Source organism: Panthera leo, chromosome A1, assembly GCF_018350215.1.
Source record: "Panthera leo isolate Ple1 chromosome A1, P.leo_Ple1_pat1.1, whole genome shotgun sequence".
NCBI lineage: Eukaryota > Metazoa > Chordata > Mammalia > Carnivora > Felidae > Panthera > Panthera leo.
In genome coordinates this window covers 19917828-20035308 of record NC_056679.1, presented here as the reverse complement: position 1 = coordinate 20035308, position 117481 = coordinate 19917828, and the positions used below count along the sequence as shown (strand labels likewise).

The following is a 117481-nucleotide window of genomic DNA, read 5'->3' as shown; positions in this document are numbered from 1 at the left end:
TGCTGGATCCAGGGAACCGGCGGCAGCTATGGAGGCAGGCTCAGGATCGTGACCCAACCACATGTGACCAGCTTCCTGCCACATGGACACATCCGGTTCCCAAATCAGCGTGACCCACACCCAACTAGCACCACACTCATATACCAGGCAAGACCAGCTCCTTCCGCCGTATGAGTCCTCAGTTCTGTTCATGGTTTCTTCTCTCTTCAGCATTCACATCCAAAAAACCAGATTTGAATGTCATCACTGAGACATACTGGCCGTGTGACCCGAATCAAAATACTTCATTTCTCGGGGCACTGGGGTGGCTCAGGTGGTTGAGTGTCCAACTCTTGATTTCAGCTCAAGTCATGATCTCAGGGTCATGGGATCAAGCCCCACGTCGGGCTCTGGGCTGAGCATGGAGCCTGCTTAAGAGTCTCTCTCTTCCTCTCCCCTGCTCACTCTCTCTAAAAAAATTTTAAAAAGAGACAAAAACAAAAACAAACCACCTTCACTTCTCACCTTTGGTTTCTTCATTTATAAAGTGGACGAAATCAGAGCTGGGCGTAGGGCACTCGCCTCAGGAGCAAATTGAGGCAGCAAGATTAATAATATTTTAAGAAATGAGGCCTTCTTCATAGGGTCATTCTAAGGAACAAACGAGATCAAGTGGCCAAGTCTGGCACAGCAAGAGGTCGTTTTCACTTTTCAAGTGAGCAAAGGTTCTTAATACTCAATTTATGTTTCTACATGGCTCTTAGCAGTAATTGGTGCAACCTTTTTGGAGAGAATCGTGGCAATAGATCTCAGTAGCCTTACAAATGCTCATGCCTTGTAACTCAATTTCCAGGCCTCTATCCCTGGATGGATAAAGAAATTATCCAAGACAGAAGTAAAGCCTTATGCATCTGTTGGTCATAGTACAATTTGTAATAGCAAACCACTAGGAAACAACCTGAACACGTGTGTATAGATTGCCCTTGACCATGTAAAACAGTGCAGAGAAACACAGACTGCCAAGGAGTATGTCAAAGCAGAACAGCTTTTGCTTCCGGATAGTATCATCGTGGGGGTATTTTTTGTTTCATTTTCTTTTTTGCACTTGACACATTTTCCATGATAAACATTTATTAATTTTATAATGAACAAATAAGGATTGTAAAACTAGAGAAACCCAGCCACTTTGAGGGTTCTCAATTTTCACATCACGTCTGCCCCCATTCCTGCCTCTTCGCCCTCTCTAGGTTTTACGTGCCTTCTGTTCCTTCCCCCCAACCCTAGCCACACAGGTGTTGTAGACTAGTGATTAGAGCAAGGGTCTTCTAATCCTGGCTCCTTCCTTACTAGCTGTAAAGCCCTGGACAAGTTCTGTAACCTTCCATGACTCCATTTCCTCATCTGTAAAGTGAGGGCGGTCAGATGCTTCGCCTGTCAAGAAATTTGTCTACACCATACAGAAACCGGCTTCAAGAACGCCTCTGGGGCTGAACGGCAAGGATGACAAGGTTGTCAGTAAGACTACAAGAGACCAGAGACCCTTCCCCAGTTCACCTACCATTAATCCTCCTGGACTCCTGTATGTCCCCATTCGGGGGAGGGCAGCACTCAATTGTAACTACAGTGGAACTTCCCTACGACACACAGGATGATGGCTCCACGTCCGCATCAGTTTGATTTACAAAAGTATTTCTGCACCCCTGATGTTGCTGCCTGAGAGCCACGCCCACTATCCAGTGTCTTTATAAACCGCGTTACCACTGCCCTCGTCTACGGCCACAGACTCCCAACTAGTTTCATGGCCCCCACATCTCCCCACTCCTGCCAATTTTTTTTTTGAGAAGTGCTTTGCACACCCTCCTGCCATGGCCCCTTCTTGCCAACCAAGTAAAAGTACCTGCTCCCCAGATACACCCTCAAGGTTCTCACCACCTGGCCCCCGTCACCTTGTACATACTAGCACTATTCTATGCTCTGGCCAAACAGGCTCTTAACTCTCCACTAAATATACCCTGTGCTTCCCCACCCGCATGCCAAAGCTCAGCTTATTCCTCCAACTCTCCGCCCATCCAACACCCAAACCCTACCTTCCACCAAGGCCAGTGCGAACAGCGCCTCCCTCAGGAAGTCTGACCGGTTCTTGCTGTCAGAGCACTTTCTGGTGTCATTCTGTGTAAGCACTCGGTCGTCCGTAACTCAGGACAAATCACAGGTAGTCTTGCTGTTGTTTAGGTACAAGGCCGATCTACCCAGGCAAATTATAAACTAGTCCTTGGTCCAAAGCAGTACCTGAATAAGTAAGATTCAAATGAGCACATGAGGGAGGCATTCACATTTGTCACAGCTCTTCAGCGGCCTCGCTGGTGTGCCATTCATGATAAATCCCCATTTTCACATTCCCAAGTCAAGGCCCCTGACCCGCCTCAGGCTGTTCACTTCGTGGTTATTCAACCCAAATGTCCTGCAGGGGGGGGCGGAGAGGAAGGAATTGTAGGCAAGGAGGAAGACTCACGAGGCCATGCTGAGCAAGTCTGGATGTACACAGAACCTCCGCCATTTTTAACTTTGTTTTCTGTTTTCAATCCCATCTGCCCTTATGCTTCCAGACTGAAAAACCCTGACTTTTCTGATCTGTTTGTATGAAATTTTCTCTGTTCTCCCCTCCTCACCTCTGTTTAAATTTCAGTTATTATTTCTGGGCCCTTCGTTCTCCCCATTACGTATTTCTGAGTCACTCTATCCACACCCACATTTGGATCCAGACACACCCTGGTTTGGACCAAGAGTAACACAGTCTTGTTACTCTGACCTCTAAAATGTTTCTTGTCTTTACAAACATTCGGGGCTAAACACTGAGGGCACTTGCTCACGGAACCTTTTTCCAGCCTAGAATTTGCCCATATTTCCCTACAGACATCCTATGTGTACATAGCTATTTTTAAACTCTACACCCACAAAACTCTTGGCAAAAACACCAACTGAATGGATTTCAAACCCAGCTGGCTTAAATCCACATGTTTGAAGAACACTGAAATGGCATAAACGCACTTACTTGCTCTCTTTAATGTTCCTCAGGTTAGAATCCCAGCCTTTCAAGGAAGATCTGAGGGCTCAGGTATTTGACCTGTTTCTTAGCCTCAGACTGAAAGTCATTTCCATCGTCACCTTCCAAGATTTCCCTCAGGGTAGACCAACCCAAGCCCTTGGAGGTTTTGTACCCTCCAATGCCACATGTGTAACACAAAACAGCCCGGGGTCCCCTCGGATGGGGCTGTGCATGGAGAATCTCATTCAGAGCCACAGCCACGCCCTGGAGCTGCGGGTCCCGTTTTCATCATGCCCACGCACTTACCATGCAATTATTCATATATTTTAAAAAATCTAACACATGGGACATCTGGGTAGCTCAGTCGGTTAAGCATCCAACGTCAGCTCAGGTCATAATCTCACAGTTCATGAATTTGTGCCCCACGTCGGGTTCTGTGCTAACAGCTTGGAGCCTGGAGCCTGCTTCAGATTCTGTGTCTCCCTCTCTCTCTGCCCCTCCCCTGCTCGCTCATTCTCTCTCTCTCTCTCTCTCTCTCTCTCTCTCTCTCTCTCTCCCCCCCCCCAACCCACCCAAAAATAAATAAAACAGTAAAAAAAAAAAAAATCCAACAGCTAGCAGACTCAACACTAGGGTACTAGGAAATGTGGTGCAATAACCCAGCAGTGTGAGGCAAACAATGATCGAGGAGGAGGGAGGCCACCTGTCTGTTTCAAGGGCATTTCTCAGAGCCCTGGCCTCCCTCTTAGTGCACCAGCAGCTTTGAGGCCACCTTCCTCAGATTGGTCAGACCTCAAGAGGGCCAGCGTGTCCCGCTCTACCCTGGGAGAAGAGGCAGCACCAGATCGCCTGGGAACGTGCAGTAAGAACCTCCCTGCATAAGACACCGCAGGAGCTGGTGAGGCATTCACAGCCCAGTAGAAAAATAAAGAGGAGAAGGTCATGGAATCTGTGTGCTGGGTCACGTCACTGTCCCATTTCAAGTCCTTTAGTGGCTTCTCATCGTCTTTGGACTAAAATTCCATTTGCCTGTCCCCGAGCCACAGAGGCCTACATGACCTGGTCCCTCATCTCTCTCAACCTCCCTCCCAACCCCCCTCTCTGCCTGGCTCACTCTCTGCTGATGCAATATACTTCTCACAGGTCACCCAACACTACGTACAATCTACACATGCAGTCCCTCCACCCGTGATGCTCTTCTGCCTCTGCTTTGCGCCTTGATTGCCTTATTCTTTTGGACTCCAAGAAAATGCTATCTCTTCTGAAAGGACTTCCTTGATGGACCACTTGTCTGTGTCTTCTTGCCACCTGACTATCTACACACACATGCATCCCCTTCCCTGCATTCCTTTTCAGCCTCTGGCCTTTCTTCCAGATACGGATCACAATTTTTAAGTGTCTTCTCCGTATATTGCATTATTTTTTATTTGGCACCCTGACTAAAGTACCCTCCTGACAGCAAGGCCCTCCTCTAACTCGCATACCGTTGGCCTTACATTTGACAGGTGCTCAACAAATATTCGTTGAAAGGATGAGTAAATGAATATCCACACAAATGAGGAGCACTTATTAGGTATTGAATGACATTCGTCCACATCTCTAGGGTACATGATCTATTGGATTCCTTTGTTTCCATAGATCAAATGTCATCTACTGAAGCACTGACCTGCCATCTGCATGTCCCCATAGGAAATTTATCCTGGCCTTCACTGGGGCTCCCACACCCTCTCCAGGAATCACATAATAATGTGGGCTTACTTGGTGCTGGGAAATCAGGAGAGGGGTTGGGGCTGGGGCCGGTCCATGGTGGTAGCCATCATGGCCATTGGAGTAGCACTCTGGTCCCAAGTATAACAGGCACTTTGCCCCAAGGAGGCTCAAAGAAGACTTCAGAGATGGTCTTCTCACTGTCCCCAAGCCCTCCTGTTACAGTGTTAGAGACATAAACAAATCCATACTTTTTAGTGGCTCATAGTCTACCAATAGGCACAAACCTTTAAACCTTGCCCTACGGTAAGGTAATGGCAGTGACCCAAGTAAGAACCATATGCGTTGCCCAGAATGAGGACAAATAACTCTTCCTGGGGAATAAGGAAAGCTTCCTGGGGGAGGTGAATGTTTGGGTTTTGTTCGGGAAGATGAGTGAAAGCCGCAATGCCAGAGAAAAGGGATACAGAATGGCTTTGGGGTAATTAGGGAAGGTAGAGAACATGAAGAGAAAACATGCTGGATACAGCTTTTTGAAAAAAGAATCTCTAGTGAAGAAACTGCCCCCACCTCATTGTCCAGAGATATTAGCCAAACCTACTTGATTGTTGACTTGAGGGTCATAGATCGCAAAGGTCTCTGCTCGCTATGGGAAATGAACACAGAGAGAAATAAGGCATTAATTCAACCTTCCTTGTAGAGTCCTTTTCAAAGAGCAGACGACTCAAGATACCACCAAAGGCACACTGGATCACAGGGAGACCAACGCAATACGCACTCACTTGATAATGGACAAGATTATCTTGGCTATAGATCAAATTTATGATGAGGCTGAGTTGTATTTTTATGCGGTGAATGTATGCTTAAGAGTACATTGGGCCCTTCTGGAAACCTGCCCATTATTGTATAGAGAACTTGAAGCATCATTTTACCAGTTGAAATGACTCTAGCTTTATTGCTGTTACTTGGCTTTTATGAGATACTGTGATCATATCTATCCTTCATTTACCACTAAGCCCTTGGTCAGCAAAGAAACCACCTCACCTCCAGGTAGCCACTGAAAAACTGCATTCCTTGTCAATGATGATAAAACAAACAGCTGACATTTATTGAGAATTCAATGTGCCATGCCTTGTGCTATTTTATACACATGATCTCATTTAATCTTAGACGTATAAAGTTGTAGTTTTCACCATTTTACTCACAAGGAAACAAGCACAGAGCTGATAGGAAATTGTCCTAGATCACATAGCTAGGAAATAATACATTATTATCATTCATTCATTCATTCTGTTAAATAAATACACTCAGAATTTCTAAATGACATCAAAACATACAAAGTTCTATGTAACTTGAACTTCCCCCTGGGGAATTTGTGGTACAGCAGGTGAAATGAAACAACACCGACAACCTAGGAGGAAGAGTGAGGTGCCTGGCAAGTGATAGGAGCATTCTGTTCTTGTAAAGAAGTGAGGAATCACTCCTGTGAAAGCAAGTAACAACTGTGCTGCGTTGTGAAGAAGGCTGAAATTTTAAGAATAAAATGTGAGAAAGTTTTTCTAGGCAGAAACACTTCTTAAGTTGAGATTTCCCAAAACAGGAGTAATTAAACCAGCTACATCCAGTATAGCATGCATCATTTTCTCATTCTTTTGTTAGCAAAATATTAATGCATTTTATTTACTTGTTCACAAATTTAACTGTAAGCAGAATTCACAGGATGGTTCTTCTCAGACACGACACCTGATGGGGATAGCCCAGGAGGAGCAGCACACAGTTGTCCAGGGCTAAATTCAGGTTTCAGGAGTTATCAGCAGATTCTATTAGAATTCTATCCCTGTGACTTAATTATGGTCATTAACAAGACTAACTAGAGAGAAACCCGTCTCCTTTTAAATAAGAGGCCCTGCTTACATCAGATGGAAGTGGGGGTGTGCCAACTTACAAGTCTGACCCTGCCTTTGGAAGGTCATCAGGAATATCCAGGTATAACACATGAAAGATCTGGTTCTAGGAGAGTCAAATACACAAAATTCCAGGCCCATCCGTAGTTGGCACACTGAGGACCACATAGTTGCGTTTCAACGGTCTTGGTCACATTTGTGATTTGACTGGGAGACCAGCTGTTCTCTCTGCAACCACAGAGCCTGGAAAGGGGAGGAGTCTCTGCCTTCCTTCCACCTTCAACCAAAAACCAAATTCTTCCCGCCATTTTGATGCTTGAAGCAGAAGAGAAGAAGACATGGAAATAACTAGGGGGTAAGAGGAGCGAGGACAGAAGAAATGAAAGCAGAGCTCCACACTGAGCTCCCCACAGAGCTCCTCACTGCTGTGGTTTTGAGGGTCAAGAGACATGGGGAGGCCTTAGCAGGGTACCTGGGTGTTCCTAGGAGGCCCTGACTCAACCCTGTACATCAACACCAGGAAAGCACTCTTCACACTCTTTACTTCAAAGTGGGATGGAGAATTTGCATCTCTACAGTGCCTTTTGGTGGCCATGGAGAGCAGCTATTTTAAAATGCTGATCATTGGGTCACCTGAGTGGCTCGATCCGTTAAGCAACCAACTCTTGATTTCAGCTCAGGCCATGATCTCACGGTTTGTGGGTTCAAGCCCCACATCTGGCTCCACGCTGAAGATGCGGAGCCTGCTTGGGATTCTGTCTCCCTCTCTCTCTACCCCTCCCCTACTCACTCTCTCTCTCTCCCTCTCTCAAAATAAATAAATATAAAAAACATTAAAACACTGATCACAAATTAGCACGATCAGGCATTGAAAAGGCATCATAATGTGTGCACGATCACATAGTTTATAAAAATCAGATCTGTGACTTTTCAATTAGGTCAATAGAGGTCACAAAATTTTCAAAACAAAATTCATTTTCATTTGCTCTCTTTGGAAAGTTATAATGTCTACTTCTGGAATCAGGAGTGGAGTAGAGGGCTGGGAGCATGCAGCTGAGCCCAGGGGTCATCAGAACAAATGAAGCAACGAGATGAGGCATCTGGAACGCGCAGGCAAACGAGTCCCATGGTCCCACACACAGATTTCACTCCTGAATGAGGGGCATTTGCGCAAAGCCCGTCACAGAGTTCCCTCGGACCATCAGAGTTCATCCAGCCTTTCCCCAGCTAAGCTCAATCAATTTGGGAATGGGAGTATTTGATTTTCCTATCACAAATAGAGGGTCCTCAAAGCAACCATCCTGCCTGTCTGGATTTTTGTCTGTTCATTTAATGACACTGTCTAAAATTCCTGCAGCGGAAACATAGCACTGTAGTTAAGACCGTTCTGCTGAATTGCAAATGTCTTCCATTGCATTTGGCAGCTTCCTCCCCTACCACATATCTTTAGCAAGGCACCATAAATCAGCATGTTCTAAACGGCTGAACCAGAAATAACCGAAGAGGATGTTTGGACCAAATGGAGAGGGAGACCAGGAGGAAAGATTTAAACACGAAGGAAAAATGCATGATGAAGGAACAAAGAGATATGAATTAAGCAGAAGCTGTTTTTATAATGTGGAATAAAATATCTTTGCAAAAGGCTCGAGGAAGTCATGACCGATACCAATTTTTTTGTTCTTCCCCCTCCGTCCCATCCAAATTACTACTTTCAGGGTCACTGTAGCATTAGCCTAATCAGAGCCAGTGATAAAACCAACGTCTAGTGTAGAAAGACCTGACCACATTCTAGAGAGACAGTACCTGACCCCATTACTGGCTTCTGGAGAATTCCAAACGCCCTCTGAAACATGACAGGTGGAAAAAATATCTACAGGGGACAGAAGGAGGAGCTTTTACTTCCAGCCACTTCCAACCTTTTGCTTTTCATCTTTATGACTGGGGAAAAAAAAAACGTTTTTAAATAATCTAGTAGGTTAAAAGAGAAAATATATGTATGGTTCACTGGAAAAGTTACCCTTTCATTTACTGAGTATCAACTACGTGCCAGGCACCATGCTAAAAGCTTTATAATCATTCTATTTTTAATCCTCAGAACAACACAGTGTGATAGCTTTGATTTGATCTATGAGAGAACAGAGATTCGGTGGGATTTCGTAAGCTGTCCAATGGCATACAGCTAGTTAACGGCTGGGTCAAGTTTCAGACCCAGATCTGTCTGATTCCAAAGACCAGGCTCTTAATCACTACACTGTACTTCCTCCCCACCGCTTGGTTCGAAGCCGTTCTCCGCCGCAAGCAACAGAATCCAGTCTCTTACTTGAATCTGGAAAGAGATTTCTTAAAGGATGCCAGGCAGAGTCTCTGGAAGGGGCAGAGTCCCAGGCTTGACTGCCACACAGCCAGGAATAATGCAGCCAGGAGCGATGCCAAACTGCTCTGTGGCGTTCTTCTGGCAGAAACACCACTGCTGCTCTGACCCGTGACTGGCGCAGGTTATGCCCAGGACTGGACATCAGATTCTCCACTAAAACTGCCCCACAAGAGCCAGAGGCCTCTGCCGCCATGCTTGCCAGGAGATCAGTCTCCCTGTGTCACCTGCCATTGCTGATTTTCCATTCATATCTTCTGTGAGTGCTTCTAATTAGGGGACTTTGAATCACGTGTCCACCCGTAGGTAGAAAGGGAGGCTGGGAGATGTATCCTAGGGACATTTTTCTTGGGAAGGTGAGACTCACAATATGGAAACTATGAAAATAAGGAGAGAGTGAGCGAAAAGATTTAGGTCCACTAAAAAGGGCATTAAATAAGCAGTTACTGAGAGCCTACTACGTGCAGAACAGCACACTAGACTCAAGGCTTTCAAGTATGAAGAAACATGGTCTGAGATCTGGTCCCTGGAGGAATGGAATCTGAATGGATAATGTGACCAATCACCCAAGGCAGCCACCCCATGGAAAAGCCAAATAAGCAGAGCTGTGTGCAATTCCTATAAGCTGGGGCTTTAAGATGTAATGGATGAAAAGATCTCTCCAGAGGGTTTTCACTTGAAAGGCACAGATGTCATCCACAAAGAGAGAAGAGAAACGGATAGAGATGCTGGCCCTCTTCTCCATGCTAGCCTCCACGTGTGTGGGGCAGGGAAGAATGACCACACCCCCTCTACAGAGGAGGGGGATCTAGGATCTAAATTTAGCCAGACAATAGAGGGTCCAAGAGTGAAGGAACTTCACTGTAGTATTTAAGGGATCGCTAAGCAGGCCTGTGAGGGGAGAAGGAGGCCACCGACGGAGAAGGAAAGCACAGAGCATGGTGATCATGCAAGCGTGGAAGAGGATAAAGGTCCAAAGCGTCTTGCATTTTGGATAGTGGCCTAAGGACGGCAGGTTGTAAGGTTGTGCCAGGCAGGGTTAGGAATTCCAAACAACAGTACCCACTCTAGCTTGTTTAAATAGCCAGAACTTGTGAATGACATTAGTTTGCTCACCAAACCTCTGGGAGGGCCAACGGGTCAGGTTAGAGGTCATGCAGCCGGGAACCACACCCAGACTCCAACCTGGGACAATTTCAGCAAAGACCCTCTGCTGCTGCCGCTAAGAGACCAACTCACAGCCCCCTCAAAGCTTACAGTTCTTTCCCCAGAGCCAGCCCGCCATTCTTTCCAGGAATAGATCCCACAAGCACGAGCTTGCTCACATGCTCTGATCCGGGAGCAGCTCTCTGTGGGTGCCTTTTCACAAGCCTGTGCCCTCAACTGCCAGGTGGGGGAAATGAGTTCTGCCTTCTCCCTTTGGGAAGCAGACAAATATCATAAGAATATCGTTCAAGGATGTGGGAGGCCTCGTTCGTAACAAATGTCCATGGCAAAGGCACAGTGCGAGCTGGCCTCTTGTATCAGCTTAGGGCACAGCAACGCTGGACTTGGCTTTGCATCTTCTGACCAGGAGGCAGTATCCCCTACAGCCACAGATGCAAGGGCCCCAGGCTCCAAGTGGGGTGCTTCTGGACACCTACGCCTTGAGGAAAACTAAGAATCTGTAAGCAGTTACTCATTCTGAAATGTGACTGACAAAAAATGCTTAGATGCTACCTTCCCGGGGATTCTGCTCTCTGATAGAAAACAGTACTTTAAGTAAAAAGGACCATAGGCCAATTGGCTACTTTTTTGGTAGCAGGCAGCCAACGGGACAAATATTTTCGAGTTGGCAAGAAGGGAGGCTGTGGCAAACACTTCCATCAGGCAAAAGGCATTGGATTGTGTATCCAGTATCCATTTTCTCATTGTTTTGCAGTTTGGGTGGGATTGCAGTTTGGGTGGGAGAAGACGGCAATGTACTTTTTAAAAATTGTCACCACTACGGGCGCCTGGGTGACTCAGCCAGTTGAGCATCTGGCCCTTGATTTCGGCTCAGATCGTGATCCCAGGGTTGTGAGATCAAGTTCTGCGTCAGGCTCTGTGCCAAGCATGGAGCTGACTTGGGATTCTCTCTCTCCCTCTCTTGTCTCTCCCTCTCTTGTCTCTCCCTCTCTTGTCTCTCCCTCTCTTGTCTCTCCCTCTCTTGTCTCTCCCTCTCTTGTCTCTCCCTCTCTTGTCTCTCCCTCTCTTGTCTCTCTCTCTCTCTCTCTCTCTGTCCCTCTTCTGCTCACACTCTCTCAAAATAAATATTTTTTAAATGAGCAAAAGACCTGAAAAGACATTTTTCCACAGAAGATATTCAAATGTCCAACAGGTACATGAAAATGTGTTCCATACCCCTAATCACACCTCATACCTGTTAGAAGGACTATTATCAAAAAGATAATAAATAACAAATACTGGCAGGGATACAGAAAAAGGAACCCTTGTGCACTATTGAGGGGAATGTAAATCAGTCCAACCACTATGGAAAACAGTATGGAGGTTCCTCAAAAATCAAAAATGAAACTACCATATAATCCAGTGATTCCACTTCTGGGTATAGATCCAAAAGAAATCAAATCACTATGCCAAAGAGATATCTGCATCCCCACGTTTATGTAGCCAAGACATGGAAACAACTGAAGGATCCATCAACTGATGAATGAGTAAAGAAAAAGTGAATATATATAAACAGAATACTATTGAGCCGTAAAAAAGAAAGCCTGCTCTCCGCCACAGCAGGGATGGACCTCAAGGGCATGATGCTAAGTGAAATAAGTGAGAGAAAGAAATACTGTGGGATTTCACTTACATGTGAAACCTTAAAAACAAAAATAGAAACTCATAGAATCAGATGTCAGATTTGTGGTTACCAAGGCAGGAGGATTAGGGGTGGGGGAATTGGATGAAGGTGATCCAAAGGTACAAACTTCCAGTTACAAGATAAACAAGTACTGGGGGGGTGGGGCGCCTGGGTGGCTCAGTCGGTTGGGTGTCCAACTTCAGCTCAGGTCACGATCTCACGGTTTGTGGGTTCGAGTCCGCATTGGTCTCTGGGCTGACAGCTCAGAGCCTGAAGCCTGCTTTGGATTCTGTGTGTCTCTCTCTCTCTGCCCCTTCCCCACTTGTGCTCTCTCTCTCCGTCTCTGTCTCTCTCTGTCTTTCAAAAATAAATGTAAAAAAAATTTTTTAAGATAAATAATTACTGGGAATAGAATATACAACATCATGAACATAATTAGTACTGCTGTGTGGCATACCTGAAAGTTGCTAAGGGTGTAAAGTCTCATTACTAGGGAAAAAAAATTTTGTAACCCTTGGAGATGGATAGTAGCTAAACTAATGGGGTAATCATTTATAACACACTTATATCAATTATTATGCAGTACACCTTAAACATGCCGGGCTGTTTGTTGATTATGTCTCAATAAACCTGGAAGGGGGCAAAAAGGACAACAATTAATTATAAAATAGTCACTCAGCCTGGGATGGTCATGTGACCCAGTTTGGGCTAATGAGATACAAACAGAAGTCTACTGGATAGGATTTCTGGAGAAGTTACTATTTTATTGATGAAAAGGGATAGACTCAATCGGCCCATTACTTTTTTTTTTAAGTAGATTTTTTTTTTAAGTTTATTTATTTTGAGGCAGAGAGAGCGCGCAAGTAGGGGAGGGGCAGACAGAGAGGGAGAGGGAGAGAGAATCCCAAGCAGATTCCACGCTGTCAGCACAGAGCCCCTTGCGGGGCTCAGTCCCACCAACTGTGCGATCATGACCTGAGGCGAAACCAAGAGTCGGACGCATAACCAACTGAACCACCCGATTTTATTTTTAGAGCCATTTTAGGTACACAGCGTGTTGAGCACCAAGTCCAGAGTTCCTGTATACCAGCTGCCCTCACGCATGAACGCTTGCCCCAGAGTGGTACATTTGTTTCAACTGATGAACCTGCGTGAAACCATCGTTCGCATCTGAAGTCTAGTTTGCAGTAGGCTCATTCCTGCCAGTGTATATACTCTATGGATTTTGGCAAATGTATGATGACATGTATTCACCACCAGAGCTTCACACGGTAGTTTCACTGCCCTAAAATTCCTGTGTTCTTTCTATTCGTCCTTCTCTCCCCGACATCCCCTAGCAACCACTGACTTCGCTGTCTCCGCAGTTTTGCCTCTTCCAGAATGTCAGGTATCGGAATCACACAGTACACACAGCCTTCTCAGATTGGCATCTTTCACTTGGCAACGTGGGTTGAAAGTCCCTCCGTGTCTTTTCACGGCTTCGTAGCTCACTTCTTTTGAGCACTGAACAATATTCCTTCGCCTGGATGTACCAGTTTGTTTATCCATTCACCTGCTGCAGGGCATACTGGTTGCTTCCAGTGGCAATTACGAATAAAGCTGCCAGAAAAATCTGGGTGCAGGTTTTTGTATGAATAGCAGTTTTTAACTAACTAGGGTAGATAGCAAGAAGCAAAAACCATCGCTTTTGGACTCTGCCGGTTGCCCTTCTTCCCGTCTGCACCTGGGGAGCAATACTGAGAGGAAGGGAGGTCAGCCTGCCACACTCCAAGTACAGGCGGTCCATATTAAAGAAGGAGCTGGAAGCTAGATGGGACCTAGGCCCACAGTAGCTTTGTCGAGGAGCTACATCAGCCCTGGGCTGTCCACGCCGTACGTTTCGTTGTGTGAGAAAAATAGATCCCGTTTGGTTATGCTGCTGTGTCAGCCGAGCTCAGCCCTAACCAAACAGAAGCCTTCCCAGTGTTTCTGAAATCACCTGGAATCGGCAGCTTATGGACAACAGGCTTGGTCCCTAAAATATTGTCAGCCTGGAAACAGCTATGCAGTTTCCTTCTCTACCCTACCCCCCCCCCCCACCACCACCACCAGATTTAAATTCCATCTGAATCTTGAATCTTTTACCTTTGTTTAAAATAGATTTTTCTCCTTCTCAGAGTGAATCTCAAAGAACAGAAGTACATTTGCCAGTGTTAGTGGCAGGGAGAGAGGAGGAAGGCTAGACCCTTTTCCCTCTTCATTAAATACCCAGTTGGGAATGTGAAAACACCATCTGCAATTCAGTACCTGCTGGGCAGAAGATGTGCATTCTGAGCAGAGAATCCATTTGCTTTTATGAGAGAGGTTTTTTCTTCTCCTGTGAAAGTCCTATTATAAAAACAATTAGTCTCGTTAAAGGATTCTGTTCTGCAAAAGAACTAATTCTCTGCACAGCTGCTCATCCTTAGAAATGGCCTAGCCCAAGCACCAGAGGGAGGGTGATCCTGATCCTGCTGTAGAATCTGCTTCTGGAGCCAGAAGCAGCTTAGCCAAGCAGGAGTCTGCCTCGGGTTGGAGACCAGGCAAGGCCTCTAACCCCTCGGGGCTGCTTTGTGGTCAAGAGGCCACAGCAGCTAAATCTAAGGGGAGAAAAAAGGCTCGAGGCCAAATAGATTATGTTAGGGAGCAATTCCTTAAGACCTTCACACTTTACCGTGTTCAGCAGCTCTTGATTTAAATGGGCCCTTTTTAGTATCTATTGTCGTGTTGAGAGGAGATATACAATTTGATTGTGGATCTTCAATTTACGAAATATAGTCATAAGGCAGATTATTTTTCGAATATACCATTATTCGTTACCAAACTCTACTCTTCTGCGGGGTAAGGACATTTTAGTCCTATTAACAGCTTTCAATCACTTTCTATTATTAACATAGTTTCGTTTTGGTTACTCAGCCCTGTCCATTTTTAAATCACAGGTTCATATTTGACTTACATTCTTCCCCGCCACCACATGCTACGTTCTTGAGCCCAGGGACTTGGAGTCAGTGGTGTGCTGCTGGACGTTAGACACCCTAACACCCCTCTCAACTTGGAAGAAAGGGGAGAAGCACTGACCTCTAGCTTTTGCTGTTCTTGTGGTATAAATAGTCCCACCAGGCAGATTTGAAGCTGCCAAGGTGATGTCCCTGAACTTGGAGTTGTTGCAAGCTGAGCAACACTTTGTGGAGTTAACAGAGGGATTTGTGTGGCCTGAATTCCCATCCCCTTTCCTGGACCTGTTTCTCCAGGTATTGGACTAGGAAAGAGGGTAAGAAGGCCAAAAGACAATTCCATCCGTAGCAATTGCATGGTGGTGGAACTGAGGTCACTCTCCACCTTTTATTGGTCATTATCACCGATCTGATTTGTGGTCCCCAAGCTTTGCTGGCAGAGGACGCGTCCCCAGGCACCTCCCTCCTACTATTGACAGTGGCGTGACCCTGTGGCCTGGCTGTCCCTAGCTGGTGACTTCACACCATCGGGTGAGCCGCTTCGCCCCACTCCGCAGCCTGGCAAACCTGCAGACCCCAGTTTTGTCTGGCCCCCTGGCTCAGAGCACCCGGGCAGGTTATGTGTTCTACGTGGCTAGAATAGGGACCTCGGGGGTAACAGTGGCTCCCTCCAAGCCTCTGCCTTCCGTTCGCATAGACCAGACTTCGTCAGCAAACACCACGGAAAAGCAGATACCCAGGCAGAAGACAAGGGGATACCCTCTCCCATCACCTTCCCCACCTGCTCCAACCACATCCGACACACCCAGAAAAAGTGACCTCTCACTCCCTTCCTCCAACCTTCTTTTATCTGGAGGGTTGTTGGGGGTGGTTCTTAGCAAGCCCAGTGGGGGAGCTGACTTGCCTGATAGTGGGTGGCTTTCAAGACTTAGAACATGAAGTACTCAGTGCTTTTTTCCTTGTGGGTTGTAGCCACAATTTTGGAATAACAAACCATGCAACAGGGAATAGATTATTATTGATGTCACTTGTAACACTCTTATAGCACACAAAAGGCTTTCACGTGCACTATCCCATTTGATCCTTACAGTCAGTGGTCTTTAAACTGGGGTACATGTGTCACTGGGGTCTCCAGACATTTTCCAAGAGGCACACTGAGCACGGATGGTTTTAAGAGAATCAATTCTCAGCTCTCAACGTTCTCTGCCCTCTTCCCTCTGCTGATAACTGATCTATCTCCCTTTGGTGGAGGTCTTAGGAGGGTCTCCTTTCCACCTGTCTTTCTCCTTGCACCCACCTGGAATGCCTCGCACCCATCTGGAACTTTGATTCTGATTTTTATTATAGATCACCGGGTGGATTTTAGCACGGAACTCAGAAGGGTCCAAAGAACCACCTGAACTTGCAGTTATAAAATGCCTTCCATTTCCATCGACTTCTTTTAGTGAGCTAAGCTACTCAAAACCAAAATCCAGAACATAAAAATCAGAATGCAATTGAAGCTAAACTCTATCCCATTCCAGAAATAATACTCTTCTGTTGTATGTGTTTTAAGAGCATTAAGAAATACATTGCCAATAAAATCAAATTTATGTTTTATCTCATTATCAAAATTTGTACTATAGGTTGTTTTGGTAAGTTGTGTTCTGGCCAATAAATCATAACAATTCAAAAGAAATGTTTGCTTTTGTCACAGCCTTATGTCACAGGAAATAAATTTTTTACATTTCACCTTACAGTCATATTTTTGCTTCAGGAAAGTACATGAGGCTCTTGGAGCAAACATTCAACTGCCTGCCCTACAGTCATGGCGGCTCCCCTTATGCATCAGAAATAAGAGTTTCTCTTCCGCAATAGATTCTCACTTTCCCAGGCAACTTGCCACTAAGCATTGGCATATGATTCAGTCTGGCCAAAGAGGTCTGAGCAAGTCTGCCAGGGGGTTCTAGGAAAGATTTTCCTCCCTGGTAAAAAAAAAAAAAAAATTAGAGCCCCTTTCCCTTCTTACATTCAGATAGGTTGGAGAATATGAAGCTTCTCTCATTGCAGCCATCTTGTAACTATAAGAAAAAAGGCAAGAGAACGAAAACAAAGGCAAGCCAGAGTCCAGCCATCAGGAAACACCTTCCTCTAGATTTCCTGTTATGAAACAAGCCCAAAACCTGATTTTTTTTTAATTTTTTAAAAATTCTGTTAAATTATTTTTAGTCAGGGATTCTATTTTCAGCCCAAACAAATACTGACGGAGTATGTATCCCATGCTAAAGATTCAGGACTTCAGGTGTCTGGGAGCTGGCACAAGATTTTAAGATTTGAAACAGTAGAGTGGCCTCTCGTTGACAGCCATTTGCAGAAAGGATAGGTCAAAAGAGAGAATGAAGGCAAGGGACCAGTTACAATCAGCAGTCATTATAACTTCTACCTTCTAGAGAGCTCTCACTGAAATTTAGTGTATTCCGTCATAAGAGTGCTCATTGTTATTGAAGAACAGCCCAATCTGCTGTACCAAACAAACACTACCGTCCACTGGTGAATGATCTGGGGAAAATGGAATGGGGCTTATGACAGCTCCACTGCCCTTGGCACATGGCTTACAAGGTCGCTCCTGTCTTTACAGGTGGTGGGAAGGGAAAAGAGAAGCCAGAGTAAACATGTTTAAGTAGAAACCCAGAAGTCGCATACATTATCCCACTCATATCCCACTGACTCACACTCAGTCTCATGGCCACACGTAGCTGCACAGGATGCAGAGAACTGCAGTTTAAGGCTGGAGGCCATCTAGTGGAGAGCGGAGGCTAAAAATCACCTGGCTCCGTTACTAAAGGAAGGCAGCAAAAATGGACGTCAAAGAAACTTTAAGATTATTCACAAGTGTAGCGTAAGGTGTTTCTTGAGATCCAGCATCAGATTTCCTTAAAGTTAGTCAGCCTTTTAAGAAGAATAGAGCAGATGACGTAGGCTGTAAGTATGGACAGCCTTACAAGTAAAGAGTTATTTCAATAATTCTCACTTCGTTGAATAATTACTATCATCACTGATCCAGTGACATGCAGATTGAATTGGCCTCTGAATGTAGAGCAGGGGTCAACAAATAGAAAGAGAGTCTGGGTCAGGGTCGGCACCCAAAATAAGCAGCAGAGGGGGACAAGAAATGTGAGCAGACTCAGCACCTGATGGTACTTTCAATCTCTATTGAACCACGATGACAAAAAAAAGAAACGTCAGAAGAAGGTGTACCTTACCACCAAGGGAAATGGAGCTCTGAAAATACAATGGAATTCAGAAGCGACGCCCATGGATGTACAATACCCTATGGCAGGCACATCCTTCCACCAGGCGTCTGACTCACCACACACTCACTTGTATCTGAAGTGAACGGCCACTTACCTGAGGCTTAAAAATGGAAACAGAGCAAGAGATTTAGGCAGGAAATCCCAAAGGCAGACTAATGACAGCTTGCAAAAGAGCTACTGCTTTAAGGTCTATTCTTCTAGCTGCAAGAAATCATGAGCATATCAAAGGAAAACTCTGAAAGAGTTGATGAGTTGCCTTATGTTAGCAAAATAATGCTGTCCTTCCTGGCACAAATCAGTGGTCCTCAGTGAAGCTCCAAGACTGCTGGGGTCCAAGTTTGAAGTAAAGAGTCTAATTTAACAGAGGAAGCAATCCTGGTGCTCTTAAGCCCAATTTAATATTTATTTATACCCAAGGGAGCAGGAGCACTAAGTAGCTTCCTCTCCTTGAGAGGATATATTTGTAAGAGTGTTTTGTAAATTATAAATCATTCAAATACTATAGAGATGTATGCACACATACCACATACATATTAATGTGTATTAATACTCCCCAGGAGCACTGAGTAGTTTCCTCTATTTGAAGAGTCTCTAGGAAATATTACATATAATGGCGCTTTGTAAATGCTAAAGTCCAACACACGTGTAACAAACTGGTAGTATTCTATTTGACTTTTTTTTTTTTTCAATCAAGAAAGGCAGTACATCCTACATTGGGCCTCTGCACCGAGACCTGCCTGTCAGAGGCACCGTGCAAGAAAGGGACAGAGAGATATGCACCAGTGAAAGGCAATGTCCACACAGCAAGGACTCTGAGGTCCTGATGAAAACCAGGATCTTTTGCTACTTTGATAAATAAGGCTCTTAAATACAGCCTGAGAAGCCATCATGTGTTCCTTTTTGTGCTATGACAGGCACAAGGAATGGATAATAAGGCTTTCTTTGTCTCTCTGTTTAATGAGGTATTAGATTTACCCCCAAATTTAAGTGATTAATTGATTAATAAAGCATTTAGCATCTTGTTGACTCCTGGAGATCAAAGGCAAATTAAACAATCCAAGATATTCACACTTGACCACAAACTATTATTGTTTCTAAGTCCAGGGGCCCCCTCCCCTCTATCAAAGCTGTGAAATAAAAAAGGAAAAAAGTCCAGGCGACACATGATGAAGCACTTAAAGCACACTGTCACCAGACTGTCTCAGAAGTGACAGAGGTATTGAGATGAAAAAGAAGTATAGGTTCAAAGCATCATCGTAAACAGTCTTTTCAGAAAAACAATTACAATGAAAATTTCCAAGGAGCAAAAAAGATCAGCCCCAGCCAGCAGTCCATTCATGTCGAGCAATATTAAATGCAATCTAGTTCAGGTGCAACCAAGATTACAAACCATCCCTTGGAGTTTGCTATGAAAGCCCTTGGCCCTGAACTGTATCACACTTCACTGTGGCACACTTTATTTGTAAGGCTCCACAAAGGCAGCTCCCATGGGAAGCTCGCTGAAGCCAGCTTGGCCCTTCACGTATGTGACCCCATGTGGCCAAGTCATCAAACAAAGGGTCTGGCTCTTCAGCCCTCCCCCTGGGATCACTTAGACCCTGCCAGGCCCTCAACTTCGATACATTTGAATTTTATCCAAGTCAAATCCGTTCATACTACAGAGACTCCTAAACCCACTTCCCAGGCCTGATTCGGACTTTGAGTCCCAAGCCACTGGCAGTTGGCTTGTCCCGGCAGTTCCAAGCCACAACCATTCAAACCAGCCAAATGTCACCTCGGCTTAACAGATTGGATAATTATTTGACATGTTATTGCATTCTGCCTTTATCTGATATAAAGCAAAGGAAAGTAAGAATCTAAACGTTGATATGAGTGCCATAGAAATTATCTTCACCGATACTGATGTTGGGGACTTTTTCTCCAGCACTACTGTCTGCTTCCCCTAGTCATTAAGGATCCTATCTTCTGTTTCAGGGTCCTGAAGGTACCTTGGGTCATTGGAAAAAGGGGCGGCCACATACAGAAGCCAAAATTGAATCTGATCAAGGCCAGAGCAGGCATCACATCCACTTCACCCCAAATATTGGTGACAAGGACAACCATCACCTCTCCCTCAGCACAGGGGACATGTAGGGCTCCCTCAAAGTCAGTAGAGACTGTACATGTATGGGGATGTGGATTAGATGTGAACTCTTTGTATTTTCTGCCAACTTTGCTATAAATGTAAGATGGTCCAAGGAAATAAAGTTTATTAATTTTTGTTGAAAGTCAGTGGAGGGTCTATAGGCATTGGCTTGGCTCATATGGCTTCCTGGTTTGCACAGTGTACCAGAACCGGGTCATCCCTCAACGCTAGCCACCTTCTCTCCTTTTCATGTAGTTCCCTTAGTTTTGATCGCCTCCATTCAGAGTCCACAGACCCTCCCTAAATGTATGCCACCGATGGTAGGCAGAAAAATGATCCCCAAAGATGTCCTCATCTCTGGACCTGCTGAGTGTGTTGGGTTACATGCAAAGGGGAATTAAGGTTGCAGCTGGAGTTAAGGTTGGAAACTAAATGAACTTAATACTGGGGTGGGCCCCAGTATTGGGGTATATGGGCCCCAATATAGTCACAATGGGCCTTGAAAGTGGAAGGAAGAGGCAAGACGAAGAGAATCAGAGAAAAAGTTGATTGTAGAAGCATGATCAGGGATATGCCATGTTGCTGGCTTTGAAGATGAAGAAGTGGACCCATGAGTCAAAAAATGGAGACAGCACGTAGAAGCTGGAAAGAAAACAGATTCTCTCCTGAGCCTCCATAGGAGGAACACGGCCCTGGCAACGCCTTGACTTTAGCCCAGTGAGATCCATTTCAGACTTCTGAATTGTAGAACTATAAGAAAGTAAGTTTGAGTTGTTTTAAGCTGCTAAATTTGTGCTTGTTACAGCAGCAATAGGACACTAATACACCAACATTCAATCATTCCTTTGCTCCTTTGCAACCATTTCTTTCCTTTGATAATAATACTTCTGAGCAGTGTTCATGCTTCTCACCACTGGTTGGGAGAGGCAGGTGGGGCACAGTGAGTAATACATAAAGAGATTCTCTTGGTTCTCTAGTGACACAAAGTAGAGGCCTCATAGTTTTATATACCTGGAAGATTTGCTGTGCCATGACTGGTAAAGGAAGATTCATTTCAAATCAGATGTCTCAATCAAATGCTTATTCACTCTACTACACAGCCAGGCTGTGTATTTCATCACTGCTTATTATTGATATAAAACCTTCGTTAAAGAAATAGATGTACACTTCTTTAAGATAACAAAATAACCCCTTCTTCTCCTTCTGCCTCCTCTCCCTCCCTCCCTCCCTCCCTCCCTCAGCCCAAAAGTCAGCTTAATTAGGAAATAGTAGAAGAATTCTCAATAAAGGTCAGAAACAAGACAAGATCATCCACTATAACCTCAATTATTTAGCAGTGTTCTGGGGCACCAGCCAATACAATCAACCAGTAGGGAAAAAATGGAGGTATAAAAATTGGAATAGAGGAGATAAAATAACTATTTGCAGATTATAACATTGTTCACATGAAAAAACTAAAAGAACCCAAACTATTATAAACAAAAATTCAGAGGTTCCCCTCCAAGATGGCAATATAGAAAGCTCTTGAACTCACCTCCTCCATGAACATACCGAATCTATAACTACACATTGAATAATTCCATCTGAAAGAAATCCAGAAACTAGATGAGTGACTCTTATACATTCAGTAAATTAGAAAACCCCACACTGACCTAAGTAGGAAACATTAAGACACACTCTCACCATAAGCCCCACTCCTGGCACAACATAATCGGGAGTGAACCCACAATTCCCAGCTTCTCATTGAGTGAAGGTTTAGGACCCAAAGTTAGTCTCTTAGCTTTTAAGTTTTCCACTGTATATATGGGACCCCAAAACATTTAGGTCTGAAAGCCAACACAATTTGCATCCACAAGACCGAAGCAAACAGTTAATAGGCTTGCAAGAATTCACCAAGCTTATCCCACACCCTAGGGCTCAGTGCAGAGCCAGACAGATATGCCTAGCTCTCACCCTTTCCTGGAAATAAGTCTACTTGCTTACTTTAAAATTTGCTGCCTGAGGGTCAGGCATATATCCAGCGACAGTCTGCAATGCTCCCTAGAGATTGGGAAGGCTGGCAGACACCATCTTCCTACTCTCCCCTGTCCAGTTCTAGAACACTGGTGTCATCCTGAAGAGAACTTGTAAACACATGTGTGGCCCTTTTGTGGCTGCTGCCCAAGGGGTACACCCATTTATAGTAGGACTCTGGTGGCCACTAAGATCTGAGTTCCAGATCCAACAGAATAGTAGAAAAGAAATACTTTTTAACCTACTACTCCCCAATGCTCAGTAAAGAGGGAAAAGACAGATATACCCAACCTGCCTTTCCCTAAAAGAGGTCTATTTGCGTACTTTAAAAGTTGCTGCCTGAAGGTCTGGCTTCTAATCATCCTGTATCTAAGTGTGAACAAGAATTTAGAACAACAATCATACGACTACTAGCTGGGCTTGAAAAAAGCATAGAAGACACTAAAGAAGCCCTTGCTGCAGAGATCAAAGACCTAAAAACTAGTCAGGCTAAAATAAAAAATACTAAACTAAGATGCAAAACTAACCAAATATAGTCACAACAAAGATAGAGGCAAGAATAGGTGATATAGCAGATAAAATTATGGAAAATAATGCAGCTGAAAGAAGAAGGAAAGGAAATTATTAGATCATGAGGGGATACTTAGAAAACTTAGTGATTCCATAAAACAAAACAGTATCTATATGAGTCCCAGAAGAAGAAAAGTGGGAAAAGGGGGCATAAGGTTTATTTGAACAAATTATAGCTGAGAACTTCCCTAATCTGTGGAAGGAAACAGGCATTCAAGTCCCAGAGGCACAGAGAACTCCCCTCAAAATCAACAAAAACAGGTCAACACCATGACATAACATAGTGAATCTTGCAAAATACAAAGATAGAGAATTCTGAAAGCAGGTAGGGACAAAAGGTCCTTAACTGACTAGAGTAGACCAATAAGGCTAGCAGCAGGCCTGTCCACTGAAAATTTGGCAAGCCAGAAGGTAGTGGCAGGAAATATTCAATGTGCTAAATGGGAAAAATATGCAGCCAAGAATTCTTTATCCAGCAAAGCTGTCATTCAGAACAGAAGGAGAGACAGTTTCCCAGACAAACAAAAACTAACGGAGTTTGTGACCACTAAACCAGCCCTGCAAGAAATGTTAAGGGCAGGGGTGAGGAGGCTCTTTGAGTAGAGAAAAAAAAAAGAAGACCAAAGCAACAAAGAATACCAAGGACCAGAGAACATCACCAGAAACACCAACTCTACAGACAACACAATGGCACTAAATTCGTATCTTTCAATAGTCACTCTGAATATATATAGACTAAATGCTCCAATCAAAAGACATAGGGTATTAGAATGGATAAAAACCTGAGATCCATCTATATGCTGCTTGTAAGAGACTAACTTTAGACCTAAAGATACCTGCAGATTGTAAGTGAAGGGATAGAAAACCATTGATCATGCTAATGGAGGTCAAAAGAAACCCGGAATAGCCATACTTATATAAGACAAACTAGATTTTAAAACAAGGCTGCAACAAGGATGAAGAAAATATCATAATTAAGGGATCTATCCATCAAGAAGATCCAACAATTGTAAATATTTATGCCCCCAACTTGAAACACCCAAATGTATAAATCAATTAATAAGAAACATAAAGAAATGCATTTATAATAATACCATAATAGCAGGGGACTTTAATACCCATGTACAACAATTGACAGATCATCTAGGCAGAAAATCAACAAGAAAACAATGGCTTTGAAAGACACACTGGACCAGATGGACTTAACAGATATATTCAGAACATTTCATCCTAAAGCAGCAGAATACACATTCTTCCCAAGTGCACATGGAACATTCTCCAGAACGGATCACATACTAGGTCACATATCAGCCCTCAATAGTTACAAAAAGATCAAGATCATACCATGCATATTTTCAGATCACAGCACTATGAAACTTGAAATCGACCACAAGAAAAAATATGGAAAGCCCTCAAATACATGGAGGTTAAAGAAGATTCTACTCAAAAAATGAATGGGTGAAATAAGAAATTAAAAAATACATGGAAGCAAATGAAAATGAAAATATGACAGTCCAAATCCTTTGGAATGCAGCAAAGACAGTCCTAAGAGGAAAGTACATTGTAATTCAGGCCTATCTCAAGAAGCCAGAAAGGTCCCAAATATACAAAGTAACCTTAAACCTAAAGGAGATCTCAAAGGAGCAGCAAATAAAGCCTAAAGCCAGCAGAATAAGGGAAATAATAAAGACTGGAACAGAAATAAATGATACAGAAACAACAACAACAAAAAGCAGTACAACAGATCAGTGAAGAAAAATACAAAATTAATAACCCCCTAGCCAAACTTATCAAGGAAAGGACACAAATAGATAAAATCACAAATGAAAGAGGATAGATCACAACCAACATCACAGAAATACAAGCGATTACAAAAGAACACTATAAAAAATTACATACCAACAAACTGGGCAATCTGGCAAATTTCTAGAAACTCACATACTACCCAAAACTCAAACAGCAAGAAATAGAAAATTTGAACAGACCTATAACCAGCACAGAAATTGAATCAGTTATCAAAAATCTACCAACAAACAAGAGTCCTGGACCAGATCGCTTCCCAAGGGAACTCTACCAGCCATTTCAAGAAGAATAAATACCTATTCTTCTCAAACCATTCCAAAAAATAAAAAAAAATAAAATGGAAATAAAGCTTCCAAACTCCTTCTATGAAGCCAGCGTTACCTTGATTCCAAAACCAGACAAAAACCCACTAAAAGGGAGAATTACAGGCCAATATCCCTGATGAACCTGGATGCAAAAATTCTCAAGATACTAGCAAATCAAATTCAACAGTACATTAAAAGAATTATTCACCATGATCAAGTGGGGTTTATTCCTGGGCTGCAGGGCTGGTTCAATATCCACAAATCAATCAACATGATACACCACATTAATAAAAGAAAGGATAAGAACCACATGATCCTGTCAATAGATGCAGAAAAAGCATCTGACAAAATACAGCATCTTTTTTTTTTAATGTTTATTTATTTTTGAGAGAGACAGAGTATGAGCAGGGGAGGGACAGAGAGAGAGACACACACAGAATCCAAAGCAGGCTCCAGGCTCTGAGCTGTCAGCACAGAGCCCAACGCAGAGCCCAAACTTACGAACCATGAGACCCTGACCTGAGCTGAAGTCAGATGCCCAACTGACTGAGCCATCTAGGTGCCCCAAAATACAGCATTTTTCTTAATAAAAACCCTCAGAAAGTCAGGATAGAAGGAACATACCTTAACATCATAAAAGCCATATATGAAAGGCCCACAGCTAATATCATCCTCAATGGGGAAAAACTGAGAGCTTTCCCCCCAAGATCAGGAACACAACAGAGATGTCCACTCTCACCACTGTTTAACATAGTGTTGGAGATCCTAGCCTCAGCAATCAGACAACAAAATGAAATAAAAGGCATCCAAATTGGCAAAGAAGTCAAACTTTCACTTTTCGCAAATGACATGATACTCTACGTGGAAAACCTGAAAGACTCCACCAAAAAACTGCTAGAGCTGATCCTAGAATTCAGTAAAGTCACGGGATATAAAAATCAATGTACAGAAATCTGTTGCATTTCTATACACCAATAATGGAGCAACATAAAGAGATATCAGGGAATTAATCCCATTTACAATTTCAGCAAAAACCATAAAATCCCTAGGAATAAACCTAATCAAAGAGGTAAAAGATCTGTATGCTGAAAACTACAGAAAGCTTATGAAAGAAATTGAAGACAACACAAAGAAATGGAAAAACATTCCATGCTCATGGACTGGAAGAACAAATATTTTTAATTTTTTTTAACAAATCTACATATTCAATGCAATACCCATCAAAACACCAGCATTCTTCACAGAACAAGCAATTCTAAAATTTGTGTGGAACCACAAAAGACCCCGAATAACCAAAGTAATGTTGAAAAAGAAAACCAAAGCTAGAGGCATTACATCCCAGGCTTTAACCCATATTAGAAAGCTGTAATCATCAAGACAGTATGGTATTAGCACAAAAGCAGGCAGATAGATCAATGGAACAGAATAGAGAACCCAGAAATGGACTCACAAATATATGGCCAACTAAACTTCAACAAAGCAGGAAAGAATATCCAATAGAAAAAAGGCAGTCTCTTTAGCAAATGGTGCTGGGAGAACTGGACAGCAACATAAAGTAGAACCTGGACTGGGGCACCTGGATGGCTCAGTCGGTTAAGTGTCTGCCTTCCGCTTGGGTCATGATCTCACGGTTTGTGAGTTCAAGCCCCGCATCGGGCTCTGTGCTGACAGCTCAGAGCCTGGAGCCTGTTCGGATTCTATGTCTCCATCTGTCTCTGCCCCTCCCCCACTTGCTCATGTGTGTTCTGTCTCTCTCTCTCAAAAGTAAACATTAAAAAAAAAAAAAAAAAAGAATGAACCTGGACCACTTTCTTACACCATACACAACAATAAATTCAAAATGGATGAAAGATCTAAATGTAAGACAGGAAACCATCAAAATCCTACAGGAGAAAACAGGAAGCAACCTCTTTCACCTGGGTTGCAGCAACTTCTTACTTGATAGGTCTCTGAAGGCAAGAGAAATAAAAGTAAAAATGAGCTATTGGGACCTCATCAAGGTAAAAAGCTTTCATGGGTTCAAGCCCCAAGTTGGGCTCTGTGCTAAAAGCAGAGCCAGGAGTCTGCTTCAGCTTCTGTGTCCCCGCTCTCTCTGCCTCTCCCCGGCTCGCACTCTCTCTCTCAAAAATAAACATTAAAAAAAAATTGTTTAGGATAACAAAACCTCTGCACAGTAAAGAAAATAACAAAACTAAAAGGCAACCAACAGAATGGGAGAAGATATTTGCAAATGATCTATCCAATAAAGGGTTAGTGTCAAAAATCTATAAAGAACTTACCAAACTCAACACCCTAAAAACAAATAATCCAGCGAAGAAATAGGCAAAATACACGAATAGACACTTTTCCAAAGAAGACATCCAGATGGCCAACAGACACATGAAAAGATGATCAACATCACTCATCATCAGGGAAATACAAAACAAAACTACATTGAGACATCACCTCACACCAGTCAGAGTGGCTAAAACTAACAAGTCAGGGAACAACAGATGCTGGTAAGGATGCGGAGAAAGGGGAATCCTCTTGCACTGCTGGTGGGAATGCAAACTGGTGCAGCCACTCTGGAAAACAGTGTGGAAGTTTCTCAAATAATTAAAAATAGAATTACCTTATGACGCAGCAATGACACTACTAGGAATTTATCCAAAGGATACAGGGGTGCTGATTTAAAGGGGCACATGCACCCCAATGTTTATAGAAATGCTATCAACAATAGCCAAATTATGGAGAGAGCCCAAGTGTCCATCAACTGATGAATGAATTAAGATGTGCATATATGCAATGGAATGTGTATATTCCAAGAAGATGTGTATGTGTGTGTGTGTGTATATATATACATACATACACACACACACACACACATGCAATGGAATACCACTCAGCAATGAAAAGGGATGAAATCTTGCCATTTGCAACAACATGGATGGAACTGGAAGGCATTATGGTAAGCAAAATAAGTCAGAGAAAGGCATATCACATGATTTCATTCATATGTGACATTTGAGAAACTTAACAGATGATTATAGGGGAAGGGAAGGAAAAATAAGATAAAAACAAAGAGGGAGGCAAACCCTAAGAGACTTTAAATACAGAGAGCAAACAGAGTTGATGGGGGTGGGGAAAATATGTGATGTTTCTACTCCTGAAGCCAAGACTACACGGTATGTTAACTTGAGAATAAATTTTTTAAAAATTAAGTAAATGTACCCTGGAGGGAAAAAAATAGAACTATCCTACAACCCAGCAATTGCACCGCTAGGTATTTATCCAAAGGGTACAAAAATGCTGAGTTGAAGGGACACATGCTCCCCAATGTTTATAGCAGCACTATCAATAATATTCCAATTATGGAAAGAGCCCAAGTGTTTATCAGCTGATGAATGTATAAAGAAGATATGGTATAGGTCTTTGGGGGGCTCAGTCATTTAACATTTGACTTCAGCTCAGGTCATGATCTCACAGTTTGGGAGCTCAAGCCCCACTTCTCTCTCCCTTTCCCTCTGCCTCTCCTGGGACTCTCTTTCTCTGCCCCTCTCTCACTTGCACACACTCTCTCTCCCTCCCTCCCTCTGAAAAAAGAGATGTGGTGTGTGTGTGTGTGTGTGTGTGTGTGTGTGTGTGTGTGTGTGTGTACACACAATGGAATATTACTTGGTGATCAAAAAGAATGAAATCTTGCCATTTGCAACAATGTGGATGGAACTAGAGGGTATCTTGCTAAGAGAAATGAGTCAGTTGGAGGAAGAAATGATTTGATTTCACCTGTATGTGGAATTTAAGAAACAAAACAAATGCACATAGGGGAAGGGAAGGAAAAAGAAGATAAAAATGGAGAGGGAGGCAAACCATAGGAGACTCTTAAATTCAGAGAACTGAGGGTTGCTGGAGGGGTGGTGGGTGGGGGAAGGCACTAAATGGATGATGGGCATTAAGGAGGGTACTTGTTGGGATAAGCACTGGGTATTATACGTAAGTGATGAATCACTGGGTTCTACTCCTGTAACCAATACTACACAGTGTATTAACTAACTTGAATTTAATTTTTAAAAAGAGAGAGAGAGACAAAAGTCACTATATACTGATAAATCTGTCAAAGCAACAAGAGTGTAACATCCATAAATACTTAACACCCAAAAGAAGAACACCTAAACATATAAAGCAAATAGTAACCGATCAGGAGGGAGAAATAAACAGCTGTGCAATAATAGAGGACTTCAATACCCCACTTCCAACAATGGATAAATTATCCAGACAAAAAAATAATGAGGAAACATAGGATTTAAACTCTACTTTAGACCAGATGGACCTCACAGATGTTTACGAAACATTCTATCCAACAGCAGCAAAATATACATTCTTCTCAAGTGCTCGTGAAATATTCTCTAGGATAGATCATATGTTAGACCACAAAACAAGTCTCAGTAAATTTAAGACTGAAATCCTATCAAGCATCTTTCCTAACCACAATGGTAGAAAACTGGAAGTCAATTACTAGAAGATTGAAAAATTCACAGATTAGTGGAGATTAAACAGCATGCTAATGAACAACCCATAAATCAAAGTATTCAAACAGATAATTCTTAAAAAATACCTGGAGACAAATGAAAACGGAAATACAGCATACCAAAATTATGGGAGACTGCAAAAGCAGTTCTAAGAGGAAAGTTCATAGTAATAAACACAAAACTCAAATAAAAACCTAACTTCACACCTCAAGGAACTAGAAAAACAAGGACAAACTAACACAAAGTTAGAATGAAAGAAATAATAAAGGTCAGAGAATAAATTAGATACAGACAAAAAGAAAAGAGAAAAAAAAGTCAATGAAACCAGGAGCTTGTTTTATGAAGATTAAAAAAAAAAAAAAATGAGACATCTTTAGCTAGACTTAAAAAAGAGAAGACTCAAACTCAAATTAAAGAGGAAACATTACAATGGATACACAGATAAAAAGGATACAAAGATACCTAAGAGACCAGGAAAAATTATATACCAACAAGGTGGACAACCAACAAGAAATGGGTAAATTCCTAGAAATGTGAAACCTACCAAGATTGTACTAGAAAGAAGTAGAAAATGTAAACAGACTGGGTTATTAGTAAAGAGATCAGATCAACAAACAAAAGTCCAGGACCATATGGTTCCATTGATGAATTCTTCCAAGCATTTAAAGAAAAAATTTAAACTAATCTTTCTAAAAAACTCTTCTAAAAACAAACAAACAAACAAAAAAACCAGAAGAGGAGAAAATATTCCCAAACTCATTTTAAGAGGCTAGCATTACCCTGATCTCAAAACCAGAGAAGGACACTACAAAAAAGAAAAATTTAGGTTAGCATTTCTGATGAGCATTGATGCAAATATCCTCAACAAATATTAGCAAACCAAATAAATACATTAAAAGGATCATACATCATGATCAAGTGGGATTTACACTAGGAATTCAAATATGACTCAACATCCACAAAATCAATGTTATACATTAATAAATCATACGATTTTTATCTTTCACTTTAATAGACGTAGAAAAGGCATTAGGCAAAATTCAACACTCATGATAAAAAAGAAGAAAAAAACTCAACAAACTAAGTATAAGGGGATATACCTCAACACAATAAAGGCCATATATGGCAAGCTCACAGCTAACATAAGCAATGGTAAAAAACTGAAAACTTTTCCTCTAAGATCAGGAATAAGACAAGAATGCCTATTCTTGCCACTTTTATTTAACATAATACTGAAAGTCTTAGCTGGAGCAATCAGGAAAAGAAAAGAAATAAAGGCATCAGAATTGGAAAGAAAGAAAACTGTCACTGTTGCAGATAACATTATTTTATATATAGAAAATCCTAAATACTCTACCAAAAAAAAAACTGTTAGAGCTAATCAATGAATTCAGTAAAGTTGCAGGAACAAAATTCACATATAAAAATCAATAGCATTTCTATATACTAACAACAAATCATCTGAAAAAGAAAAAAGAAAAAATGATCTCATTTACAATAACATCAAAAACAATTAAACATTTAGGAAGAAATTTAACCAAGGAGGTGAAAGATCGCTATATTTAAAAGTACAAAACATTGATGAAATAAACTGAAGAAGACACAAAGAAATGGAAATGTATCCCATGCTCATGGACTGGAAGAATTTTGTTAAAACGTCAATACTACCAAAAGCCGTCTATAGATTTGATGAAATCTCTATTAGGTATACAATGGCAATTTTTCCAGAAGTAGAGAATCATAAAATTTTCACGGAACCACAAAATACCCCAAATACCCAAATGATAATCTTGAGAAACAAGAACAAAACTGGAGGCATCACCCTTCTTCATTTTGAAGAAATTATAAAACAATAGTAATCAAAACAGTAGGATACTGGCATCACACACACACACACACACACACACACACACACACACACACACCCCAATAGAAAAGAGAGAACCCAGAAATTAACCCAAGCATATACGGTCAACTAATATTTGACAAGGAAGCTGAGAATACTCTATGAATGAAGGACAATAAATGGTGCCAGGAAAATTTGGATATCCACATGTCAAAGAATGAAACTAGACTCCTATCTTACACAATTCAAAAAAATGATTCAAATTGGATTAAATTAGATAACTTAAATATTAAGACCTAAAGTCATCAAACTCTTTGAAGAAAACAAGGAAAAAAAGCTACCTGACGTGTGTGTTGGCTTTGATTTTTTTGGATATGAAAAATAAACTACAAGCAACAGAAGCAAAATAAACAAACTAAAAAGCTCTTCAGAGCTAAAGAAATGATCAACGAAAATAAAAAGACAACCTATGAAATGGAAAAAAATATTTGCAAGTCACTTATCTGACAAGGAGCTAATATCCAAAATATACAGAAAACTCATAGAATTCAACAGCAAAAAAAAAAAAAAAAAAGACAAAAACAAACTCAAATAATGCTATTTTAAAATGGGGAAAGGGCCCAAATAGACGTTAGTCCAAAAATGATATGCGAATAGCCAATGGATACATGAAAAGATGCTCAAGATCACCAATCATCGTATAAATGTAAATCAAAACCACAATGAGACATCATCTTACACCTGTCAGTAGGGCCATCATCAAAAACACACACTATAACAAATCCTGGTGTGGATATGGAGTAAAGAGAGTACTTGTGCATCATTAGTGGGATTTCACATTTGTACAGGCACTGTGGAAAATCATAGTGAGTTTCTCAAAAAATTAAAAAAAGGAAACCACCATATGATCCAGCAATCCCATTTCTGAGAATATATTCAAAGGAAATGAAAACACTGTATCAGAGATATCTGTACCCCCATGTTCATGGCAGCATTATTTACAATAGCAAGTCATGGAAACAAACTAAGTGGATGAATAGATAAAGATAGAGAAATACATAGAAAATACATAAAATAGATAAAGTTGTGGTATATATTAATATATACACACAATGCAGTATTTTTCCACAATTTTAACAAAAGGAAATTCTGCCTTTGTGACAACATGGATGGATCCTGAGGGCATTATGTTTAGTGAAATAAGCCATACAGAGAAGACAAATACTGTATGATCTCACTTATATATGGAACCTGAATTGAAAATAAAACAAAACTCAGAGATCAGATTTTTGGTTACCAGAGGCAGAGGGTGTGGGGAGGGGAAAGTGGGTGAAGGTGATCAAAATTTGCAAACTTTCAGCTATAAGTGCTAGGAATATATATCATATGCAACATGATGGCAATTTCTCTTTTTCTTTAATTATCGATATAAGATGACAGATGTGAACCAAACTTAATGTGATAATCATTTTATGATATATGTAAATCAAATCGTTATGGTGTATACCTTAAATTTCTGCTGTATGTCAACGATATCTCATTCCGACCAAGGGGAAAACCACAGTGAGATATTACCTTACACCTGTTAGAATAACTATTATCAGAACGACCACAGATAACAAGTACTATCCAGGATATGGAGGAAAGGGAACACTTGTACACTATTGGTGGGAATATAAGTTGATGCTCCTCCTACGAAAACAATTTGATGCTTCTTCAAAAATAAAAATGGGCTCTGGTTCGACATAGTGACGTAGGAAGACCTCAAACTCACTACCTCCAAGAACACACCAAATCTACACTTATTTACAAAGCAATTCCTTCTGAAGAACTGAAGGCTGACTAAATAGCTTCTACACACCAAAAGATAGACTACATAGCAGCAAGAGAGTCAGAGACAGAGTAAGGAAGGGAAACTCCACCCCAGTGCTGTGTGTTGAGGGACCATGAACAGGTGCATCTGCCATGGGACACAGAAAAAAAGCCACGGTTTGAAAGAGCAGTTAGAATATAAAATATCCAGCCCTAGAACTCAGCCAAATGGTGGGGGAGCTGTTTGTATTCTCTCCAGATCTGAGGGGCTGGTGAGTGCCACAATTTATGTTTTCTCTCTACTTTGATAGCATGCATAGGAGCAGAGTCTGGGGCCCCTAGTGGCCTACCACCTTAGTAAGCCCCAGGCCCATAGCCCACACCAGTCCCAGCCATCCCACCCAGGTGGCCCCAGTGTAGTGCACACCAGGATACCCCTGATCAGTGCTCACTACAGCTGCAGCCAGCTTGCCAACACAACACAGGCGCAAAGCAGCCTGGAAAACTCCAGGACCACACCATTTCAGCTCTAGAGGCCTTGCTATGGCACCTCCAGGGCCGACTGCCCCAGGACCTTCTGGCCAGCACCCACCTTGGCTCCTGTTGCCCCACCAAGGTGCCCCCTGCATGGGGTGCCCTGGGACCTCCCAGACTGCACTCACTCCGGCGTCAGCTGTCCAGCCAGGGTGTCCTCTGAGTGGAGAGCCGCAGGACATCCCCAACCCACACCCGCTTCAGCTTCAGCAGTCCTACTAGCCCACCCTCTGCATAGAGCGCCTGAGGTTTCCCTGGCTTGCACCCACTTCAGCTTCAGTTATCCTTCCAGGGTGCCCTCTGTGCAGAGAGCCCTGGGACTAGCCCATCCCACACCCACATCAGCTCCAGCCATCCCACCAGGGCAGCCCAGCATGGAGTGCTCCAAGACCCCCAGCCCACACCAGACATACCTCCAGCTCCCCAGCCAAAGTAACCAGACACACAGTTTACACAGGGCGTGATTATACTCAAGACCAATCCTTCAAGTTTAGGAGAAGTAGTTGTTCTGCCTAATTCATAGGCACAAACACAAAGTCAAACAAAATGAGACAGAAGAATATGCTCCAAAGAAAGAAAAAAAACAAAACCTCAACAAAAGAACTAAATGAAACAGATAAGCAATATATCTGATAAAGAAATTCAAAGTAATGGTCATAAAGATGCTTACCAGGCTTTCGAGAACAGCAGATGAACTCAAGGAGCGTTTCAATAGTGAGAACATATAAAAAGGAACCAAACAGAGCTTAAGATTATAATAATTGAAATGAAAAATACACTAGAGGGAATCATAGCAGATGAGAAGATGCAGAAGAACAGATTAGCAATTTCTAAGATAGGAAAATGAAAAACACCCAATCGGAACAATAAAAATAAAGACTTTAAAAAATTAGGAATTAGGATATGTCAAGGGTTCTCTTGAACATCAGGTGAACAAACATTCATGTTATAGGGGGTCTCAAAAGGAGAAGAGATAAAGAGGCAGAAAACTTAGGTGAAGAAATACCTGAAAACATCCCTAACCTAGGAAAGTAACCAGACACGTAGGTTCAAGAAACAAAGAGTTCCGGGATGCCTCAGTGGCTGAGTTGGTTAAGCCTCCAACTCTTGGTTTCCAGTTATGATCCCACCTTTGGTGAGATCAAGCCCCATTTTAGGCTCTGTGCTGACAGCACAGATTCTGCTTGGGATTCTCTCTCTGCGCCTCTCTCTCTCTCTCAAAAGTAAAATATAATAAGAAATTTCCAAACAAAATAAACCCAAGGAGGTGCACACTAGAACACTTAATCATTAAAATACCAAGGATTAAAGTTAAGAATTTTAAAAACAGGAAGAGAAGCAGTTAGTTACATACAAAGGAAAACCCATAAGGCTATCAGCTGAGTTCAACAGAAAACTTCCAAGCCAGAAGGGACTGGCATGAAATACTCAAAGTGCTGAGAGGAAAAAACCTAGAACCACGAATACCCAGCAAGATTACCATTCAGATTTGAAGGAGAGATAGTTTCCCAGATAAACAAAAGGTAAAGAACCACTTAACCAGCCTTCCAAAAAATGTTAAAAGGACTCTTAAGTGGAAAATAAAGGTCCATACTTAGAAGAAAATTATGAAAAGGAAAATTCACGTGAGTAAAAGCAAATATAAAGGTAGTAGAGAAATCACTTAAAAGCTAGTGTGAAAGTTAAAGACCAAAGTAGTAAAATCAATTATATCAAAAAAAAAAAAATGAGTTAAGGGACTCACAAAATACAAGATATAAAATATGATGACATATACATAAAACATGGAGTGGGGAGTAAAATGAAATGGTTCCAGAATGTGTTAGAACTTAAGTGACTATCAACATAATATAGACTACCATATATTTGGGATGTTATGTATAAATCTCATAACCACACATACACAAACACATTATACATACATATAGATACATACATACATAAAAATAAAGAGAAAGTCAAGCATAACACTAGAGAAAGTCAATTACACAAGGAAAGAGATCAAGAGAAAAAAAAACAGAAGAACTGTAAAAACAGCCAAAAAACAGTTAGCAAAATAGCCATAAGTACATATCTATCAACAATCACTTTAAATGTACGTGGTCTAAATGTTCTAATCAAAAGACACAAGGTGACAGAATGAATTTAAAAAAACAAGACCTGTCTAATATTGCCTATGACAAACTCACTTCAGACCTAAAGACACATAGAGACTTAAAGTGAAAGAATGGAAAAAGATATTCCATGATTATGGAAGTGGGGGAAAAAAGCCAATATTTGTATCAGACAAGATAGAGTTTAAAACAAAGACTGTAATAAGAGACAAAGAAGGGCACTACATAAGATAAAGGGACCAATCCAATAAGGGATATAACAATTGTAAATATCTATGCACCTAACATGGAAGCATCCAAATACATAATGCAAATATTAACAGACATTTAGGGAGAAATTGATAGTAACAGATGAATAGTAAGGGATTTTAACACCCCACTTACATCAATGAATAGATCATCCAGGCAGAAAATCAGTAACAAAACAGTGTCTTTGAATGACACATTAGATCAGATGGACTTAACAGATACAAACGAAACATTCCATCCCCAAACAACAGAATACACATTCTTCTCAAGTGCACATGAAACATTCTCCAGGATAGATCACACATTAGGCTACAAAACAAGTCCCAATAAATTTAAGAAGACTGAAATCATATCAAGCATCTTTTTCAACCACAACCGAATGAAACTGGAAATCAATTACAAGGAAAAAACTGGAAAAAAACCACAAACATGTGGAGGCTAAAGCACATGCTACTAAACAGCCTATAGGTCAACAAAGAAATAAAAGGTAATTTTTTTTTAAATACACAGTGACAAATGAAAATGAAAACACAATGGTACAAAATATTTGGGACACAGCAAAAGCAGTTCCAAGAGGGAAATTAGAGCAATACAGGCCTATCTCGAGAAAAAAAAAAAAAAAAAAAAATCTAATTTTACACCTAAATCAACTAGAAAAAGAACAAACAAAGCCCAAAGTTAGAAAGAAATAAGATGAGAGCAGAAATAAAATAGAGACTTATATAGAAAAGATTGGGGTGCCTGGTGGCTCAGTCGGTTAGGCGTCCAACTTCAGCTCAGGTCATGATCTCATGGTTGGTGGGTTCCAGCCCCGCATCAGACTCTGTGCTGACAGCTCAGAGCCTGGAGCCTGCTTCAGATTCTATGTCTCCCTCTCTCTGTCCCTCCACCTCCCTCTCTCTCTCTCTCTCTCTCTCTCTCAAAAATAAATAAAACATTAAAAAAATAGAAAAAAATCAATGTATGCAAGAGCTGTTTCTCTGAAAAGATAAAATTGATAAACCTTTACCATCCTCTTAAAAACAGAGAAAAGACTCAAATAAATAATATCAGAAATGAAAGGAGAACAAATACGACAGAAATACAAAGCATATATACTATAAAAAGTTATATGCCAACAAATTGGACAACTCAGAGGAAATGGATACATTCCTAGAGACCTAGAACCTCCCAAAACTGAATCAGGAAGAAATAGAAAACCTGAACAGTCCAATAAGTAACAAAATTGAATCTGTAATCAAAAAACTCAACAAACAAAAATCCAGGACAGATTCTACCAAACATTTAAAGAAAAGTTAATACCTGTCTTCTCAAACTATTCCAAAAAAAAAGAAGAGGGAGAAAAGCCTCCAAATATATTCTACAAGGCCAGCATTACCCTGATACCAACACCACACAAAGACCACAAAGAAGAAAACAAAAGGCCAGTATCCTTTGTGAACATAGACACAGACATCCTCAACAAAGTATCAGCGAACTGCATTCAACAATATATTAAAAGGATCATTCACCATGATCAAGTGGGATGTATTCCAGGGATGCAAGGATGGGTCCATATCCACAGATCAATCGACATGATACACCACATTAACAAAACCAAGGATAAAACTCTTGATCATCTCAACAGATGCAGAAAAGGCATCTGACAAAGCACAACATCCATTTAAGACAAAAACTCTCAACACAGTGGGTTTAGAGAGAATATACCTCAACGTAACAAAGGCCATTTATGACAGATCCACAGCTAACGTCATCCTCAATGGTGAAGAACTGTGAGCTTTCCCTCAGACCTCAGGAACAAGACAAGGATGTCCACTCTCACCACTTTCATTCAACATAGTACTGGAAGTCCCAGCCATAGCAATCAGATAAAAAAAGAAAAAATGTATCCAAGGAGGTAAGGAAGAGTTAAACTGTCACTATTTATAGATGACTTGATGCTATCCATAGAAAACCCTAAAAACTTCACCAAAACTATTAGAATAAATGAATTCAGTAAATTTTCAGAATACAAAATTAATATACAGAAGTTGTTTGTGTTTCTGTATACTAATAACAAAATAGCAGAAAGAGAAATGAAGATAAAAATTGCACCAAAGGGATAAAATATCCAGGAATAAACTTAACTAAGGAGGTAAAAGACCTTTACTCTGAAAACTATAAAACGTTGATGAAAGAAATTGAAGAGGACACAAAACAAATGGAAAGCTATTCCATGCTCATGGAGTAGAAGAATTAGAATTTCTAAAATGTCGGGGCGCCTGGGTGGCTCAGTCGGTAAGCGTCCGACTTCGGCTCAGGTCATGATCTCTCAGTCCGCAAGTTCGAGCCTGGCATCGGGCTCTGTGCAGACAGCTCGGAGCCTGGAGCCTGTTTCAGATTCTGTGTCTCCCTCTCTCTCTGCTCCTCCCCCACTCACACTCTGTCTCTCTCTCAAAAATAAATAAACATTAAAAAAAAAAAAGAATTTCTAAAATGTCCATACTACCCACAGCAATCTATAGATTCAGTGCAATCCCTATCAAAATGACAATAGTGTTTTTCACTGAACTAGAACAAATAATACTAAGATTTGTATGGAATCACAAAACCCTGAATAGCCAAAGCAATCTTTTTTTTTTTTAATTTTTTTTTTAACGTTTATTTATTTTTGAGACAGAGAGAGACAGAGCATGAACAGGGGAGGGGCAGAGAGAGAGGGAGACACAGAATCGGAAACAGGCTCCAGGCTCTGAGCTGTCAGCACAGAGCCTGACGCGGGGCTCGAACTCACAGACTGTGAGATCATGACGTGAGCCGAAGTCGGAAGCTTAACCGACCGAGCCACCCAGGCGCCCCCAAAGCAATCTTAAAGAACAACAAAGCTGGAGCTATCACAATTCCAGAGTTCAAGGTGTGTTACAAAGCTGTGGTAATCAAAACAGCATGGACTGGCACAAAAACAGACACATAGCTCAGTGGAACAGAATAGAGAATCCAGAAATAAACCCATGCTTATAGAGTCAATTAATCTGACATAGGAAACAAGAATATACGATGGGGAAAAGAAGTTTTTTCAACAAATGGTGTTGGGAAAACTAAGCAGCTACATGCAAAAGAATGAAACTGGACCACATCTTACATCATACACAAAAATTAACTCAAAATGGGTTAAGAATCTAAATGTGAGACCTGAAACTATAAAACTCCTAGAAGAAAATATAGGCAGTAATCTCCTAGACGTGGGCCTCAGCAACATTTTTCCAGATATGTCTCTTCAGGCAAGGGAAACCTAAGCAGAAATAAACTATTAGGACTACACCAGAATAAAAAGCTTTTGCACAGCAAAGGAAATCAACAAAGTGAAAAGGCAACCTACCGAATGGGAGAAGATATTTGCAAATGATAGATTTAATAAGGGGTTAATAATCACAATATGTAAAAAGAACTTATACGACTGAACACCAAAACAAAAGCCCCAAATAATCTGTTTAAAAAATATGGGTAGAAGACATGAATAGACATTTTTTTTCCAAAGAAGACCTACAGATGGCCAACAGACACATGAAAAGGTGTTCAACATCACTAATCATCAGGGAAATGCAAGTCAAAACCATAGGAAATATCACCTTACACCTGTCAGAATGTCTAGTATCAAAAAGATAAGAAATGACAAGAATGTTAGCAAGAACGTGGAGGAAAATGAATCCTTATTCACTGTTGGTAGGAATGTAAATTGGTGCAGCCACTGTGGAAAATAGTATTGGACTGCCTCAAAAAATTAAAAATAGAAATACCCTATGATCTAGTACTTGTCCTACTGGGTATTTACCCAAAGAAAATAAAAACACTAATTCACAAAGATATATGAACCTCTATATTTATTGCAGCATTATTTACAATAGCCAAGAGATGAAAGCAACCTGAGTGTTCATCAAAAGATGAACGGATAGGGGCATCTGGGTGGCTCAGTGGGTTGAGCATCCAATTTCAGCTCAGGTCATGTTCTCACAGTTTGTGAGTTCAAGACCCACATCGGGCTCTCTGCTGTCAGTGCAGAGTCCACTTCTGATCCTCTGTCCCCCCCTGTCTTTCTGCCCCTCACACTCTCTCTCATAAACATTAAAAAAAAAAGATGAATGGATAAAGGTCTCTCTCTCTCTCTCTCTCTCTCTCTCTCTCTCTCTCTCCTCTTATACAATGAATAAGCCACAGAGATAAAAAGTACAATATAGGGAATATAGTCAATGGTATTATAGTAGCATTGTATGGTGACCGAGGGTAGCTACACCTATGGGGAACACAATGTAGAGAGATGTCGAATCACTATGCTATATACCTGAAACTAATATAACACTGTCTGTCAACTATACTTCAATAAAAAAATTAAGAATTGGGATGCCTGAGTGGCTCAGTCGGTTAAGCATCTGACTTCAGCTCAGGTAGTGATCTCATGGTTTGTGGGTTCGAGCCCAGTCAGTTAAGCCCAACTCTTAATCTCTGCTCAGGTCATGATCTCGCAGTTCATGGAATCGGGCCCTGCTTCAGGCCCTGTGCAGTGCAGAGCCTTCCTGGGCTTCTTTCTTTCTCCTTCTCTATTCCTGTGTATAGGAATTTCTATATATGATGTATATATAGAAATATTTTTATATAGAAATCAGCAATATTTGTAGAGATAATTAGAAGGTAAAATGGAAGAAAAATCCTATTTCCAATAGCAACAATAAAATATCCCCTAGAAATAAGCTTAACTAAACGTATAAGATGTGAAGAAAACTTTAAATCACAGAAAAGACTTGAACAGATGGAAAAACTTAATATGTTCTTGGATAGGAAATCTCTATATCATAAAGATATCATCAGTTCTCCTGGTATTAGTCCATAAATTTTAACATGATTCCAATTAAATAAGCGATAGGATTTTTTAAATGGACAAATTCTAAAGTTCATATGGAAAAATGGACAAATAAGAATAACCAGGAAAATAATGAGGGAGAATCATCTCTATCAGATATTTAAACATGAGGCTACTAAACAGTGTGATCCTAGTACATAAATAACCAGACAGATCAGGACGCTGAACTGAAATTAATCCAAATACATAAAATTATTATATAGCAACAAAAATGAATTTCGAATCAATGCGGAAAAGATAATGGTAAATTAGCTGGGTGGTCGTCGGGGGGGGGTGGGGGGGGAAAGTTGGAGTTATTTATTATACATTACATTAAAACACATTCCAGGTGGCAAAAACATTTAAGTTTAAAAATAAAATAAAATAGTATCATAAAAGCAGAAGAAATCACAGGAGAATTCTTTAGTTAACCTCAGAGCAAGGAAGGCCGAAGTATGCGTGGGGCGGAGGGGGGGGGGGGGGTCCCAGAGCCAAAAGAAAAAGCAGATAAATTCTATTACATAAAATTTAAGATTTTTCAAGCTAAGAATCATCATAAGCAAAGGCAAATAACAAGCTACGGGAAGAGCACGAACTCATCTGCAATTCCTGCCTCAAAGGGCTATTTTCCTTAATACACAAAGAACTAAGCATCAGTAACAAAAATCACCAGAGCAAAAGAATACAAAGAAACCTATGAGGAGCCCAAATTACAATGGAATTAATGTTGCTTATGGCTGACCTTAAAATTGAGGTGGACCAGGGACACCTGGGTGACTCAGTCATAAGCATCTGATTTCCACTCAGGTCATGATCTCATGGTTCATGAATTCGAGCCCTGCATCGGGCTCTCTGTGAGAGCCCGCTTCAGATCCTGTCTCCTCTCTTCCCCTCTCCCATCCTGTCTCTTTTTCTCTAAAACTAAATAAACATGAAAAAATTATTTAAAAAAAATTGGGGGTGAACCCAACTAATCAGAAGGATTTTTAAGGTGGAAGGAGGCAGAAGAGAGAGAAAGATGTGACAACAGAAACAGGGTCAAAAGGGTACATTCATACTAAAAAAAAAAAAAAAAAAAAGCTGAATTCATAATAAAAGAAATGCACATGAAAAACCACATTCCAATACTATTTTTTTAATCTATCAGATCGATCAAGATCAAAAAATTTTAAGACAAACTTTGCTGGCAAGGATGTGAAGAAAGAGGCATCTCCGTATACAGCAGGCAAGGGGGTACCAGTACTTCTGTGGACGACAGTTTGTGATAGTTAATCAAAGCCACATGTATTGAATGCTACTATGTAGCAATTCTAATTCAAAGAATTTATCCTCTAGGCATTCTTGCATATATGAGAAATCATGTATGCAATGAAACATTGCTTATAATAGAACAAAAAAAAATATCACAAATGAACCAAGTGTCCATTAGTAAGGTAATAGTTAAATGCATTCTGACAGTTTAATATTATGCAGCTGTAATAAAGGAATAAGAAAGACCTTTAGGGATATGGAACAATTTGTGAGTTGTAAAGTCTTAAATGTAAAAGCATGGAGGGTAGTGCCTATGGTATGCTTGCATTTATTTCTTTAAAAGGGGGGAAAAGACTATGATATGCATACACCTATCGTAAAAAGTTTAAATAGAAACAAATGTGATTGTGTGTATGTATGTGTGTATATATATATACACACATACATATATATATATATATATATATATATATATATATATATATATATATACATACACATAATTGTTGGCATGAATAAAACAGAAACACAAGAGACCAAATTTGTGCCTCAGGTTATCTCAGCATGACAGACCTGGGTGTTGGGGACACAGGAATGATACCGTATTTTGCATTTATTCTCTTCTTTGCCTCTTTAATTTTGCAACCTTGTACTACCTTTTCTAAAACTCTTTAACTCTTTTCTAAAAGTTAAACTGAGGATCCATTTCGTTCGGGTCTAGTGGGATATATTTATGTGTTGTTGTGAAGTCCCTCCCATGTATAATTAAGTCGTGCTGTCACAGTGGTTAAGATAGACTCTCTGGAAGGCCCTGATCAGCCCACAAGGCCAGGGGTCACATCGACATGGCGATGGGTCTTCTTTGGCACCTGACACCACCGACTCTTGTGGGGTAGGAAAGAAACATGGTTTGAAAAGGTCCAAGCCAGAAGCTTGTGTGGAGAAAATCCTTCCAACCCCTAGACATATGAATATAAGCCGGGAATTCAGTTTTCAGATGCTTCACCAAAAGAGAAGTTCTCTCTTATAAGGAATATACTCAATAATATAATTATAAATATACCGCATTTTTCTTTCCTACGGCAATTCTATGAAATAGAATTCCTGCGTTCATAACACACAAACCTATAGCAATAACACAAACACTTTGTACTTCGGGATGTGAGGTCACATGTTTTATACGTCCCAGCCATCAATTAAAATTTCATTTTATAGGTCAACATCAATAAAACTGGGGAAGAAACTTTTTGATGAAGCATACTACAGGAGGTCTAAATTATTTTTTTAAGTTTATTTTTGAGAGAGAGACAGAGACAGAGACAGAGAGGTGGGGGGGAGAGAGAGAATCCCAAGCAGGCTCTGTATTGTCAGAGCAAAGCCCTAGCGAACCCCCCAACTGTGAGATCATGACCCCAGCTGAAATGAAGAGTCAGACGCTTAACTGAGCCAGCCACCCCAGGTGCCCCTAAGTTACCTTATTTATAAAAGAGAACACGATTTCGTATATCTTCCAAAATCACTGTTACAGGAGGAGGTGGACAAAAGCATATAACCAAAAAATACAGGATAAAGTATTATAGACAAAAATGTAGGATAAAGTATTATGGAGGCACCTCAGGTCGTTTGTTCATTAAAACATTAGGTTATTTTTCTGGATTCTGTGATAGGTGCTATTTGTCAGATATTCACATTTTGTAATTTGCTGATTTCTTTCTTCATTCTAAGTATCCATCTGCTTACCTAATTTTAAGTATTTTCTATCCTTTGTCTAAAAGGGGTTCCCACAAATGATGTAAGCTTCAGGCCCCAGAAAACTTGGACTCACACCTGGAATCCACAGTCCATCTAAAATTTAAATTTGCCAATCTGCCGTGGGAAAGTCAGAAGTACGGAACAGCACCCCCCCCCCCTTTTTTTTTTTTTTACACCAGACTGACATCCAGATCAGCCAAGTAACTTCAATCTGCGAAAACCCTGGAAACAAAGCCCAGGTCATTACATCCCCCATTAGCTCCCTTCTCCGCCTTTGTCTCTTTGGGGCACACAGAACAAAATAGGTTCCCCCTCCCCCCCAAATCTGCATCCGCCTCCGTCTGCAGATCGAGTGCTAGCACTCTCCCAACATGCTTGAGGCCTCTGTGCACTTCTCATTTCATATCTTAAAAGCCGAGAATTAATTAGAAGACTTAATTCTCTCAGTGATAGAACTTCCGCTGAGTGATACACTTTGCGGTCTCATCTGTAGGATTTGACATTAACCCAGCTTCTGCCAGGCAGCCTCGAATTCCCAGGCTGCTGTGCGGCTTTAAATGTTCTCACCGGAGAGGCTTTTTCTACCTACGGGCTATTATTATGCAAAATCTAATCATTCCTAGCAGGACTTGCCACCAGTTTGTTCTGTTCAGCTACTGAAGGTTTGGTTTTAGCTGTAACCTAAAATCTGTGAGAAACCCTCAACAATTTTTTCCTGTGCATTTGGGGGGCGGGGGGGGGGGGGGGGGAATTCTCTAAACGGCCGACAATGATGGGAATGCACCATTCAATTCTCCCTTCCAGGGAGCTGCGGCTGCAGGCAACGTAGCTGGCAGTCAGCTGCTTCACCCTCTGGATGCAGAGCGGTTCCCAAGAAGCAAATGCCGGGCCTCCCTCCCCATCGCAGGATCCTCTATGGGGCACTCACTGCTCTGGGGTTCCCTGTTGCCTGGCCAAGAACTTCTCAGAGGTGCAGCAAACTCTCAAGTTCTCTCTCCTCCCTTTCTCTTCTCCTGGGGGTCCAGATCAGCATCACAGTCCAAGGAAGGCTCTCTGACCTCCTGCTCGCACGCACTCTCTCTCTCTCTCTCTCTCCACTTCCCCCATGAATCTCCTGCAAATCCAATCTCATATTAGCATCTGCTTCTCAGGGATGGATACACTACACTGGAACGTTTAAATCATGTGAGTAAGGGGGGAAAAATGAATGCCATTTTGCTTTTGCAAAGAAAGAAGGAAAATGATAGTTATGGGGCCTCTACTAACTGTCAGATGTTGCTAGGTATTTTTAAATACACTGTCTCAATTTATAAAGGTAAGCATCATTATTCTCAGGCCTTAAAAAAAATCTAAGTGAAAGTCTGGTTGGTAAAGTGACTGCTGATACCCTCAGTGCTTACAGAGCTGTCAGCTCTACTCAGGTTTCTAGAGAATTCTAGACTTGGAGTATAGATATAGTTCACACACAGTTTTCATTAGCCTGGGGTAAGGGATAGTAAATGCCTTATGTCAAAGGTTGAATGGAACGATCACCATTACCTACAGTGTTCTCCTATCTTTCTATTATCTCTGCCCCTATCAGATATCTGCCAGTTGGCCTTTCCCTTATTGATATGCCCACCACTCTCGCTCTTAGAATTCTTTATCAAAGTTCAGACTGAATCTGAATCCACATGAGGTAGCTTCAATCTTCAGTTCAGGCAGCAAAAGTCCTACCAAATGGTGACCATAGAAGATCATTAATGATTTTTGTAATTGTTAAAACTCCCTAGACTTTTCATTTAAAAAGAATATATAAAAAAGGTTAAAAAAAAAAAAAGCAAGAAAAAAAACTCTTAAAGACGATTAGAAGGAACATACCTCAGCATAATAAAGACCAAATATCACAAGCCCACAGCTGACATCACACTCCGGGGTGAAAAGCTGAGAGCTTTTCCTCTAAGTTCCAAAACAAGTCAGGAATTCCCACTATTGCCACTTTGATTCAACACAGTACTGGAAGTCCTAGCCAGAGCAATTAAGCAAGAAATAAATAAATAAATAAATAGAAGTCACCACATTTGAAAGGAATAAGTAAAATTATCACTATTTAGAGATGACGTATTATATATAGAAACCTTATTAGAATGAATTCAATAAAGATGCAGGATACAAAATGTGCAAAAATCTGTTGCATTTCTATACACCAATAATGAACGATCAGAGAGAAATTAAGAAACAATCTCATTTATAATTGCATCAAAAAGAATGAAGTATCTAGGAATAAACTTAACCAAGGAGGTGAAAGACATTGAAATCTATAAAACATTAGGGAAAGAAATTGAGGAAGACACGAATAAATGGAAGATACTCTGTGCTCATGGATTAGAAAAATTTTGTTAAAATGTCCATATCACTCAAGCCAATCTACAGATTCAATGCAATTCATCAAAATCCCCATGGCATTTTTAACAGAAATAGAACTCACAATCCTAAAATTTGTATGGAACCATAGAAGACCCTGAATAGCCAAAGAAATCTTGAAAGAACAACAAAGCTGATGACCACATGCTCCCTGCTTTCAAATTGTATTACAAAGCTCTAGTGATTAAAACAGTACGGTATTATCATAAAAACACACATATACATCAATGGCACAGAATAGAGATCCCAGAAATAAACCCACATATATGTGGTCAATTTACAACAGTGGAGCCAAGAATGTTCAATGGGGAAAAGACGGTCTCTTTAATAAATTGTGTTGGGAGACAAACAAACCAAGAAACAGACTCTTAACTATAGAGAACAAAATGATGGTTTCCAGAGGGGAGGTGGATGGGATGGGTGAAACAGGTGATGGGGATTAAAAGTACATTTATGGGGCACCTGGGTGGCTCAGTCGGTTAAGCGTCCGACTTTGGCTCAGGTCATCATCTCGCGGTCCGTGAATTCGAGCCCCGCGTCGGGCTCTGTGCTGACAGCTCAGAGCCTGGAGCCTGTTTCAGATTCTGTGTCTCCCTCTCTCTGACCCTCCCCCATTCATGCTCTGTCTCTCGGTCTCAAAAATAAAAATAAAACTTAAAAAAAGTACACTTATGAAGAGCACTGAGTAATGTATAGAACTGTCGAATCATTATACTGTATACCTGAAACTAATATAATACTGTATGTTAACTGGAATTTAAATTTTAAAACTTAACAAAGTAATTGTGCTGGGAAAATTGGATAGCCACACGCAAAAGAATGAAACTAGACCACTATCTTTACCAAACACAAAGATAAACTCAAAATGGACCAAACATAAGACATGCAACCTTAAAACTCCTAGAAGAAAACACAGACAGGACGCCTGGGTGTTTCAGTTGGTTGAGTGCCCAACTCCTGATTTCGGCTCAGGTCATGATCCAAGGATCGTGGGACCAAGCCCCATGTCAGGCTCCATGCTAGCATGGATTCTCTCCCTCCCTCCCTCCTCCCTCTGCCCCTCTCTCCCACTTGCATGCATTTTTGCATGCAAAAAAAAAAAAAAAGAAAAGAAAACACAGACAGTAAACTTCTTGATATAGGTCTAGGCAATGATTTTTTTTTTTTAATCTGATGCCAAAAGCAAAAGCAACAAAAGCAAAAATAAACGGGACTGTGTCAAACTAAAAAGCTTCTGCACAGCAAAGGAAACTGACGAAATGAAAAAAGCAACCTACTAAGTGGGAGAAAATATTTGCAAATCATATCTGATAAGGGGCTAATATCCAAAATATATAAAGAACTCCTAAAACTCCATCACACACACACAAAAATCCAATTAAAATGGGCAGATCTGAAGAGACATTTTTCCAATGAATACATACAGATGGCCAACAGGTACATGAAAAGAGGCTCTGCATCATTAATCAAGGAAATGCACATCAAAACCACAGTGATAATCACCTCATACCTGTTAGAATGGCTATTATCAAAAAGGCTAGAAATAACAAGAGTTGATGAGGAAGTGGAGAAAAGGTTGGTAGGAATGTAAATCAGTGCAGCCATTATGGAAAACAGTATGGAGTTTCCTCAAAAATTGAAAAATGGAACTACCATATGATCTAGCAATTCCACTCCTAGGTATTTATCTTAAAAACCCCACAAAACTCAAAAATATATATGCAACCCCATGTTTATTGAAGTATTATTCACAGTAGCCAAGATATGGAAACAACCCAAGTGTCCACCAATGAATGAATGAATAGATGGATGTGTGTAGTAAGTGTATCCGTGTGTATATGTATCTAAACACACGTTCGTGTACACACATGCATGTACACACACATACACACACAATGGAATATTATTCAGCCATAATCTTGCCATTCGTGACATGTATGGACCTCATTATGCTAAGTAAAGTAAGTCAAACAGATAGACAAATACTGTATGATCTCCCTAATATGTGGAATTGAAATCAGTAGCCAAACACATTGATACAGAGAACAGATTGGAGGTTGTCCGAGGCAGGGGGTGGGAGGTAGGAGAAAGGGGTAAACTTTTTTTTATACGGGAAGGGGTTAGTTTAAGGATTTTTTTTTTTTTTAAAGAACATGTAATCAAAATGTTAAAAAAAAAAATACACCCCAAAAGGCTTGGAGAACTGTAGAAATTATGATAACACCAATTGCTGGAATCATGATACCTCACTGGCTTAACCCAATAGAAACGGTGTCTGGCTTATACAAAACCCCACGGCAAGGGTGGCAAGGTGGGTGGAAGGGACACTGGCCTCACGTAGTCAGTCACTAACCAGGTCAACAGTGGCTCTGCCGTCTTCAATATGTGACATTTCCACGGTTGCCCTGGGTGTCAACATCCAGGGAATATAGAAGAAGGTAGAGGAGCACTTGTTTCCACATCACCTGTGCTCACATTACAGCCGTTGAGGAGAAGCAGTCAAGGGGCTGCCCCTGAATGCAAGGGAGGCTGGGGATGCGTCCCTGGATGGGCAAAAATGTGACACTATGAGAGGAAAATGGGAACGTTTGGGGGCAAGCTGGCCATCTCTGCCCCAGCAAGCATTGCTACCTCGGGTGACTACCATCTGTTTTCCAGGACTCTCCCAGTGTTAGCATGAAAAGTCCCATGTCCTGGGAAAAACGCTCACTCCCAGACAACCTGGGATAGCTATCACCCTATTAAAAATTGACCAACTGTTTAAAACAATATCCACTTAGAAAATGGGAAAAAAGGCTTTGATGTCCATTCAAGAGTTCTACAGATGCTATGAAAACCTGAGCAGGTGATCAGAAGCAGTTTTTAATTTTTTTTTTTCCAGATGGAGAATTCCCTAACAGCAAAAATACAGTATTTTAAGAATTCTTGAAAATGCTGACTAGCAATTAAGAGTCACAATTGCCTGAAATTGTACTAGCAATAAGACATTATAAAAACAATAAAATCTGGGGCACCTGGGGGCTCAGTCGGTTAAGCATCCAACTCTTGGTTTTGGCTCAGGTCCTGATCTCACAGTTTCATGGGATCGAGCCCTATGTCAGATTCTGTGCTGATGGGCAGAGGCTGCTTGGGATTCTTTCTCTCCCCCTCTCTGTCTGCTCCCTGCCCCCCAACTCATGCCATCTCGGTCTCTCTCAAGATTAATAAAGTTTTTAAAATAATAAAAACAAAATCCAAAACTATTCAAAATGGTCAACATTCTAATAGGGCAGTGCTTAATAACCCATGAAATATTGCTCACTGCCCCTGTGGCAAAATAAAATTGACATCTGAAAGGGAAAAGGGCAAATTCATTGTTGCTAATTCACCATTTTGGCCAATGTGTAATTTTACACAAGTTTCGGCCATTGTTCCCAGGTGTGGGTCTCACACCACATCATGATCCACACCACATCTCACACCACATCATGATTCTCTGCAGAGAAGCCCTCTCAAACCAGCCCACCACAGGCCTTCCGTGCCTTTGCCCCTCCCCAGCTCCTTTTTGTTCTAGCAGCTCACTAGGTTTTGCTCTAGCCTGCATTACCATTTCCCTCCAGTTCAGATGCAAAGGGTTCTTCCGCTCTACTCACCTCTCCTGTCCTCCATCACCTCTTGATCCACAAGGCAACTCAAAGCAATGGAAGAAATAGAGTCTGAGAAGACCAAGGAAATGAGGCTTCATTTATCACCTCCCCAGACAGATCAGAGTTAATCGGTCCCTCCCACACACTTGTGTCATATTCCATTCAGCTGCTCCTGGGAGTGCTTCTCACTGGCCGGGGCCGCTGGGAACCCGCAACTTCTCCTTCGATACCCTGTGACTTCCTCGAGGAATTCCTTAGGAAATTTCACACTACATCTTACTTAGGAGCACAAAGAGTGCATCGCGTTGATGTTTAATTTGAAAATACTACACAAAGATTAGACCTGCAAAGTTAGTCTCTTGGTAAGATGGAATTCTCCAGTGAGACTGGAACACAATAGCGTCCCCATTTAAACAATTTTGAATAGCAATTTCCGTGAGAAATTGGAGCTCTGGAGGGGCTAGACATACAAATCAATAGATTCTGGCTTTCAGCTTTGGCTTCTGAGAACCATCAACGTTTCAATTTTGTCCAGTGCCTTTCAGCTCTCAGAGCACTGTCTCCAGCTAAATTTCCTGGGCATTGAGGTTAGTTTGTTTAGGTCATTGCTGATTTACAGAAAGGGAGTGGGACTGAACCAGCTTTTCACAGCTGTGACTCACAGCTGTGAATCCCCAGGGCGCTGAAATAACAGCACTGCGTGCTAATCCAATCTGCACTTTTCCCAGGGTCTGTCATTATCGCAAAATGAGGGAAACTTGGTGGGTGAAAGGCTCCAAGACGGCTCCAAGGCTGTGGAGTTAGCAGTGATGCAAAAAAATCGCATCTAGGGCATAATGAGGGGTTGTGATCCTAGAAGAGGGTAACCGCAGGGACCCAGCGGCCATACTAATAGAGCCACTGTATATACTACCAATGTGTCATTTGAGCTGGGGCTCAAATATACACCCAGTGCACACACGCGCACACACACACACACACACACACACACACACTATAGCTACTATATACACTACATACATGTACTCTAAATAAGGTGTATACATATGGGTGTGTATATACACACACAACCATGGCCACTATAGGTACCCACTACAGCTACTCCCTGCTCTACTGCCCTCTGTCCCATGCTCAGCAACCCTACTCCCACCACGCTGGCCTCTTTCGGCACCGTGGGTGTGTCATGGGTCATCCACTGCACGGCCTTAGTACATGCCCTTCCCACTTCCGAATCACTCTTCCCCAAACATCCCTAACTCATGCCAATCTTAGGGCCCCAGCTCAAATGTCACTTCCTTGGAGAAGACGGTCCTCTCAAATTGGATTACATCCCCCATCATAAGCTAGTCTTTCAGATTTCACTGTTGATTATGATTATGTTGGGCTATTGCTTTGAAATAATACGTCCTCCTCAATAGACTGAGTTCCGTGAGGAAACGGACCTTTGCATCTCTGGAGCCTACAATAATAGCTAGCCATAGCAGAGGCTTGATATTGGTTTGCATGGATGGATTTGGGCCTGATAATAAACCCAGTAAGACACAGTGTAGCTGGAGGAAAGGAGCAGACACCTGCAAGGCAGACTTCCTCCAGGTGCCATGGATGTGCCTTTTGGCCTCGAACAGGAGTTCTCAAACTTGAGCCTGCAATAGAATCACCTGGAGAACTTGTTAAAATGCAGATTGCTGGGTGTCAGCCCTAGGGTTTCAGCTTCAGCAGGTCTGGACTGGAAATTTCCATTTCCAACAGGTTTCCAGCTGATGCTGAGGCTCCTGGTCCTGGGACCCCATTTTAAGAACCACTGTTGTAAGACATGGGGCAGCTGGCATACACACAGCCTGCTGGAAGCAGCCCAACCACTCCCATGTGCTTCGGGAAGGTGTTCCTGGAATAACCACCACACCAAGCTCCTGGCAGTCTCACTCTTATTAGATCAGAGGATCTCTGCCTTTAGTGGGCTGCAGAATTATCTGTGGAGATCCCCAAGGCTCAAACCAGAAGTAAAGTTTCCATTGGTTTGTGTGGAAGCCCAACATCTAGAGTTATACCCCTTGCTCAGGTGGTTTTAAAGTACAGCCAGGACGGAGAACCACTGATTGGGATGATGGCTGGTAAATTCCATGAAAAATTGCCATGATTACAAATATCTCATGTGTAATCACTAAAGTTTTCCCAAGAACTATACTGTGCCCCCTCACTAGCCTAAAGCCTAACACCAGTCAGCATAATTATGGGCAAAACAGAAGCCTCTTACTCAAAAACAAAACAACAATTAAAGGAAACTGTGCTTGGGGTCAGACTGGAGACCAGAGCAGAGGAGATCATTCATTCCTTCAGTTCTTTACCGGGGGAGGATTATTCCAGGTAATGTATTAGGTGCCTGGGGCAAAATGATGGATGGAACTTACTGTTTCAGGCTAAGTTGCTGGAAAATTCCTAGGGAAGGGTCCAGAAGACAGAGGCTGGGGACTATGAACATCAGAAGGACCCAGAAATGAAGAACAAGACCCCATTTGGTCCTGAGAAGCAGTCAGAACTGAGAGCACCCACCTGGTGTTCTCCAGGGCTTGGGGTATCCACTGTGGTCCCAGTAAAGCGGAGATGTGGAACACGGGTACGGATACATCAGAGGCCTGTATGCAAACCTGAGAAAGCAAAAAATGCTTGATCGAGTGTGCCTCAGTAGGCCAGTCTTGGAAGTCTGACATACTGTGTGTCAAGGGTTAGAAGTGAAGTTTTGACTTATTACCATTGGATTGCACCTTGGTGGAGAATCAGCTGTGCCCTGGGATCCCACCTCGACTAGGGAATTCTGCCCATTAGAGGAAGTGCACATATGGGCACAGACATCATGCTAGCAAAATTGGAACCAAAATGTCATTAATGAGTGGGCAAATCCCCATACCTTTGAAAGGCAGGGCCCTCCAGAAGCAGCTGGTTGAAGCATTCAAGGCCAAATTAGAGCCTCCTGCTCCCTCCTCAAGTTCTCCTACAGCTACCTTTGGGCAGCTCTAGATCCTGGACACTCAGAGGTCCGAGAGCTGGCCATAGTCCCCGGAAGCTCGGTAGAACGCTGCTGGCTGGGAATCTGTTGTCCAAGAAGCACCCCAGGGGATTCTCAAGCTGTTAAAGTTTGAGGAGCCTGATCTCTGCCACTGCTTCTGAAGTTGGCCTCTTCTGAGAATCACCAGAGGAATTGTGTTCACCTCTAGGGAAGCTCAGGCCCCACCCCAGACCACTTAACCCAAAGCTGGCAGGGTGGAGCCAGATATTGGTATTCTAAGCCTGCAGGCCTGTGAGATGAGCTTGCTCTGCAGAAAAAGTTAAAACAAAACAAATAAAATAAACCTCTTTTGGGGCCATTTTCCCAGGCCAGTGCTTCACTCCCTGGGCGAGGAGTGCAGGAGGGTCAGCCCTTTCTATCGTCCTAGAAGGCAGGCAGATATCCTTCCCTCTAGGAGATGTAGGTCTTGGCTCTTAAAAATCAACTGACGCATTCCTACTCCCACGGAGTGAAGAAAGACAAGACAGGAGCGTTTGATCCCCCACCCTGGCCTTGGAATAGACAAAGTGTCCCCTCCAACCCCTGGCTTCTCTCTGGTAAACGCTGCCCCTTCATTTACTTAGCAAACATTTGTGGAGGAAGAAGAACTCTAGTATTTACTGAACACTTGCCCGGGTCGGGCAGTGTTCTGGGGCTGAGACAGCAAGGAACAAGTAGGTGTGCTCCCAGGAAACTTATTCTAGAGCTGAGAAACAGACACAAATACAAACGAATAAATGCACACCATTTCAGAGAAGTGACACAAGGCCTAGTGACTGGAGTCATTCAAAGGGGAGGGTTTCTGTGGCTTGGGTGGTCAGTAAGGCCTGTTTTCTGACCATATGACTTTTGAAGAGAAACCTGAATTAGAAGAAACTGGCCATTCTGAGGCAGAGAGTCCCAGGCAGAGGGAGTAGCAAGACACTAACAAGACTCAAAGACACCAGGGTGGAAAGAGCTCGTATCCATGGAGCACAAAGAGATTAAGGTCGGGGAGAAGGTGGGGGCCAAATCATCCACCTGTGACAGGAAGCCAGGGAAGAATGGATGTGATAGGATTTGCAACTTTTAAAGAACATCCTAGCTGCTGTGCCAAGAGTGAAATGCCAAGGAGCAAGGGAGGAAGTGCCTGCTCCACTGTCCGGTCCAGGGGTAGCGGGCGAGCGGCCAGCACGTGTGCTATCGATAGCACAGGCTGCTGTGTATGCCCAGTGAGGCCTTCATCGGCTGCCTCCATGCAGAGATGTGGGGTGTTGTTCCCGGCTCTGTGCCACAGCCTGCCTCTCCAGCCCTCCGAGAGCTTTTGCAAGCCACCAACATCCTTGATATAAATTCTATTTCTGCTCGAAGCAGCCCAGAATTGGTTTCTGTTGCTTGCAACCAAGAAATCCAATACGACTCAGTGTATCTTGAGGTCAGTAATAAACAAATCACAAGTTCTTGTGTGTTAAGTGCCAGGGATACACTGACCTAACTCAATGTAGGATTTTCGAGAGCAGAAAACCACGGTGACATGATTTCTTGGTAAGGCCAATTACTCCAGTCTGCCAGACAACACTGGTCTGTATCTGCTGACACTAAAACAATTATTAAGTTCTCTTTTTCAGTCTCAAAAGCTGTGATTTGGAAGATAAGAATCCTCTTACTTATTAAGTCCTGGGGCATAACTTGGATTCTAGGCTCCCACGTCAAAGGTTATTGAGAGCACTTGATCTTAGATCCCGCCCAGGGGAAACAAGCTTCTTTTGCAGGACCAAAGGTCATGGCCACTGCTGGGGAGTCATCCATGATAAGCCCCTTTTTGGTATCCATACCAATGATTTCACTGTTGTGGGCTGAATGGTGTCCTCCAAAATGCACATCCCGAATCCCTAACCTCAGTCCTTTTGAACGTGACTGTAGCTGGCGAAGAGGTCTTTGAAGAGGTAATGAAGTTAAAATGAGGTCATTAGGCTACACCCTAATCCCCCCTGACTGGTGTCCTCATTAGAAGACGTGGTTAGACACACGCCGACACACACGGAGGAAAGACCATTTGAAGACACAGGAGGACAGCCATCTGCGAGCCAAGAGAAAGGCCTCAGGAGAAACTAACCAACACCTTGATCTCAGACTTCCGGCCTCCACAACTGCGAGGAAGAATAAAGATCTGTTGTTTAAACCACCCGGTCTGTAGTGGGTTTGTCGCAGCAGCCCAAACAGATGAACACACTCGTGTCACGCAACGTAGGACAGGAACCTCTCAAGACCTCTCCCTTGCACGGGACTTCCCATTGCCCTGACCTACGGTTAGCTCCACTCAGCTGAGGGACACTCAGCTGCTCCAATTTGGGCCAGCTAATCTGCCCAGGCAGATAATCCAGACCAGTTAATCTTCAGGACCTGGCAGCCCCTTCTGCACAATGACCAAGTAGGAAGAGTTAGGGGTTAACTGGGCTCCTTTAATCCATGCTGAGTGCCTGTCTCTGTGTGCACAGGGCATGGTAGGTTAAAAAGTATTAAGAACCTTAACCATGAACTTGACTCATGCTGGCTGTTACTGGAAAAGCAGGTTTCCAGGGTTACAGACTTGATGCCCAATCCTGTCTTCAAACATAATACTTGCTTTCATCTCTGGGTCCTGGAGCCAACTCGTGGATATGAAGTTTCTCAAAGAGAAAGGCTTGTCATGAGACTGGTCAGCTGTCTGATATCAAGGTCTTTCATGGGGATCAATCAACAGTATTTATCAGTTACTCCTGGCACTGGGGGAATTTCAAAGAAATATTACACTTGCTTCCTTGCCCTCAAAACAGCGACTGTATACTTGGGGTTTATGTGGTTGAAGAACTTCAAAAGTTAAATAAAAATCAAAGAGCCGAGTTACTAAGCAGAGATCAGAACACATTCCTGATTCTGTCCCCAGTTAGCCGCAGGACCGAAGCAAATTCTTCAAACTGAGTCTCAGGGGCCTCCTTTGCCAGATGGGAGCAGGAGTCCCTTCCTCACAGGGTCCTTGGAAGATGAGTGAGCAGTGTATGTGAAAAGCATCCAACCCAGTACCCAGCACCTAGGAGGTGTTAAGAAGGAGAAAGAAACCAGCGTAGGCCACACTTGCAACAGCAGTGAGCAACAGGTTGCTCACAGGAAGCTAGGGTGACAGGTCTTTGCTCTTACATTTGTCCAGCATTTACTGAGCACCTGGTATGTGCCAGAAACCCAGCTAGATGCTGGGAACACAAGACCAGGTCACAGGATGCTCCCGGTCAGCTGAACGGGCCATCACCAGACACCTGCGGGACGGAATGTGGGAGGGTGAGCTCACCTAGCTCACTGAGGCTATCCAGCATGCCACGTGTCATTTACACACACACACACACACACACACACACACACACACACACGGGTTTTATCGAAGTGCTCACCTCATTTTGAAATTCACTATTTTGCCTGTAACGGCACCAAGAGAGCCATGTAGATTTAGATCCATTTTTCAGTTTCTGTAATCAGATGGGTTTTTGCTTTCTCCTTCCTCCTCTACAGAGAATGGAAAGATGAAGGTCTAAGAGGGTTCAACATAGAAAACAGTTATACTTGTGTAGTCTGTTGTTTCCCAAAGTCCTGATGTTGGTTACATGCCAGCGTCCCGAGGCAGGCAGTTTGCTCACACCGTCTGTTGAGGCCTCAGGCAGCTGACCCGGGGGAGGAGGAAGGTAGGTCTGAACGAGAGCAGACTGGAGTCTGAGCAGACACCTCCCGCCCCAAGTGGGAGAGAACTGGGCCCCATCTCCACTGTCGTGCTTTGGGCAGCCCCACTTGGACCGGAGAAATACCTAAAGTCCGATGAGAGGGTGACACTGTAGCTCTCTATGGTCCGCCTGAGTTCAGGGAGGGCCCCAGGCAGATATGGGGCGCAAGGTCAGCACTCAGACCAGGCAGCGGCAAGATTCAGACATAGCACTGGCTGGCTTCAGAGGGGCCTGGGCCAGAAGTTGTAGGCACGGGGTGGGGGGGGGGGGGCCACATAACAGAAAGAAGCTAGATGCTAAAGGTAACAGTAGCCACCATTAGTCCAGAACTTATTCTGTGCCAACCGCTTTCTGCACAGCATCTTGGGTGAGCCTCAACACAACCTCAAGGGGTAGTTCTTCCTCACCTTTGTTTTGTAGATGAGAAATGAGAGGCTTGGAGAGAGAGAGCAGCAGCCCAAGATCCCAGTCAGCAGGCGGAAACCAGCAAAGGCGCCCAGGCTCCTGTCTTCAGCTCTATATATCCCACTGCCCTCAGTAAATGAGGGTTCAGGCTAGCAACACGGCCAAGCTCCCGGTAGCGAGACAAACTCCAGACCACACCCCCTTGGGGAGGGAGAGGAATCTTCCTATTTATTGGCCCGGCCAACACTGGCTTCAGAACCAGGTGGGGCCAGGTTCACAGGTGCCTCACCTCAGTTACTCCAGCTGACGGGGGTTGGGGGAGGCAGGCGTGAAGCGCTAATGGCAAAATCAGGTAAGAAGTGAAAAATCCAGAGCCTACATTGCTTCTATCCCCAACGTATAAAACAAACAGATCGATGGCAAACTGAGTTTTCTACTGTCTACCTGGATGTTTTGGCAAACAGATCACAGATGATCTCAGTGTTGCGGGACAGTGTCTGTGAGGGATGCCACCTGGTTTAGAATGCGATTCCAAAAGCAGCTCCCAGCAGGGTTGGGCCCCTCCAAACAGAGGGTGAGGTTCCTGTGTCTTCGATTCCTGCCACCGCCATAACAAAGTACCACAACTGGGTGAATTGGAATCACAGAAATATGTTGTCTCACGGTCATGGAGGCCAGGAGGCTGAGATCGAGCTATAGGCAAGGTGGCTTCCTTCACAGAGCTGGGAGGAGGTATTCGCACCCTGCCTCTCTCTCAGCTCCTGGGGTTTGCCTGCAACCCTCACATTCCGTGGCTGGTGGAAGCATCACCCTGATCTCTGCCTTCATCTCCACATGGTGTTCTCCCCGTGTGTGCCGTCCCTAACCTCTCCCCTTGTAGTAAGGACACCAGTCAGGTTAGATTAAGGACCACCATACTGACCTTCTCTTTACTTCACTACTTCTGCCAAGACCCTATCTCCAGATAAGACACCGGGGTGTAGGACTCCAACATATCTTTTGGGGAGGGACACAGCTCAACCCATGACACCACTTTTTACCAGGACTTTGAAAAGCCAATGCTTCTTGGACTCGGCTGCCCATCAGGTATTTACAAACACCAACAACTGGACCCCACCCCCAGAGATTCTGATTCATGTGGGCTGGCCGGGGGCCCAGGCGTCTACTTTCTACGAGGACAGGTGATTCAAAAGTACGGCCAGGTTAGGGCACTTCTGTCCTGGGAGTAAGACAAAGCAAAGAGCCTGAGACACAAGGGCCCTCCTGTGCCTGAGTGAGCCCCGTGGCAGTCTCTCTGGTGGGAGCGGCGTGCCCACTGCTCTCAAGCTAGGGAGGGGCTGAGCAGCCCCAGGGGAGCACTGGATTGAGAGCATCAGCTCTTTGGAACAGTCTTAAATGATGGCCCCCGTGTCTTAGGTTCAGGGAGTCTGGGTTTTCATGCTTCTCAACAACCAAATAAAAAAGGCATAATCAATCTTTCTTTTCGTGAAGACACATTTGCCTCCGCCTACCCTCGGGAGAGTCCTGATGATTTTTAGAGCTCGCGATTGCCCAGCAGGCCAAAGAGTCAAGGGTTTTCAGTGAAACTCAATATGATAGGGAAAACTGAGGCCGACTCCCCTTCCTGCAAAGTAAAACAGGAGACCACAGCCACATCTCCCTCCCAGGAAAGAGAAAAGCAATGAAATCTAGACTAGTGTGACAAGCCCCTTAAACACCTACAGGCCTGATTGTATGCTAGTCAAAATAATTTTGCTCTATTTTTAAACACTGTTGAAATCAAAACTAAATTAATATGGACTCAGATTTGAAAGGGGATAAAAGGCACCCACGTCCATAATGAACTGACAAGCTAATTAATGTATCTGAACAGAGGAAGGAAACCATAGAAACAGATTGGAAATCGTGTGGATTTCATTCATATGAGGGAGAAGGCAATGAAATATTCCCAGGCAAATTAATTAAATTTATAATGCACCCGGAATGTTCCCGTTCCAGCTTCTTGCTGTGTTCTATGGTAGAGGCTTATATTGCCTCCTGACCAATAAGAACTTCTAAAATGCATTCAGAAAATGTGTCTTAGAAGCAGGGCAGGAGAGACAAGCATGCAGCCGGACCTTTGTCACTGGGCCTGAGTACACACAAGACCTTCAAATTCTGGTCCTGGCAGGGTCTAGGTCACACTCGCTGAGAGATGGTCACCCTGATGGGGATGAGGCCTACCCAGCCTGCTTCCTTCTCCTGTATGCCCTCTACCCAACCACTGGCTGGGCAGGCTCAGACCAGACTCTGGGGGTAACCAGGCCCCGCTGATGCTGACGCCAGGATGCATGGCCCCTGGCAGAGCAGGTGGTTGGCAGAGGCCTCTTAGCCCCTGGTCCATCGTGTCTCAAGGCAGCTGCCAGCCTGGCCCATCCTGAAAGCCAGCCCATGTCCAAGCTGAGATTAGCAGATGATCTTGGAAGAACTGCAAATTTTAGAAGGGCAGGAATGTAGACATGATTTGGCTAATTCAACTTGCAGACAAAGGTGTCCGAAATTGGCTTTGAAAAGTATATTATTTTTGCTTTGCAAATTCACCTTGGCCAGTGAGTACTAGCTAATGTTATGTTGGTTGTACATAACAAAAACCCACTTTAGGGGGAAAAAAAGGAATATTTTGGAAGGCTAATCCCAGAGAATTCTAAGGAGAGTTGAAAAACTAGGGCTCGGAAAGGAGAACCCTGAGGGCTCAGGTGCATAGCTGGAGATTCAGAATCTTCCCTTTGATGTTCCGCCCCATGTGGGGCTCAGCTCCCACCTCCCACCTTTGAGTCTCTCCGTCCTTATCACAGCGAGAGAAAGCAGCAGGCCTGTGTGCGTCAGCTGTGCGCCCTTGGCCGTCACGTGGTCCGAACCCAGCTTCCAGGGTACTGTCCTCATGGAGCTAGCCAGGCCGTGGAGGGGGCTCTGCGATTACCCTGGTAGAGGTCTGCTGGCCGGCAGGGCTTCCGGAAGTCAAAGCAGACTGCACCGTGTGCGCTTACGCCGGCAGTCACGTGACTTCCCCTCTGCCTGGTATATGCGCACCCACACCTCGAACGCCACCCTTCCCGGCAGCTCCTCGGGGAGGGCTGGCGCCCCACCTTCAAGGCAGAACCCATCATGCCTCCTGCTGGCTCCCACGGGGCCTCGCTCCTGCCCCTGCAGCCCCTGGATTAGCCTTCTGGGTGGTCACCTGTAGACTCTCCCGTCCCAAGTCCATCCTCCACACAGCTCTCACCGTATCCAGCTCACACGCAGGTCTGACCAAGCGACTCTGCGGCTCAGATGCTCTGGGGATGGAATGTGCTTTTGCTGGAAGGAAGCAGGACCCCTGTCCAAACAGCACCCAGCCTTATCCAACACCGCATCCCCTCCCGAATCCTGCCTGAGGCTCGGCCAGCCCTCGCTGTGCTCCCGCGGCCCCAGGCCCAGCTCTGTCAGTGCACCCACCAGAAGTTGGAAACTTAACGTTCCCGCTGCCTCCCCCACCCTCAGACTCCACGGGACACACCACATCTTGATGTTTCTTTTTCTCTCCAGCACCTAGCCTGGTGCCTTAGTCCCAAATTGATGCTCAAAAGATAATATCTAGGGGTTTATTAATAGGTGAAGGAGTGAATTTTGGTTACAGTGAACTAATTCCGGGTCTCTCTTTTCCACTAAAAGGCTGGGATTCTGAGATAAGAGAATTTTCCTGGTCAGTTTGTTTTCAGCTTACAGATGCGAAGGAGCATGGTGTGCAACCCTGGAGTGCTCAGGACATGCTAGGAGACAGGACACACTCTGTGACAGTGGTACAGACGTGGCTATGTCCTTGAGGATGCGTCTCTGGAGCCCCTGGGCTAAGGCCAGCTAAATGCAACCCACACTCCAGTATTCAAATCTTTCTCTATTCAGCTGGGCATTTCTCTAAAGTCACAGTCCTGGGTCCAGGAGATCGTGACCCCTGCAAGTACCTGGTCACAACTTACCCAGGGAGTGCTTCAGTGTCCCCTTCCTCACCGCATATCGGGCAAGACCCAAAACTAGAGAGTCAGGCAACAGGGGCGTTGACCTTTGCCAGCTGGGTGACCTTGGTCAACACTCCATACCGGGTGAGAACTCCCAGGTAATGCTCTCATTGTGCCTTTTACTCTTCCTACCATGATAGTAATTATGTTGCTTTTGATGCTGTGTCCTGACTATGTCCCCTCTGTGCTGTAAATCTCTCTGCAGACAAGGACTGTATTTCCCTACTGACTCCCAGCGCAAGGCACAGTGCTTAGCATATGGGAGGTGCTCAGTAAATATTTGTTTAACGGAAGAAATACAAAAGGAAGGAAAAAAAGAAAAGAGCATGGGGGGAGGGCAGGGAGAGGAGAGACAGGGACAGAGAGAAAGCAGGTTAGGCAGGAGGAAGGGAGAAAGAGAGGGAATTTCTCTAACCTCAGTTTCCACATCTATAACAACGGGCCCATAATTCCTATCTCCTGAGGTTGATGTGATAATTAAATAAGTCTTTGCTCCTTTATGTGTCTTCCCATTGCTTTTGAACACAGCACTATTCTTGAAGTTAACATGAGCATTTATTTGCACGTCTGCCTCCCCTTAAACCACATTTTTCTCTAGGGCACGGGCCTGTTTTTTCAGTGTGTGATCCTCGCACCAGGCCTGCTGGCATCTGGCACACGGGGGGCATTTCCAACCTGCCCATGCACATCCCACCCCTCTCGGGCACACAGAGGCCTTGCACGCTTACCAGAAAGGGACCCTGGCAGAGGAGGCAGCCCACATGTCCACTCCCCTCACCACCCAGTTCCACAGCCACTTCTGGGCAGCCCCAGGTGCCTCCCTGGACAAGACTGAATGAAGCTCTGCTCGAGCCTATAGCGGGGAGCACCCCGGGAGAAACAGAACGGGAGAGACCAGTGAGGAATCAGAACACTGTTGCTCTTGTGGTAGGAAAAAAAATCCCAGGATTCACGGGCCCACCTGCTAGTTTGCATAAATTTGCATCCCAGACTGAGCTGCTCCTTCCCCTCCAGTGCATTGCCTGGTGCAAGCTCTCCTATTCGGTGGGCTTATCTGGCCTTACTCTCCTCCAGGCATTTCAGAAGATAGGGTCCTGGCCACCACCTCTGGAACTCAGCTCACTCAGTCCAGACTCCCAGAGCTGTGGATACAGCTGTCCGTATTGGGTGGAGGGGTTACCTGCACTGGGTAGACTCACTTCCCTGGTGATGGCAGGTGTTGCCCTTGTCCAAACTAGTTTACTTTCCCAGCCTTTACAGTAATTAACAGCAGGGTCTATCGGCCCCCCAAACCACACAGGCATGGGGAAAGATCTGGAGGGTTCAGAAATTGAGATCTGTTGTCATTTCCTGCTATGATGTTAATTTTGTGTATCAACTTGACTGGGCTATGGGGTACCCAGATATTTGGTCAGACTTTCTCAGTGTGTCTGTGAAGGTGTTTTGGGGTGAGATTAGCACTTGAATGGACAGACTGAGTAAGGCCATTTGCCCTCCCCAGTGGGGGTGGGCCTCATCCAATCAGTTGAAGGCCTGAATAGAAGAAAAAAGCTGAGTAAGAGGGACCTCCTCCTGCCCGACTGCTTGAGGTGGTCTTTCCCAGCCTTGGACTAACACTGAACCATCAGCAGTTTTGGGGTCTCGAGCCTGCCAGCCTTCAGGCTGGAACTTACACTATCAGCTCTCCTTGTACCCAGGCCTTCAGACTCAGACTGGAACCACACATTGGCTCTCCCGGCTCTCTGGCTTGCCAACCGCAGATCTGACGACTTGCCAGCCTCCACAGTTGTGTGAGCCAATTTCCTATAATGATTTTATACATATACACACTCACACATCCTATCGGTTCTGTTACTCTGGGAACACTGGCTAATGCACCCGCCTAGGACAACATAGTGTAGATTGTGGGCAACAGACTCAAGCCCTCCATCCCACCTTCCTGCAAAAAGGCCTCCACTCCTGGGACTCCCTGCACCTTCCTGAGTCCCAGTGTGCACATCGCCATGCTTCTCCCCTCCCCTCCCACACCTGCTTTCTGGAGAGGGCCTGGTGCTGTCCACTTTTCCTGCCTCTTCTCATTCCATCCTCTGCCATGCTGGCCACCCTGCCAGGAATTCCCTTTTCTGTTCCCCTGAGTCCTGCAGGAGTGATCTTTTGCAGGCCACCCTTCACTCCCCAGGCAGAGTAGGTTTCTCCTGTGGGGACCTTCGGCCTTTCTGGTCTCCCAGCTCCCTGCGAGGGCCATGCGGTATCACAGTATTTAAATCTGATTCTTCACCTGTCTCTCTGCCCCCAGGCCCACCTGCTTGAGGCCAGGGATTGTGCCTTATTTAACTCTGGATCCCAAGACCCATCCCGGTGTCTCGCACAGAGTAGGACCTCAGAATTCACTTGTTGAATCAATGACTGAACTCCTCATTGACTCATTCATTCAGTCAATCAATGACTCCTCACTGAGTCAATCCATGAACTCCTCATTCAGTCAATCAATGACTGAACTACTGAAGTGAAAACCACAGATAAGACAGTATATACCCTTTCTACTTGGAACATTTCACTCTTGACTAAAGACATGGCAGTTCAGCAAAAGAAATGAACTCACCTAACTCCTGGGGTTCGCATAATGAAGTCTTAGAAAATAATGGCAAAAAAAATAAATAAATAAACTGAAAAGTGCAGATTCTCTAAGCATGAGGTACATGGGTGTTGTGGCTAGAACTGTGTACCCCAAAAAGATATGGTGAAGTCCTGACCCCAGTACCTGTGAATGCGACCTTGTTTGGAAATAGGGTCTTGGCAGATGTATTCAAATTAAAATGAGCTTATACTCAACTAGGGTGGGCCCTAAATCCAACATGACTGGCGTCTTTACAAGAAGACCATGTGACAACAGAGGCAGAAAGCTCAGAGATGTGTCTATAAGCAAAGGAATGCCAGAGATTACCACCAACTACCAGAATCGAGGAGAGACATTTGGAGCAGATTCTCCCTCAGAGCCTTTAGAAGGAATCAAACCTGCTAACTGCTTGCTTTCCAACTTCCAGCCGCCAGAACTGTGAGACAATCAATTTCTGTTATTCTAAGCCCCTGAATGTGCGGTGTTTTGTTAACACCAGCCCTAGGAAACGAATACGGTGTGGGTGGTGGTTTTTTGAGTGTGTACATGGAGGGAGGGTAGGTTGATGATTTTTCCACATCTCAAAACAATAGCTATCATTAGTGTTAGCATTAGTATTATAACGAAGCCTTATAACCACCTTCTGTGTGTTAAGCACTGGATGCACATGACCTCATATAATCCTTCATTTATTCTTCCCACCCATCTTGGAGGTAGGCAATATTACCTCCATTTTACAGACTGAGGAAACTAAGGCTTTAACAAGGTGAGTAATGTGCTCAAGATTGGAGTTGGGCATTTTTTTGAGTCCATCATCCATATCCCACACCCCCTCTCCCAATTTTCCAAAACATCCACGCCGTTGTTAACTGCCGTCCCCAGCAGCCAGCCCTGGAAGCCATCCTGTGGGACTGTCTGCGTTTTGGCCGGAATGACGTGGAAGAAAGCCACAGAGGTCGCTGGCCACCACTGGCCACATTACTAGGGACCTGAGCCTGTTGTGGGGTTCATTTAGCGCTGAAAGAAGCTGACTTCTAGAATTCACCCCCTTTGGACAAAAAGTACCTGAAACCACACAACTCAACAAATGGCAGTGCCTGACAAATGAGCAAATCTACATTATTTATCATTTGTGTGTTCAGGTGCCTCTAACTGGCTGCCCAGGAAACAGCAATCTACCAGCCGTGTCAGAGACATCTCTTTCCTTTTGCCTGCCGATAAGCCCCTCCAGACCGAGACCCCTCTTGAAGAGAAGAAATCCCAGCAGACTGGTGGCAAAAGCAGATTTCAACGGGCCGCACTCTTCTTGGGAGTTAGAAGGGCTTCATGGGCCAGGAAGCTAGTCCATTTAGGTTTACTTCTGGGCACGGATGGCTCCTAGAAGTGCCCTGGGGCAAATAACCTCTCTCTGTCTCCAACTCTGAGCTACAAAATGGGAACCATAGCTCACATCTGCCTTCTAGGCATCGTAAAGATTAATGAGAGACAGGCAAGGCTCTCACTCCATGCCTGGAACATGGTAAGAGCTAAAAATGGGAACCGCTTTTCTGCCCTGACCCTTTTCCTGTTTTGATGGCCTGAGCCTGGCTGACCTCCGAGGAGATGGCGTGACGGCCACTAGCCACCCCACCTCAACCGCCGCTAGAGTCAGCCGCCAGCGTGCAGACTTGGGCGCAGGCCTCGCACATACACACACCTTTCCCCAGCCCTTCTTCCTGACCTGACCATCATCGGCATTCCAGAGGAAGGGAGGAACATTGAAGTAACCAACTAACAATATCGCTAGGTCAGTGGAATCACAGGTATTTTTTGTTTTCTTTACGTTGTCCTATTTTATTAAAACATTTCTGCCATGACCAAGAGGGGCATTTCCTCTGACAAGACGCTTATAATGATTAAATGAGATAATGCTTGTAAAAGGCTCAGCACAGCACCTGTCGATAAAAGTTGGCTCTCCTAAAAAAAAATCTAATTAAAAGCAATAATATACCTGTATAGGATTTCATGATTTACAGACTACTTTCATTTACTTTATTTCGTTTAGACACTCACAACTCACTTGAGGTGGGTTTATTACTCCTGCCTTACAGATTAGGAAACTGAGGCTCAACGACATTAGAAAGACTAGACCCCAGTGACTTAGTGAGCAGCAGCGTGGCAGAACCAGCATTAAGCTGTGGGACCCATGACAGTTATTCTGCTCATGGCCTCAGTATGAGGGGCCATAGGGCAAAACTCTGCTCACAGGGTCGTGGCTCCTGTCCCTTTGGTGGCACTGTGGCTCACAGATAGCTCCCTGTGTCTTTCGGAGAAAGAAGTCCAGCATTGTCTGGCCCCTTATTTCTGACTCTGGGCTCCCTGGTCATACCTGAGTCTATAAACCAGACATCAGCACCTCCCACCCCTGACCCCAACAAGCCAACAAGCCCCTCCCCCTCTACAGAATCAGGACAAGCCACAGGCCAGACAGATACAGGAGGGACACTGGTTTGCCCCACGTGATGGGCAGAATGCAGAGCCCTTCAGCTGGTGTGGGATGAGAGCTTCCCTTCCTGGCTGTGTGGGCCAGCCCCCTGAGCCTGGGATAAGGAGCCAGGAGATCCCACGTTACCACGGATCCACCTAAAAAAACCAAAGGCAAAGTTTTTGAAGGATTTTTTTTCTTATTTGTGTAATGGCTAACACACCTGTTCTTCTTATCACATAAGAAACAGGTTTTTGAGTAAAAGGTAAGGCTTATGTAGTATTTTGAATTCCCTGGCAGTGGGGGGTGTGGGTGGACAAGATGTCTGTTAAAAGAATCATTCTCCCAGGGTGACTGGGTGACTCAGTCGGCTGAGCATCAGACTTCGGCTCAGGTCATGATCTCACGGTTCCTGAGTTCGAGCTCTGCGTCAGGCTCTATAATGACAGCTCAGAGCCTGGAGGCTGCCTTGGATTCTGTGTGTGTCTCTTTCTCTTTGCCCCTCTCTCGCTCAAACTCTGTCTCTCTCTCTCTCAAAAATAAATAAAACATTAAAAAATTTTTTCAAAAAAGAATCATTCTCCCATTCATTCATTCATTCATTCAACAAATATGTATGGAGCACCTTCCATGTGCCAGATGCTGTTGTTGGAATCAGAAATATAGTTGTCCATGAAAAAGAACTTCCCACATTCCCACAGAGTACAGTGTCCAGAAAACCCAAACCCAAACTACTAGTACCCAATACGATCAGGTCACCATTACTCTCCTAAGTATTCTTGGTACCATTTTGTTCAATGACACGTTCTCGAACCAAAGTAGCACGACGCTGTTTCCAGAACGAAAAACCGGCTGTACTGGAAAATGCAACTGCAGCGAAATACGTATTGAGGCGAACAATGGGTGGTGAGGGTAACCCACTGTCCAGTCCAGGATACGTGAAATGAATTTTCATGAAGGATGTCTCATCCTCTATTTTAACAGGTATAAACAAAAACCTGTTCGCTGCGCTTACAACTGATAGACAAGCTTTTCCACCAAAAACATTCCTTTGCTTGTAAACATGTTTTTCTCCAAAGGAGTTAGAGTTATAAACATCCTTCCTCCATTACCAATAAGCCTACGGCTACCGCCTTCCAAGGAGATAAACATCTGCTGTACCCCCAAGTCATAAACATGCTTTGGGTAGTACAGAAAAATTATGGAATATATTGGTAAGTTGAGTCAATTTGCAAAGCATGTACACAGCCAATGATGTCATGGCTTATGCAGTTTGGGGTACGACCAATATGGCCGATGTAACTGTGAACCAACAGACCGTGAAGCGAGCTCAGTGTGCCCAGGCTCCCCATTTGGCATACAGTCCCCGATGCCAAGCCATGCGAGTGCTGACAACTCCCTAAATGTCCTTGGCATGATCTCAGATGGTGGACGGCAGGGGACCATAAGGGACTCCTGCCTCAGGGGAAGACGAAGACCGAAATCTCTGCCAGCTGAGACCGCTGGATGTGCTGGCTGAGACCGAGTGGCGGCCAAAGCAGGAAGTAAGATGGGCCAGCCCAGGACATGGCTTCCACCCCCACCTCTCTGGCTGGCCTGCAGGGGCCCCTGAGCTTATGGAAGGAAAGAAATGCCTGAGCCCTGTTTAGGCTAATTGATGTTCGTACGTGAGGCCTCCGAGTCCTTGACGGTCTGAACCTAGGTTCTTCTTTTCACTTGAGGTGCATCACCAGTCCCATTATTATATACGTTGTCAAACCCAACAAAGAGGTTCTAGGGAGACTGCCACGTACGGAATTCCCCACTTCTCCATGAACAACCCGGTTTGAGCGCGATTGGACTGAGGATATTCTCAGAGACGATGCACCGGGCCTTTAAGGGGCTACGTTTTCCCCAAGACGTGTAACCTCGTGATAGACCTGACTTGCCCCCTGAAGCCCCCACCCCTCGCACCCCCAGCTAAGGGGCCAGCAGGACTGACAGGTTCTCATCCTCCGAAAGACCGGCCCCCCGGCCTCCCACAGAGGCTTCCCCAGGGTCTTCCTTGTGTCTGCCACCAAACACCCCCAGCCTCCATCCCCCAGCCCCCAGCCCTACACGATAACCATGAAGGCACTGCTGCCTGTCGCTTGCTGGGCTCAGAGCATTGGCTGAATCTGTGCTTTTCTGTCATCGCTCTTCCTAAAACATTGTGCCTCTGGCTTGTGTGTCCAGAGCCGTTCCAGAATGGTACCAGCATTTGAGGTCTCTCTGCTCTGCCCCCTCCCGGGCACTCACAGGCTCTCGCGTCCTCCGCCCCTCTGCCAACCGAACCACATCGCTGTTACCGCCACGGGCGCCCTTGTGCTGGAACCAGAAATGATAATGCTGTAAACTCTCACTCCCACACCCCCCACCTCCTCTCACCTCCTGCTCTCCCGAAGGGGTGAATTTCCCAGATGTGCGTGCTGGGAATTCTGCCTCCACTTTTAAGACACCCCCTCACGTTGCCTCTTCAGGGCCTCCGCCCCATCTCAGTGGCAAAGCTTCGAGAAGGAGGTCGGCCTCCCTGGTACGCACAGTGGGGGCCGCTCTGAGCCAGGCCCCCCAGTGTAGGACACAAACCCCACACACCACCGTGCCAAGGGCGGCTTTTGATGGTAGAGCTCTCACAGAAGGCTTCAAAGCTGAAGCACTGAGTGGTTGAGTGCTTGCTCTCTTCACCCCTCACCCTACCTCTTCTCCCTTCTCCCTCCACTGCCCCCCCCCAAAAGGGTGATAATTTGCTTTACTGGGCAATTTGAACATAAAATAATCATTGTGTTGATGTATCCATGGGGCATCCTGCTCCCTGCCTCTTCCCTGGAGTCCTCAGGGTCTGCTCAGGGACCCCACAGCCCTGTGCCCCAGCCCCAACCCCTCCTTCAGGCAGAATTTGTCTAAAGCCACAGCTTCAAGACTTGCCCCATTCCCCACCTCCCTCCCCCACCCCCGCCTGACCAGTCTCACCCCAACTCACACACCCCTGCACAGCTTCTCAGTGGCTCATGATTTTTGCTCAGATCATGGCCCCGGTGTGAGCAGCAGCGGACATTTCTGATGTGGTTGGCTCAGGCCACACGGATGACGCGCAGGTAAAGAAGGGATCACAGCGGCACAGCCTCCACAGGAATCCCGGCCACGGCAGTGGCTTGCCACGGCCCGGTGTCGTTGTCTGGGAGCTCCCTCTCCAGGCCTCAGGGTTCAGGGCCACCTAAGTGTGTCTGCAATCTGTCAGCGTCTCCTCGGCGTAGAGTAATTGTACTGAAGCAGCTTGGCCACACGCCTGTCTGGCCATGTCATCCAGTGGCCAGCAGAGTCCTGAGCTTGGTGGGTAGGTTGACAGGAGGTCACTGGGGTTTTCAGAGCCAAGCCAGGTCTCCTTTTGTGACCCTTCAGGGGTGACAAATACATTTCTTCCCATAGTCTACCATGGACTGAATGTTTATCCCCCTCACATTCATATACTGAAGCCTAGATTCCCACTCTGATGGCATTTGGAGGCCTTTGGGACATAATGAGGTCACAAGAGTGGAGCCTCACCCGACACCAGATCCACTGGTGCCCTGATCTTGAACTTCCTAGGCTCCAGAACTGTGGGAAATAAATGTCTGTAGTTTAAGCCACTCAGGCTATGGTATTCTGTCATAGCAGCCCATGCTAAGACGTGGACCAGCTATGATAAATTAGAAGTAGGTCCATCAAGTCCTATTCTCTTTTTTTAATTTATTTATTTAGAGAGAGAGAGAGAGAGAGAAAGAGCAAGTAGGGGAAGAGCAGAAAGAGAGGGAGAAAGAGAATCCCAAGCAAGCTCTGCACTGTCAGAGTGGAGCCTGACGTGGGGCTCGATCTCACAACCATGAGATAATGGCCTGGACCAAAACCAAGAATCAGATGCTTAGCCAACTGAGCCACCCAGGCGCCCTCATCAAGTCCTATTCTGAGAAGCATTGTAGGTCAAGGGCAAGTGCATGGAAGGCTGTTGTAATAAGTCAGTGATGCCCGTGGCTCCATGGGGGAAAGAGGTGAGGCATATGCCCTGGACTTACAGTTCCTGGGTTGATTTTTCCTACTGACTCCACCTCCCAATTCCTGAATAGTTATGTTGGCTCAGTGGGGAACAGCCTCACCTGTCTAGTTATCATAGCCTGAGTGCGAGAGAGGAAAACATGGACTGATCCCAACTCTATTTTTTTCCTATTTTCTAATTCCATCTATACAAGAAATTGCCGAGATTCTAATTATACAGAAATGTATGAGAAAGTAACACTGAAAGCAAGATATAAAGAACCAGAACATCCAAACACAGTTTGATGCATTTTTTTATATTTTTGACCTGAGCTACTCTCGGCTTAATTTGCTCTGTTTTTAGGATTTTTCTCCAGACTAAGTAGCAATTGTGTTTAGCTTATCTCAAAGCCTTATTTGTAACTGGTTTTTGAAACAGAATTGCTATTCACACTGGTTCTGGTACCAAACTGAACTACAGAGCTGTTGGGTTGGGCATTAGAGCTCCTCAGTATGAACAAACCCACAACAGGCCCTGAGAATATGGCCCCAGCATTGGTAACGTTCCCAAACCCCTCCCATCCCTTTGTCTTATCACTTAGTCTCTTACTTCTAGTACACAGCACATGGCTTCTCAGACCATATCTACACTTTAAACTTCTTAAAACCACAAACGTCACCCTTTCCAATCAGAACCAAAGCATGGCAATAAAACCAAACCTCACTGTGAATCCCCCTATCATGTGCCCAATACTGCCTCTAATTCAGGGACATCCATCCTCTATTACAACCTTAGAGACCATGTCAACCATGCATTGATCACATCATCTACTTCTTTCTGACCCTTGAACACATTTACCATTTTCCATTCTACAGATTTCTCATAGAGACAAAGAATTAAGAGTTGAAAGGACAAGCCACAAACTGGGAGAAAATATTTGAAAAACGTATCTGATTTAAGGACTTGTGCCCAAGATATACAAAGAATCCTTAACACTTAACAATAAGAAAACAAACAGACACACTGACGATGCCAAATACTGGCAAAGATGTGAAGCAACCAGAACTCTCATTCACTGCTGGTGGGAATCCGTAATGGTACAGCCACTTTGGAAGACAGTTTGGTGGTTTCTTACGAAACGAAACATACTCTTACCACACAGTCCAGCATTCATGCTCCCAAGCATTTACTTAGTTGAGCTGAAACTTATGTCCACACAAACACCCACATACAAATTTTTTTTTTAAATTTTTTTTTCAACGTTTTTTATTTGTTTTTGGGACAGAGAGAGACAGAGCATGAACGGGGGAGGGGCAGAGAGAGAGGGAGACACAGAATCGGAAACAGGCTCCAGGCTCCGAGCCATCAGCCCAGAGCCTGACGCGGGGCTCGAACTCACGGACCGTGAGATCGTGACCTGGCTGAAGTCGGACGCTCAACCGACTGCGCCACCCAGGCGCCCCCCACATACAAATGTTTGTAGCAACTTTCACACAACTGCCCAAAATTGGGAGCAATCAAGACATAAGGGAATGGATACATAAACTGTGGTACATCCATACAGTGGGATATTTATTATTCATCAATGAAAAGAAAAGAGTTATGAAGCCTCAAAAAGACATGGAGAAATCTTTTTTTTTTAATATAACGTGTTGTCAGGTTAGCTAACACACAGTGTATACAGTGTGCTCTTGGTTTTGGGGGTAGATTCCCGTGATTCATCGCTTACGTACAACACCCAGTGCTCATCCCAAGTGCCCTCCTCAATGCCCACCACCCATTTTCCCCTCTCCCACACTCCCCATTCACCCTCAATTTGTTCTCTGTATTTAAGAATCTCTTATGGTTTGCCTCCCCCCTCTCTGTTTGTAATTTTTTCCCCTTCCCCTTCCCCTCCCCCACAGTCTTCTGTTAAGTTTCTCAAGTTCCACATATGAGTGAAAACATATGATATCTGTTTTTCTCTGACTGAGTTATTTCACTCAGCATAATACCATCCAGTTCCATCCACATTGCTACAAATGGCAGGATTTCATTCTTTCTCATTGCCAAGTAGTATTCCATCATATATATAAAGCACAGTTTCTTTATCCATTCATCAGTTGATGGACATTTGGGCTCTTTCCATGATCTGGCTATTGTTGAAAGCACTGCTATAAACATTGGGGTACATGTGCCCCTATGAATCAGCATTCTTGTATCTCTTGGGTAAATTCCTAGTAGTGCTATTGCTGGGTCGCAGGATAGTTTTATTTTTAATTTTTTGAGGAAACTCCACACTGTTTTCCAGAGTGGCCGCACCATTTTGCATTCCCACCAACAGTGCAAGAGGGTTCCCATTTCCCCACATCCTGGCCAACATCTATTGTTTCCTGAGTTGTTAATTTTGGGCACAGTGGCCCCGTGTGCTGGGTGCCCTCATGTTGCTCCCTGGTATCTCAGTGTAGTTTTGATTTGTATTTCCCTGATGAGTGATGTTGAGCATCTTTTCATATGCTGTTGGCCATCTGGATGTCTTCTTTGGAAAAGTGTCTATTCATGTCTTCTGCCCATTTCTTCACTGGATAATTTGTTTTTCAGTTGTTGAGTTTGGTATTCTTTATAGATACTAACCTTAAGTAAGTATCTTTTGGATACTAACCCTTAATCCGATAAGGACATGGGGGAATCTTAAATGCACATTGCTAAGTGAAAAAAGTCAGTCTGAAAGGGCATGTACTATATGATTCCACCTCCATGACATTCTGGAAAAGGCAAAACAATAGAGACGGTAAAAAGATCAGCGGCTGTTAGGGGTTGGAGGTGGGAGATGGGAAGGGACAAGTAGGCAGAGCACAGAGGACTCCCAGGGCAATGAAACTGTTCTGGGGGCACCTGGCTGGCTCAAGTCGGTAAAGCATGCAACTCTTGATCTCGGAGTTGTGAACTGGAGCCCCACACTAGGCGTAGAGTTTACTTGAAAGAAAGAAAGAAAGAAAGAAAGAAAGAAAGAAAGAAAGAAAGAGAAAGGAAAAGAAGCTATTCTGCATGTTACTACATTGATGGACACACAACATAATACATTTGACAAAAGTCATAGAACTACACAACACCAAGAGGAACCTTGAAGTAAATCATGGACTTTAGTTAATAACAGTGTATCAATTGTAACAAATGTATCACACCTATGCAGCAAATTAGTAAGTAGAGAACTGGGGCAGGGGGCAGAAGACAGGAGGGTGGTGTGGAGTGAGAGAAATTGTTTGATGAAGGGCTTGATGGGAACCCTGTACTTTCCTCTCAATTTTTCTGGAAACCTAAACCTTCTTTTAAAAATAGTCTTTTGGGATGCCTGAGTGGTTCCTTCAGTTAAGGGTTGGACTCTTGATTTCAGTTCAGGTCATGATCTCTTGATCATGGGATCGAGCCCCACACCCAGCCTCTGTGCTAACAGCACAGAGCCTGCTTGGGATTCTCTCTCCCTCTCTCTCTCTGCCCTTTCCCCACATCTGCACAAGTGAACACACACGTTCGCTCTCTCTCATGAGCACATTCCTGAAAGGAAACAAAATAACAAAAGGGAAACCTTGCATGCACCAGTGTGATGATAGGGCATGAAATAAAGAGAAGGATCAGCTCCACCCCCCACCTCTGAGGTCACAACACTGAATGACTTACTTTTTACAGGTTAGATAGAAATGAGCTCGGAATTTACATTGTTCCTTGTTAAAGTTTCCAACCTTTATCCTACAAACCATCCAAAAAGATTCTTTGTCATCGATTCACATCCAAGTCAATTACATGGTGATTCTCAAAGCCCCTTTCTGTGCGAGCATGAATGTGACCTCAGTGGTCCTTTCTTTAGATGAGACTAGAGTTGGGTGCATTATCCAAAGAACCTGATTTTTTTTTTTTTTTTTTTTTTTTTTTTTTTTTTGCATATCAGGGACCATGCTGGGGGCTTTACAGAAGCTGTCTCATTTAATGTGCAGAGTGAGAGGTGGGTATTATGATGCCATTTTGCAGAATCAATAACTAAAGCTCAGAGGAATTCAGTTATGTGCTGAAGGTATATAGTTAGTACGAAGCAATTCCTTTTTTTTTTTTTTTTTTTTTTTTAAGTAGGCTCCACACCCAGTGCGGTGCTTGAACTTACAACCTCGAGGTCAAGAGTCACAGGCTATACCCACTGAGCCAGCCAGGCACCCCAGGAAGCACTGACTTGCAGCCAGGCCTTTGTGCTGTCCACACCACGCCATACCGAAAGGCGTTAGAAGCTGAGAAGGTGCAGTGGTTCATTTTGAGTCCGTGCACTGGGTACCTGTGAAGGACTGGAAGGCTGGGTGTCAGGCATCACCTGTGACAGGAGGGACAGGCGGGGCCGCCTGCCCTGTTTCCCTGGAAGGACTTGCTGGTTTTGTCCCCATCTGTGGCCCCGTGTGCTGGGTTCCCTCGTGTCGCTCCCTGGCTTACTCCAGCAGTGCCCGGGACTCCTCTGTTGTGCCCCCACAACAATTTGGTCACGGTGCCCTCTTTCCACGGCAAACTTCTCAAGGGCAGAGAAAAAATGGGGACTGTCCCTGTACAACCCCAGACAAGCAGCCCACACCACAAAGAGGAGATGTCCTTCTGCTAATTACATACTAACAGAATTCAAATGCGCTGCTTCTCTCCATCACGTAGTTGGTAGACCTCTGGGTTCGAAGGCAATTTGTTTATGCCGGTAAGAAGTCAGGCTGGGAAAAATTAAAAACGATAATTAAAGGCACTGCACGTCACAGCAGTCTCTCTACGTGTGATTCACCACAGCATTCCTGGTGAATGTGGGAGGACTGCACACACGTGATGAGCCAACAGTCTGGGCTGGGCACTAAATGTCCTCGAACCCCACAGCCAAGGGGGATTTCAAGCATCCCGGGGTTCCTGACAGACGCCAAGACGGTGGCAAAGAGCGTGAGCCTTGGAGTCAAGTGTTCCTGCTTCAAACCCAGCTTGGCCTCTAACTGTGGGATCTTAGGCAACCATCTTAAGCTCTTTCAGCCTTACTTTTGTTATCTGCCAAATGGGGCTAACAATACATTCCTCAGAGGATCGCTGTGAGGACTCAGTGTAACTGTAAATGCAAAGTATATAACAGAGTATCTGGAATGCGATCTCAACAGTGTCCACTATTTTTGTTGTTATAGTAATGTATAGATATCTCCAAGGACGGAGGCCTCCTTAGCAGTAACACCAACGTCCCTACAAGGTAGAAACGAGCGTGATTACCACAGAAATGGGCAGGAAACACAGTGGCTTACCCAGGGTCGAGGCTGAGTACACAAAAGAAAAACCAGTTGCAGTTCATCTTTCGTTCGTGCTGAAATGTTTAACCCATACAGGAAATATTTCTTGTGTGCTGAGTTACCCTAGCATTTTTCCTTGAGAGCGTTTTTATTTTTATTTTTATTATTTTTGTTTTTTTAATGTTTATTTTTGAGAGAGAGAGAGAGAGAGGGAAGAGGAGAGGCAGAGAGAGAGAGAGGCAGAAACAGAATCTGAAGCAGGGTCCAGGCTCTGAGCTGTCAGCACAGAGCCTGATGCGGGGCTCAAACCCACAGACCACCAGATCATGACCTGAACTGAAGTTGAATGCTCAACCGACTAAGCCAACAGGCCCCTCTTGAAAGCTTTTTTAAAAAGCAATTTAGAACAATATATTCTTAGACTTAGGAGGGGAACGTTGATATAAGTCATGTAGCCCGACCTTTTTCCAATTTGGGAAATCTTTTTATAAGCATCCCCCTAACCCCACCACGGGCAAAGAGTGAATCAGCTTATGCTCAGATAACAGCCCTGGGGAACTCACAGCGTTGGGAGACAGCCCTTGTTAAGTTACCACCATTGTCCTCATGATCAGCTTTCTTCTGAACACCGTCAGCGTCGACATCAAAAGCCTGCACTCAGTGGGACAAGCCTCTGGGTCTCGTGAGAGCTGAGCCCAGGTTGCTGGTTCTGTTCTTCATCCACAGGACCTAGCACAGGGCCTTAGAACCTAGCAGGCAAGCGAGAGGTTATTTGTTGGATGGATGGATGGATGGATGGATGCAAGAAAGGAAAGAATTCCCTCTCTGGGTGCTATAGAATGAGATATATATACTTATTCCATTATCGTGCTATGGCTTAGAATCCAAAACATGCAACAATGCACTTTATCTAAATTAAGGATCTGGGGAGATGTGAAGTAAAACAATTATAGAACTGTAACTATTCTAACACTGAAAAATTATCCCAGGCCCCAGGGTCAGAAATAAACCCTGCTTTAAAGCAAATTGCCCACTGATAATGGCAGTATGAGTAGCGGTCAGACAAAAAAAAAAAAAAAATTTAACAAGCCTCATTCCATTTCAAACATTAACACTAACACATGCCTAAGAGATAATTACTAAGAATTGCATTCATTTCGAAATGTCATTTTCTTTTCTTTAACTTGTAACAGCCTATAGCCTATCCTCTATTTTGAACTTAATACAGTGCCTAAGACCTTAATAGAAATGTATGGAATTCTGAATTGGTCACAAGGACAGACTTTTGACAGAATCTGCTTATACTTGCTGCAAACGTGCACTTGCTCATGGACAACATAGTCTCTTTCTCAAATTAAGTCGTCGGATTTATTAAGTATTGTATGTAAGAAGAACAAGACTGTTAACGGTGCCCGTATTACGCATAAACGAGTGCATGCACTTTTATTAACAATAAATAAGACAAGTTTCAATTTTATTAGGCCATATCTTGCATCGTTTCTTTTCTCTTCTGCAGAATTTCATCTGCTACACGTGTCCAGTGCCCAATGACTGATTTATTGTTTTCTCCACAGGAGGAGGGGAGAAGCATTAGGTACCTGGCACCCAGCAAACCCCGGGACGGCAGAGTTATCAGTGGAATTCCTCAAAGTGACAAAGGGCTAGATGAGGGGTTCCTTGCTGGTACAACCAGGTCACAAGCCTAAGAAGGCTTGACGGGTGTGGCTGGCTCCCTCCCCAGGGCCTGCTCTGTTTCCGATCTGGGCTTTGCTGGCCGGGGCAGTGCTTCTCCTGGCTCTCTGCAGGACCTCAGGCTCCAGGAATTTGGACCGAGTGGTAGAGACATCGCCGGCAGAGACGGCAGTTGCCAGCTTCCTCCCTGCGCTGTCTTGTGATTCAAAGCAGACTCTGCTCCACTTTTTAAAAAGGGGAGCACGTTAATGCTGGAGACCCACAAGAACAGGATCAAGCAAGGAGACACAACAGTCTGATGCAAGAGTCCGTGAGTAAGCATGGTGAACCATGGCGGGCAGGGATGTGGTCATGGGGAGCCCAGGAGCACAAGGGTTGACTGCAGAGTGTCCTTGTGGGAGGTTATAGGAGCTGCAAGAACACTGGCACTGGGTCATTTCACAAATGACCCTGGGCTGGGACCTGCCACCTCCCAACACATACACAGAAAGACACCCCACACACACACATCCCACCCCTATGGTACTAAGCCATCCAAACACTATATGTGGGCTTGGCTGCAGGAAAAGTTAGTGAAGACAGGATGTTTTTCCACCTTGAACCTTTATCTGAAGTAAACACCATTGAGCCCAATGGCCTTATTTGCAAACGTATAGGAAGAGACTCCGGACGAGGCTTCTCTTGCGCCAATCCTGTCTAATACCAAAGTTAGACAACTTAGCAAAACCTGCTGCAGGCTGTACGTGTGGCATAGTCATTGAAAACACCTTGAACTTTCTCTTCTTTGCATTAATTTCCAGCTAATGCTCTGCTCCTTGGAGAGGTGCCTTTCCTTGGTAGGAGTGATATTGGTATAACTCCGCTCTCCATGAAAGTGCTCTTATTTTTTGAGAATAGTTCACATCACAAGCATGTGATATTATAGGTATAATTACCTCGTGTATCAATATCTTCATGTGCATTTCTAGCCTTAGTGTTTTATATACCACTCATGGAAGACCAGGGCTTGAGTCATGTGCTTTCCCCACGTGTTTTCTTTTCCTTTTCTTTTTTTTTTTTAATATAGTGAATCAACAACTCCGTCACAAGTGCACTCCTTAATCCCCATCTCCAATTTAACCCATGCCCCCACCCATCTCCCCTCTGGTAACCCTCAGTTCTCTATAGTTAAGATGCTGTTTCTTGGTTTGCCTCTCTCTCTCTCTCTGTTTTCCTTTGTTTGTTTGTTTGTTTGTTTCGTAAATTCCACAAAGGAGTGAAATCATATGGTATTTGTCTTTCTCTGACTTATTTCACATAGCATAATACTTTCTAGCTCCATCCACGTCATTGCAAATGGCAAGATTGCATTCTTTTTGATGGCTGAATCACATTCCACTGTGTGGTATTTATGTGTACGTGTGTATGTGTTTGTATCTGCCACATCTTCTTTATCCATTCATCACTTGATGGACACTTGCCCAGGTGTTTTCTTCAGTGGTTCCCTGAGTGCCCTAAACCTCATCCTCTCTGTATTTGAAAGACAGTGACAGCCACCTTGGAAAACTGTTGTAATGATTAACTGAGAAAACACAAAGTCCTTTGTAACATACTGTATAATTTTTTATTTTTGTTGATGATCATTATACATAATAGATATGGCACAGCTACAAGCTGGCTAAATGCCACGAAATATGAGTCAAGTGTACTTCTTACATGTCTTCTCCAACTCAATGGTTTGCTTCTGACCAGACCAGGACCTTGCCCAAGGTCATATATTTAGTAAGTGACGACAAAGCCTCAGCTCACAGTGTAGCCTCCCGGCCCATATTTCTAATGCGGACACAACAGGATGCAGTAGAGGAGCGGGGCGGGGGGGCCGGGGCAGGTAGGCAGGGAGGGAGGGCGTGCTGCGGGCACATCTCCCTCGGCCATCGCCAGTCCTGAACACAGACCAGTTCTCTGCAGGGTGGGACTTTCTGCCTCACCCTGGTCTCTTCCGTCTACACTGCAGGAAGATTCCCTGCCTCCATGCAGCCGGCCCTGTTCACACTCTTCCTGCTTCACACCTGGCTCCGTGGAGGACAGGGCGACCTCCGTGAGGACCTGACCTTGCTGAAGACCGAGCTTGCGCTTCGCCTCTACCAGGGTGCAGCGGCCCCTAGAAATGAAACCAACATTGTCATTTCTCCTGCTGGCGTGTCCCTTGCTCTGGAAATCCTGCAGTTTGGAGCCCAAGGGAACACCGGCCGGCAGCTGGCCGAGGCCCTGGGTTACACCGTCCATGGTAAGAGGGCTGCTCGTGCCCCTGTTTGCTCTGCTGCTCCCACTCAGGCTGCCTCAGGAGGTGGGGTGTTCCCGAATCCAGTGGCTGGTGCTGGATGACCACCAGTGGAGAAGGGTGACCGCCTGGCAAGAATGCAGCAGACGTCATTCGGACTTCGCACTGTAGTCCCCATGATGATCTTTGAGTTTCTCTTCTAACCTTAGGTTCCGTGCCAATTTTTCTTATATATTTTTTAATGTTTTTATTTATTTTTGAGAGAGAGACAGACAGAGCGCGAGTGGGGGGAGGGGCAAAGAGAGGGAGACATAGAATCCGAAGCAGGCTCCAGGCTCTCAGCCCAACACAGGGCTCGAACTCATGGAGCGTAAGATCATGATCTGAACCAAAGTTGGACGTTTAACCGACTGAGCCATCCAGGGGCCCCTCCATGGCAGTTTTTCCAATTTCATGTCACAAGCCCTTCTGCAGTGCCTACCAGGTGCCAGGAAATGTCCGAAGCAACCTTCCAAGTAGTAATCTAATTGTTACGACAACAAAATTGCCATTATGTCTTCTGATGCTCAGAGAAACCACATACAATTGCTAGCCCTGGATTTGTGATGGAATTATATCATCATCCCTATTTTATTTTTTTAAGTTTATTTATTTTGACAGAGAGACATAGAGAGCAAGCAGGGGAGGGGCAGAGAGAGAGGGAGAGAGAATCTCAAGCAGGCTCCACACTGTCAGCGAGGAGCCCGACACGGGGCTCAAACCCACAAACTGTGAGATCATGACCTGAGCTGAAACCAAGAGTCAGACGCTTAACCAACTGAACCACCCAGGCTCTCCCATCCCTATTTTATAGATGAGCCAATAGGCACAGAGAGTTTACACGACTTGCCCAAGGTCACATAGCTAGTAAGTTGCAGATTTGGGACTCAAGCTCAGGTTGAGGTCAGCCAGGTTGAGGTCAACCTAGCTTGCACTCAGGGCCTCCGGCTCAATTACTGGCCCCGGAACCAACCTACCAACTCCATGTGAACACACACACTCACGCACATCGCTTTTCCTTCTCTATCTTAGAATAAGATACCAATAAAAAAGGATGGGCATTAGCACTGTATAAATCAATATGTTTTAGGAAATCCAAGAACGAATACCAACACAGTGCTGGGGAGATCTTCCTTTGAGCTAGAAGCTCAGGGTGGCAGGTAAAGGTTAATGCTGAAGACGCCAGGTCACAAGGCAACAGTCATGTGTCCAGTTCCCCACGCCCCATCCACATCCTGTCCCCTGCCCAAACAACTCTCGTGACCCTGCTGGCCGGCTTGATTTTTCTCAGCAAGAATATCACAGAAATGCATATATCCCTGGTCTTCTTCTTCAGCCACATGAGATGGGCTGCAGTGCCAATTCAAGAACTCAGTTCTTGAATGATGCGATTCAAGAACTCAGCATCCAGACAGATAAGGAAAGCTCTGAACGCGAGCAGGTCAGTGTCACAGGAATGATGCACACAGAAATACACCCTCGTGCAGTGCAGCAAGTGTATTTATTTGACATAAATTAGCACAGGGCAGGGAATGATTTATTCCACTGGCTGAACAGAAAGACGCCCCGGAAGACATGCCATCTGAGCTGGGTCATGAAGAACAAATAGGCGTGTGAAAGAGAGACAGGCATTTCTGCCTTAAAAGAGAGACTCACAAAAGTCACAACTGGGGGGAAAGTGAGAAATGCAAGTGTGGCTATCCTCCAGAGAAAGGGAACTGATTCCAGTTGATTCTTTGTTGTCAGGTATAGTCAGGGTCCCTGGCTAACCGAATATGATGATTAACAGGGTTTCCATAGACCCCATTCGAGAATTACCAAATGTTAGGAATGCTTAACAGTCAAACTCTGTGGAACGTGATCCCACTATTTTTCTTACTCATAAACTGCTTTGTTATCTTATAGAACCGTGGCTCATTATTATGAACAGGGATGTGCAACTTCCAGAGTTCCAGTTAAGAGAGTACCCCTGTAGTCTGGTTTGACCCAACATAGCTCAGAGAATCATGTGCACTGTTTAAAACAACCCAGCCGTGCCCACTACCTGCCTAGGTCCAGGCTTCCTTTCAAAAGTCAATACAGACCAGTAAAATGTATAAAAAGCAGGATCCAAAGCAACGCCAGGGTCTTGAGGCATCTTTCTGGTTTAATCAACAGGAAGACCTATCCACATCTGCAGTGGGACACATCAGCACTGTCTTGTTCTCACTGTGTTCCCAGCCAATACGTGACAACCAGGAGCTTTGCTAGGGTTCCCACCTGCGGGTCAGACAGGAACAGCATGAGACTCAGAACAGACCCCAGTGGTATCTACAAGGATCACCTTTGCTTTCACCGCACAAAACACAATTTCCTGATGTTCCAAGTTCTAAGGAGTTCTGGTGCTTTCCTAGGTAAATTGATGAGGAACACTTTAAGCTTTCTAGCTTTCTATTAAGCATAAGAATAATGCTAGGAACAGAGGCCTCAGAAATGAAGGTAGCCTGGTTCTTGGGAAAGAGTTCTGTTTGATGATAATATGAATTTCACTTTTACGGTTATTATGGCATTTGATCCTCATAGAAACCACATACATTAATTAATAACCCCAATTTTACAAATGAGACAAGAGGCTAACAGTTTGGCAAGACTCTGCAGGTGGAAGAGACAGCAGTCAAGTCCCAGATTCTCTGACCCCAAATCCCATGTTCTTTCCAAAATTCCTTCGTCCTACTCTAAGTCACTGAGCAGAAGCATAAAGGTATAAGGACATTGTCTTTTCTATTTTTCATCAGAGATATCCTCATTATTCCCGCAGCTCAGCCAAACCCTCTGACATCATCCTCAACTTAGGCCTCTTGTAATTCTCAGGCAAGTAAAACATTAGCATCGCTGTTTGTAGTTTGAGAATTTTATAGTCATGAACTTTACAAAGTCAGATTCAGTGTCACGTTCAGGAAGCTCAGTTCAACACATTGATTCAAAAGGAAGGCGCTCTCCACACTGGGCTCACAAATGAGTTAGAAGGCTCAGCCGCAGCAAGAGAAATTCATGAGAAAACATCATGTCTTCTTCTAGCACTTTCCTCCCACTCTGTGCGCATCCCAGGGACCTTCTCCTCAACCTTCCACACCGCCCTCATCACAGTGCTGATGGAGTCCAGCACCCAAGGGTTTTCTTCTTTCTGCTTCCTTTCTTCCCAGACCCTTCCGTAAGATCTACCTGACCAGCCCTCCAGCAAGAAAGACGCTCTCTGGCGGGGTAGGGAGAGGAATTAAGCCAGCGGTGACAGGTTCCTCTTTCCAAGGCTGCTGGGGAGGAGCAGTCTGCAGCCTGTCATCCCTCACGTCAGATCTTTTTTGTCCCATCAGGACAGGGACCAGGGAAACTCACAGTAAGCAAAATAGGAGGCTCCGTACTGCAGAGCCTCACAAGAGGAAGCGTCTCTCCGGATTGTGGAGCAGAGTGTCCTGTCCTGCACCTGCGGGCAGGAGGGCGGCGAAGTGCCACCTCCCACCACCCGGTGACACTGAGCAAGCTTGTTGATTTGTCTGAGCCCAGCTCCCTCATCTATAAAAGGGGATCCCAGTAGCATGGAATTCACAGGGTTGTTGAGAGGGTCAAATGGGATGGTGAACACAGCACAGGGTCTGTGAACACCGTCAGTACGTCTTACACTGGGGGTGTACATTCCTGCAGCATCTAGAAAAGCTTTGCTGTGTGTAAATGGGCAGGGACAAAGTCGGCTCAGGTGGAGAAAAGATTTGTCCAGCCAATTTACCCCACTGCTTTAATGTTTCCAGCTAAAAGAACAGCTGGTCCCCTGGCCCAGATTGGGTGAGAGGGCAGAAGGGAGGTCACACTACACTGTGGACCGGTAAAACGTCTCACTTCGTTGCTGCAAGATGGTCAACGTTTTACAGGGACATGATTCTATAAATACATATGATCTTCCTCAGTAGAGGAAAACCTGACAAGAAGTATTATTTTCATCCATTTCTTTGCTCATTAAAAATAAAAGCAAAGGAGTCAGGCTGCAAATCATGAGATATACAACCCAAGTCTGTTTTTTACAGTCGTGGATTCTAAGAAGCAGCTTTGGTAGTGAAAGTTTTGTGGGCAAGTGAAATCTGTCCACAGCTGTGGGCTGCAGCCCGGTGGCTGGGCGCCCCGGCCAGGGTGTATTGGGGGCGTCTGTGCCCCTTCAGAGAAGTTTTGCCAGGCAACTTGGGGCTCTGCTTCTGTCCCCCGAGCGAGCCTCTGAGACATGAAGGGTGTTGGAGTGGATGGGCCCCAAGCCAGGTCAGAGATCCATTCCAACAGGTGCCCTGGGCGAGGGACAGGGCAGTGCAGGAAGAAGGGACAAAGTGTGGGGGTAGATTTGTGGATAACCACAGAGCTGTGCCTAAGAGGAAGGAGAGGCAAGGAGGCGCAGGGAAGGGCCATGTTCCAGAGGCAGCCTGCACAGGAAGGGGACCTGACTGCTGGAAATGCCCAGCTTCCATGTGTCAGGAGAAAGAAGCTTGGGATGCTCAGCTGTGCCCTGACTCACCAGTGGGCGAGAGGCCCTGCTCCAGCTCCAGATTTCCTCCTAGGGGAGAATAAAAGCCACAGATTGTAAATACTATCTTGAAAAAGAAATCCACTATTGATTATGGAGAGAAGGAAGAAATCTCCTGTGTAAGTAGTAAATATAAGTCCAGCCAACCCCCGCCCCAAGAAGGTGGAAACTATTGACTCTCTCAGATGCCTATTATTTCCTCAACATTCTTCTAGGTTCTTGGTGACATTAATAGCACAAGCTGTCCGCTGGGTCTTAGAGAGCAGGGGGATGGGACGCGCTCTTACCTTTCCTCTGTATTCCTCGAATCGATAGCATAGTTCTGAAAGAGGCCACATCTGAATGTCCCTCAGGCTTATGACATGCAGTTGTGCGAAGGGATCTAAGGCCCTGAACAAGATACAGTGACAATTGGTCTGTCATTGTTATTTATGACATTCCCCATAAATCGATTGACTTCTTAAATATTTGAAGCCCCCTCACCCTGCACACCAGATCCACAGTTTTGCCAGCTCTCTGTATTCTAGTGCCCTCAACATGTCTGTCTCAAGAAGTTAAGGAGGAATAGCCTCTGGGATATTGGTGGTATGTTTCTATTTGACTTCATCACAGCCTGATTTCTTTCTGATCTTGCATGGCTTCCCCCCACCTCTCAGCTTTTAATCTATGATTCGGGATAATTCCTGAGCAATTGAGTTCTGATTTATCCAAATTGGCTGTAACTGGTAGATGAGCCTTGTGAAACAAGAGTGGTACCTGCTGGGGCCCCACTTCAGTGCAATGTGCAAAGAGAGACAGGGCTAACTCCTTACTTACGCTCACCGCTGTCAATTTATCCCAACACCTTTTTCACAGACCAGCGGGTGAAACAGTTCTTACACACTGTTTACGCCACCCTGCCCAACTCCGGACAAGGCACCAAAATGGAGCTGGCCTGCACTCTTTTCGTGCAAGCAGGAACGCCCCTCTCCCCCTGCTTTGTGGAACAGATCTCCCAGTGGGCCAACAGCAGCCTGGAGCCAGCCATCCTCAGGGAACCCAACAGCACCAGCATCGGGGTCAACGAATGGGCCTCCAGGCAGATGGCAGGTAAAAGAAACCATCCAGTTTAGTGAGGCTGATTTCAGAGCGCTATAAACACAGATACCAAGCATTGCTGGTCAGAAGCCACATGGGTGGAGACTCAGGCCACCCTCGATTGCAACAGAAGTCTGTCCTCTTGGGAGACCCTACCCTTAAGTACGGTGCTCTATGAAGCAAACAAAGCTGACCTTTGGCCCCCTCTGCCCATCCCCCACCCACCCACACAGCAGGGGGCTCTTCAGAGCCTCCCACCTCCAGGGGAGCCCTGCAGGCTTTGTTCTGTGTTCCCTTCAGGGGAATCCCCCCCACCGAGCTCTGCTGTCATCTACAATTAACACCCTGCGACAGCAAAATGCAGTGGGAGCCAGAAAACTTCTTGGAATTTAGCTTCAGGAAAAAATTCAAGGGAAGAAAAAGTTATATATAATAAGATGCTTAGCCCAGGGTTAGGGTTACCGAAGAAAAAGACTTAGAAATAACTTAACAGTCCAGCCATTAGGAATGATCCCATTAATTACAGCTCCCGCATATCATGTAGTTGTAATTATTAAAGGTGGTGAAAATCTATTACACTCACTGGGGTTCCATTTATTGACTTCTAGCGCTTTTCCTAAGTGCTCTGTGTTCATTATGTCTGTTCACCCTCACAGTTGTCCTGGGAGATAGGTGCTGTTACTAGTGACTGGTTCACAGATAGAGGAACTGAGGCACGGAGAGCTACGCCTGCTGCCCGGGGCCCACAGAGCCAGGATCCTAAGTCAGCCGGTCTGCCTCTGGCGTCCCTGAAAATTACAAAGGCTACACAGAAACAGGGAGAATGTTCAAGACCCAGTGTTGTTTAAAACACAGAATAGAAGGTGATGTGTAGTTTATGACTGAACTGAGAACAACACGTGGGTGGCCAAGGAGCACAGAGCTGCAGCACAAATACGAAGATGTTTATTGATAGCTCAGTTGTCTCCAGCGTTTCATAATGTCTTCCCAGTTTACTTAAAAAATGTTTAATTCCCTGTCTCGGCTCATTGTGCTGCTGGGGTAGGGGCGTGGGGAGGGGGGGCGGTTAGGCAAAGCCACGCAGTTAGCTGCCGTCAACCCTCTGGGGTGAGTGTCCTCCACAGAAGAGGGGCAGCCAGGAAGAGCCTGAAGCTCTGGGGCCAGGCCGCTTGGGTTCAAACCCAAGGTTTCTGTCTTGAGCAGCCGGGCGGATGGTGGCTTTGCCACTCACAAGTGTGTGACCTGGGACAGCTTCTCCAAGCCTTGGTGCCCCCATCTGTAAAATTGGGAATAACAACAGAACTGGTCAGAGGAGTCAGTGAGGGTTTGCTCAAGCATTTAGAACAGAGCCTGGCACAATGTGTGTTTTTATTAATAAAGGGCTGGGGCAGTAGTCAGCCTGCCCTCTTCTCTCTGGTAATGCGTGGAATCTCAAGAGCATGCCCTGGATGTTGCTGTCTAAGCAAAGGCTCTGCCAGGGATGAGGCCCAGCAGCTGGGGTAGCGGGATTTGCGGGAAGGGTGGGAGGGACACAGCGCAGTGGCCCCCACCACAGCGCCCTGTGCCTCCCAGGAGTCCACCTGAGCAGTGCGTGTCTAACAGCCCTAGGAAATAGCCGTTTCAGACAACCTGCTCGGAAAAGGATAAAAGCACGGTCTTCAACAACAGCTAGTTATAGACACCACGGTTCGGCAGGTGCAAACCCAACCTCGGGGATGCCCCAGCACCCTCCAGGGCAGGTGCACGGGTCTCAGCCGCACGATGGCTCTCCTGCTTGCAGGTGACAACCTGGGTGGCCCGACATGGGAGCGCGGTGGCGGTGCATTTCCCCAGCTGGCACTTGTGAGCACCATGTCCTTCCAGAGCACTTGGCGGCAGAGATTCTCCTCCAGGGACACTCAGCTCCTGCCTTTCACCTGTGCCCAGGGCCTCGTCCTCCAAGTCCCCATGATGTACCAAATGGCCGAGGTCAACTATGGTGAGCTCCTTCCCACCTGTGGGCCCTCTTAAGTGACGGGAACAAGGGAACAACGTGGGCGGAGAGAGGGGGGCCACGTCTGCTCTAGAAGGACCCGCGGAGTGTCTCAGCCTTCCCTCTGCAGTGAGATGTGTGTGCAGTAAGGAGAGCCCCAGGGGCCTGAGGACCCAGAGAGGAGGGTGAGGAAGCAGAGGGGGAAGAGAAATCCAATCTCACGCTTGACATTTCCCTCTGCACCTAGTAAGAGGTGTTAGTGTAAAACCAAAACTGTTTGAATGGAACCACCCCACCCTTGGCAGGCAACCGCATAAAATGAATAGCCACTTGGTGCTAAGAAAGGGCAAAAGATGGAGAGTTCAGTTTAGATGGCTCTCGAGAGGGCGCCCACGCGGGCTTGACATTGTCCTTCCGCCTTGCCTGGATGGTTGCTCATCCCGGCCCCTTGAGGGTGCAGGTGCCCTGAGTGCGGGCCAGCGAGCACCAGGGGAGAGGGGGCCCAGCCCCGAAGGCTGGCTCCAGGTGTGGACACCGCCGTGGGGCCCCCACAAGGCAAGGGGAGAAGGGACCCGGCCACCTGTCCCCACACACCTCTCTCACAGCCCTTGTTTGCAGGCTCAGCCCTTCCAGCTGCGGGATTAATTCTGTTCTTATGCAGGGAAAAGTCGCTGAGACTTAAAAGTGTTTCAGGAACTCTGGCACTTAGAAAACTCACTACCTTCCTGCTTCAATTTCATGCAGGACATGTTGTGAGTGCTTTTATTCGTTTGTTTATCCTGCCAGTAACTATTAACTGAGGTCAAGTAAGGGGAGCGTAGAGGAAGGTCAATTGGATATGTAAATATATATTTATGACTATTATAGTTCTTGTGCCTAATGTTTTCCCGTCGCTGCTATGACTCATGCTGGTTGATCTGTCAGCTGCGTAACACTTCCCAATTTTATATGATATCTGGGTTCAGAGCTTTTGTTGAAAGAAAGATCTGGCTCAAAGAGCCTGGGTCCCCACATGGTCACAAAAGGCCAGGATTGGAATGGCTTCCCCTTTAAGACAGTAGATGGCTCTCCCACGTGCCATCATCCCCACTGTGTCCAGCCGATGCAAGCCCTGTGAAGGTATCATTAGAAATTCTAGGTCCTAAGATCAGAAAAGGTGACTAACAGTCTTTGGCCTCAAACTGCTTCCTGAAGGTGAGGTAGACAGCTTATTAATAAAACGTACGGTTTCCAGTTCTGTGAGCTGGCCCTTCCCAGGGTCTGGCACTGTTTAGTTCCCTGTCTCCTGGGACAGAACTAATAATGCCCCATCCACTGAACCCCCAGGCCAGTTCCAGGACCCTGCAGGCCATCAGGTGGGGGTGCTGGAGCTGCCTTACCTGGGAAACACAGTGAGTCTGCTCTTGGTTCTGCCGCGTGACAAAGACACCCCGCTGAGCCACGTTGAGCCACACCTCACAGCCAGCATCATCCACATCTGGACCTCCAGCCTCAGGCGAGCCAGAATGGACGTGTTCCTGCCCAGGTAAGTGGCTGTGTCATCCTTCTGGGGCGCTCTGCAGCCTAATCCAGTTGGCCAGGCCTGGATCGGAGAACCCAGGTGGTCGGACTCTGGGGTCTGTCCTTAACCACTGGGCCAACTTGTCTAATGTGCCCTGAGAGGTTAGGCCAAGGGGGAGTTACCCTAGAGTGTGGGTCCAGGTCAGAGTCTCTGCTGACTAGTTCATGATGTGGACGGAACAGAGTTAATTTCCTGGGTCTTCTCAAGAGAAGATATTCTGTGTTCACTGGGCCAGACTGCAGGCTCCAGGCCTCATGCCACAACCAGTTCTCTGAACAGGGAAAGAAAAGCCATGAAGTTACCTTGGAGGAATGTGCCCCAAATCTTATCACATCCTAAGAGTATACAACTGTCATTTTTCCAAAACCAAAGAGGCAAGGTAGTTTATGTAATTGAGCAAATAACCAAGATAATTCTGACTGGAAGGCAAATTAAGGCATAAAAATTCAAGACTTTTAGTCTCTATGCTGAAGGTTCTCATTCTTTGTAAATAGAGGTGAACCATTCTTTGAGAAAATCCAATAGGTACAAATGCAAATTGTCAAAAAGTTAAATGACGGTTCTAGATTTTGCTTTCCCAAAGCAAAACCTACTTGCAAAACTCATTACTTTACAAAGAATTCCTTTTTGAACTTCTTTAAGTGACAAGCTTCTCTGGCACATTTGAAACCAGAGTAAATCTGTAATTAATTTGTAGACCAGCATTAAGTGAGGAACGTTATCCCAGGGCTCAGTATGTGGATTCTTCATGCTCCTTCCTGCTGGCTGCCACCACCTGCTCTGTTGACCAGGCCCTCAGCAGCACTGAGCCAGAGGCCTTGGCAGAGCTCTTTTGAGCAGTTAAAAATAAGCCCAGACACTGCAATAAAAACACACAAGGAGAGACCCAGTGAGTTAAGGGCCAAGGTCTAGAGCAGGATCTGGCATAACCAGAAGGTGAACGTAACTCTATGATCAAGTTTATGTCTCTCCAAACCAAATGCTTGGACCTCAAATGAAGGCACAAAGACAAGAAATTTCAACAGATCTCTCTGGCATGGAACAGAAGCAACCTTCATCTTTCTGTCATATTTGAGAGAAGCTCAGTGAAGGAAGAGAAGCTTTCAATGTTAAAAGTAGGGAGACAGTGCAACCTGGTGCAGGAAATTTGTCGGAATCTTTTCAGAATTAGGAGACAGATGGCTGGCCTCATCCTGGAGCAGCTGCTGTAAGGAAGAGTCCCCAGGAAAGTGCCCAGCTCGTTTGCGAGTCCTCCGCTGTCTCTGATGCCACCTGTAGAGCTCGCAGCGTTGAGGAATGATGCTGAAAAACCCTGAAGACAGGGACGGGATGGGAAGGCAAAGATCATAGTAACACAGCATTAGTTAGCACTTGTTAAAAAAATGTTTGGTTACCATAATTTATCTCCCTAATGCTATCAAGCCTGCTGTCCAAGAAGGATAGAAGGTATTGGGAAAATGAGGCTGTTTCACAAAGCCAAACTCGCCAAGCAAAGAAACCAGCTTCAAAATCCTTTAAGGAATAAATAGAGAAAGAATTTAAACTATCTTAGGTCTAAATCTGGGTACAAAACTTTGGACCATGGTCGACCAGGTCAACTTTTGGGCAAGAATTTACCTCTAGTTCTGAAAATCATTCATTCCTCATTTAATATGATCTGCTTTATAGTTACCCTGCATTTTTCATTTAGCAAGAGCAAAAACTTTTGCACACTGTGGGTAGCGGTGCAAATATCGTGTGGCGGTGAGGTGAGCCTTAGGATTAAGCTTCACCAACGGTGTATCCATAGATTCTGGATGAATTATGATATCTAGCTTCTGAGGTAATATTTTATTTATGAAGAAGTAAAATAAAATGTATGGGGACAATTAGTCTTCATTAGGGACCTTAGCATACCAAAAGAATAATCAAGAAAGCCAACAATGAGTGTTAACAAGGGTCATTTATATCCATAATAACGTAATGCCTCACAAGAAAGACTAATAATGTCAAAAAAATATTTGTTTAATGAATAAAACGCTTGGTTATTAGATCAACATAGTAGGATGCTAAGCGTGTTTTTTTCTCATAAAAGAAGTGATGTATTTTTTTATTGAAGTATAACTAATGTGTAGTGTTGTATTAGTTTCGGGTGTACAGTATAACAAATCAGCAATTCTCTACATTTACTCAGTGCTCATTGTAAGTGTACTTTTAATCCCCTTTATCTATTTCACCCATCCCTCCCCCCACCCCCACTTCCCCTCTGGCAACTGCCAGCGTGTTCTCTGTATTTCAGAGTCTGGTTTTTGTGCGTGTCTCTTTTTCTCCTTGTTTGTTTGTGCATAAGTATTTTAAAAATCCATCAGATCTCATATATTCAGAAGTTTTGGGCTTCCTTTCCAAGAGCTACTGATCATCGTCATGTGTGGATTGTGCTTTCCTATGGGTATTTTCTTTTTCTTTTTTTTTTTTAAATGAAGGTACAATTCACATAACCATAAAATTCTTTTAAAGTGTACAGTTCAGAGGTTTTTAGTAAATGGGCAAAGTTGTGCAACCATGACGACTATCAAACTCCAGAACATTTTCATCACCTCAAAAAGAAACTCCATACCCATTAGCAGTCACTCCACATTCCTTCTCCTCACTACTCCTAGGCAACCACTAATCTACTTTCTCTCAATGGATTTGTCTATACTACCCTACCTTTCACATAAATGAAATCGTACCGCATGTAGCCCTTCTGTGTCTAGCTGTTCTCACTTAGCACGATGTCGTCAAGGTCCGTCCTTATCAGAGTATGTATCAATACTTCATTCTTTTTTATGGCTGAATAATTTTCCATTGTATGAATATACTACATTCTACTTATCCATTAATCAGTTTATAGACATTTAGGAGCCTGGAAACTTTTTGCTTGTTTTCACTTTTTGGGTCCTATAAAACTTTCATGTGCACACTTTTTCTATGATATATATTTTCAATGATCTTGGTTATATACCTAGGAATGAAAATCCTGGGTCATGTGTTAACTCTACCCTTTACATTTTGAGGACCTACCAGACAGTTTTCCAAGGGGCTGCACCATTTTACATTCCCACCAGCGATCCAAGAGGTTCCAGTTTCTCCATACCCTTGTCAACACTTGTTATTGTCCATCTTTTTTCATAAGTCCCTCTTCACGGTTAATGGTACAGACTTTCAGTTTGGTGTGATGAAAAAGTTCCAGAGTGGTGGAAAGATAACAGTGGTGGTTGGACAGCAATGTGGATATTCTTAAAGCCATTGAATTATGCACTTAAAATGGTTATGTTGTGTATATTTTACTATAATCTTGTTTTGAATTGTGGAGGGAAGGAAGGTGGGGAGAAGACAAAGACTGTCTTCCCAAATTTGGGTTAAAAAGTAGGGTTGTTACAAAGCTTACATTTAGGAAGTATATAGTTATTCTTAGTTACATTACCTGGGAAGACATCACCTCCTCTGCCCTCTAGCAATGCCCTCCTCTGTGTTTTGGCTTCTCGGTCAGGCTGGAGGCAAGATGGATGCAACCTGTCTGACCCCACAACCGTAACAACAACTACAGGAGAAGAAAACCCCCATCTTTTTTACTGTAGCCATCCTAGTTGGTGTGAGGTGGTTTCTCATTGTGACTTCCATTTGCATTTCTCTAATGACCGATGACGTCAAGCATATTGTCATGTGCTTGTTGAACATTTACATATCTCTTTTGAAGAAATATCTATTTGAATCTTTTCTCCATTTTTAAATAGGTTGTCTTTTTATTGATGAGTTGTCATGGTGCTTTATATATTCTGGTTATTAGTCCTTTGTCAGATATATAATTTGCAAATATTTTCTCCCATTTCATGGGTCGTCTTTTTACTTTATTGAGGATGTCCTTTGTTTTTTTTCTCAATATATGAAGTTTATTGTCAAATTGGTTTCCATACAACACCCAGTATTTATCCCAAAAGGTGCCCTCCTCAAGACCCATCACCCACCCTCCCCTCCCTCCCACCCCCCATCAACCCTCAGTTTGTTCTCAGTTTTTAAGAGTCTCTTATGCTTTGGCTCTCTTCCACTCTAACCATTGAGGATGTCCTTTGAAGTACAAAAGCTTTTAATTTTAATGAAGTTCAGTTAATTTATTTTTTCTTTTGTTTCTTATGCTTCTTTTAATGTCGTATCTAAGAAACCATTGTTTAACCAAGATCACAAAGATCTATGTCTATGTTTTTTCTAGCAATTTTATAGTCTTAGCTCTTATATTTAGGTCTCTGACTCATTGAATTAATTTTTGTATGTATAATGAGGTAGAGGTCCAATTTCATTCTTTGCATGTGGTTATCCAGTTGTCCCAGCGTGATTTTTTTTCTTCCAAGATTTTATTTAAATTCAAGTTAGTTAACGTGTAGTGTAGTATTGGTTTCAGGAGGAGAATTTAGTGATTCATCACTTACATATAATACCCAATGTTCATCCCAACAAGTGCTCTCCTTATTGCGTACCACCCGTTTAGCCCATCCCCCACCCACCTCCCCTCCAGGAACCCTCACTTTGTTCTCTAAGAGTCTCTTATAGTTTGCCTCTCTCTCTGTTTTTATCTTATTTTATTTTTCCTTCCCTTCCCCTAATGTCATGTTTTGTTTTTTAAATTCCACATATGAGTGAAATCATATGGTATTTGCCTTTCTTTGACTGACTTATTTCACTTAGTGTAATACACTCTAGTTCCATCCCCATCATTGCAAATGGCAAGATTTCATTCTTTTTGATGGCTGAGTAATATTCCAGTGTGAGTGTGAGTGTGTGTGTGTGTGTGTGTGTGTGTGTGTGTGTGTCTGTGTATGGGTATAAACCATAATATTCTTTATCCATTCATCAGTCGATGGACATTTGGGCTGTCTCCATAGTTTGGCTGTTGTTGATAATGCTGCTATAAGCATCAGGGGGCATATACCCCTTTGAATCTGTATTTTTGTATCCTTTGGGTAAATACCTAGAAGGGCAATTGCTGTGTCCCAGCACCATTTATTGAAACGACTATTTGTTTTTCCATTGAATTTTCTTGGTACCTTTCTTGAAATTCATTGATCATAAATGAATGGGTTTATTTTTAGACTTTCTTTTTTTTTTTTTTTTTTAATATATGAAATTTATTGTCAAATTGGTTTCCATACAACACCCAGTGCTCATCCCAAAAGGTGCCCTCCTCAATACCCATCACCCACCCTCCCCTCCCTCCCACCCTCCATCAACCCTCAGTTTGTTCTCAGTTTTTAACAGTCTCTTATGCTTTGGCTCTCTCCCACTCTAACCTCTTTTTTTTTTTTTTCCTTCCCCTCCCCCATGGGTTTCTGTTAAGTTTCTCAGGATCCACATAAGAGTGAAACCATATGGTATCTGTCTTTCTCTGTATGGCTTATTTCACTTAGCATCACACTCTCCAGTTCCATCCACGTTGCTACAAAAGGCCATATTTCATTCTTTCTCATTGCCACATAGTATTCCATTGTGGATATAAACCACAATTTCTTTATCCATTCATCAGTTGATGGACATTTAGGCTCTTTCCATAATTTGGCTATTGTTGAGAGTGCTGCTATAAACATTGGGGTACAAGTGCCCCTATGCATCAGTACTCCTGTATCCCTTGGGTAAATTCCTAGCAGTGCTATTGCTGGGTCATAGGGTAGGTCTATTTTTAATTTTCTGAGGAACCTCCACACTGCTTTCCAGAGCGGCTGCACCAATTTGCATTCCCACCAACAGTGCAAGAGGGTTCCCGTCTCTCCACATCCTCTCCAGCATCTATAGTCTCCTGATTTGTTCATTTTGGCCACTCTGACTGGCGTGAGGTGATATCTGAGTGTGGTTTTGATTTGTATTTCCCTGATGAGGAGCGACGTTGAACATCTTTTCATGTGCCTGTTGGCCATCCGGATGTCTTCTTTAGAGAAGTGTCTATTCATGTTTTCTGCCCATTTCTTCACTGGGTTATTTGTTTTTCGGGTGTGGAGTTTGGTGAGCTCTTTATAGATTTTGGATACTAGCCCTTTGTCCGATATGTCATTTGCAAATATCTTTTCCCATTCCGTTGGTTGCCTTTTAGTTTTGTTGGTTGTTTCCTTTGCTGTGCAGAAGCTTTTTATCTTCATAAGGTCCCAGTAATTCACTTTTGCTTTTAATTCCCTTGCCTTTGGGGATGTGTCGAGTAAGAGATTGCTACGGCTGAGGTCAGAGAAGTCTTTTCCTGCTTTCTCCTCTAAGGTTTTGATGGTTTCCTGTCTCACATTCAGGTCCTTTATCCATTTTGAGTTTATTTTTGTGAATGGTGTGAGAAAGTGGTCTAGTTTCAACCTTCTGCATGTTGCTGTCCAGTTGTCCCAGCACCATTTGTTAAAGAGACTGTCTTTTTTCCATTGGATGTTCTTTCCTGCTTTGTCAAAGATGAGTTGGCCATACGTTTGTGGGTCTAGTTCTGGGGTTTCTATTCTATTCCATTGGTCTATGTGTCTGTTTTTGTGCCAATACCATGCTGTCTTGATGATTACAGCTTTATAGTAGAGGCTAAAGTCTGGGATTGTGATGCCTCCTGCTTTGGTCGTCTTCTTCAAAATTACTTTGGCTATTCGGGGCCTTTTGTGGTTCCATATGAATTTTAGGATGGCTTGTTCTAGTTTCGAGAAGAATGCTGGGGCAATTTTGATTGGGATTGCATTGAATGTGTAGATAGCTTTGGGTAGTATTGACATTTTGACAATATTTATTCTTCCAATCCATGAGCAGGGAATGTCTTTCCATTTCTTTATATCTTCTTCAATTACCTTCATAAGCTTTCTATAGTTTTCAGCATACAGATCTTTTACATCTTTGGTTAGATTTATTCCTAGGTATTTTATGCTTCTTTGTGCAATTGTGAATGGTATCAGTTTCTTTATTTGTCTTTCTGTTGCTTCATTGTTAGTGTATAAGAATGCAACTGATTTCTGTACATTGATTTTGTATCCTGCAACTTTGCTGAATTCGTGTATCAGTTCTAGCAGACTTTTGGTGGAGTCTATCGGATTTTCCATGTATAATATCATGTCATCTGCAAAAAGCGAAAGCTTGACTTCATCTTTGCCAATTTTGATGCCTTTGATTTCCTTTTGTTGTCTGATTGCTGATGCTAGAACTTCCAGCACTATGTTAAACAACAGCGGTGAGAGTGGGCATCCCTGTCATGTTCCTGATCTCAGGGAAAAAGCTCTCAGTTTTTCCCCGTTGAGGATGATGTTAGCTGTGGGCTTTTCATAAATGGCTTTTATGATCTTTAAGTATGTTCCTTCTATCCCGACTTTCTCAAGGGTTTTTATTAAGAAAGGGTGCTGGATTTTGTCAAAGGCCTTTTCTGCATCGATTGACAGGATCATATGGTTCTTCTCTTTTTTTTTTGTTAATGCGATGTATCACATTGATTGATTTGCGAATGTTGAACCAGCCCTGCATCCCAGGAATGAATCCCACTTGATCATGGTGAATAATTCTTTTTATATGCTGTTGAATTCGATTTGCTAGTATCTTATTGAGAATTTTTGCGTCCACATTCATCAGAGATATTGGCCTGTAGTTCTCTTTTTTTACTGGGTCTCTGGTTTAGGAATCAAAGTAATACTGGCTTCATAGAATGAGTCTGGAAGTTTTCCTTCCCTTTCTATTTCTTGGAATAGCTTGAGAAGGATAGGTATTATCTCTGCTTTAAATGTCTGGTAGAACTCCCCTGGGAAGCCATCTGGTCCTGGACTCTTATTTGTTGGGAGATTTTTGATAACCGATTCAATTTCTTCGCTGGTTATGGGTCTGTTCAAGCTTTCTATTTCCTCCTGATTGAGTTTTGGAAGAGTGTGGATGTTTAGGAATTTGTCCATTTCTTTCAGGTTGTCCAATTTGTTGGCATATAATTTTTCATAGTATTCCCTGATAATTGTTTGTATCTCTGAGGGATTGGTTGTAATAATTCCATTTTCATTCATGATTTTATCTATTTGGGTCATCTCCCTTTTCTTTTTGAGAAGCCTGGCTAGAGGTTTGTCAATTTTGTTTATTTTTTCAAAAAACCAACTCTTGGTTTCATTGATCTGCTCTACAGTTTTTTTAGATTCTATATTGTTTATTTCTGCTCTGATCTTTATTATTTCTCTTCTTCTGCTGGGTTTAGGCTGCCTTTGCTGTTCTGCTTCTATTTCCTTTAGGTGTGCTGTTAGATTTTGTATTTGGGATTTTTCTTGTTTCTTGAGATAGGCCTGGATTGCAATGTATTTTCCTCTCAGGACTGCCTTCGCTGCATCCCAGAGCGTTTGGATTGTTGTATTTTCATTTTCATTTGTTTCCATATATTTTTTAATTTCTTCTCTAATTGCCTGGTTGACCCACTCATTCGTTAGTAGGATGTTCTTTAACCTCCATGCTTTTGGAGGTTTTCCAGACTTTTTCCTGTGGTCGATTTCAAGCTTCATAGCATTGTGGTCTGAAAGTATGCATGGTATAATTTCAATTCTTGTAAACTTATGAAGGGCTGTTTTGTGACCCAGTATATGATCTATCTTGGAGAATGTTCCATGTGCACTCGAGAAGAAAGTATATTCTGTTGCTTTGGGATGCAGAGTTCTAAATATATCTGTCAAGTCCATCTGATCCAATGTATCATTCAGGGCCCTTGTTTCTTTATTGACCGTGTGTCTAGATGATCTATCCATTTCTGTAAGTGGGGTGTTAAAGTCCCCTGCAATGACCACATTCTTATCAATAAGGTTGCTTATGTTTAGGAGTAATTGTTTTCTATATTTGGGGGCTCCGGTATTCGGCGCATAGACATTTATAATTGTTAGCTCTTCCTGATGGATAGACCCTGTAATTATTATATAATGCCCTTCTTCATCTCTTGTTACAGCCTTTAATTTAAAGTCTAGTTTGTCTGATATAAGTATGGCTACTCCAGCTTTCTTTTGGCTTCCAGTAGCATGATAAATAGTTCTCCATCCCCTCACTCTCAATCTAAAGGTGTCCTCAGGTCTAAAATGAGTCTCTTGTAGACAGCAAATAGATGGGTCTTGTTTTTTTATCCATTCTGATACCCTATGTCTTTTGGTTGGCGCATTTAATCCATTTACATTCAGTGTTATTATAGAAAGATACGGGTTTAGAGTCATTGTGATGTCTGTATGTTTTATGCTTGTAGTGATGTCTCTGGTACTTTGTCTCACAGGATCCCCCTTAGGATCTCTTGTAGGGCTGGTTTCGTGGTGACAAATTCCTTCAGTTTTTGTTTGTTTGGGAAGACCTTTATCTCTCCTTCTATTCTAAATGACAGACTTGCTGGATAAAGGGTTCTCGGCTGCATATTTTTTCTGTTTAGCACACTGAAGATCTCGTGCCAATCCTTTCTGGCCTGCCAAGTTTCAAAAGAGAGATCAGTCACGAGTCTTATAGGTCTCCCTTTATATGTGAGGGCACGTTTATCCCTTGCTGCTTTCAGAATTTTCTCTTTATCCTTGTATTTTGCCAGTTTCACTATGATATGTCGTGCAGAAGATCGATTCAAGTTACGTCTGAAGGGAGTTCTCTGTGCCTCTTGGATTTCAATGCCTTTTTCCTTCCCCAGTTCAGGGAAGTTCTCAGCTATAATTTCTTCAAGTACCCCTTCAGCACCTTTCCCTCTCTCTTCCTCCTCTGGGGTACCAATTATGCGTATATTATTTCTTTTTAGTGTGTCACTTAGTTCTCTAATTTTCCCCTCATACTCCTGGATTTTTTTTATCTCTCTTTCTCTCAGCTTCCTCTTTTTCCATAACTTTATCTTCTAGTTCACCTATTCTCTCCTCTGCCTCTTCAATCCGAGCCGTCGTGGTTTCCATTTTGTTTTGCATTTCATTTAAAGCGCTTTTCAGCTCCTCGTGACTGTTCCTGAGTCCCTTGATCTCTGTGGCAAGAGATTCTCTGCTGTCCTCTATACTGTTTTCAAGCCCAGCGATTAATTTTATGACTATTATTCTAAATTCACTTTCTGTTATATTATTTAAATCTTTTTGATCAGTTCATTAGCTGTTGTTATTTCCTGGAGATTCTTCTGAGGGGAATTCTTCCGTTTGGACATTTTGTATAGTCCCTGGAGGGGTGAGGACCCGCAGGGCACTTCCCCTGTGCTGTGGTGTATAACTGGAGTTGGTGGGCGGGGCCGCAGTCAGACCTGATGTCTGCCCCCAGCCCACCGCTGGGGCCACAGTCAGACTGGTGTGTGCCTTCTCTTCCCCTCTCCTAGGGGCGGGATTCACTGTGGAGTGGCGTGGCCCGTCTGGGCTACTTGCACACTGCCAGGCTTGTGGTGCTGGGGATCTGGCGTATTAGCTGGGGTGGGTAGGCAAGGTGCACGGGGGCGGGAGGGGCAGGCTTAGCTCGCTTCTCCTTAGGTGATCCACTTCAGGAGGGGCCCTGTGGCCACGGGAGGGAGTCAGATCCGCTGCCGGAGGTTTGGCTCTGCAGAAGCACAGAGTTGGGTGTTTGCGCAGAGCGAGCAAGTTCCCTGGCAGGAACTGGTTCTCTTTGGGATTTTGGCTGGGGGATGGGCGGGGGAGATGGCGCTGGCGCCTTTGTTCCCCGCCAAGCTGAGCTCTGCCGTCCGGGGGGCTCAGCAGCTCTCCCTCCCTTTGTCCTCCAGCCTTCCCGCTTTCTGAGCAGAGCTGTTAACTTATGACCTCCCAGACGCTAAGTCGCGCTTGCTGTCGGAACACAGTCCGTCTGGCCCCTCCGCTTTTGCCAGCCAGACCCGGGGGCTCTGCTCGGCCGCCCCTCCGCCCCGGCTCCCTCCCGCCAGTCCGTGGAGCGCGCACCGCCTCGCCGCCCTTCCTACCCTCTTCCGTGGGCCTCTCGTCTGCGCTTGGCTCCGGAGACTCCGTTCTGCTAATCCTCTGGCGGTTTTCTGGGTTAATTAGGCAGGTGTAGGTGGAACCTAAGTGATCAGCAGGACAGGCAGTGAGCCCAGCGTCCTCCTACGCCGCCATCTTCCCTCTCTCCCTCAGGTATAATTATCAATCTATTTTTAGACTTTCAATTCTATTCTATAGGCATAAATGTCTACAATTTACTCAGTATTATTCAGTCTCGATTACTATAATGTTTAGAAATCAGGATATGTTAGTGCTTCAACTTTGTTCTTCTTTTTTCAAGAATTATTTGGGTATTCTGGGTTCCATACATTTTCATAGGAATTTTAGGATCAGGTTATCAGTTTTGGCTGAAAAGGCAGATGAACTTTTGATGATTATTATATTTACTCTGTAGATGAGTTTGGGAATATTGCTTTCTAACAATATTAGCTGTTGCAATCTGTACACAGGATGTTTTTCACTTTATTGATGTTTTCTTCAGTTTCTTTCAATTATGTTTTTTAGTTTTTAGTTTTCAGTAAACAAGTTTTGCATTTCTTTTGTTAAAACCCTAAGTATTTTATTCCTTTTGATGTTGTTATCAATGGGATTTTATTTTCAGACTTGTTCATTGCTAATATAAAAAAAGCCATTGACTTTTTCTACCTTGATCTCACATCCTGTCACCTTGGCAAAATCATTTATTAGTTCTAGTAGTTTTTCCTCTGTGTGTATATATTCCTTAAGATTTTCTATATACAAGACCAAGTCATCTGTGAATAGAGATAGGTTTACTTCTTCCTTTCTAATCTGGACGCATTTTATTTCTTTTTCTGGCATAATTGCCCTGCACACCTATCACTACGATGTTAAATAAAAGTGGTGAACATCCTGGTCTGATCCCTGATCTTAGGAGGAAAGCGTTCAGTCTTTTACCATTACCATTCAGTATGATGCAAGCTGTGGGTTTTCTGTGGAGACCCTTTTTAAGGTTGAAAAAGTTCTCTTATATCCCAAGTTTACTGAGTGATTTTTGTTTTCATGAAAGAGTGTTGGCTTTTTTTCACACGCTTTTCTGCATTTATGGAGATGATTATGTGACCTTTGTCCTTTATTCTGTTAATACGGTGTTTGACATTGATTTTCATATGTTGCATTCCTGGGATAAATCTCACTTGGTCATGATGGGATTTATATGTTGCTGGATTCAATTTGCTAGTATTTGTTGAGGATTTTGCATCTTTATTCATAAGGGATATTTGTCTAGTTTTCTTTTCTCATGATATCATTGTCTGGTTTTGGTAAAGGGCAGTTTTTCCACTCAAGATATTTTTGAAACATTTCTTCTGAGCTGGCCTTCATAGCCATATAAGAAAAAAATTGGGTGCCTTGGTGACTCATTTGGTTGGGCGTCTGACTCTTGATTTTGGCTCTGGTCATGATCTCACGGTTCATGAGTTCAAGCCCCATGTCGGGCTCTGAGCTGACAGCATGGATAATGCTTGGGATTCTCTCTCTCCCTGTCTCCCTGCCCCTCCCCGACTTGTGCAGTCTCTCTCTCTCTGTCTGTCTCTCTTCAAAATAAATAAATAAACTTAAAAACAATTACTCTCGCCTTTTATGGTCATACCTCACTATTACCTTTAGTTACTAAAAATGATATTACCCAGTTTTATCAACTACCATAATCACCATATTTGGCTTCCAATATCCCTTAGCTTTTTCTTAATATTCCTGAGAAACACTAAAACCACAATGGTAGCATTGAAGTGTATGAGCTGTACTGGGCGTTGTTCTGAGCACTTTATAAGAATTATTTCGCTTAATTTTCACAAAGCTAAGAACTAAGCACTACTATTATGCTCATTTCACAAATGAGGAAACCGAGGCAAAGAGAGGTAAAGTAACTTACCCCAGGTCACTCAGCTAGTAAGAGGCTGAGCTGGGATTCAAACCCTGGCATTGAACTCCCAAGTTCATGCTCTTAACCACTGTGTTTCAGTATTAAGAGTTTTCAAAAAGAATGTGTTTTAAGCATTTATGAAAATTTCAGAAGAGGTAATGCAAAATTGTTTTGAGAATGTCAGCATAGTTGGAGAAAGCATATGTATCTTTTTGGGAAATCGTTCTAAAGATCCAAAACATATATTTATGGGAAAATCTGATACTTCTGTTTAAAATATTGGGCACATTGTCTCGTATGGCAATGAAAACCTTTGATAGTAAATGGTCTTTTCCAGTATTTTTACTCTTGTACAAGTTCTGGAGAGTTTATACAAAAAGACCGTCTAAATGCCATTTCAAACTTTTTTATTTTCAAAGAAAAATAATGTGAGCAATCCTTTTAAAGCCTCCTTGAACAGTAAAATTGCAAATGCCTGGCCCTTGGAGAAATATTACAAAGTTGGTGTGTTGATTCTTCCTGCTCTCAGGACTTATTAGGAAAACCAAAACTTTAACTTGCATTCCTTCCCTCCTGTGCATCAAAGACACACACTGCACCCAGCAAACAGAAAAATATGTCTTATCAAATATAAATATGTTAAATGAGACACTCTATTAGTTGTTGATTAGTCAACAACTTCTTTTCTGCACCTACTATGTGAGATGCCTCAGGAGACAGGAGGTAGCAAAGTGTAGATGCCAAGGGCACGGGCTTTGCACTCAAACAGCCTTGCTTTGAGTTGAGCTCCACCACGTACTCTTTATGTCATCTCGGGCAAGTGTCTTAATCTCTTTAGGCGTCAGTTTTTTCACCTGTAAAATGAGGATAATAATAACATAATTATGTGAAGATGAAATTAGATAATCCACATAAAGCACATAGGTAATCCACATAAAAAAACTAGTGCCTAGCACATGGTGAGCACCCATTAAATATTAGTTACTATTAGGAAATTTAAAAAAAACTGGGATAGCGTCTCAAGCCATTTACAATATCATAGATAACAGTAATAGGAAGCAGAATGTTCTATACATCCAAAGAGCAGAACATAAAAAGTGTTAATGGGGCTTTAAAGACCAAATGCCACAAAACAGCTGGAGAGGGGAGGAGGGGATCACAATTGCATTGGACTTGGAGGAAAGAGTAGTAACTCAAAGGCAATCAAAGGACATGGAAAAGACCTGGAAAGAACAGCAGAAGCAAAGATACAGAGGTGGGAGAGAGCTCTGTGTGGTCAGACTAGTCAGTGTGTAGGGTTTATGAGAAGGAGCTATGAAATACAAAGCTGGAAATGAGGCTGGAGATCCCTGACTTCCAAGTTAGGGAGTTTGGCAGTCGTGGTGTGTATGAAAATATATTGAATGAGATTTTTAAATGAAAGTTGATGGTTTGCTTTTGTTTTTTAGATTCAGGATCCAAAATCATTTCAATTTAAAAAGCATTTTAAATTCTTGGGGAGTCACCGATCTTTTTGATCCACTCAAAGCTAACTTGAAAGGAATTTCAGGTAACACTTCTTCTTTCAAGCTTTTTGGCATTGTGCTTGGGGGCAGCTTTGTCATACTTTGATTAAGGGATTTTCATCTACAGAGGTTTCAATGGTACAGAGTTAACATTTTTAAAAGGATAAAGAAAGAGCTTTGCTTTATATAAAAATATGTTGCTTCAGATAACAGTCAAATGGGTTGGACTTTGTGGGGGAGGAGTGTTTCTTGAAACCTTTAAGCGCCGTTTTGGGAGACCACCTTCAGGGCGAGGTCAATAGCCGGAGAACACAATACAACTCACCCTCCCTCTGCCTATCATGACTAGGAACCTGCCAGAGACAGTGATTCAACAACAGAGGTCTTCATTCTGACCTCCCACTGTCATGCCAGCCTCACAGTCGCCCTTTGTTCCTACCTCCTCCCTCTCCCTCCCTCCTTGTATCACTTCTGGCTTCTAATAAGCTAACCTTGAGACTTTCCCTCAACCACCCAACTTCCTTTCTTCAAGTTACTCATGTACCTGTAACCTTGCCCTAAAATGTTCTCCTTCCCAAAGTCCATATTAAATTTATTTGCCCCTAGTGGACATGCTACTACTAATCAATAGGAACTGTATTTGCTTATGATCTGACAGGGAACTTACATCAAATATTCAAAAAGAATGGAATGCCAAAACCTTATGTTCCAGAATCCTCTCAGAAACCATTAGATAAACTATTTCTAACTCCAAAGGCTCAGGTTTGTTTCTGCTCTGGATACTAATATCCATTGGCGTCTTCATTGACCTTGATACTTTCTGTGCCCAAAGAGCTTCAGAATCTCCACTTTATTTTTTTTTAGAATCTCCACTTAAAATGCTAGAACCTCATAACACAGAGTTTTCTAAAGCATTACTCAAAATCTTCTTTTTTAAGCAATCACACACACACATACACACACACACACACACACACACACACACACAGGAATTTGGTCCACAAAAGCAGTCTTGGCTTGTGCTTTAGATGTGACCAGACAGACTAAATGGCAGTTACTTATCAAATAAAGCACAGGAGGAAGGATCTATTCTAGAGTGTTTAAAACCCACCAGCTGTGTACTCATTACCTAGACATGCAAAGAGATAATCAAAGCACTAGTCAAGTTTGGGCACAGTGCCCCCAACAATGCTTGGCACACTGTGGATATCCAATAAATATTGTTGACTTGGTTGAATGACTCAACCAGAAAATTTCCATGGTGATGCAGGCATAATCTGACACTGTAGGGAATAGAAGAACAGTAGAGTGAAAGGATCAGAGGTCAAGGAAAGAGGAAGGGATTAAGAACTTCAGTATGCTCTATCTGTAATAATGTACAAAATGCAATCACAGTGTCTTCTTGTGACTCCAGACCTCAGCTAGGGCATTCCTGTTGTTGATGATGATACTATTCTTCTTTTGATCATTCTAGTTCAAAACTCTGGGGCCATTTTTACCTTTTCTTCTACAACACTACATTCAGTTAATCACTATGACATTGATTGTTCCTTCATAGCTCTTAATCTCTCTGCCTTTATGTCCTGGAAGTACATCTCAAAGTGCCATTAATCCTGTGTCCTCAAACAGGACTGAGCTTGACCCACATCATGCAGCTCCCCTACTAGTAAAGATTTTCAAGGCCCATAAGCTCTCCTGACAAGATGTAACACGCAACCTACTTTAGAAAGAACATTTTTTTTTTGGTACCTTTTTTATAATGCAATTAAGGTCTATGTATATTTGTTCAAATCAGCAGAAATATAGGCTCATTGATTTAAGTTGTTAACTACTTATCAAGCAGTTAGCATGTGCCAAGTGTGAAGCTTGAATTCAAATATCTTACATGATAAAACACATCAGCCTTATCTTCTCCCATAAAGTTTTGTTCCTCTAATAAGATGTATCACCAAATAATGACCCATCCCTGTTTTTATAAAGTTTTAATGAAACATAGCCACTCCCATTTTTTTACAGATCATCTATGGTTGTATTCCTGCTACACTGCAGAATTAGGCAGTTGCAACAGACGCCATATGGCCTGCAGTTGCTAAAGTATTTAGTATCTTGACCTTTACGGATAAGGTTTACCAACTAAAGTATTGCTTTCCAATGCCCTTCTTTAAACATAATCAAGAGACTAGTCACTTCTATGCTTAAGTGAGCTGTTGACTTAATTATAGAGACATGGTGACTGACTCTGTCTAACAAATAGTTTCATCATTCCTAAAATGAGGTCGCTACCACCCATCTCATATCTTACTTATGGAAATAAAATTCCTCAGCATATCGCAAACTATCAGCAGAGAGCTTGCCAGAAAATAAGTCATCAGAAAATGCTGGTCTCCCTTCTTACAATTAACGAGAAGTTACCAAGTAGTTTTGTACTATTGACAGAAGCTCAAACTACAGGACATTTGGCCTTTCCTCTCCATTTGGTTCCAATGCCCAGAATCACTTTACTCAAGTTCTCCTTCCATATTTAAAAGCCACTACTCGCCTATCTCTTCCTTCATGGCATCAAATCCTTTTTTGCTGTCTGAAAAAAACTTGTTCAATATCATCTTAAGGCCCAAGTGAGCCTAGGCTATCATTTTTCTCCCCAGGCACCCTTGATACTACATGTTATAAAGCTTTTAAGAGTGATTCCAGCTTCACTTACACTAAAGATATCAGCTAGAGATTTACTTCTTGAGTAATCAGAAGGATAAGCAGGCTTTGATACAAACCATGCTTCCTAATCCAAGAAATACTTCTTTTGCACAAACTTAAACCTTTGAAGAAACTATCTTATTCTTGACTTTTACAAAGGAGTAATTAGGTTCTGAACTCTGTTCAGTAAGAACTACAAGCTCCAAGTTATACAACTTAAATGAGCAAAGCACACATAGTTGTTTGGTTGCATACTGAAGTTAACTTATGCCACACCAGATGACTGATCAGCACTGCACTAGGTCGGCAAGATTGTCAGATAGATCATTCCCAACCTCAGTTCCCCTCCCAAGAAGGCCACCTAACAACTATCCATAGACAAGTCACCACTGTGAAAATCCCAGCTCCCAGATGTAAGCTGAAGCACCCCTCTGAACCACAGAGACCGAGAAGGACCACATTAGAAAGGTAAGAGGAGCAGCTACACTCGGACTGCATCACCCTTCCTCCAGGCTGACACGGCAGTGCACCAAGAGGGCCCTTCCAGGCCTACTACAGTTTCTCCAGTGAGAAAAGGGAGCCAAGGTGGACACCCAACTCTTCCAGGACACTTTCTAGAAGGTCTATTCAGATCTTGCCTCCTGGAGATAACTAATAATCAGATAGAGATGGGGCGGGAGGGCAAGCCTTACATGAACCAGCCTTCAAACCTTGGCAGACCATGTTCCTGCCTGTCGCAGTACCCAAGCAAAGACCTCAGCTAAAAGCAATTCCCACTTACAAAGCCAGCCTGGTTGCCCCATCTGGCTAGAGAGCTTGGTTGGCAGTTCTGCCTGATTCTACAGTCAGTGGACTATACTACCTAATCAATGGACCGTACTACCACTCTACCTTGAAGAAAAGTGAATTCACAGCCCTGCCCGACACCTAAGCATAATCTCAAGTCCCATCCATTGAGGAAGCCTGACCAGAGAACTCAGATAGCTGAGAAGTCCATCCTACAGCTGTGCTTGGGCAGAGATCCTGGCCAGCAGCCCTGCCCAACTGTTGAGCATATTCCCTACCCCCAAGTAACCAAAGAGCCTGAAGAAATGACCTTGGGAAGCCTTGCAGCCCAGCCCACAGTGTTACCAAGTCACAGAGCCCAGTCTGCATCCCCACCCATCTTCAGGGCACAGCTGGCAGCCCCACCTGAACATGGAGTCCAGCCGGCAGCACCATCCACTTGGGAATCACAGTGTGAGACTCCACCTGACCAGGAAGGATCGTGGAGCCCATCCCATAACTACCCAGTCATGGTGTCCAACCAGTGGCACTACTATGTCAGGGAACACAGCCTACAACCCCATTTGACCAGAGTTGATTGCAGGGCTAGTGGCTTAACCTGACAGTGGGTCATAGCCAGAAGCCCCACCTAAACAGGGAGCCCACCCAGCAGACCCAGTTGAATACAGAACCCAACCAGCAGTCCCACCCAACCACAGAACCCAGCCAGCAGCATCCCCCTGCAACCTCAGAGCACATGGAGAGGCTTTGCCCAAATAGAGATCCTGATAGCAAGCCCCACCTACCCACAAATGCTATCAGCTAATTGGTAAAAGTCTTTACTTGCCAAAGCAAACCTGTAAAGCCTGGAAAAGGAGACTACTCACTTAAATGCACAGATACCAATACAAAGAAGCAAGGATCATGAAAAATCAGAAAAATATGACATCATCAAAAGAAATGAATAAAGCTCCAATAACTACCCTAAAGAAATGGAGATGTATGAACTGTCTGGCAAAGAATTCAGATAATCCTCTTAAAACAGTTCAGCAGACTACAAGAACACACAACTAAACAATATTTGGAAAACAATGCATGAACAAAATTAAAAGTTCAAGAAAGAAATAGAAACCATCAAACAAAACAAAACAAAAAAACTAAACAGAGATCCTAAAGCTGAAGAGTACAATGACTGCACCAAAGAATTCAATAAAGAGCTTCAACAACAGACTCAGCCAAGCAGAGGAAAGAATCAATGAACTAGAAGATAAGTCATTTGAAATTATCTAGTCAGAAGAGCAAAAAAAAAAAAAAAAAAAAAAAAGAATGAAAGAGTGAAGAAAGCCTATAGGAATTGGGGACTCCACAGAAAAAAAACATATAATGAGAATTGCAAAAAATGAGGGGTAAAAAAGAGAAACTACTTAAAGCAGTAATGGCTGAAAGCTTTCCAAACATGGGGAGATGAAAGGGGGTTCCAGATTCCTAATGCCCAAGGAATCCCAATAGGTTGAACCCAAAAAAGGCTACACCAAGACACATTATAATTAAATTGTTGAAAGTCAAAGAACTTTAAAAGCCGCAAGAGAGAAGAAACAAGTTACATACAAGAGAACCCACATAAGATGACCAATGGATTTCTCAACAGAAACTACAGGCCAGGATATAGTGGAATGACATATACAAAATTTTGGAGGGGGAAGAAAAAAACCAACCCTGTCAACCAAGAATAGTATACCTGGCAAAGTTGTCCTTCACAAGTGAAGCAAAGATAAAAGTTTTCCAAACCAACAAAACTAAGGGAGTTTATCACCACTAGACCCACCTTACAAGATATGCTAAAGGACATTCTTCAAGTTGAAATAAAAGGATGCTAATTAATGTTGTAAAAATGTATGAATATATAAAAATTATTGGTAATGGTAAATATATAGTCAAAATTAGATTGTAATTCTAATATTGTAATAGTGGCACATAATTACAATAAATCAATGAATTCAGTAAAGCTGCAGGATACAAAATGAACATGCAGGTATCAGTTGTGTTTCTTTACATTAACAATGAAGTACCTGAAAAAGAAATAAAGAAAACAATTCCGTTTCATTGATAGTTGCATCAGAAACATTAAAATACTTAGGAACAAATTTAACCAAGGGAGGTGAACTATCTCTACATTGAAAACCACAGCACACTGATGAAAGAAATTGAAAAATATACAAATAAATGGAAAAATATCCTGTGTTCATGGATTAGAAAAATTAATATTGTTAAAGGGTCTATTCTACCCAAATCAATCCTCAGATTCAATGCACTCCCTATCAAAATGCCAATGCCAATGACATTTTCCACAGAAATAGAAAGAAAAAAAAAAACTCTAAAATTCATATGGAACCAAAAAAATTCCCAAATATCCAAAGCAATCCTGAGAAAAAAACAAAGCTAAAGGGATCACACTTCCTGAGTTCAAACTGTATTATGAATATATAGTAATCAAAACAGTAAGGTACTGGCATAAAAACAGACACATAGGGAAATGGGACAGAATCAAGACCCCAGAACTAAATCTATGTATATACAGTCAACTAATATTTGACAAGGAAGCCAAGATTACTCAATGGAGAAAAGATAGTCTTTTCAATAAAGAGTGCTGGGAAAACCGGATATTCAGATGCAAAAGAATAAAGCTGGACCCCTATTTTATAACATTCACAAAAATTAACTCAAAATGGATTAGAGACTTAAATGTCTGAAACCATAAAACTCCTAGAAGAAAACATAGGAGAAAAGTTCCTTGAAATTGGTCTTGGCAACGATTTTTTGGATCGGACACCAAAAGTATAAGCAACAAAAGCTATAAACAAGTGGGACTACATCAAACTAAAAGCATCTTCAGAGCAAAAGAAACAACTAACAAAATGAAAAGGCAACCTACAGAATGGGAGAAAATATTTATAAACCACATATCTAAAAGATTAATATCTAAAATATATAGGGAACTCACACAACTTAATTGCAAATAATAACAATCTGATTTTTAAATGGGACAGAGTATCTGAACGAACGTTTTTCCCAATAAGATTATTCAAATGGCCAACAGGCACATGGAAATATGATGAATATCGCTAATCATCAGGGAAATGCAAATCAAAACTACAGTGAGATATCACCTCATACCTGTTAGAATGGCTATTATCAAAAAGACAAAAAATAACAAATACTGGCAAGGATACAGAAAAAGGAACCCTTGTGCACTATTGAGGGGAATGTAAATCAGTCCAACCACTATGGAAAGCACTATGGAGGTTCCTCAAAAAATAAAAATAGAACTACCACATGATCCAGCAGTTCTACTTCTGAGTATGTATTCAAAGGAAATTAAATCACTGTCAAAGAGATAACTGCACCCTCGTGTTCACAGCAGCATTATTTGCAATAGCCAAGATACAGAAAAAAACCTAAGCGTCCATCAGCGGATGAATGGATAAAGAAGCTGTGGTATATATATTTTGATGGAATAGTATTTAGCCATAAAAAAGAAGGAAATCCTGCTATTGGCAACAACATAGAAAAACCTTGAGGGCATTATGCTAAGTGAAATAAATCATACAGAAAGACAAACACTATATAATCTCACTTACATGTGGAACCCAAACCAAAATCAAACCTCATAGAAACACAGAGTAGATTGATGGCTGCCAGAGGCAAGGAGCGGGGGAGTTGGGGAGTTGAGTGAAGGTGGTCAAAGGGTACGAACTCCCAGTTATAAGTTCTAGGGATGTAATGTACAGCATGGTGACTATAGTCAACAATACTGTACTGTCTATTTGAAAGTTGCAAAGACAATAGATCTTACAATTTAATACACGCAAAAAAAATTGTAACTATGTGAGGCAATGAATGTGTTAACTAATCTTATTGTGGTAATCATTTTGCAGTATATACATATATCAAATCATCACATTGTGCACCTTAAACTTACATGTTATATCAGTTATAATCCAATAAAGCTAGGGTGGCAAGAGAAGTGGGCAAGAGGAGAACAGAGAAAGCAACAAACCACATCCTGGCTTCAGGGGCCATTTTAGATTCTTTTTAGTAATCTCTCTCTATATCCTGGGCTCAGTGCTATTCCATATTTTACATTCCATATTTTACGGACACATTCCATATTTTACAACTAAGCAATAAAAAGAGGAGAAAGATAAACTAGAAGGAAATTCTGGTAATAACTTTTTTAAAGCACTAAATTTGTCAATAGGAAGTAATAATAATTGGAAAGGCAAATAACACAGCAAATGATGTTTATCCTACATTATGAGAAGCTGAGGATCAAATGTTGGGATATTGGTTTACATTTTCCAAGTCTTGTGTTTACACAATGTCATTATGAAGAAGACTCTTAAGCCTTTTGAGACTGATCAACCACACACAAAGAATGATGGTCTCTACGAACAAAGGGGAAAGAGGTCTCTACGAACAAAGAATGATGGTCTCTACGAACACTGAAACAGTTGTTTGGGTGAAACTTGCCAAAGACCTATTCTGTACTGTACCCCTATGATTTTATAGGGGTAGATAGATACCAACCAACATTTCCTTACAGGTAAAATCAGATTAAAGAATATTAAGGCAGCTGTTTTATGGAGAAATGAAACAAATGTACAACATGAGGAGTGTCTATTATTCACTCATCCAACGTTTACTGAACACATAGATGTACCAAGCATTATTATGTTAGGTGAAGTAAAAAAGGTTTAAAACTGATAAAATAGCTTCTGCCTTCTAGAAGCTAACAATCTAAAAAGAAAGGTTGACATAAACACTTGACAATATTATGGAAGAGTGGAGAGTATGCCAGGAGGAAGGGTAGGAAGAATCTTACTACTTTGCTTTGGATAATGAAATGTAATATAGGAGCAAATGGTTTATAGGGGCTACACTTTCCCAGAATGCTAATCTGGTCAATTTAGAGACAGGGGATGGTGTGGGTCTTTCTATGGTTAAACACTACATATTACAGTCTTCCTGCAGAGATTCACTACAAACAATAGCAAATAATCAGCTCTAAGAAGTCCACTAGTAAAAACAAAAGCACGAAACTATTCAACCTGCATTTCCCATCTTAATTCATCATGGAACCCTTTTTATAGAATAGCACCTATAAACAATCTGGGAACAAATTTGGGGAAAACAGGTTGTATGATCCTCAACGGCACAAAGCAACTGCCAACAATGCCAACAGGAAAAGACGAGCCCAAAGTAGGAAGATTCCTCCGTGCTTGGATTCTTCTAGGTTGACTTCATTAGTTGCATAACATTTCAGTAGCTACTTGACAAAAGCAAGCAAATAGGGATCTGTAATACAAGATCACACAAGAAGAAAAACGCACACCTACAGATGACTCCTGAATTCTTATTTTGATCACAAATGTTGGTCTTCTGAAATGTTAAGTCTTACCAGAGATATAATTTAAGAGAGGTGTGGATGCTGGGGCAAGACAGGCCACGGCTCTTGGCTGTGCCAACATGTAACCGTCAATTATCGGGCCACTCCTGTAGTGTGATGGAGAAAATCTCTTTAAATGAAGCTCCTTGACTGCAGTGTCCAGAAATTGTAATAGCCAAATCTATCTAACCAAAGACTCACTCATACCAGTTGGTCCCATTTTTCACACTGTGTCAAGGTGCCTGGTCTCTAACACAACCACATTTACTACATTTTAGCTGATACAGAGTTTCACAGTGAACTTCTGCTAACTTCATTAACACTTATCTTAAATGTTCAGACACCATACCATAGTCATGAAATCACAGATTAGTAAAACCTCATGACCATCAAAGAACCATTTTTTTTTCATCCACAGAATTCTAACTCTGGCACTGCATTTGTTCATTCAACGAATGAGAGAGACAATTAGAGATAAATTTACTTTCTAAAAGATCCTACAGATCCTAGAGACCAACTAGGTCTCTAAATAAATCTAAATAAATCAGATTCTTTACTGGTTTTAGGACAAATGATACCAGATCAATGTTTCCATTGATTTTTCCCTTCCTCTGGCCCTTGTCTGGTCCCCTTCAATGATGCTGGAAAATAACTGTTTCTTACAACAAATACAGCCAACTCACAATTTCCTGGGTATACCTTATTTAGAAGGTGGATGAACCTGCTGCATATCCTACACTCGGCTGGTTTTATGCTCTCACGACATTCATTTGCTTCTCCTTGTATGTGCATGAAAAATGCAAGACAATTTAATTAGTCTAAGATGAAACACAGCTCTCTCTAAATACAGCATGTATATTGAAATGACTATTTTAAGGCTCATGCCACAGACCCCTTTCCAGTGGCATGCGAGAGGTGACTAGAATACACTTTTTGAAAGGTGGCATTGTTTGTGTGGAGGGGTGGGGTAGAAATGGGTGCTGCACGGTCAGAAAACCTGCAAACGCCCAAGTTCTACTTCTATCAAGTGCATGACTTCAGATCACTTAACAGCTCATTCTCAAATGAAAGGGTTGGTATAACTGACTTCTGAAGTTTCTTCTAGTTCTAAAGGTTCTTACTTTCCTTCAATATTATGTGGTCAAGTACCATTTCACTGTGGAGAGCTGTTTAAAAATGATTAATGGTTAAATTACAAAAACCTGTCAGTTCCTCCAACTTAATCACTCCTATCCCTATTTGCTAAGCTTACATCTTTGAAGTTGATAGCACACAACTATTATAGTTCTGACCTCTCATTATCTTTCCAGATGCTAGCCCATGCAAGTTAATTGCATAACTGATATACCTCAGTATATAGAATGCAGCTTGAGACACATTTTTAATACACTGAGTTATGCCTTTTAAGGCCCATAGTACAAACCTGTAACTGTCATTTAAAAGTGGCTCTGAAAATGCAGTCCAAGAAAGCATTCAAGGGAGACCATCTCAGAAGCTGGCTGAAAAAGGATTCTTGGACTCCAGAATCTGCATTTTGACACATCCTCTGGTGAAAATACTGGCTGAGGATTTCCATATGAACTACAAGTTACTTGGGAAAATTAACATTGAAAAAACAGGGCCCAGCTCTAAATATTAATTTGGGAGGGGTTATTTATTAAACTCACCAAATCTGAGGTTTTGAAAGTTACATAAAAAATCGCAGCTTCAGAATTTTCCAAACAAATCTCTCCCTAGCTATAGTAAGCAGCATGAGACTGTCATTAAGTACGTTCTTTAAAAGTACGCTCAAATCCTTAAGCCAAATGCATTAAAAATGGAAATAAGCCATTCACATTTTTATTTCTTGGGATTAGGCCAAGATGGCTTTTATGTTTCTGAAGCGATCCACAAAGCCAAGATTGAGGTTTCCGAGGAAGGCAGCAAGGCGTCTACAGCCACCGGTATGTTCATCAAGGGGTCAGCAGTGCTCAAGTCATACCTCTTGCCCTTCTATGCCTTTGTTAGGTTTATCCGGTTCAATCTTCACATTTCTAAACTTTGCCACTCAAAACCCCAAGTCCGGATGTGGTATATGTGGTATAGCAGTTTTTAAAAAGGAAGGTTAACACAAAGGGTTTGAAAAATGGTGAGAGAAGAGAAATCCAGTTTGAAAAGGATTTGTAGCATCATCCCCATAAACAAGGAATGAAGTCATTCTGAAAATCACCTTCAGGAAGGAATTTATTCCATGGAGCATTTTGAAAATGGGACACAGGGTTGCTAAGTGGCATCTTTTCTCTTTAATTTTCCAATTTGTACCCCATCATGACACTACACAAATACATTAGGATGTTCCGATTTCTTCAGAAATCAAGGGATATAACTGACTTCGGCTCCAATTTTAATAGTGACTTCCCTCAAATGAATAAAAAATGCAATAGTCTCCTATTCTTTCCCTCCTGCAGCTCTGTTGTTACTGAAAAGGTCTCGGATTCCTTTTTTTAAAGCAGATCGGCCATTCTTCTTTTTCCTGAGAGAACCCAACACAGGTATGACAGGATTTCTTGACACCATTCAGATATATTAAATATTTATCAGCATCTCTCTAGCAACAAGCGCCCATTTGTCCACTGCAGCCTAAGACAAGCATTCCTTCTAGCTAGTTTCTACGGTGCTTCAAAAGCTTCCCAGTTTCTTGTCGCGTATCCTGAGAAAGGGGAACATTTCTTAACTACAAAGGAAACTAATACCCTCCGTGTGGTTTTTGGCTTTTTGGCTCATTTGTTTGTTGATGTGGATTTTTAAAAATTCAGGTTTCTACTGCTGGGGAAGATTCAGAAAGATCATGAAAGTAATGTAAGTGATTCATCTTGACTCCCACCACCCCCCCCACCCCCGCCCCCCATTGTTGCCTCACTTTCTCATCACTGTAGGACAAAAGATAGCTCCTTCAGGGCACTAGTGTGTCCAAGGAGTCTTTTGACTCAGCAACCCCAGTATTCTAGTGAATGCACCTAGATTTCTATAGTTTTTCTGTTGGTCTTTCTCAAGCTGGCCGAAATTACACAAAAATCAAGTGTTTGCCCAAGTACTTCTTAGTTCCACTATACAACTTCATCTTAAGCCAGAAATGGTATGGACCAGGCAAAGCCTCAGCACATCAGAGGGACAAGCGGAGCTCCTCTCATTTCAGCGATGAAAAAGGATTCTAAGTATTCCTCTCCGTGTTTCCCCCTCCCCCCTCCCCATTATTTATCAGCCTAGGAAGGAAAAGAGATTCTCAGTAAAGAGTTGTTGGCAAGTCGAAACAATGTGTTAAAAAGAAATAGGATGGAACAAGACTAACAAAATCAAGCAAAAGTGGATCTACTTTAACTAAACATCAGGCATTATTTTTATTTATGGAGAGAAAAAAAAGTCAAAAGTTAGAATAATGAAAATTACGCATAAGTTTTACACAAATTGTTAAGGAAATACTGTCAACATCATTTTATCTGAGAATCATTTGCATACTGCTGTAACTTGTGCTGGAAATCAAAGGAACACTTTTGTGACAAAAAGGATGAAGATAATCATTCACTAGGAAATAATCTATTGGGGGATTCTTTGGGGAGAAAAAGTCCATCAACAGAATATATCCTCCTAGGATTTCACCATGATCATTGCATCCCCATGTTTATTAGATGAAATTGTCACTTATCACTCAGAACAGGCAACAGAGAGCCCTCTCTTAGAAAGGATACATGTCCAAAAAATGAAAGATGAAAAAAGTGACAGGCTCTACTCCCTCAAGAAACAGAGACAGGACTAAATGCAAATAGGAAGGTCATTGTCAAAAGCTGATAGCCAATACAAGTTGATGACAGTTAAAGAGACCGAGATCCCTTTTGGAATTCAGCTGCGTAACAATGACGTAAAACCTCTGCACTAGTGAAGGACACACCACTGTTTCGATGACAGGAGTTTTCAGAACTGCCTCAGTAAACACATGAACATAAAAGGCTAATCCAAAACCAGTTCCGTAATCCGCCGCACATCTGAATATAGTCTTTGTGAATTTATTTACCTCTTTCTGGGAGGTACTCGCCCACACCACACACGGCACAGTGACTACTCTCCTGGGGAGAGGGGTGTCGAAGAGATAGCAATCAGTCTCAGCCTTCAGTACACCAAATTGACACATCTTACTGATAAGGGCAAATAATGAATCCATTGACAAATGGGACACATATGGGAACGTTAAGAAAAACGATCTTCATCTCAAGATTAAACTGTTAGAGAGTATCATTTGTCCAGCCTAAAGTCACCCAGTGACCTAGAGGGCCAAAAAAGACAGGATATTCCCCTTAAATTCAACCCCCCGTTGCTTACAAGAATTCTATAGTATTTCACTAATTTAACTAATATGCCCAGTTTCTTAAAATGTAAAAAACCTTCGAGATGGGATATTAAGCTTGAGTTTTGGTTAGTTTCAAACCTTATGACTAGGTTTTGGATGAGGCTATCGAGTATGGTGACAGAGAGATTAAGAACAGAAAGAGGAGACTGAACAAACTGCTCTTCCCAGATTCATCCCCAGAATGTAATCAAGGTGAAGGGTTTAAAGATGATCACCTCAGGAGCAATCTATAAAATGGAAATAAGAACTTCCTGATAAGGAAAGCTGCTAAACATCAGAATAGACTGAATCCCCTTCCTAAATATTCTTGTTAAGTATGAACTTTTATTCGAATGACTTGTAATCCCTTCTATTAATCTCAGAATCTAAATATACATCATTTAAGACAATTAAATCCAGACAATATATTCTGGATTTTGTGTAGCTCCTGAATTTAGCAGTGACTGCAGGTAATTACCTTGACAATTCCATCTATTAAATGATATCCTGCTTTAAAGGTATTTTGTAGAGGTAAAAAAGGTTTAAAGACTTGCATATGAAAATACTATGTAACGTTACATTAAATGCTTCTTTTTCTTGACAGGATTTGTCTTCAGTATTGGGAGCGTTTCAAATCCCCTAGACTAAATTAAGAGATCTCAAGCATGTTCTCCACTGTCAACTATGCTTTTCTTCATAAAAAGTTACAATTGCATTCTGCTATACCCCTGAAATTTTAAAAATGTTCCGCGAAAGTGTAAAAAGATAAGGGTATGTGATTTTCAAATATTATGAAACTAAAATTCCATCAATTTTACTATGATTTTATAAATTTATTTTGCCCTCTGTTAATCTAAATGTATTTTAACCTTCTCTTCTATTGGTTACCCCAAAAGCACTACAAGGCACAGCAGTGATCTATGAAAGGTGAGTGAGGAGTCTGGTCACAGGGTCAACGTCCTCAGTGAAGACATCTGAGGTCGTGTTGGACTGAGAGTGGACAATGAATAGTGTTGGGTTTTCCTTCTGGGTATTTCAGGGGGAATACAAAATGAGCAAAGTCATCTTAAATGTTTCCTTTCCATTTAGCTTCTACACAAAATGAAGAGTTTAAGTGTAAGAACAGCAGAGGAAAACAGAGAGATCCCCTTTGAACTCCCAATTTGTTGTGGGCCTTCTGTAAGCATGGCATCGAGCTGCTAAAGGCTGGCCATTTCAGACTATGTGGTGTGCCCCAAACTGACACCTCCCTCACTGGCAGCTCCAACTTAGTGCCACCCACAACCCTAGCGAGAACGGAAAAAGACGTGGAA

The 117481-nt window shown here is 43.2% G+C and overlaps 1 protein-coding gene across 1 annotated transcript; it reads left to right on the top strand.

Annotated features, from left to right (window-relative positions):
* The first annotated feature begins 13647 nt into the window (after positions 1–13647).
* On the top strand, positions 13648–116981 carry SERPINE3 (serpin family E member 3). Its single transcript, XM_042954266.1, has 16 exons — positions 13648–13723; positions 14967–15106; positions 15320–15463; positions 52327–52500; positions 54206–54343; positions 58149–58243; positions 59897–60025; positions 68676–68728; positions 79154–79426; positions 84855–85088; positions 86857–87054; positions 88375–88573; positions 102850–102950; positions 113665–113751; positions 114256–114339; positions 116773–116981. Exons 1-16 carry the CDS (start codon positions 13648–13650, stop codon positions 116814–116816), a joined length of 2169 nt encoding a protein of 722 aa, XP_042810200.1. The 3' UTR covers positions 116817–116981.
* The last annotated feature ends 500 nt before the right edge of the window (positions 116982–117481 follow it).

What these genes read in the sequence shown, in the direction of transcription:
- SERPINE3 (XM_042954266.1), top strand. Translation starts at nt 13,648, where the DNA reads ATGGGACCTAGGCCCACAGTAGCTTTGTCGAGGAGCTACATCAGCCCT. An exon ending in CACGCCGTACGTTTCGTTGT is followed by an intron (nt 13,724 to 14,966) that starts GTGAGAAAAATA and finishes TGGTATAAATAG; the next exon opens with TCCCACCAGGCAGATTTGAA. An exon ending in GGGGCTCTGCGATTACCCTG is followed by an intron (nt 60,026 to 68,675) that starts GTAGAGGTCTGC and finishes TTGCCTCTTCAG; the next exon opens with GGCCTCCGCCCCATCTCAGT.